Genomic DNA, 120,063 nt, shown 5'->3' on the forward strand with positions numbered 1-120,063 from the left:
CTGTTGCAGCGCAACTCTGCCCTCGTCACCCATGACGGACCGTCCAGCAGATATACGTCCGTCTTCGGGGCGTGTTCCATGGCTAGCAAAAGAGAAATCTCCACTGTTCATTGCATATTTTATACCCACCATGCGGGTGTCCGAAGTCACCTCCTTCCCCAAAGCGGCAAGCACGACGGCGACTCTACAAACGAGGGCGACAGACCTCACACACCCGCCATGCAGGCTCCTCTTTGGGACACTCATTCCTACTGCCAGATTGGTGCTGCGTTGGCTACAAGTCTCCACAGCGCGAAACACTGCGGCTCCCGCTCTTTCGGAAAACTTTTTCGACGAGCGCGTCAGCACCCGGTTACGGCCCCTTACCGTAACGGCGTTTTGTTCTGATGCGCATCTCGACACCACTCAGCGTGCAGTTTTTCTGGGAACTGCGAAGGTATTCTCACAACACATTTAGGGAATATCCAACTTTACTTCGGGCGTCGATTCCTAGATGGCTGTTGCTTGTTGGTGAAACAACTGGCGCTCGGAGGAAAACGCCTTCGGGTTCCACCGAGCTGTATAGACGTAGCGGGCACTGAAAGGGCGCCTAGTAATCTAAAAGTCGACTACAGTCAGAGAATTCAAACGCTAGTCGCGCGTTACGAGTCATCAACACGCCGCGCAGACCAGGCAAGCCGAGTCTGCATCCAGAGGACTGTGTATAACCAAGTATATCACTGGCAAGGAGGAGCAAGTGTGACCCGTTTAGCTCCTCGTCGTGGAAGAGAAAATTCAACGTAACAGTATATTGCGGAACGGGCAGGCTGACATTTTAGTCAGCCCGGACACCCGTAAGGACTGAGCTGCTCTTGATCAGCGAGCAGCTCGCACAGTCAATGTTGATCTATTCGAAAATTGTTTCGAAGGGTCACCGACATGAAGATTGGCAGAAATACAGAAGCAGCCAAGCACGAAGGGACATCCTAGTTTAGCCGCTCTTGCTGAGAAGAAAAGAGATTCAAGCTGCAGTGCCTCTGCGTCATCCCTGGGATCCACCCTTCTGATCGTTTTGGCTAGTTCGGTCTCACCACTTGTTGTGTCATGTCTTTCCCCATGACGACATCGTGCAGATCTACATTATATACAGCAGCGCAACGATGCGCGTGCGACGAAATATTTGCAACGAACCTAATACCTCCGACAGAGATTTTGTGGATGTCTTCTAGTTCAAGATGCGTCTTTTCGAGTGCAAGATTACTCTGATCATGACGAGATCATATGAGCCGGCTCGCTGCGACGTTCTGTAACCCATAGCGCTGCTGCGCCACTCACGCTCTACAGACAGGATGTCTGACATCTCGCAACAATCAAGCCAGCGTGAACTATCGCGTGAATGTCTGGCGCTCCTTCACGTAGAAGGTCACACCGAAGGCTGAGTTTCTGTGAAACCTTCGAACGAACTACCCGACACGACTTACGTCCTCCACGATTAACAGCAGACACTGCCCTGCTTTGCACGCGCTCACGCATAGCTTGCGCACGAGTCACGCCCACCACTAAGCTTTGGCGATATCACCAGTCACCGTTTCTTTCCGCGTTTGCATAATGACGTTTCCGTCGCGAATGGAACACAAGGCAAGTATACCACCTGCATGAGGTATGAGTGCTGCCGGTGTTGTAGGAAGATTCTTCCTGTCTCACCAACAGCCAAGAGCGCCGATGGATGAAACGTATGGGCAGCTGGACAGTGGATTTAAGTCAGTCTTTTCCCCGATACAGCCAGACTATCTACATCTCGCGTGTGAGTAACAGGTTGCTAGGCGGGGCGTGCTGGTCTCACACAAGGGTGACAACTGTTGTCTTTGTTGGGGAGAATAGCACGTGCTGTACAGCAAGCATAACAGACACCAGCTCGCCTCGGGCGAGGTGCTCGTGACCACAAACTCTGTTCGACCGGAAACGAACCACTGTCTGAGTCTTCTTTGCCGTTTCAGCAGTAGCGACAAAGACAAGCAAGCAGCACTCCTCAACAAGAGCTGAGCTACAGACAGTTTGTAGGCTTTCAAAGCGAAAAGAAACGAACAGCTAGATTCACCCCGTTGGGGCAAATGCGGATTGTCGGGAGCGTTGGAACAGAGCAGCACCTCATGGCTGCGTCTGCGACTTCACGGCGCACGCCGGGCGCTGGCTCAACTTCATCACGACACTCACGTTGCCTGCTTGTTCATCCCTCATCCTGACGGTCTATATGCAGGCATCGCTACGCTATACCACACAGATGGATTGTCGCAGTGCAGAAAGCAGCTGCAACGCTTTCGATAAGCTCAACCTACAGCAACATACGCCCTCTGTGCAAGAAGAAGGGTCGCAACGCTTCACTCCCCCTCGCCTTTTTTCGCCTCTTCCTCGTCGTCACTGGAGTCCTCCCCGCTGCTGCTACTGCTATCCGCGCTTCCGCTGGACTCCTGCGGGGCTTCTCGTCTCTGCGCTTCCATCTCTTCGCGCCTCTTATTGCGCCTTGTGCTGCCGAGCATGAGGCCGTGGAACGCCGTTGTCTCTCCTCTTTGACGGCCGGCGGCAGCGCGTGCGGAGACTGACACGCCGCCCGGCTCCCCCGGTTTTCCAGTTGCAGATGCAGCGGCCGAAGGCGCTGAAGACGCCTGTGCGCTCGTGGCTGATCTGGGATCGGCAGCGCCGTTCGCGGGGGAAGGCGCGAGCCGCAGCGTATCAGGGGTGGATGGGCGCAGTGAAGCAGGAGGGGGGAGCTGAGCGAACACACAGAAGATGCGCAGCTATTCCTTCGCCATGGGCACCCTATGCCGGCTAAACAAAACCCTTCGTAGATGCAGTTCGTTCCGCTACACGGCGCACTGCAGCGCGGCTGGCCGCATGGCGCCGTGAGGCGTTTACAACCCCAAACCCTAAACCCTGTCAGGTGAAGCCACGAACCCCGGGAACACGGGTCGTGGATTTGAACGTTGCATACCCCTGTCGAGCACGAGATAGACGAAGACAGCCCCTTTCTTTGCATTCTGTTCCGTCCATCTGGAAAACAATTTTCCGTGAATCGCTACGCCTGGTGAACCTCCACTCTGAACGCTCCCTCTCCGTTTTCCAGCCGTGTTTTCTGCAAATCTCCCATTCTCGGGAACGCCCGCATCTCCTAGCCTCTCACCTGTGAAGAATCAGCCACCGCGGCTGAGCCGGGTGTTTCTTTTTGGCCGGCGACCTCGCGCGCACCCTGCCCCTGCGCAGCGACGCTTGCTCCGCTTGCCTCCGCGGCCGTGCAGTCTCCCTTGATCTCGCCGCCTCGTTCGTCGGGACCGCCGAGTTGCGTCTCTTTCGGGGGCCCGCCGCCGCCCGCGGCCGCAAGCGCCTCCCTGCCCCTCTTTGGGGCGGATACTCTCGCCTCGTCGCCTTGTCTTTGAGGCGCCGCTTCGTGTCTCGCAGACTCGCCGACTGGTCCGCGACCGCTCTCCGCCGCGGCCGCGGAGGCGCTGCCGGTCGATGCACCGCCCGCCGGTCGCGTCGAGCTGCTGGCGTCTCTGCGCTGCGAGGACGACGCCAAGCCCCGCGGATTCAGACGGAGAAGAGCCGGACGCGAGGGCTGCAGCGGCGGCTTGACGGCCCTCGCGAGCAGGGTTTTTGGGAAGGGGAAGGAGAGAAAGACCGGTGTGCTGGGGTTGTACCTCTCCTCCTTCCACAGCGTCTGTGGGGGCAGAGTGTTGGGGGCGAGCAAACCGTCAAAGACACTGCAAAAAGCACAGACGAACAGAAGCACCAGCGCCTCAGCAGGGGCTACGACGCAGTCCAACAGTCGCCAGAAAGCGACAAGGAGCGAGACGCGATCGCTTCGGGACTCCCCTTTTGAAAGTCCACCCTCCGGCCCTCCTGCGCGTGCCATCCGGCGTGTGGCTTTTTTCGTTGTCTATATTAACACTCGGTCGCGGCGTGGCTCTCTGCCGCGCCCTCTCTTCCTCCGACCCTGACATCTCTGAGGTTTCAGTGAACCATCGCCACTCTCTTTACGACGCCTGGCTGCATCTCGCAAACGTGCGCTTCTCCTCTCAAGACTGCTTGAAACAAAACCCCCTCCGCCGCCTCCCCTCAAGTTGGAAAACACATCCGGGAACCGACAGAACTTTCGACCTCGAGTTCCGCTGGCCGCCGTCTCGTCTGTGTCAACCTATCGCACCACGAAGCACCAGCCACTCCCGGCAAGGAAACGAAGAGCAAACAGCCACAAACCCCTGTTCTCTTCCTCCGCAACACATTCATCGTCATACAGATTTGTCAGCTCTACCTCATTCTCTCAACATCCCCCTCCCCGCCCTCCCCCTCCACCACACCCCCTCGGTTGTTTGAGTTGCGCCTCACCAGTACACGATATCTGCACCAGGTGTCTGGCAGACGAGTCGCACTTCGTAGCCCGCGACGCGGGCCTCTTGGCCTGTGCGTGTCTCCTCGGGGCCCTGACCCCTCTGGGTGCCATTGGGCGCCCCGCGCGCGCGCGTAGTCCACTTGGGGCGCGCCTCGGGCGGAAAGCAAACGCGGTCGAAGGGTTTCGAGGCCAGAAAGCCGAGCCGCGACACCTGGAGCTCCTCCATGGAGGGGTACGGAAGGAAATGCCACGTCGGGTAGATCGACTGGTGCGCCACGACATCCGAAATGTTCATCGTCTCTGGCGGCGCCGACGTGCTGCCGGCGAGCCTGCAGACACAGCACCGAGCGCGCAAACGCCCAGTAGCAGCCTCGATGAAGTAGGGCAAGGCGCTGAGATAGAGGCAGCCGACGCGAGCGGTGGCGAAAGAGACCTCGGTGCATTTGACAAGGGTCGGTGGCTTGCGGATCATGTGTCTAAGAGACGATAGCTACTTATAATGTGATAGTAGTGAGGCGTGGTCCCGCTATAACCTTTAGCACAGCCCGCGACAAGCGGCAAGGCGGGGAAAGGGGCACGCCAAGCACTTCCACCCCGAGAGACCAGTCGAGGCTAGTGAGAACAAAGAAACTGGTGGAAAGGCAATAGCAAACATAACTTGTCGAACCCGCGACGCTGCGCGAAAGCGAAGACCTATCGATTACATAGACCGCCGCAGGACGGCGCAGATGGCCTGAAGGAAAGCCGCGAAGCTCGGCATCGCGGAGACACGCGAATTCAAAAATACACCGACGCTGGAAAGACACCTCGCTCACCTGCGCGCGTAGGTCACGACTTCGTCTAGAGTGAGCGGCCGTGATTTCTCTGCCTCTTTGATGCCTTCCAGGCGCTTCTGCGTGACGAGCCATGGAGTTTCCTGAACACGCAGGAGACGGGTAAACAAAGAACAAGAGTGACAACGAGTGCCCTAATCTTGCCACGAAGAAGCAAGCGAACAAGCGGCAACCCTAAACCCTAAACATGTCGTGCATTCACCACGCCCTCTTCAGTGCTCGCGACCCTAAAGTGCACGTACGACTACAGGCAACAGAGCGGGAGGGGGGATGGCCCCATGCGCACACGTACTAAAATGCTAGAAATCTTCACAAGGAGATGCAGCTGGTGCTCCCGAGAGAGAGTGCGGAGGAAACTCCCGTCAGAGACGCCGGCAAAAGAAGCGGGGAGCGGAGTCGCAGGTGCTGACGAGGGCGGCGGGGCAGAGGAAGGCGTCGCCGAGTCAAGCGACTCCCGAAAGCGGGACTTCCATTCCTCGCTGGCGGTGTCGGGGATCCGATACCACTCAGGCTTCACGACGGCGCGAAGTGCAGCGTAGAGCTCTTCGAGGTGACACGGGAGCGAGGAAGGTTGAGAAGAAGAAGGGAGAGGAGAAGGTGGCTCCATGGTGAGTGGCCTGGAGAGTGCAGCGATAGCCCGCTCGCGATCCCCTCTAGTTCATGCGCCTGCCTCTCTCCGAGCCACGCGAGACCGACGCTCTTTCGCCTCCCTTCTGCTTCCTCGCGTCATGCCAGATGTGCGGGTTCGCAGGCCGAAGGGAGGGTATGCAGCCACGCACGAAGCAAGCAGCTCTTCAGGCTCTGTGGTAACGTATGCGGACAACGCGCATATGCCTCGGAGACATCCTCTAGCTGCCAAGAGGCAGTTGTGACCTCTCGGCCGCGAGACAGAAGTTTTTGTGGATCGGAGACAACTGAAGGTTCTGTACGAGAAATAGAGTCGCAGACCCCGGAGCAGACCTGGGGGCAGCACGCCAGTTATCTGGCTTTTCAACCGGCGTTGAGTCCCTCGCGTGAGGAGGGCGGAAAGGATCGACGGAAGGTACGTAGAAAGGCAGAGGCAAAGAGAGAGACGACACACTGCTGGACAAAGGCATCACGCGGATGAAACGACGGAAATAATGGAGCACAGTGGAGCGAAGGAGGAAATAACGGGAACCCGACGCTAGGACCTGAGGCTTTGAGGGAAGCCCGGGAGACAAGCAGACTTGAAGATGCAAATGAAAGACGCCAATCAGCACCCCTATCGAGACGAAGGAACGCAGCTCGCTCGGAACGGCAAAGAATCAGGGCAGACAGAAGACTGCCTGCGAGTGTGAGGCTCGTGGAGGAGACGGCTTGGAGAGTTGAATAATGCGCGGCTTTCAGCTGCTTCGCTGTCTCCTCTCAGCATGCACGTGTGTATGGCCACTTTGCGCATTCCGGCATGTCCAGTCGCGGATACGTCATCGGCGAAACTACGCTGACGCCGTTTCCAGGTTTTTCAAGAGCTTTTGTTTGTTTCAACTGAAAGCTTATGTTTTTCAATTTCTGGCCGGAATCTCATCTTCCATTCTGCAGGAGTAGGAAACACGCACCGCCGTCGAGCAGTTCGTGGTGTGTGTCTGTCTGGCTTCGGTGCCTCGTTCGCGAGGAGTATACAAGTTAAAACGGAAGCCTTCTCTCGCCCACTTTGTTCGTTTTGTTTGCATTAGGAAGTTTGCTGCCCTGAGACTGGTTCATTTCGTTGGCTCAGTTTTCGTTTGCACCCGTTTCTGTCTTTACACCGCCCCTGCGCACCCTGGGTTTTTCTCCCTTGTCTTTACTTTTGTGCATCCTGTTTTTTTTTCCCTGATCTTTCTTTGCGGAGTCCTTCCTCAGCCTATCTCTTCTTCATTTGCTGATTTTCATCGTCCGCCGCGATGGCGTCTTCATCCTGCGTGTCCTTCGCATACGATGACCTCGGGCTTCCCGTGGTCGCGAACCCTTCCCTATCGGCTCCCTTTGCTCCCTCTGCGCCGGCTCTTCCGCCAGTGTCCACCGGAACCACAATCGTTGCCGTTTCCTTCAAAGACGGCGTGGTTCTTGGCGCAGACACGCGAACGTCCGCCGGGAGCTACGTGGTGAACCGCGCAGCCAGGAAAATCAGCAGAGTGCATGAAAGGATTTGCGTGTGCCGCTCGGGAAGTGCAGCGGACACTCAGGCGGTCACGCAGATCGTCAAGCTGTACATCCAGCAGTACGCTCAGGAGCTCCCCAAAGGCGAAGACCCTCGCGTCGAAGCCGCGGCCACCGTGTTTCAGTCCCTCTGTTACGAGCACAAAGATGTGCTCACGGCTGGACTTATTGTCGCTGGCTACGATAAAGTAAAGGGAGGACAGATTTACGCCATACCGCTCGGTGGCGCTCTCATGCCCATGAGATACACTGCTGGCGGTTCAGGCTCTGGGTACATCAGCGCCTTTATGGACGCCAACTTCAAAGAAAACATGACTCAGGAAGAAGCTCTCACCCTCGTGAAGAACTCGGTCGCTCACGCCATCTCCCGAGATGGATCTTCCGGTGGCATGATCCGAACTGTTGTCATCACCAAGGAAGCCCTGTTGGAGGACTGCGTCGAGGGAAACCAACTCCCCGTGGACCCGTAAATCTTCGTGAACTGAAGCAGCGTGACAGGTTTCCGTCACAGAACTTGTGAGGGCATCAGAGGCGCCCTGTCCATTTTTCTGCCGGCGAGAGCGACTCTTACGAAAGAGTAGCTCCTGGAAACCGAACGTGTAAACCGTGCAGTCATTATGCCTGTGTTCCGGGGCGTGGCATTCCCCGGCGATGCCGTGTATCTGCAGTCCTGTGCGTGCTCTGGTTTTCGTATGTGCATTCCTCAATTCAACTGCGCAAAGAACTGCGGCTGACAGTGGATAGTCGAGATGTAGGATCTTCTGTGCTTTGCCTTTTACCTCGCGGGCTGATAGTTCAGACACCAAGCTGAGAGAAGCTGGGTTTGCGATCTATCGGCGCGACTCAGTGAGGCTACGGTCGTAGCTGCCAGCTGCCCCTGCGGCTCTCTCATGTTGCTCTGTAGAGAAGAAGGCTGAGAAGTACTAGCGCCGCGCATCTCGTTGCCTGCCAGAGTTACTATATATGCACTGCCTTGACATGCACACGAACGGGCTCCTACGAGCACCCACGAATGCATTTTGCGAGTCTCACACAATCGCTGGATGATGCAAGATTTTCGGGATCACGTTGCTGTCTCCAGCATCTTTGCACCGGAAGGGAATGAGTAAGTACGATCGGTACAAGCAGAGTTCGCGCATCTTCGTGCTTTTTTCCCTTCCGAGATGCACGTGCCGTACGCGATGCTTCCCCCGTCGACACAGCAGCAGAGTTCGCACATCCCATGTGCAACCTCCGTATAACCGTGGGCGTGAGAAAGCAGGAATGCACGCGCAGGCTGACGCTTGGCTGGGCGGCATACTGATCACCCGCCTGGTGAGGGAGCTGCCCTCTAGGCCGGTTGCACTTCGAGACAACTCACACGCACAGCAGGTGATTTTGCAGCTCTGCAGCATCAACCCGTATGCGTCAACGTACGCTTCTTGCATTCGTGCACACGCGTGCCGTCGTCTCGTTTTAATTGTGCGCCTTTGCTTAGTACTGCAAAGCACTGTAGATGAGGGCTTTGCGTAAGCCAAGAAGCGTGTGAATTTCCTGGCAACGCACAAAAAGCCGACGGGGAGTGTGCTGGAGCGACGGAGCATCCGCGCGGAGGATTTCCCTTTGGCGGTTTGCCTGAGGCACGCCACGCGTCAGAAGACCGACTTTGCGGCGTGCTCGAACCGGAGAAAGATGGAGCGGCTTCGGCGAAAAGAGGACTGGCTCATAGAAATGGAACGTGGTGGCGTGGACGACCTTCAAAATAGTTTGGTATCTACATTCATTTCCTTGAATTCTCCAGATGCAGACAAGGACGGATTCGTGGTGTCACATTTTTTGCCATGGTGTGTAGGACTGGCTGCTCGGCAGCACGCCTAATTTACGAGGGAGTTTTTTGCAGGGCAGCTTTGCAGAGGATTCTGCCACCAACTGCAATCGTAGCGATCCACGAGGATCTTAGCTGATCGCATGCAAGCGAAAGATGGCTTTTGCATGGCCGCGAAACGTTTGGCGTTGAGACTCGCGAGCGCCATTACGTGCTACACGCTCACGCATTCCATTCGCTCTGCTTCCCCCTAGCTCTGACCTCGTGGCTCCTTTTCTAACACCACTTTCGGTGGCGTCCTCCGAAGGCACCGTGACACGCAAGGGATCCGTACGCCTGGATCAGAAAGGCGCGTAATTCGCCTTCAGAACTGTGGTCTGGCATTCCGTCATCTTCGCTTGAACTTTCACGCCAATGCCCCCGCGGCCTGATGTAGCAAGAAGGCTGAGACACTAATCTACTCTTGACACTGTTGCACGACTTGACGCTAGGCCAAAAAACAGCGTTTGACTAGGATCGCGGCAGCGTCACGGCTTCGCGTCGCCGGCGAGGTGATCGTACCATCTGGCTGACCCTATTGTTGCTCACTTCGACGATACGCGATACCCACAAAACGCTGCTACATCCTCTGTGGCCTCTACTATTGGGGCGGAGTGCATACTTGAAACCCGCCAGGAATCGTACTGCGCATGTGCGATAATTGTTTTGTTTTGTTCTATGCAGACAGAGCCTCTGAGCACAGTGATGACACATGTTGTAGTTGCGCCCTGCAGAAGAGCCCTGACTGGCAGGCTCATACCGCCCTGAAAACGTGGACACGGACTTTTCCAGGCAGCAGTGATTTGCCAGGCATCTGTGAGTTGGGGTTTGGTAGCGGAAGTTCGCTTGCAATACTCCCCAAGGAATCGTACACACAGAGCTAGGCAGGGTTCACGATAACCTTGCGTTACGCCTTCTCCTTTGCGCGTGCGCGCTGATTTGTGTGGGCGCACCGCTCACTCTTACGCTGCCGCGCATTTCGCACTGATACTGACAGCGTCATGGTCACCTCTACTTCAAGCTTTTCAGCAGCACTTGCCAACAACTTTTGCCTGTATGTTACGAATACTAAGCTATCCGCCAATACTCTAGCGACTGCAAGTTGCACACGATCTGGCAGAATGCTGAAAGAACAACGGATCAACATATGCTGCTCTCTCCGTATGAGTGGAGCTGCCTACCGGTCTGATCTTCCACTCTGCACTTCGCATTCTTTCATGCATGCACCACACGCACATGCGGTTTAATCACTCCGGGCAAAAACGAGAAAGACAGAGGGGTCCAGTAACCGCCGCGCATCCTTCAACAAGCAAAGACTTTACAGAGAGCGTATAAGTCTTCACAAATACGCAAATAACGCGGTAGTTTTGCCGGAATGCCCGAAATGTTTCCTGGTGCCCCAGCATTTTTGATCCCCCGTTGCATGCGCATGCTCTCTTCACGCTTGTCTCATTGCAACCTGGAAAGGGTCTGCTTCAAGAGAGAGAAAAGTCGTCTACCGTTCGCAGCAGTGAGACGCATACATTTGTTGTTTTCCGCATTTGGAAGCTCCATTTCCGTGGATGTGTATATGTGCCTCACGCAGCCTGGAGCGGCGGGTACTATGGGCTCAGGCGCTCAGATCCCTTGCGACATATGCAGATCTACGTAGTTTGCCACATGCGCAAGCAACCTCCGCACCTCAGCGCCCGTCTCGTGTTCAGCTCCCCTAACCTTCCTCGTCTGAGTGGCCTCAGGCACTGGAAACCTGCGCATGAGGCGCTGACTCCGCATGAGGCACTCGACCCGTGAACAGGCCGCGACTAAGAAAATCATGGAATGTAGAGACGGCTAGCCAACTCCAGGAGGCGGCACACGCGCGTGATTTCGCAGTTACCTCCTTCACCATGCCTTGTTCGTCTTCCCTCCTATAAAGCACCCAGTATCGTGGTCAGCAAGACGAAACTTACATCAGAACTTCCTCCTTCGCCTGGTGCGCTTCAGAATCCTTCCGCCCTGTTTCGTTGGCTCTTCTTCCGGCCCTTTCCGGCCTGCATGCCTCTGCCTTTACAGCTCGAGGCAGTGTTCCGTCCATTCGGTAGTAGTTTGCGCTCCCTGCGCCGTCGAAACCACTTTCCATTTGAACTTGCCAGCGCACACGCAGTCACAGATGCAGAGCGCGGGAGTCCCTCCCCCCACTCCCTTTTCCACGGCCTTCTCTCTGCCACCGGCGCCGTGTGCGCATCTAAATTAACAGCCTGAAGCTTGTTGGCGCGCGAAACGCACGAAGCAGCTGGGCTGAAGCTTCAGAAACGTCGCAGTTCGTAAAAGAGCCGGGGAGGCGCCCCAGGCAAGTGGCCTTCCTCGCCTAATCCCAGCTCCCCGCCCGGGCTTCCACTATAGGGCCTCTGCGAGTATGATTCAAATCCGGCGGCCTGTCATTGTGTATGCCATCCCCGTCTGCCCTTCCCTCGCTGTATAGTCGGAACGCCGCGCCCCCGTCTCTGGTGTTGGATCACGCCGGGCTCATTCGTTCCTTTTGTCTGTCTCGCTGACCAGTCCGTATGCTGTGTGTGAGGCCTGTCACACCCGTGTTTGTCGTTTTTCTTTACCTTCGTCTCTCTCGCGTGCATCAACCGTGACGTGTGGTCCGACGCCGCTTCTCAGTGAAGTCTGCAGCGTCGTACTCGGCTTTCATTGGACTGACCTGTGCATCTTTCAAAGATCTTTCAAAGACAAGACCAGCAGGATGGGACTCCTTTCGCCAGACGTCCTCTGCACGCTCCTGGTGACGTTCTTCATCCTCCGCGTTGGCGCCTTTCTCCATCTCTGGCGCCTGTGGACGAGCGGGTGAGACGGCTAAACACGCTCATCACGTTTCTGTTTTCCGGCTGTCAAACAGCCGCCGACTCTCTTTCTACAAGACGCCCTAGCCTTCGTGCCTTCAGCGGCGGCCCTCAGCGAACCAGCGCGCCACCTGCCTAAACGTCTGCCTGCGTGTGTTCATCCATTTATGTTTACATATTTGTAAAGAATGAAGGCCTGTCTTCTGTGGTTGTCCGCAGCTAATCCGGCATTTCGCTGTCTTTCTGTTCAGCCGTCAATTTCTTCGCTCACTGACTTAACTGTCTCCTTCCACCCGTCTAGCATGCGGCATACCAATACATATGTATACATATACATATGTGTGTATACTTTGTCTTCCTCGAAAGGTTGAGATGGTCAGGTGCAAGAGTGAAAGACTCGCTTTGTGCGTGAGTGCTGAGAGAGTCGCACGTTCGCGGAGTCGCTCACACGCGCCTGCGGACGTCGGCAACCCTCTCGTCTGCTCGCGTTCGCACGTGCATGCATCCGAGGCGTCGTCGTGTGCAGCTTCGTCGCAGCATGCGCACTCTGGTGAACGCTGAAGCACTCAACCTCGAACTCCGGTCTCTGCAAGCCCCAGGGGTGGCTGTCTGACCTTTGCGTCTGCCTGCAGACTGACGGTCCTCGTGGGCGCCGTGTCCTCCTCCTTCAACAAGCCGCCTTCTGGACGAGGCGGAAGAAAAAAGAAGGAAGAAGCCCCGCAGGCGCCGCAGCTCGCTTTGTGCCCGGTGAGGGACAACGAACTGTACAGCGCACTCAGTTTGTGTATTTCGCCTCAGCCGCCGTCAGTTGACCGGGGGCGGGCGCGACCGGGCGGGACATTGAGCCCTATGCGTGTAGCGCCTGCATCTGCATGCGGTCGGATTGTAAATGCAGTGGAGACAGAAGATACCCGGAGTCTAGGGGTTGCAGTTCGGGCAACTTGTGTTCGGTGATGTTTGTCCTCCCTCGCATCTGCGCGTGTGTGCTGCACATGCGCCTTCATTCGCACGAGTCACACGTCTGATTCTACTCACGGCAGCGCGATCTGAGGAGGACATCACGCCAAAGAAATGTAGCTGTTCGCGGGTCGATCGTCTCTGCGCAGGTTACCCGTTTGGCAGGTCTGGGCGTTTTTGACGGCTTCCACGAGTTGCGCGACGCCTCCAACTTCCTGCTGACGGCCCTCGCCTCCACAGCCGCGGTTGCGCTTCTCCAAGTTTCCCGAGGGCCTCAGGCGGCCTCCTCGCCTGCCTCTCAGAGCCTGGCTGGCGCGCTGGCGCCGCTGCCGCTGGTGCTGGTTGCGTTCCTCTATTTTGTGTAGGGCGGCAGCAGAGGCAGGATCGCAGCGATAGAGATGCTGCGACCAGAGCGAGACAGCGCACGACGCCTCCGCTGCAGCGCACGAGGGAGTCGCCTAGGCGGAAGTTGGCAGAAATCCAAACAACGACGAACCGAAGCCGAGAAGCCGAGCGCGGCGGGTCCGGGGTCTCTCGTAGAGGAAACATAGGGGGCTCGAAAGACAGGCGGGGTCGATCAGAATGCGTGAGATGACCTGCCCAGGCGTCTTGCTACCAGATGCTTAGGCGAGCGAGGAGTGCGTCACCTGCTCGGAAATCGCTCAAGTCAGTTGGAGACGTCTTCATCGAGCTCGTGTGATGCCTCTGCGCGCGCGTGTTTGCTCGCTGTTGCAGGCGCCTGCAGTGGGTTATCCATCGGCGGTTCGCTGCCTCACGCCGGAAGCTCCCCTTTGGTCACCGCACAGCCACGTGAGTGAAAAGGCGAAAATTCTTTGAATCAAAAGGCGATCGCAGGCGCGGAGGCATGCGAAACGCAACACACTCTTGGAGAGCCAAGCAGGCAAGCATACGCGAGGGCTTGTAGAGAGGATTGGGAGGGGAAACGCCTGCAGGGCCACTTTTGGAAGGAGGCAGAGAAGATGAGTTTGCGAGGAAGCCGACTGTACGCGGCAGGTTCACAGACACTTCCGTTTGTAGCAGAAACTATGGGCGGAGGGCACCCGAGGAGAGGGGATGCGAAGTGGACCTGCGAAATAGAAACAAAGCGCCGATTGCGGCGAAAAAGTGAAGTTGCAGACTCGGCAAACAGCGTTTCCAGAAGGCAAGGGATGAAGACAAACACGCAAGCTCGCAGAGGAGTCTCTGCAGATTCGAAACATCTTGTGGGGCTGAACCGAGTGAAGGGGGAGCCAGAGGGCGTCTTCAGGAGAGGAATCAAAGGGAAGGTTTGCTTCAGTCAAAGACTCGAAGTCCCGGCTGCTCTTTTGCAGCGATTCCTGTTTGCGATATGAGACTCCTTTTTGTTTTGGTTTTACAGCGGCTTGTTCACCGGAGGTCTCGTTGCCGTCGCCCTCGTCACCGATCTCCTCCGTGTGAGGCAGCGATTTGAGTTTGCCTCGCTTCTTCCAGCGTGTGAGTCTCGAGTGACGGACGTAGGCGATGCTACGGATCATGCTTCCCGCATACGATCCTCTGGTTTTTTCGAGATCTTTGTCTCGTGTCTTCGCCTGGGTTCGTTCAAGAGGCCCCGAGAGAGGAGGACAGGAGGCTGCTTTAGTGCGGATTCAATCCCTGAGAGTCGTTCCGTCGCATACGCATGGAAGCGCCGAGGCCACAGAGAAGCCTCGAGAAAGAGACAGAGGCGATGACAAAAAAGCAAAGGAAACGCGACGAAGCGCAAGAGAAGATGGAGAGGGATGTTGAAGACGCGAAGCCAAGTGGCGGAAGCGAGGCACCCTGTGGAAATTTCTGTTGGCTGTGCAGACCTGCGAGAGCTATGGGCGCCCTTTGTAGACGTTGCGGCGCGATGCGACTGCCCCTTCAGCGAGTGCGTGAGACACACAAAGAACGAAAAACGTACTTTTGTCCTTCGGATGCACGTGGGCAGCTCCCGCCAGGCCCAGATGTCACCGTATTCGTACCTCTGTATGTATTTGCATATGTATATGCATACATATGCATATATATCTATGCATATATATATGTGCAGTCGCAGGCGCAGTCAAAAGGCAGAGCAGCGTATGGTATATGTGATACACGCCGACGCAAAGCCTCCGGTGCGCCAGGGGGAAGTCTTTTCTCCGTTTAACGCTTTCCGCGTGTTCAGGGAGCGCCTGGCTTTCCTCGGGTTTCTGTTTTCGCTCGGCGTTGGCATCGCGAAGGCCGCTTTCGTGACTTTCCTCGCGTTCGAAGGGGCCGTTCTCGCAGCCCCGATTCAGGTCGAGGCCAATCTCGTCTCCGTCGCCCTGTTCAAGCACGTGAGTGCTGCGCAGACACCGGCGGCATGCGCCACTAAACTCGAGAATCAGAGGCGCCCACCGCGTGCCAAAGTCTTCGGTGATTCTCAGCATCTCTTTCTCTCTGTCGCTGCCGTGTTCCTGCATCTGACCGCATGCACACGCATGCTCGTATATGTTCTACTGGCTTGATGGCGCGTGCGTATGGATGGATGGGAAACAGAAGGCCCAGCGGCTGGCAAGCAGACCGCCGGTTCCATACGCGTTATAGGTCTTCACAGCCATTGACGGGAGCGTTCCTGGTGCCAGATCTCTTCACACAGAGAGCAGTTGTAAAGACGAGATGCACACAGTGTCGAGGTACGCGCAGGGCTAGGCGCCGGATCCTCTCGCGAGCGACGAGAAAGGATCTTTCCGGTTTGCAAGAGACGCAGAGGAAAGCGTAGCGGCAGACGCAAGGTGTCGCCCAAAGAAAGTCACTTACAAAAGGCGGAAAAAGACCGCCGCTCGAATGCCGAGAGCGAGGAGAGAGGGCGAAGAAAAGAGGCTGGAGAGGGATTGCCCGCGCAGGCGGAGGCGACGCTAAAGGGGCACAGCGAGGAAACGCTAAAGCACGTGGAGGTTAGGGCAGCATCGAGAGCGGCCGACGCGAGCGTGATGAATGCCTTGGCGTTGGAGTTTGTGTTCCTTTCTTGAATCACTGCTGCAGGACTTGCTCACGCCGGGAACAGGGGACGCCGTGAAGCGACTGCAGTTTCCTTTGGTCCACGTGGAGAGATTTGTCACTCCTCTCCTTCTTTTCCTCCCTTTTCTCTGGATGCCGAATGTATACGCGGCGTTTCTCAGGTAAGGGTGTCCTCTGGACTCCGCCGCTGTTCCCTTCGTCACCGCATCGGGCTATCTTTGTTTCTGCAAATATGTGTCGCGCGCGGGTGGCTCGCTGGCCTTGGCCTGGATGTAGACCTCTCCCTTCTCGTTTCGTGTCGCTGCTGGGCTTTCCATGAGCCCTCGAAGGCGTCTCATGGCTGGCATTTTCGCGCGCGCCGCGAGGTTCGGGGTCCTTCTGCTTTCTCTCCTGTCCCCCTCGCAGCGAGACAGGCTTCTCTGCGGTTCGCTTCGGGGGCATTCGACTGGTGCTCACCTTTCTGGCGTGCCTCGGTCTGCTTCGGCGGGCGAAGCTTGCGACGCAGGTAGGCCGGGCGCTCGCCCCGCTTCTGCATCTTCATGGAACTCTGGTTGGCGCGCCAGGCAGGCCTCTGCTCTCGTCCAGGCCCGCCGTGCGGCGAGCATGCATGCAACTCGTCACCTTCTCCCCAGCCCGCCCCTATGCACACGCTGGGTGTCGCCTCTGTCTGGGACGAGAGAGTCACTGGCGTGCGTGCGCCTCTGCAGCTGCGTCAGCTCGTGTACGCCGTCCCCTGGTCCTCCCTCGGTGGACGGCTTTGCGGCTGTGCGGCGATGCTTCCGTGTGAGGCGCGGACATGTTTGGCCTGCCAGAAACAACTACGGTACCTATGGATATGTATGTACATACGTACCACCCATATGATATATATATATATATATATATGTTGTAGAGGCTAGGATATGTATGTTTGCAATATGCTTCTCTGTCTTGGCTTTGGCTGGCGCTCCTTCACGTCTAAGGCGCGGTACCGGGTTCGAACCCAGCGTTGAAAAGGAACCGCTTATAAAAAGGCCAATGCTTGCAGACCTGCACTGTGGCTGTCGCTTTCCCCAGGTGTCTACGCTGTTGGCCTTGCCGCATGCCGACCCGAAGGATGACGAAGAGCGAAAGGAGAAAAAGTACGACAGAAGATCGGCGGTCCCCGCGTCTTCGTCCGCCTCCTCTCCCTCAGCAGTAAGTGCGCGAGGCTGCCTCCACGCGACTCACAGATGCGTGGGATGCCCGTTTCGGCTCAGAACTGAACCCGCCCACACGATGTTGAGCAACTATCTGTGTGCCAGCGTTTCCATCTCATCTTCGGGCTTGTCATGTGTCTGTTGCCCTTGGACTCGTCTCAGCCGCCGAGTCGCTCGCTGCTACTCCGCCTGCTTGACCTCCTCGGTCTGCCCTCTCGACTTTTGCTTCTCGTTGCCCTCTGCGGCTTTCTGCTCGTGCTGCAGGCGCGGGAGGGGCGCGACGGGCCTCTGCTGCTCCCTCCGGCGTCCTCTGGTAAGTCTGGCCTTCAGCAAAGCCGCAACCACGCGAGGTTTCAGAGCAGAAATTCCGCTGCCTCGTCGCGCATGCGACATCTGCGTTCAACTCGCGGCTTTCTCCACGGTGTGCGTGTTTCGGTTCCTCCTTTCTTTTGCGGATGCAGACGAAGGCGGGGCGCCCCTCGAGGCCTCGCGAGAGTTCGCGTCGTTCGCCTCCCCGCCCTCTGTCTCCGCGACTTGGACTTGCGCGTCGTCGGGCGGAACGGGCGTGGGCGGCAGCGGCGCGACTCTTGGGCAGAGCTGCGGTGAGCCTCAGCGGCCTCAGGCCAAACAGGACAAGCAGCTCGGCGGCGACGCGTCCTCGCCTGTCGCTTCGCCCGCAGAGGAGCAGAGTGGAGAGGAGACATCATTGGCAGAGGGGGGGGGGACGAAGGAACCCCACGCGAAGGCTGCCGACGCGAAACCCAGTCGAACTTGCACGCTGGTGTGGAGTGTGCTGGGCAACGCCGAGCAGAAGCAGCGCAGCTTCCAGATTCTCGGAGAGATCTCCTTGAGGGAAAAGATCTTCTGGTAAGAAAAGACTGACGCACCGAGCCTCCAGCCCAAGGCTGCCTTTTCCTTCTCCCGAGGCAGTGCCCCAGGGGGTGGAGACAGACACGCGCCGAAAGCAGCCTCGAAGACGCTGGACGCGACGGTGGCAGGGCAGAGAAGTCCTGTTGCGCGTCGCAGCCGTGCCTGTTTATGGCATTCGTTTCTTCTGGGTTGCGCGGTCTCATGCGGCGGGTTACCTCTCTTGTGAAGGCGAGGAAGCACCCCGTGTCCTTCAGAGGAGCGCTGGGCGGCTACGGGTTCGGCGCCTGGCTTCACTCGGTCGGGTGGTGCTGTCTTGTAAAGCTGAAATTCCAGCTCGTGCCGCTTACCCAACGTCTCCAGCGTCCTCCTGCGTCCTCTCTGTCGCGTTTTCTTTACTGTCTCCCTGTATCTCACTTCACCGCGTGCGCGGTTTGTCTGTCTCGTTTCAGGGCCCGAGACGCAGCGCGCGGTCTGCTCCCCTTTAACTCCTCTTCCTTCGTGCCCTTTATCCAGCAACTCACCAGCGTTGTGCTCGTCGGATTCCTCGCCACCACCGCGTTTCTGTTCACCTTCGCCTCAACCGAAGTTAGGTAGGAGCCGCGCGCGTCGTTTCTTGCGAGGCCAAGTGCTGGGCGCGCGCGCCAGCGCATCAACGTGACGCACAACTGGCAGCCAGACTGAGCGGGTCGATGTATTTGAACGTTTTGGCATCCACTCGCACGCGTGTGTCGCGCTGTTGATAGCCTCCCCTAGAGGGTTCCCGTGAAGCGCAGCGCTCGCACAAGGCCCGCATGCATGTTTCGAGGAGATAGAGAATCATTCACTATGCGGTTCGTATGTGCGTCTGTGGTTTCAGGCAACGCGGCCTTCGACGGCTTTCCATTTGGGACAGTCCGGCGCCTTGAGGTGCGGGATCGACTGAGAAAACGGGCAGCAGCATTCTGTAGGATGTAATGGTGAATCTTGCTGCTCAAGCTTCCTCGGTCTCTCCGTCTGAGGAGAATCAGCGGAGGCACTGCTAGAAAGGTTTACGGCGTTGGTCTCGCTGTTGAGCTGCTTCGCGTATGCACACATGCCTCGCCGGGAGGGCTGTTTTCTGAGACACTCGTTTCTGTGTGGCGCCGGCATGTTTTTCGAAGAAGCTCCGAAAAGTCTTCGTCTGATCGTCTCCTCCTTACGCGTTCCCCGACGTACTATTTTTGCTTGGCTGAGGACCTGGACGGCCAACCCCTTGCCAGTGGGCAATTTTTTTTCACTACCTGGATTTCTCGTCATGACAGTCGCTACGGAGCTTCCAACATGCAGGCTGCAAGCATCTCGCAGATAGGATGTCTTGCAGGCTTTTGCCATCTCAGCCGCTCCAAAGCGCGACACTAAGACCCAGCGCGCGGATTCTGTGTATCTCTGAATTACGGTTCTGTTCCGTGGCACGGGGTGCAGGGCCTGCGACCCCTGCCGTCGCTGACTCCGTATTCTGCAATCTTGGGAAAGGTTACCGCACACGACTCAGCGATGGATACAGTGACAGCTTGCGTTTCCTACGTTCAGTAGTGACAGACCTTGTTCAGACTAAGTTGGCGTCGGTCGGCGGTAGGCGACAACTTGGAATAGCGGAGTCCGCACACGGGATCACGCTACTTTTTTGGCACACACCACTTTTTGCCATGCCTGCGAGCCGAGCAAAGCGAGCCGGACTGAAACGGGTTTCCACAGCCACTGCCTCCTCATAGAGCTACCGGATGGGTTCCTCTGCTGGACGGGCGACGCGTACAAGGAATGTTGCTAAGGAAACTTGGAATGCTGCCTTCTCTTCATTGCACTAACACAGATAAGATACGACCCGTAGAATCTTGAATGCCTTTGTCTACCGGATCCAAGTAGTGAAAGCCCTTTCGATTTTCATAAACGGAGTTACATACTATATTATCTTCGCTCCCATGCTATTTAGTATGTTAACATTGAAACGTATCAAGTGTCGAGTCTGAACGTGATCCTGAGTTACCTTCCATGATGTTAGTGTAACCACATATCATCGTTGCTGGTATATCATTGACATGTTAGTAACATAAATACTGACGAAGCACTGGTTTCAAATTAGCCTATGACTGAGCCAGATCGTGAACGATTCTGTACGCCCACACGCCAGAGCGCGGACTGAGGATAGCACTGCCGCGGCACACAATAATGATGTTGTTTCTCGGAGACGTGACTGTCTTGTCGTTTGATGGCTTGCACCCTGTAAATATCCCTGATATGGGCATACGGGCTCCATCAATGATGGACACCAGTGAGAGACTCAGGCCCATCTATCTTACAATAGAGGGAAGCTGCGACCGGGCACCTGCGCTGCCCTGTTACAGACAAGCGGCATGCTTTGCAAACAGTCAGGCTCAACAGCGAGCACGACGAAACTCGAGTTGAACAATATTGCGAAACTGTGTTTGTGCAGCAGCCGCTTCACGGCTACCGCCTTGTTTAGAGAGAGCAAGTGCCCTTCGGTGAAGTATATAGGTCGCGTAATTTTGATCATGGCGTATGGGGTGGAGCACACGTTGCCACAGCTCTTCAAACAAGTAGAGCGGAAGCAGGTGGAACGATGCGATGGCAACTGCAAACCCACCTCTCAATGTGCACTCCCCTCTGTCCCAGTTCTAATGAAAAAGCTCTCTACTGGAGGTAGATTGCCCTTGTTCGTCGGAACCCGAAGAACGAGCGCTGGCTCAACGCAGAGGCCCCTCGTAGCAGGGCAAACAGGGTGAACCGTTACGCAAGGCACCTTTCATGCGCTGTCGCTGCAGTGCCTCGGAGTCCGCCGGCGTACATTTTTGATGCACGTCGGAGTATCTCACTCGTCCATGTGTCGTGTTGTTTGCAAGGTGCGTAACAAACAGACTCAAATGGCACGTCCCGTAGCAGGGCTGAGCCGCACACGAGGCATATTCTCCTTGAGCCAAATCAACTACGTTGAAAAACCTAGCCCGTGAGGTGGCAGGTTGTTGTTGTTGCGCTCGACGGCATTCCTGACGACCCAGATGACTGCATTCGTTCTAAGCGACTGCGCTCGCGACGCACACCAGCGTGAAGATTACGCAGAGCGGCGGTCGCTTTGTGTTTCTGCGTCTTCCGCCAGCCTCTCGTGGATCTTATTGACACTGCCGAGCGCCAGTCTCACTGTCTCCATGCCCGAAGAGTAGATACAAGTGTTATACAGTCCGTTCGTGCTACACGCCTGCCTCGTGTCGTGCAAGGCGACTTGGGGGACCACGTCACCCTGCCGCGGGTCTCGTGCTGATTCGTAGCTCATGCATGAGTGTGTAACTGTGGAGAAGTTGTCTGAGGCTCCTCCACGTTCAACTTCACTGTGATGATCTGTTTCCCGCCACGTCACGGGCTCGGTTTGTCAACGTAGTTGATTTGGCACAGGAGGAATATGTCTCGTGTGCGGCTCAGGCTCGCTACGGGGTGCCATTTGAGACTCCGCATGTCTCGTTTAGCCGTAGCACGTCCGTTCTGCATGCATCGACTTCTTTAGCAGTCAACCAAAGAAATGCGGTAGGTGATAGAAGGGTCTCGCTAGGGCGATGAATTAACGAGAGTACATCCCAAATCGACGGTTTCATGGGTTCATGATTCTCCACAGTCGTCTGGTTTATCTTTGGCGCATTTTTCCGCGCCTGAACGCGCTGTCGCGCGCGCGCCGCCCGGACTAACTGTCAGATCTAACGCCAAGATTTGTGTGTCGTTAACTGAAACGTGCAGGAGGGATCTTCCGAAGGGGGAATCCCATGTCACAGGAGTAAGTTGACTTCTGCGTAATTTTTGCCGACTTTTTTTTTCGCTCCGCCGAGCAAAGACCGGAACGACCAACCGCGCTGAGAGAGTGCGGAGGCTTGTGAGCATCTTTACACAGTGGCGCTGGAGCGTGCCACTGTGTCTCCGCTGCATCTGGATTCGGCGCGGCCTCCGCCATGTGCCCGAACGATGGGCAAGGAAGAGGATATGCAACGCCGCGTGACCTGGACTTCACAGCCCTGGACTCCAAGGCTGTCGTGTCAGACCACGGCTGCCCGCCGGTTCTTTTCACAGTCCGTCGCGCGAGTCCGCGAGTTGCATCTTTGCTGCCTGTCGCCTCAGCGGAAATCGTTCCGTGTCCGCTCCAGCAGATGAAGATCTCTGCTCCAGGGCGGAGTGCGCAGCGCCTTCAGGGTCCTTGTCGGGCGCGAACTCCGCGTCTGGCGTTGTCGCGTCTGGCGTTGTCGCGTCTGCCGTTGTCGCGTCTGCCGTTGTCGCGTCTGTCTTCGTCTCTTCTGCCGCCCTCGCTTGCTCTCCGCGGCCTTCCGCCACCATGATCGCGGACACGGGGCGCCCAAGCTGCCAGGCAGCCGACAGTGAGAGTGCGCAAGCGGCACGCGCTGCGCACTCCAGCCCTGATGCCGAAGAACGCCCTTTTTTTCACCAATGGCAAGTGCCAGAGGGCGTTGCTGCGGACTGTCGGGCGCCGCACGCCTCCGCGAATGGTGCGGCGCGCACCTCTCTCGCGGGGGCGTCCGCCGCGGGCGGCGGAGACTGGAGTAGGAGTCAGGGTGCAGCGGCAGCCGCGCCGGCAGGCGCGCCGGCAGCTTCTAAGGACGCAAGTGCGGCTCCTGGCAGCCTGTCTCAGGAGGAGTCCGCCTCTTCGTGCGTGTGGGTTCAAGACGGGGGAGGCGAGAGTCTCTCTTCTCCCTTCGCAAGCTACTCCCGGCAGTCCAGCGTGCGCCGAGGCTGCTCGCTGCAGTCCGCGCTAGACAGCACCACCGCCAGCAGCCGCAGCAGCGGGCGGAGCACGCCGCCTCTGTCGACCACTCGCAGCTCGCCGGGCTCGTCGCTCTCGAAACTCCGCCCTGGGTTGCCCACTTCGGCTGCGTGCTCGCCGGTCTACACGCCGCTGCCTGGCGCGCCGCGCTGCGTCTGCGCAGAGGCCGCGTGCCTCCAAGGCGACGGGCGCTGGCTGGGGGCGCCGCAGGCGCGTGGCCGCTGGGGCGCGGAGCCCGACCGGGCCTCCCCGCCCATCCGCAACGCGTGGGGCCTCTTCGCACTGTCTGCAGAGGTGCTGGACGCGCCGGTGCCCGACGGGCTTCCGCGCGTGTTCGCGGGTCTCTGTCCGCGGCGGCCGCGGGTGTGTCCCCCCGACGAGGGCCCCTTCCCGCCGTCGGCGCCCCTGGCAGACGCGCGCCGAGACAACTGCACCGGCACGCCGCTGAAGGGAGCCGCGCGCCCGGCGAGGGTCTCCGCGGAGCCGGCCGACGCCCCGGGCGAGGCCGCCCCCGACCCAGAGACCGACGCAGAGCTCGTGTGCCGGGCGCTGTTGAGGACCGCGACCTGGGGGCGGCCGTCTGAGTGGCGGCGGCCTTCCGCAGCCAGAGGGGCGCCTGGGCGACCCGTAGTCATTCCCGTCCCGGTGGTGGCCTCCGTGGTGTCGGGCGTGCACACCGTGCAGATGGTCTCGGTGCCGGCGGGGAGCGTGCCCGGCGGCTTCGCGGGCGGCAGCGAGCGACGCTGCGAGTGCCCAGGCTTCTCGGGAAAAACAAGCTGGGACGGCAAGCACGAAGTGGAGATCCTCAGCTCCTCGTCAACCAGCGACAGCGGCGAAACCATCTCGGACGACGAGGCGTCAGAGGAGGAAGCCAAGCCGAGCAGCGGAGGAGGCCGGCGCGAAGTCGACCAGCTGCGGAAAGCGCGCGAGAGCTTCGAAGAAATCGACCGACGAAGGGCCGCCAGGGCCCTGCAAGCGCGCTTGCACCTCGCCTCTGCAGACGCACTCCGAATACGAGGCCAGAGACTGAAAAGGAAAAGACGACGCAGCTCAGAAGAGGGCCTCTCTGAAGGGGCTATGCCTGAGTTCTCGGACGAGGAATGGAGTGTAAGTTTGCCCACGCAAGCTATAGGCAGAGCCAGGATTCTATGGCGACGCGGGGTGTGGGGGGGGGGGGGGGGGGGGGGCGATGGGGAAGGGGGGCGGGGGGAGGAGTAAATCGACGAGACGATCAGGAGAAGGTGAAAGCGTTTACAGACGGAGCACAACCGAGTTTCGCCATGATCCTCGCGTCTACGTTCAAAGTGTTTCGATCAGCGGGCTGCCTCTTTTGGCGCGCGACTCAAACAGGGTTAGAGAGTGTGAGTGTTGCAACTGTGTTCTGCCTTGATGCGTCTACCTTAAGAGTCAACTTCGTACGGGGACGCCAAGGTTACGGTTTCGAATCGACCGAAGGGGCCTTCCTTCCGGTGGAGCGGGAGTGGTTCGGGGCGGTTTCTAGCGGATCCCCGTCCTCTTGTGCCTTCCGTGATGCTTTGACTCCCTGCGTGAGTGTCTGCATTTTTGTCTTTCTTCTTTTTAGCCTTGCTCTGACCTGCTGGATTCTCGTAAGATTTGAGGTCAATTCAACGGAAAGGAGTGGTTTTGGTTCATGCAGTAATGTTCAGAGGGGCTATGCTCGTGGGTCTCGGGCTCCCTGCCATTCACAACTGAGTGGTGTGGGAGCCTATTTAGGCACACCTGTTCGTGTCCTCTGCCGTGTCAATCGATTGACGCATGTGGGGTGGAATCAATTCGGCGCCTAGTGTGTTAGCACCGGAGTCCGACTGGGTCACAACAACGAAGGCCTGCTGCATCTGCTCACTTGCCTGGCCCCCTCTGTTGCAGGTAGAGCTGCTCCAAACGCTGCGGTCATTCCGTGCATCAGGAAGCGGATGATGTCGCTGTGTGTGTCGATGCGTGTCTGCGCCTTTCAGCAACACCGCGCGTCTCTCCTAGACTGCGTGATCTCTCTGCCCAGTTTCGAGCAAACTCTTTTGCAAAGTGGGTGCTACGGAACGACGTACTGCGTCCCCAACAGCGTTGAAGACATGCTGGGCCCCCACGCCCGCGAAGTCTTCGGACGCCTGAGTGAATTCCGCCAACAGCACCAACGCGGCGCGTCCAGGATTGAGTGCACGTGGCATTCTCCGAACTATTTCCGAGGCCGGGACCTCGTGCAGCACATCAAAGGGCATCTCGAGGTGAGGTCGGGGACATTTGAGGGGCCCTGCTGCTCGATCCCGATTGCATCGCTGTGTGAAATGGTGCTCTGCTTGCTTGAAATAGCTCAGGTTGCCTGCGATGGGGCGTGCAACCTAAATACGCTTCATCCTGTCTGCTGAGCTTCGCACGAGCTTGCTGCTCGCTTTGCGTGTCCATGGTCAACGATGCGTAGGGAGACACACGCTGTCGACGTTAGTGGCTGGCGCGCGCGGAGCCGGCAGCTGAGCCTGGCTGGGCTGCGGGCACCCCCAAAAGGACTGACTGAATCGCATCGGGCCTGTGACTAAGCCTAACCCCCGAAAACTTCAGAGCACCTGCGACACTCCACACGCGTGCAGCTGAACCGCCCAGGGCGAGAGCGCCGAACCAGAGGCGAGTGTCGGCTCAGGCAGCGCCGGGCTCCTCGCGGCATTCGCGCGTTCGCTCTCGTAGCTGGGTGGGGACTTCTGAGGAGTATGCGAGCTCGTCCGCGGACACGCTCTGCACCGCAGCGATTCTCCAAGTGCCACCCATCGCAGAAAGACGCGTCGCACGGGCGATGGCCCGGTCGTCCGCCGGCAGATGCGTGTGGACTCGGAAGAGGCAAGAGACGCGTGGCAGCGGCAGTCGGTCGTGCGCCGTTTTCTGTGTCCTTGCGCTTGGTGCGTTCAGCGGCGACTCGCCGACGGCATGAGCCCCTTTTTCGAGCATGAGGATGTGGCGCTGTCCTTTCCGTCTTCTTCCAAACACCCGCTGAGCCAGTTGACGACGATCAAAGACCGCCATTTTCGGCATCTGGAAGAGCCTCTGCCGGTCGGCGCGGCGCGATACCCTGTGGCCATTTGGGGGGGCAAAGAGGCAGTCCGCGTGAGTCGGGAGCGCATGGGCGGCGGAGGTTTAGTGGTAGCGGGACAGAGAGCGTGCCGTCGCGAGGGTGCGAGACAGTCAGCGCAGCCCTTCGGGGAGCCCGATATCGACCCGGCCCTTAAGAAGTCCCCAAGCGCCGCGACAATCCACGTTCGTCTCGTGCTGCGAGGGAGGTGTTCACCGCTGAAGGCGGTTTTCCGCTTGCAGGCGTGGCGGTGCGTGCATACACTTTTTAGCGGTCGTTTCCGAAGCACCGCTGTAGCCTGTGGCTGTGAGTGCGACTCTCGTTTTTGCAGCAAGGAACCTTGATGGTGCTCGGAGTCCAGACTGGGGAGTTCCTCACGGACGCGGAGATGAGAGAAGCGATAAAAGAGGCGCAACCGGCGGCCGTCATCGAGGGGCTGCGCACAGTAGACGCTGTGGTAAGCGCCAGCTCGTGGGCTGGCGGCGAGCCCCTCTGGACTCGGCAGCTTGAAGGAGACGGGGCGTCGGGAGCCGCCAGCCGCACACTGTCGGTCGAGGGATACGAGAACCCATGGTCAGCGGCCTTCCTGTGTTAGCCATTTTTTACGACCCCAGCTGTCGCCACCGAGTGCAGATTCGGCAGTGTGCGTTGGAGCTGAGTCGAACGATTCAGGTTGCTTACCGGCGACGTGGTGTTCGCGGGGTCAGTTGAGCGGGTGCGTTGAAGATACCCGGGTTGCTGCACGTTGCGTTTGGATGCAGAATTCGAGGGGAGTTTTGACTCCCCCCGCGGATAGGTTGAGCGTTCGCGCGTGCGTCGACTGGGTGTCGTAGTTTTCTCCGTCTCTGCAGCCGTGGCTCGTTTGCCCCCTCTACCTCGAAAAGCAACTGGAAAGTTTCCTGTCCCCGGTTTTGAGAAACCACGATGCCACGCAGTTCGCGTTCGCCTCGTCGCGGAGCTCCAGCGGCCGAGGCCTCGCGGGCAGCTCGCTGCGTCTGCTCGCGGCGCCTGGAGACAATGAGGGCGAGGAAGCCGAGCGGGACCGAGCCCACAAGGCGCGAGCCACACATCCCGCGCAGTCGGTCGGCACAGTGCCCCTCTACGGCCTGGAATTCAGTTCGGTTCGGAAGTTCAACTGCCTCTCGTTCCTCCTTCACACAGGTAAACCCGGCACGAGTCAGACGCCGGCGCCGCCCTACTCGGGGCTCGCAGGAGGTCGACCGACACCGGGGGCCGTATCTGTCGTTGGACTAACAGCGGACAAGACAAGGTGGCGCGCTCGCCGACTTTTGCGGTGTCCACTCTGAAGGGTGTGTACTACGGGCTGGACTGCCTGCGTAGAACTTGAGCTCTCTGTCTTCTTTTGGCTCCAAGTTCTCTGGCGAGTTTCGTGGCGACTTGAACACCTATCTTTTGACATCCCCAGCAGTTGGTTGGATGCCGCGCGTCCACTTTCCGGCAAACCGCTGCCACCGATGGCATGGAGTAGATTCCGTCTGGGTTTCCGCGAGCAGGCCAGAAGTCTTCGAAAGACCCAACTTGCCGGTTCGCCGCGTGGAGCAAATGGCCGCTGATGAAGGAGACCGTGATGACGCACCTCGTCATGCTGGATGGTTGGCCGATTTACGTCGTGACTAACAACCCCGAGGTGCGGTCGGCATACTGTCAGGAGCTGATTCGCGAGGAGGGCTTCCGGTGGAGGGCCTCCGCGTCTCGAGGGGGGGGGGGGGCGATGTGGGATCTGGGGCCGCCAGCGCCTTTCAGGGTTCACGGTCGAGGCGGCACAAATGACTACGCGGTTCGCCTGGGCATCCCCGGGGCGGAGTGAGAGAAGGGGCGTGACAGCGAGGGGCGGAGTGGAGCGCGGGATGCTCTTGAGGCAGCTCGCCGGAGGGTGGAGGAGGCGAGAGAAAAGCGCACCTGAGCGCGTATCAGCTGGGCAACTGGGCACCACACCGTTCGCTCTGGCTGTACAGCATCTTTTCAGAGAGGCGGCCTGCGGTGCGCGCCAGACGCGCTTCATTCGGTGCGAAGCGGGCGATGCGAGTCAGGCATTGGAGGGGATGTGCGCGTCTTCTGAAGACAGATATCAGACGTACTAATCAAATATACTTGTGCGAGTATGCTGATGTACGGACACTCGCTGCTTGACGTCTTCCATGCGAACACCAGCAATCAGAAGATGAAGCTGGGACTACTCATGGACCGTTGTGTTGTGTGTTGTGTGTCTTGATTTGGGTTGCCAGGTTGACATTCTTCCAGGAGACGAGCTCTGTTTGAATATGCACAGATTCCGCCCCTATCTGCCCAACACGTGGTACTACACGCACGACCTGAACCACCGACGGCGCATCTTTGTCGAGGCCCAGCGCGAAAACATCGTCACACCCGGTTACACCTGTCCTCTGTGGAACCAAAAAGCGTTGCTTTCCGGCATTTGTCTGTGCGTGGAAGACCTGCAAGACGATGAAGGCGACGATGGACGCACAAGAGCGGCATCTACTCCGAGCGCACGACTAGGCCTGTGTGGCGTAGAAACCTCTGGCGGGAGCCCTAAAGGGGCGGATAAGTCAGCTCAGAAGGGCATGCGCCCAAATGGAGCAAAGCCGCAAGGCTCCGTCCATGCATCCGGACTGGCAGTGGGCTTCACGAATCGCGCTGCTGACACGTTGCCTGCATATGGAGAGCTGATCAAGCGCTTCGTGTTCCCTAATATACTCAAGAGGACATGAGGCTCTCGTGAGATGCGACCATGGATGCGCCATATCTGCGGAGCTGCCGCATGCATAGTTGAGGGCCTCTCTGGGTGGCGGGTCGAGGGTGTGAGCTAAATGCCAGAGCAGCCTCGTCTTGGACCTGCAGTCTCTTTCAGAAAGCACTGACCGCCGGCGTCTGGCTTGCAACAGGGAACAGAAGCCGGGCAGGGGTGAGCATGGGGGTTCGGCTATCTACGTCCAAGACTGCCAGTGGAACCCAGAAACTTGGGTTTTTGTCCACGATGGCCTGATTTGTAGCGTGCACGGTCACTGCTGCGGGGCCTAGCTGGCCGAGACCGATTGAAAGCCTTAATGCAGGGAATGACACGCGAGGGTGGCAGTTTCAGACAGATTTGCTTCGGGAGCAGCCTATTCGTGAGCAAACTCAAGAGAGGCGGAGAGACACTATATCTGAGATGCCGGAAAAATGTGTGCTTCAAGGGGTGGCGGCTTCGATCAATCCCCCCATTTGTGTGCATGAGGTAAAGGGCATCGTTTCGCACAGGCAATACCCTGTGCATAGGAGAGCCTTCAATTGCTTGTCATGTAGCTCTCATAAAAATAAGGGCTACTGTTGTGAGAGTCCAATCGTGTCTTTGCCCACGGTGCGGGCGGCGTCAGTCACCACCCCCCTAACGTTTCTCAGTACCACGGGGCCGCTGATTCAGGAAGGAGGCAGCCGTTGGATGAGAGATGGGCAGTGCTCTCAGAACTGTTTGTCGGATCGTTCGTCCAGCTAGTGGTTGGGTCTCGGCAGCAGGGTACGTGCAGTCCTGAGGTTAGTGTCGGTGGTGTCAGGGAAATGGTACGCCTCTACAGGCAGCCGTTTTCGTCTTCAAGTTTGGTGCACATGGATTTCTGGTGTGTGCACCAGTTGCCGTCTCGCAGAGCAACACCGGTGTAGGGATGTTGGTTGCATTGATCTTGAGACTTGTATAGCGCTTTTAAACGGGTTCAGTAATTCTAAGGACACTGCAGGAACGCGACCCGAAAGTAGCCTGTCCGGATCAGATGTGTGGTAGTTCGGGTAGCGGAGCAACCCCCATGGCCTCTCTAGAGCAAACTCGACCTGCCTGACACACAATTGAGCATAGATGCGCAGGTGAAGTGCCTTGGATGAAGAGTACTCTAGTAAAGGTGGGTACGACGGAGCTTCATATTCTACCGGGGACGAGCTTTTCGTTCAGCAGCACTGCTGCCATCGAGCATCATCTCGCCGAAACTAGAGTTGTGCAAACCCCCAAATAGGTACGCGACAAAGCGTGTGTTGTCTTCGGCAGCACGTGTGGGCGGCGTGGCTGACGGCATCGACCTTCAAAGTCACGGTAGAGTCTCTTGCCCCCGTAACTATTCGAGCTGTATTTAACACGAAACTGGAGATAGAGCGTCCGAGTTTCCAATGGGCTCTTGTTTTCGATGCCCCCACAGAAGAGGGTTAAACTACTGATGTGGAGTAGCCCCCAACCCGCTGCAACTCTATCAGCGCTACTATCGTCAGGTGCCTGCCCTCAAATTGCGAAGTGGTTGCTCTGAGGGCCGACGTGTGCCGTTCTCTTCCGGCTATGAAGAAGGCTGTGCCGGCGTTTTGACACAATGAAGACAAAACAGGTTGCTACCGCACGAAACAGTAAGGAGCTCGAGGAAGCCTCCCAAAGATAGGAGGGTTTAGGGTTTTGCGATGCTGCGTTGTCTTCACGGTTGCCAAAACATAGACAGCCACTGTGTAAAAGGAAAACGTCGGCTAGCTCCTCCATTGGAAGCCAAGATGTCTCCAGAGAGGCCTCGGCCAGCATATCCTAGGGTCCGGAAACGCTCTAGCATCACACAGTCCAGTAGCTGCATCTGAGGCCTGTGCCACAAATCCAAGAGGGCATCACGTCTTGGCTGTGCCCGCTGAAACGCGCCTGCTCGACATCAGGAAGACTGTGAGACCGTGTGCTAGCGGAGCGGCACGCTGCCGCCAGGATTTGTCTATTCATTTGATCGGGAGGCAGCTGCAATAGGGAAGCACGAGGGTTTCGATTTGAGCGTATCTCTCAGATCGCTTGAGCGTTTACGGTGTGGACCTCATGCGGTGACAACTAGCCCTCTTGAAATCGGCGACATGCGTCACATACGCACACGTGCGTACCCACCCGTGACCGCCAGCCTACACGTTGTGAAGCCAAGATGTTAAATGTGTAGCACCACAAGTGATCTGAGCGAGTCGAATGACTCTCGTGGTTATTCCCGGAGCTGCTGGACAGAGCCGCGGCGGGAGATGGGCGGTGTGACTGCCTCCGTGTCTTGCTCGGGCGTCGACTGCTGTCGCAGCGCAGACAAAACCAGGGGGAACAGACACTGCGCAGACCGCCGCCCTCTCCCGCAAAGGACGGAGGATGAATGCTCCCCCTTCCCCACGCCTAATCTGGGTTGGTTTCAATCGGTGTGCAAACCCCGGCCGCAGACTGTGCTTCAAAGGTCGACGTAGCTGTCGTGCAGTTGAGCTTCTCGAGTGCCGCCAACTAATTCCGAAGAGCGAGGGCACGCGCCTGCTGCCCGAAAATAAACCGAATGCCTTTGGCGGGCAGCAGGTGTAGGGGCGCGCTGCGTGGTAACCGGTGACGGTAAAGTCGAGTGCTTTGTCCTTTGAGAACTCTTTGAGAGGACACTAGCGCCCTGCTGACCTTCGCTTTGAGGCCTCTGGTCTTCTCTTGCCGTTCTCGCCAGCGCCTGCTTGATCGTTGCCGCGGCTCTTCCTCTCTCGCTGTCGGTTCCCGCAGTGCGCGTTTTGCGACGCTGTTGCTTCGACTTACGCCGGGTTGGCGCGTTGGCATTTCTCTGTAGTTCTGCTCGTGAAAACGTGGCTGCCGACTCGGCGGGTGTTCTGATTCCACTCCCTTGTATTAAGTTGTGCAGGAGAAAAGTCTCCGCGGATCAGATCGCCGTCCGCCACTGCAGCGAATCTTCCTTGGATGGCCTGGCGCGCGTGCCTCGATTTTCTACCCCGCGTATGTAGCGGCAGTCGTCGGCAGCGCCCGACAAGACAGCGGCTCCTCGATAACGACGGAGGGGGAACACCTCGATCCGTCGCGGCGTTCGATCGTTTTTTTCTTTTCGTGCGACTTCCCTAGCTCGGGTCTTCTTCTCATATTTCATGTCGAGCACCAGATAACCTCTTTTTTTGTCGGCTTCAGCTGGCGACGAGGACGCAGGACCCGCGAGAGCGGCTACCCTGCTTTCTCACACGTGTCTCCGTGAAAAACGCATAGCTATCGACGGTTTACCCTTGGGAACTCTCCAGTATGTTATTCTCTTTTGGGTCTCGTTCTCGTCCCTTCTCTATGTCTTGGCGTTCTGACTCGTTTCCATCCCGCTATCTGGCGTGAACCCCAGTTCGACTTCGCTCAAATTCGTTTTTTACATGCCTTCGTCTCCCCGAGCTGCGCTTTTCTTCCAGCGCTTCCGCGCCACTCGTGTATGTTCTTCTGCTTTCGCTTCGCATCGTATCCTTTGCCTCCGCTGAGGCCGTATTTTCCTCACTCCCCCCGGCCCCTCTGACGTGGCACCGCGAACGAGCGTGTCTGCTTCATTCTTCGACACCTTGGGCGGTCAACGCGCGAGCGCTTTCGTCATTTTCTTCGCAGTCCGAGCCTTGCTCCTGAAGGTTTTCCTACGCGACCCGGTATTCTTCGCGATTCTGTTTGGCCTCTTTTTTCGCTCGCATTTCTCTCGCGGGCCCGAAGCTACGCCGTGGACCTGAGCTCCTGTTGACGGCCTGGCGCCCCCCACGTTCTTTGCCTTCCGCCTTCGCGTGGGCGGGCCCTCCGTTTCAGCCTCCTTGTCTCTCTGAACTGCTTTTTCCGCGTCTGCGTCCGGTGGAAAGTCATCTTCTCTCCCGCATCTCGCCTTTGCCTTCAGCCCCTCTCCCCGTCGTCGCACAGCTGTGCGAGCCGCGATGCCCCCGTCGCCGTGGTGAATTCGCACACTTTGGCTTGTGCCCCTCCAGCGCTCCGTGTGTTCTCTTCTGCTGCGCGCCTCCGGTCGGCTTCCTCTTTCCAGTGTCTCTCTGAGTCTTATTCGCGCGGCTCTGAGGACGCAGAACTTGCCGCCATGGAGGAGGCGCCAGGCGTGGAGCCCTCTGGGGTGGCGTCGTGTGCGGCTAGCTTGAACAGTGAAATCTCTTCGCCTCTCTCCACGCCGTCGGGGTCTCCCTTGTCGCCCTTCTCGCCCTCTCGCGGCGCCAAACGCTCGGCCGGCGAGCTCCTCGAGGAGGAGGGCCGGCCCGCGAGGCGCCGAAGAGAAATCGACGGGGTCGGCGACGACGAAGACGCTCTCGACGCAGCGGACATGGGCGAAGACGCCGCCAGCGACGCATGCCCCAGACACCCGCCAGAAGTGCCAGAGAAGCGTCTGCTTTCAGAGTACGTTTCCAAGATGAACGCAGGGGAAAGGTATTGAGTCAAGCCACTCCACACATCCATGCGCGCGCGCTCCACAGAGTTCGTGTGCCGTGGGGACCTGGGGGGATGTATCGATTTCGCGGACTGCATGCGAAGCCCACCGCGGAAGTCGTTTTTGGAGAATGCCTTTCTCCACTACTTTTTGCAAGAATTACCTCCATTGCGATACTCACAAGATTCCCTCGACCTGTCGCGCAGTTACGAACTCAACACACGCGGCTGAGCAAAACGCGGGCCGCTTTTTTGGTTTGACCGAACTGTCGCTCCCAGATAACTCCATACCAGTGAACCGGTCTGTAGCTCCGTTTCTTCTCGTACCTCAGTGGTACTTCGTAGCACATTGCGCGGTGCTAAAAGCAGTCTCATGCAAAACCGGTGGGTTTTGTGGCCTGCCTCTGTGCGGGCCTGGCAATTTTATTCGTGTGCCCCACTGGGGCTGGTGTGTCTAGATACGTAAAGGCACAAAGCGTCGGGTGCGACTTGTTGATGGACCTCCACAGCGATGCGTCAGCACCAACCCGGAGCGAAATTCGTAGTGTGTTCTGCGAGATGCGACATGCGGCTGTCTCTTCAGACTGAGTCTCCAGGTGCCTGTTCACTTCCACCGTAGCGTCTTCGCTTGCTGTTTTCAAAGCGCGTAGGGCCGCGTGTCTGTCTCGCCCGCCTTGTTCGCGACGGAGTTAGGCCGGGGCTCGCAGGCGGCTGCCGCGCCGCTTGTGACTCCCTGTTTGGGGTCTTGTTTTTGTGTTGCAGTCCCTTTTCTCTCGATTTCCAGGTCGTGAACTGGTGCCTGTTCTCTCGTGTCTGTTTTGCCTTCTCAGCGGTGCGCCTGGGGAGCTAGCGCCGACGCAGGCGACGACCGCACTCCCAGCTGTTTCCTCTTTGTGCGCGGACAAGGCCCACGCGGACGTTGCCGTCGCGCCTACGCCTCCGGCTGCGCCCGGAGACGAGGTCTATGCGCCGGCGCCCGCGGAGTCTGCGCCCTTGAGTCTCGACGGCGATCTGACGCCGTCGTCTGGGGCCTCTGAGGCCGCTCTATGGAAGCTCGCTGCGCCTGCGCCGAGCCCCGATATCAGTGGCGAGGAGGCGAGCCCCTCTCAAGAGACACCAACGGCCCCCGCAAGCGGGCAGGAGCCGCCAGAGGGCCTCGGAGACAGCCTCCCGAAGTGCGTGAGTCCGCCCGAGGGGAAGGAGGCGGACCGCGCGGAGAGCACTGGAGGGCGCTCTTATGCGTCTCCGCTCTGCGCAGACGGGGGCCTGTTCTCTTTGCCAGCTTCTTCGCCGGCGGGCCCCAAGCGGCGCACCCCGCCGGGGCCTTCGCCGTCCTCGGACGCGAGGCCCTGCGCCGCTGAAGACCGAGCCCCAGCGAAAAAGTGCGCGGTGCTTCCCGCAGCCTCCACTCCCGCAGCTGGCCACGGCGAACAGCGCGAGCAGAGTCGAGAGCGGGGGGGGATCGCGGCGGCGGCGACCGGCGGAGATGCGAAAGAGGGGGGCGGGGCCTCACGTGCGGGAACTGTGCTTGCGCACGGGGGGCACCACCCCAGCAGCGCGCTGCTGGCGCCGGCGCCAGGAGGCGGCATGCGGGTGCGCGACTTCATGGAGAGTCGCTGGATGGGTACGCTCTGCGAGGAGTCGCTCAAGTTCCATCTGCTTTGCGGCCGCTACCGCCCTCTCGTGCGGCACGTCATTGAGAAGTTTCAGCTGTATGTGCAGCACAAGGAAGAGGAGGAGAGACATGCATGCAGCCAGGGAAGCAAACGCGAAAAATCTGGCGGAGCGGAGGCGGCAGGAGCCCGCGCGGAGGCCCCGGCGGGAGATCATGAGAGGAGGCTCGAGGGCGCGAGCTGCGGAGCCAAGGGAGAAGTGAAAGGCGAGGAAGGAGAAGACCGCGGGACGTCTGCGCCTGAGAACTGCCATGCTGCGGGGGCTGTTAAAGAGGCGCCGATCGAAGGTGCCGGTATCAAACGCGTGAAGGAGGAGATTCAGGATCTCACCCTAGACGAAGACACTCAGCACTCTGTGGCGAGCCTGCTTGACGACAAACGTTGCGCGACGCGCCCCTGCTCTCCTAACCCTGATGCGGTCGCAGCCTCTGCGGATGCGTCGCTGAAGGACAGTCTGTTGTATCCTCTCCCTCCCCCCGCTGCGCTCTCTGCCTCGTCGCCCCTCGTCTCCACGCCCTACCGCGTGCCCGTTCGTCTGATTCTACGCGGTCTGCTGCCGCATCCGCCCACGTCTCCGGCGGCTGCGGCCTCGTCTGCGTCTTCCGCCGCATTGCTGTCGTCGCCCGCGTTTGTCTTTCCGTTTCTCGAGTCCGCCGAGGAGGACGCGTTGCAGCAGGCGGTCTTTGAGCGGCTCTACGCAAACCGCGACGCGACGTGGTGTCGGCGTTACTTTTGGAAGTACCAAAACGACTTCGACGTCTCGGTGAAGGTGCTGAATCAGCTCTCGGTGCTGCTGCCGCTCCCCATCCTGAAGAAGCTGGTCTACTTCCACGCGCGGATCAAGAAAGTCTGGCCTATGCCAGTGCTCGCCTGGATCTCGTCCAGCTCGCGCGCTGTCGCCATGATGCGCTGGGGCAGGGAACTCGACGCGCTGGAGCGCTGCCGCCTCATCTGCGCCTCGCAGCTCTCGGGCCGCGCGGGGTCGCGCGCTGCAGCGGCGTGGACCCGCGCACCTGTCAAAGGGCGAGGCACGAAGACGGCAGGGGCTCTCGGCGCGATCGGCAAGAAGCCCTGCATGCGCTTCTTCACCGCGACCGCGCTCGCAGCCTCGGCCTCCACCCCGCAACGCTCTGCGGCCGCAGGAGGCCCCTGCGACGGGGCGGACGGCTCGTTGGCCTCGGGCACCAAGAGGAAGGGCGCGCAGCGATCCCGACAGAGGAAAATGCTCCTTCTGCAGCAGCGCCGCCTGCAGCCCCAGGCGAGAGTTCGCGGGGCGGGGCGGGGAGCGCGCGACGATGACGAGAGCGAAAGCCGCAGAGGCGAGCCCGACTCGCAGCGGGAGGAAAACGAGGACGAAGAGGAGTCGGAGGAGTCTTGTAAGAAGGCCGAGAAGGAAGCGAATGGCGAGTTCGAGGCCGCAGATGCCGGAAAGGAGGGCTGCGGGAAAGGTGAGGAAAGTGGCCCCGAAGGACAAGGCTCCGTGGAGAGCAGCGGCGTGACGGAGCTGAAGAAGGACGAGCGCGACAGCAACGAGGAGCTGGGCGAGGAAGGCGTCGGCGCGGAGGGACGCGAAGACTCGGAGACAGCAGAGGCAAGCGGGCCTGCAAATGGAGCTGCCACGGGAGAGAAAAGCGGAGGCGATGAGACAGAGGCGGATGGCGGGAGAGCCAAGGGAGAGGAGCTTGAGGCCGCAGACGATGATGGACAAGAGAAAGAGAAGGAGCTCGACGACGCGGACAGGGAGCAGGATGAGGAGAAGGACGTCAAAGTGGAGAACGGAGATGGAGACGCCAACGATGAGAAGGGGGAGGAGGAAGAGGAAGATGACGCGGCAGAGGACGCCAACCAAGAAGCCGCAGAGGAGGATAAGGAGGACCAAGAATGGCGCGCGAAAGGCTTCGCCGGAAAAGTTGAAGCGCAGGTGAGTTCTTTGTCGAGCACACATTACGGCCCGGCTGACGCACGAGACTTGTACGCAGTGTGTATACGTGTGAGACGATCTTCGAGAAGAGCGGGACCCAGGAAGATCTAGCGTGTCGGTTGTCAATCAGCGCAACCGCATCTAAGGGTGTAGGGCTCAGGGTTATGACTGGGGCCTGCCTTGAAACGCTGGACGTTTCTCTCTGTCTTTCCAGTGTGCGCTTTTATGCCTCTGTCGCTGGCTGTGCTCCTTTGCTTGTCATATCTTCTCCGCGTGCCCGGCGCAGCCCGTGTATGCTTTCGCTTTCGACTTATTTCCCTATGAATTTTTCACCGCCGCGCCCTGGGTGGCTCTCCCGTCATCGCAGCTCGTCCGCGACATGGCCGAGCACCTGTGGCGCTATCTGGAGACACTTCACTACCCGCCGGCAGCTGGGAGCGAGAAGGACGAGGAGGCAGCCTCTGCGTGCGTCGACTCAGCGGAGCGCGAAGAGGGGCCCGGATCTGTCGAGGAGTCGGACTCTTCTCTCTCTCCTCAGCGTGCGGTCGGAGCGCGTGTGGCTCTGCAGCCGGGCGTTTCAGGCGCGCGGGCCTTGGAGGCGAGCGAGCGCGACAAGCTAAGAAAGACGGAGGAAGAAGAGGTGGAGAGGCAGAAGAGCGCCCACGCGCGCGGGGCTGCGCAGGGGAGGAAGCCCTTGACGCTGCCTCCGCTGCCTCGGTCGAGCCCCCCTTCGCTTCCTCACTCTCGCGACGTGTCTCCGGTCGCCGCGGCCGGCTCGCCTCACGCAGCTTTTCCGAGCTTCGGCCGGAACGGCACGGGCGAGAAGTACTTTTCGCGCTCTTGTTCACCGCCGTCGTCTTCTCTCTTCCCTCTGTGCGCGTCGCCCGATTTCCTCGCTGGCGGCACTTCTCCTCGCGAGGCCGCGTTCTCGGGCTCCTCGTCCTTCGTGGGCGAGTTCGCCCCTTCCTCCTCAGACTTCTCGCGAATGCCGCCGGAGGCGGCAGTCGGTCACGCGGCGCGTATGCATGCCGTGCCGTCGCCCTTTCCGGCGTCTCCCTCGCGAGCTTCGGTGCTCTCTTCTTCCGCGGCGTCAGACGCGCGTGGCTCCAGTTCTCTTCCACGCACCCTGTCCTCGACGCCGACGAGCGCCAAGTCACCGTACGAGGCAGCGGTCGAGGCGGCCGCGTCCCTCCAGCGGGCGATTTTCCACCGCGAGCGAGGCCGAGAGCGCCCGGCGCCGGGCGGGCCTCTCTCGGTCATCGCAGCGGCGGCCGAAGCCTCGTCCGCCGCGGCGCAGCACCAGCGACTCCTGTCTCGGCTCGGCGAGGAGCTGAAAGAGACGGCGGGGCCCTCGAGCCTGGCAGGCCTTGCCAACGCGCTGCTCACCCACCGCGGCCGGCGGTCGGACGCCGGCCCCCCGCGAAACCGCGACGCGAGACTCGACGCGGGCGCCGCGAGCGAGCGCGGCGGAGGCCCGCACGTGGCCTTCGAACGGCGGATGGAAAAGGAGAACTTGGAGACGCTGAAGAAGGAACTGTTCCGGCACCTGGTCCGCGAGCGGGAGCAGGAGCTCCATCGAGAGAAAAGCGGGGCCATGGGGGGAAGCGGAAGGGATGAGGGGCTCGGCGGCGCACAGGGCGGCGAGCGAGGCGGCAGGAAGGAGGAGAGAGGGAAGTCCTTTTTTGATATGGTCTACGAGCGAATGGGGTTCCCCCAAGGCGACAGGCGAGCAGCGGTGCAGGTGGGTGGAAGAGAGGAAGACCGTGGGCTTGCCATCGGGCCGGCTGCGCTCGCTGAACTCCTCAGGCAGCGGGCGGCGTCTCTGCACTGAACGAAGGCCTGAGACGACGACAAGCTGATGCAGCGGATCTCGCATCGAAATATCAGCAGGCCTACGCAAATTTAGACTGCCACGTCGCTTGGTGCTGAGGAGAAACAGAAACGAAGAAGCGAAAATGCCGGAGCCCTGGACTGTGGATCGGTGACAATGAAGGAGGCGGTCAAAGAGGAACATACGAACTTTTTCCTTGGACTCGACGCCCCTCGAGGCAGGAGACTCGCGCTCATAGCACTGGGGACCAGGGGGCCGCAAGCGCAGTGACGGGACGGACGGAGGTTGTCCAATCTGTCTAATATCTTCCTTTTTGACAATGCCCAAAGAGACCTCCTCGCGTCTGTGCGCGCTGCGGTTCACCTATCGGCCTTCGCAGAAAGGGGGAGGTCGTCCTTGCTCTCTTACTACCCTTTTTTGAGTCCACTGTCGCTGCAATGCACTGTTCTGTACGCTGTTTCACGTTTTCGCGTCCTGGTCGCGCTTCTCTACACGCTGTCTCGATCCCCCACGGAGGGCTGTCGGCGGATGGGGTTCCGCCGCTGTCGCGGGGGGAGCGGGGGGACTGATGGAGGGAACACGACGAGTAGTTTTTGTTTGGCCTTCGAGGACGGAAAGGCAAATGTTTCTCCTCTTTGGGGCAAATTCCAGTTCCATGCGTTGCCTTAGCAGCGCACGATTCCGCCTCTTCTGCGTGGTCGCATAAGACTTGCAGTTAATTCTTGGAGTTTTCCGCCTGTGTGGACACGTGTGGCCGTGTCTCTTGGGCGAGGCTCTCGAGAAGGAACAGCCCTGGACGAGTGTGTGACGCCGTGGTTCCTCCCGCATCTGGCAGTTTCACACTGGGGTTTCCTGAAAGGCGAAGGGGGAGAGGCCAAAACGCATCTCGGTTCGCCCTTACTTCCGCGCGCACCTACGGAATAGAGACAGCGAGTTTGGGAGATTTGCTCTTCAGGTTGTGCTTCGACTGTTTAACGAAATGGGGCTTACAAGCCACATGCGCCGGTGCGGCGTCGGGAGCACCCGGAGTTCCCAGGGCTTGGGAGTCCGTCTTGAGGCGAATCTCAGTCTTCTGAAGAAAATAAGGACGGGCAAAACGTACGCGGGAGAGTGCCTCGCGTGTACTTCTCGCGAGGCACTCTGTTATACACATTTGGTGAGACGGCGTTTTCCCGGCAATGCTACCCCTGGCTTGTCTTTTTCGTTGTGGTGTCTGTACATTCACCTGAGGTGTACGCGCGCCTGAGGGTGGCGTCAAAGTTCTTTAGCAGAAAAGAGATGCGGACGGCGTTGAGCCAGTGCATTCCCACGCTGGGATAAGTAGAAACTGAAGGTGCGAGGCTCGAGATGCCGTCAGTTCGTTCTTGAGCAGGTGCGGAATCTAGCGATCGGGCGCAGGTCACTCAACGGTAAAATGTCATGAGAGCCGTCGGTCGGCGTCGAATGACCTTATTCGACAGCAAAAGGTTCTAGTGATTTTTTGTTGACATCGGACAACTGGCGCCCGCCTCGTTCGCGGCTAGGGCGCCGTGGGTTTGTGTGGAGGGGCTCTGCTTCTCTGCGTATCCATCCCCTCACGGCGGGAGTTGCGGCTCTGTGCCCCCCCGGCAAGAAATTGGGTTTCCCCCGGGCCGTTGACGAAATGCACATTATCGGTTTCGTCGCCGGTTAGACGTACTCCGATGAAAACGATGTTCTTTCCAGTTGGCTTTCAGCTCGTGTGGCCTGTCGCATGCTGCGACCAGCCACATATTTCCGTCCGTTTTGCTGCCCCTCCGCGGCGGCTGAAACATAACGACGGTCAGGTGTAACTCTGTTGTCTCTAGAAACTGGCAGGAAATGACTTGCGTATCTGTAAGGACCTCCGAATCGTCGCCACGAGAAGCGACCTGAACTGCGCTCTCGAACACGGGAAGCAATTTCGTCAGTCCATTTCTGCTGTTTCTCGCTCACCGAGCACCGCCGGGGGCTCATCACGATTCCACTTTGTATGCGAGTGGACACAGCTAGGTTCCTAGTCTATAACGTGTTTGTACTAGACCCACGGCTGCGAAGAACGAGACAGCATTTTCACAACAAGTAAAGCTGCGACACTCCTTCATATAGACGGCAGGTTTAGCAAGGGCACCTTCATCTTCTATATCGGCTTTTTAGAAATTCTAGCAGTCTCGAAGCTTCTGGAATAGAGTGCGAAGCAGTCGGGAACGATACCGAGCAGATGAAGAGCAGAGCTCCCTACGGATACAAATTCATCTAGGCGCAGGCGGTGCGTTACCCTTCTCTGACGACATACAGCAGCAGCAAGCAGCACCCCCCCGTCCCCGCCCGCTTCCTCAATGTGGGTAAGAGGACGTTTGCCGATGAGTATGTCGCCAGCGTAGCTACTATGGCTGTGATCCCACACAAGGAATTGCAGTCACGACAAGCAAGCCCCTGCGCAACATGTTATGAAGGTTGAAGCAGACTTCCGAAGTCCGTAAGGCAGGTTGTTACTGCAGCTCGCTTTGCCAGAGTGAGTGCCAAAAATCTAGGGGGAAGCAGATTCCACAGAAAGCAACTAGTGCCAACGACGGCATTGGACAAAGGAAGAGTGGCTTGCGGATACGTCTGGTTCGCGGAGGGAAGTCGAGGTTGCCTTCAACAACTTCGGCCCGCCTTGTCAGCAGAACTGGGAGCGACGACGCATGCGCAAACGTAAAGAGTCGAACGGCCCGATGAGCAGTGCTAGGGAAACCCGCAGAGAGATGCTCGAGGGCGGCCGAGACGTTTTTTCTTGTGTCGCATGTGCGCTCTGTGGCATTTCTTCGATTCCCAAATGTGCCTTTGCACCAGTGGTATATACATTCGCTGAGAGACGCGCTCAAAGCCTGGTTTTGGAACACTAGCACATGCGGGCGCCTAATCGATTCCACATTGATTTCTCGTTTAAGCAAAGCTGAGCACTGGAGTTCCGCCGAAGACTTGGCCCCACGTGTCTGAATTTCTCAGATGATCCACCGGCGAGGCCTTCACACGTACGACTACATTAAAAAATATCTATATATATAGGTTTTAGGGTACATATATACATGTATTATCGCGTGGGTGGATGTGGGTAGACGTAGCTTTCCAGGTGCACAGCGGAAGGACTTCGAGGTCTCACGGCGGCTCAAAACTCTGCCGGTGCCGCTTCTGTTGGGCTGCAGTCGAGAGCCAGCTTCGTACGCTACGACGGTTTTAGCGGTTGACTGTCCTCCGTGTGGCTGCGTGGCACTACTGGGAAAAGTCTAAAGGGTTTAGGTTGAAAAGGTGCGCACTGCGCAACGTTTTAGCTGCACTGCGTTCGAGGGCCTGGATGACTCCACGCGAGTGTAGAATTTTAAGAAGGAAAACGAAAATAACCTAGTCCTTGAAAAGGCGGTTGACCGTGGCTTCCTCCTCCGCTGCCGCACGAGAAGACGGAGAGTGCGTGCCCATCCCAGCTGCGAGTCCGCAGAGTCTCCCCGTCCCTGACACCTTTCTCGTTCGTCATGCAGAACAACAGGAAGATACGAAAAAATTAAACGCGAGCGCTCAGCTCACAAAAGATCAAGGAGAATGCGACACACGCTGTCAAAACTTTGAAAGCACCCCTGTGGGCGAGCACTTGAGGAAAACATAGTAGAAACAACCACGGAATCAAAGCGGCGGAAGGACGGCGGACGACCGGAGGCAGACAGCGAACAGAAAATGACTTGCTCCGCCTGTCACACGCAGGCGCACAAGAGATTCACCGCACAGAAACGGTGATGACAGACCGCCAGAGAGGAGGAATGGACACACGCACCGACAGTAGCGATCCAGGCTTGCTTCCGCCCAGTCGACCTCTCCCCCTCGTGCCAGAACGTGCCTGTCGTTCAAATGCGAACGTAATCATGCCTGACGAGTTCCTTCTATCGCGTTGGCTCCCTCGTCCTTTAGATCAATCCTAAAGCCGTTTGAAGAGAATTCCACCGCGCCTCCGTCTCGCTCGTCCTAACCCCTGAAAGAGCAAGCCGATCTGCAGACGCCCTTTGCTCCCCAAAGAGTACTGCCGCCCCCCCCCCCCCCCCCGCACGCTCGGCGGTCGCTCTCCTCTGGCCTTCGCTGCCTGTCTGGCGGCCGCGCTCCTCAGCGCCCGTAGTCCCCAGGCGCGCCCGCCGCCCAACCCGCTTCTCCGCTGGCTGTCGCCGCGTCTGCAGCGTCCAGCCTCCGCGCTGCTGCGGCGGCATCCGACGCCCAGGCGCCGTCCCCAGACGCGTCAGTGGGCTCGGCGCTGCCAGCTGAGCCGCTGTGGAAGAAGCGGTACAGGAGGAAGAAGAAGAGGAGCGTCGCAAGCATGCCGGCGAAAACGATTTTCCGGTCAGTGGCTTGGCGGCGGGTTACGGCGCCGATGATACTGGCGGAGAGCCCGGCGGAGGTGCTCATGTCGAGGATTTTCCGCTTGGCAGTCTTCAGGATGCTGTTTTGCTGCACCATCTTGTCCAGGACGCCGCGGCCCTCCGCGAGGACGGCGTCCAGCATCGTGTGACTCTCATGCAGCTTGTCGCGCTCGCGCGCGTAGCTCAGTTCGGCCTCCCGCGTCCGCTCAGCCTCCCGCTGCCGCCCGTCGAGAAGCGCCTCGCGCTGGCGCTTCTCCTCGACTTGCCGGCGGTACACAGAGCCGAGCTGCACGTCCACGGCGCTCTGCAGCGCCTGCGCGTCCTCGTGGAGCGCAGCGAGGCGTCGCCGCCACAGCGAGGCCTGCTGCGGCGCAAGCGCCGCCCGCTCGCTCTCGAAGGCCGCGTCGAGTCGTGCGAGGTCCCTTTCCAGCTGTCGCGTCAGCGCGACCAGCCGCTGCTGCGTGGCTACGGAGGCCTTCGGCGCGCCGCCCGCCTCAAACGCAGACAGCCCCGAGGGGCCTCCAGGGCCGGAGGCCTCGCAGGACGCCACCAACGCGTCGATCTGCTTGCGGCAAGCTATGCACGCGGGGTAGAGGGAGGCGAGCGACCACGCGGCGGCGGACGCCATCGTGGGCAGCCGAAAGACGCGCAGAGGCAGAACGCGACGACGAAGGCCCTTTCGGCGGCGAGCGCCGCTTGCCCAACGCTGAGGAGCAGCCAACCCTTGCTACCGGCGCCCGACACGAGGCATGGTCTAGCGAAGAGCGCCAGCCTCGTGAGACAAAGCTGAGGCGACTTTCTCTCTGCGACGAGCCTGCAGATGCTGCGCGGGCGCGCGGGGATCCCAGCGACTCACGAGGGGCTTGGAATTCGATGGTGAAGCTCCGTAGAAGACTCGCCACGGCGCGACGCTCAGCTGCGAAGAAATTTCATTTTCTCTGCAGGGCAACCCCGGCACGCGCCCGCAATGCGTCGCTGCGATCCCCGACAAACACTGGACCTGAGGCGATGCCGTATGTGTGTGACTACGCCCGCCACGCCGTCATCTTAACATGGATTAACCTGGAAAAATTGACGGTTTGCGCGCAGATTGAAGCGGGCTGGCTCAGGCGAGGCTTCAGCGAAGAGGTGGATGACACTCGCGCACGAACTGCAGCTGAGGACGAAGTTACGCGGTTGCAATCGGCCTCCGGAGAGGGGAAAAAGCAAAAACACTGAAAAACAGGCAGCGAGGGAAGTACGCTGGGGCCTCTGCAGTGGATGCGACGAGAAGCGAAGCAACGAAGCGCCGCGTCGGCAGATAACGTGGGAAGAGGTGCGTGGACAGTAAAGGGAGAAAAAGCCTCGGATAAAAACGGTCTCACCGAGGCAAACAAGCGCAAAGTCTTCGTCCGCAGTGGCGGCAGCAGACTTGCGGACGAGAACGACGCGAAAACGACTTGGTGGAGGTACTTTAGAGGGAGAAAACAACTCAGAGAAGAAGCGACAGAGGAAATAGCCGTCGCGGGTTGGTCTACCGGCACCTCTGCTGTGAGAAAGAAAAACAAATAAGCGCGCGACCAGGAGACACGAGAAGCGCCGTACGTCTTCTCTCACTTCTTTTCACAGCGCACCGACTCCTCGTATGCACGCAGAGAACTCGACTCACTTGCGAGTTGCTCCTATCTCTTGCCTTTCCTCTTTCTCCACTTTTTTGTTTCTCTTTTCCATCTTGCCTTTCTCAGCATCCGACAACATGGAGAGGTCGAACCCGCTCTTGCAGTTCCTCCCGACTTCCTCGCCTCCGACGGAGGCTTGGTCGCTAGAGGGAGCGCCTCAGGGCGAAGGAAGAAATCTTTTCTCATCGGCGGACAGGGGGCCCTTATCCAGACTTGCCCAGCCTGGGGTGTCTCCATCTGCTTCTTCGGCATCGTCTTCTGCCGCGGCTTCTTCCTCTCTCTTTGCGGTCGACGCAGAGAAGGTTCGCTCGAACTCGGCACTCCGGCAGCTCGCCGAGTACCTTAGGTCTACCCGCCAGACTTCAGATACTTCTTCCTCTTCTTCTTCATCGGACGCCGCCTCTTCCTCGCCCGCGGGAGGCGCTGAGGCGCTCAGATTGTCGGAGGGGGTGAGCCAGGATTGGCGGCTCGCCTCTCGAACTGTCGGCGGCGCCGAGGAAGATCTTTTTGCACATTTTTCGAAAAGGCGCGGCGCTTCAGCAGAGCCAAGCGAAGAGCCGGAACGCGCGCTTCCCCGCGAAAGCGACAAGAGAGAGGCTGACGAGCAGCCCTTTTTCTCATGCGGCCTTCGCCTAGCCCGCACAGAGGAGGACGAAGAGATGGAGCGGCGGCAGAACGAGTTCAAAAAACGCGAGGATGCCGCAGCGGATCCCGCCCGCCAGAAAAGGCAACCGAAGCTGCGCCCGGTGCTGCAGCCCGACCCCAAAGAGGCGGCGGGCGGCGCCCCGGAGGAGGGTCACATGGAGGCGGAAGACGAAGACGAGGCTCTCGACGCGGAGCTGCGCAGGAGACTGGAGAAGGAAATCGAGGAAGGCGGAGACTTTTACGACACCTCCGCCGACGATGAAGATGAAAAATGGGTGCAAAAACACCTGCGCGTCGGCGACAAAGCCACAGACGCGATTCTCTGCTGTCCAGGGTGCTTCACGCCTGTCTGCTACCAGTGCCAGAGGTAGGTGCCTCTTTCGTCAGTCCGCAGATCCGCGGAAGAAAAAACGTCCTCCTCCTGGGCTCCTCTGCAGGCTCTGCCAGTACCCTTGAGAGATTTCTATATATTCATGTAGTCAACTTGCCTGCATTCGTCTCTTTTCCTTCGTGGTCCTGCGACACGAGTAGGCAAGCCTTCTTAGCCCATCTTCTTCGCACCTGTCTTCATAACAGAGAAATTGTATACATGTGTAAGTTAGGGGATGCATATCTAATTATGTGCTTGGGTAGATACGGAAACGCTTAAAATCTCCAAACCTTAGTCAAATATATATATATATATGTATACATAAAATAGACTTGCTCGAGCTAGCCCTTGAGCTCTGAGGCCGCGTGCTGAACGCCTCAGACGAGCTGCTTCTTTTGATTCGTCACCCTCTTTCTGCCGTTTTTTAGATGCCGCAGGCAGCTGCGCCCTACCCATCGCTACTCGGTATTCGTCTTCTTTGCAGACACGACAAGTTCCTTCTTCAGTACCGCGCAGTCTCGGCGCGCAACGTCGTCGTCGACTCCTTCGCGACAGTTCAGCCGCGCGCGCCAGAGGGCGCGACTCAAAAGACCTCGCACGCGCGAAGGCCCACGGGTTCCCCGACTGCGCGCCGCGAGGCTGCGGCGGACTCCGAGGAAAGCGAGATGGTTGAGAAGGGCGAAGCGTCTCAAGCAGAAGGCGACGCGCAGAGTGACGGTCGCGAGGAGGAGCTCAGCGTGTTGAAGCACCTTCAGCAGCTGTCGGTCGGGGGGAGCGGCAAGGCGCGCGCGGAAGGCGAAGACGAGGACACAGACGGAGATGTCGTCTGCGCCGGGCTACAGGGGGGGAAGTCCGCGCACCGTGTGAAGTGCGCTAACTGCGGCACAGTCGTCGCGCTCCTGGATGAAGAGGAATGTTATCATTTCTTCCACGTCCTGCCGGGAGAGGCTTGAGGAGCTTGCAATATAAAGACTGAAACACCCTCGGCCTTCCTCTCTCGGGCTTCGTGGGGAGGGAACGCGCGCGCAGCGACCCCGCGGGAATCAAACGTCGCGCAGCGACTTTCACTCAATCTCGATATTAGTTTCCTGAAAACCTCAAACGTCGCGTTTTGGGATGAGCGCTCTCGTATGAAGCAACTGCCCAACTTGCCTGCAGTCTTCTCTCCTCACTCGAGTTCGGCGATACTGAGAGCGGACGGGTTGTTAGCTCATCTTGGCAGCCGTATTTGTATCTATATCTCTCTGTTTCTATCCGTATATAGCATGCAGGTCTATATCATTTGAGAGACACACGAACAAAAAGATATGTATTTATTCTGGGTCATGATTTCTTTTCTTCTAGAAGAATCCACCGCCAGTATGAGGAGGCACGCCATCTTAGCCCATCCTGACGCCCGCGTTTATCTCTAACTATCTATGAATATATATAGCATGCATATCTATACATATGTTTAGGTACGAAAACATATATATGCGTATTGCTGGGTTATGACTGATTTCCTTCCAGAACAACCAGCTGCCACGATGAGGTTGGAGTCAGTGCCCAGCGACAGGAAGACAGCTGTGCTTTGAAGTGCGAGTTTGCGACTCGCGGAGAAGAGAGAATCTGGTGCTCGCGAGGGCACGCCCGCATGCGTCGATTTCAGCACAGAGCAAGTAGAAAATGCGCGCAGACGCGCGTGCGGGTTTCGTTTTAAAAATCAAACACGCGAAAGACACACAACATCACTCTCCCTCTCTGCTTGACCCCTTCGTCTCCACGCGGGCTGGCATCCCATCCCACACGGGAGGAAAAGGCGCAGCGCTGCGTAGTCGGCTGAACGCGAAGTGAGGAGACTAGACACATCCCTGTCGCCTTTCGTTCTGCGTGAGACACATCTGCTGAACGTGGGCACCATCCAACGCTCCAGACTCTCTAAACCACAAAGTTAAACCTGCGGCGCCTCGAGACGAGGCAGCGTGCAAAACGGAGCATAGAGAGAAAACGCTCCGACCCACGACGATTCTAGCGGGCGACGGCACCTCCCCCACCCCAACTCCGCGCCGCCGATCAGAGTGAGAAATAGAATGAGAGTGCGCGGCCGCAAAGGACAACGCGACGCGTCTGAAGTCGCTGACGCCCTCAGCGTCGTCGCCGCCGGCTCGCAAACCGCCGCCGCTGCACGGGGACTCTCCTGACGAGCTCTGCGCAGCTACAGCGACGGGAACAAGGAGTCCAAACGCCGGATGAGGGCTGAGAAGCAGGCGGCAAGCGACGACGGCTGCCACGAGGCTCTCTCAAAATGGACCGCGGCCACAACGAGAACGAGGAGAGCTAGGGAGATCCACAACAGACCGATGCGCTGCGCGAAGCCACGGACCTCTCGAAGAGCAGACCACGCACTCCATCTCCCTCCGCTGTCTCGCCGCTTCAGGGCCTCGCTCTGGGCCTTCGGCCTCTCTACGGCGACAGCCTCCCCCTCGTGGATTTTTTCTACCGCGTGCACACGCCCGAAGGGACGACGCAGAAGCGCATTCTGGGATCGGATGAGCGCGTCTCTCCACGCCCAGCGGACGCCTGGCGCTCTGCAAGCGCCTGTCGCGTCTGCGTGCTCCTCCGTTGGATTTCCTGCCGATGTCCCTCTCCGCGTCGATCGACTGCGAGGAGGAGGCTCGGCCGCCGCGCCTGTGGGCTCTGCCGGTTGCCGCTCTCCCCTCCTGGCGCTCTCCCTCGCGCGTCCGCCAGCTCCTGCATCTGCCGGTCTCTGCGCGCACGCACCACTCTGGCGGGGCTTACTCGCAGCGCGGGTCGCCTCGCGCTCCCACGCGGCAGGGCGCGGAAGCCCCCCGGCGAAGAGGAGCTTGAGAAAAAACACAAAAGCCGCTCTCACCACCCAGGTCGTCGCCTGCTGGAGCAGGAACGCGCCCGAGGAAACGGCCGCACGGACACCAAACAGCTGAGGGACTCTCCCGCTCAGGGGCGCCTCGTCGCACATCGCAGACGCCTCTGCGCGTCGCTTCTTCGCATGCAGCCTGTCAATTCGCGTCCAGCGCGACGGGTAGAACGGACTCTCCTCGTCTCGCCTGCGCGCACTGTTCCCGTCTGCTGCTCCGCCTCGCGGCAGTGCGGGAGGCCGCGACTCGACAGGCACGTACAGGTAGAGGGGGGGCGTCACTGTGTGCGAGGGCGCCCGCCTGCGCGTCTCCTCTTCTCCCTCGGCCGATGCGTCGGCAATTCGCTCTGTCGCGGCCTGTGCGGCAGACAGCGCAGCGACAGCAGAAGGCAACCCTGCGCGCGGCGACGCGCAGACCGGAGGAGAGGCGCCGCTTCGCCTCTTACGGCTTTCCTTTTTTCGGAACTTGTGCGGCACAGAGAGGTCTGTGAGGTCATGCGGGGAGCCCGCAGACGCGACGGCGCCCAGGGCCTCCACCGAAGAGGGCGAACGCCCGCGAGGGCCCCCCTCGCACGCCTCCACGGGCGCCTCGCCTTCGCCTCCCGGCTCGCCGCCTGTCGCCTCTGCGCGCAGGTCGCGACGCTGGCGGGAGAAGAGAGACGCGAGGTGCGAAGGAACCGGAAGATGCTCAAGGACCGACGGCGAGTAGTCGAGGGCGTGCGCAGTAAGTAGGACGCCGTCGCCCTCCCCGCAGCCCTCGCGCTGGTGTCCCGCTATGCGAGACGCCAGAGACGCACGCATCGGACTCGCACGCCGCGGATCGGCGGGCGCTTCGGAAGTGGCGGGCGCTTCGGAAGTGGCGGGCGCTTCGGAAGTGGCGGGCGCAGAGGAGGGCGGCGAAGAGGCCGAAGGCTGCGTCGACGCAGAGGGAGGGACGGGCGAGGCACAGGTGCGCTGAGACCTGCCTCCTGGCCGCATCCACGGAAACGGGAAGTTGTAAACAGGAGAGAAGGGCGGCAGGCGGATGCACAGACGCCTCGCCTCTCGCAGAACGGATTCCGGCGGCACAGAGTCGCGGAGGGCCCTGCGGGTGTCGCTAAGGATCTCGTTCAGCGGCAACGCGTCGAAGTCGATGTGCTGAATCAGCGCGTGGAGCTTGACGTAGACCTCATCGCCGAGGCTCTCCCGCACGGCCGCCAGCAGCGTCTCCTCTTCCACACCCTTTTGAGGGGCGCCTGCCTCACCGGCCTTGGCAAGCGTCTCTCCTGACCTCCTCCCCCCGGCGGGCCGCCGCCTCTTTCTCTCTTCGCTTTCTCGCCTTCGCCTCCAGCGGTCCCGCGCGTCCTCCAGAAGCACCCGCGCCACGCTTTCGCCGTCAAGTGGGTGCCGCGGCGCCTCCGCCTCTTCGCCTCGCTGCCCTCCCCCTGAATCCCTGCCGCCCGCCTCCTCGGCGCGGCTTCGCGATTCGTGGAGCTGCGCGGTCTTCCCTGCCAGCGCCTGCGCGACGCGCGGCGGCAGCGGCGCGAAGAGCGGCGAGACCAGAGTCTCCTCGAAGACGCGGAATATGGCGCGCCGCTGCCGGGAGATGACCGTCGCCGCGAAGTAGAGCGGAAACAGGGGATGCGCGGCCAGCGAGCAGTCCAGCACGCGGCACATCCCAGGAAAGGACGAGAAGGCATGCGCAAAGATTGTGATCAGCCACGACGTACAGGGCTGCAGCTCCGCGCCTGTCGAGCTCGCAAACGCGTCTGGGAAGCACACGTCATCGCTCCCCGTCGCGCGCCCGGTCTCCGCCGCCCCCGCACCGCACCGACGGGCGCCAGCTGCCTCTTCCTCCTTGCCCGAGAGCGACTCTTCGTCCGTAGACGCGTCGCCCGCGTGCGCGGCCGCGCGAGGGCCCTCGGCGAAGGCAGGCGAGGCGGAGAGGAAGACTGCGTGGAGCTCGGGATCCACGCGCCGCAGAATGAGCGAGAGGATCGCGAGCGAAGGAAGCAGCGAGGCGTCCAGCGACGCCGCGAAGAAGTCGCAGAGATGAAACACGCAGAGACGCTCGGTCAGCGAAAAAGCAAGCTCGGAGAGGTGGGTTGCCAGCGCGGGGTGCCGCGCGAGGAAACTGCGAAACGCGGGCGCGCGCAGACGAGTCAGCGAGGCGAAGGACGGCGGAAACGTGCACTCGACGGGAGCAGGGGACGCAGCCAGAGACGAGGCGCGAGAGGCTTGGCGACCGGGCGCGTAAGATTTCAGCGAGGAGGATGCAAGTTCGGCGGATGCAGAGACGCATGCGGCGGACCTCAGAGAGTTTGACGACGCCGCGGCGTGACTCGCGGAAGGCGCCGAGACGACGACGAGGGCGAATCTGCCGGCGTTGATCAGGAGCAGAAGCAGCGCGGCGGCGACATCGTGCATGCCTTGCGTGTAGAAGAGACGGCCGCTATGGCGAGCGACGACGGACAGGAGAATTTTCTCGAGTGCGTCTCGCAGGCACGTCGCGTCCCCAACCTGGTCTTCACCGCGCTCGTCCGCCCCACCTCTTGTCGCCTGTGTTGACAGCCTCCGCGCCTGACCCCTTCGAGCTGATTCGGCGCATGCCCCTCCGGCGCCCACCAACGCGTGCGTCGCCTCCGCCGCGCCATTTTCGCGCGGCGTATCTGCGTCTTCCCACGCCCTCGCCTCTCCGAGTCGGTTTTCTTCTTCCACGAACTCGACGGACGCCGGTCTCTCTTCTTCCTCCCACGCAGGCTCATCCGCCATCCGCCACTGGTGCATCGAGCGCGCAACGTCCTTCGCGATCTGCTCACGCTCCGCGGGCGCCGCCAGCAGCTCGCCCTCCATCGTCCAGTCCGCCGCGTGGCTCGCGCTGGCCGCAAGCGGAAACCCCGGGAGAAGAAAACAGGAGGACGTGGCAGACGATGCTGCCGGCGTCCTCAGCTTCGCCAGCAGGGGGCTTGAGTCCGCAACGCCCCTACGAACTCCCACGGCCTTCAGCGCCCGCAGCGTCTCGCAGCCGCGTCGCTCAGTCTCCTCTGCCTCCTTGCAGGCAGCCGCCTGCTCGTCGAAGGCAGCGGAGCCGCCGGCGACGGCGCTGAGAGCGCGTGGAGACGGGGAGGGAACCGACCCCGAGGTGGCGGATAGTCGCCGTGTCTCGCGGCGGCTCGACGGAGGCGGGCGACGGGGGGAGGCCTCGCTGAGGCAGAGAAGCAGCAGCGCAGCGCCTTCTTTCTCGCCTGCGGGCCTCTGCAGAAGCCGGACGAGCGCCTCTTCGTCCTCGTTCCCTCTTCCGGCGTTAGGCCGCCCCTGGATCCTGTCTGCGGCCCCTTCACCCGCAGACGCGAGGGTCGCACGGGTTGAGGGACACGCGGCAGACAACGCGGAAAGGCGGATGTAGAACTGGAGAGCGACGAGGGTGTCTCTGCACAGCTCAGCTCGCAGGGTGTCGCTTGCGTGTCTTTCCTGGGAGTGCGAGACTCCACCGGCATCGCGATTCGCGGTGATGCGCCTGCATCCTGCGGCCTCTTCTTCTTCCATGTCCTCGGCGTGCCGTTTCCTCCCTTGCGGTGCGTCAAGCACCCTCCCTTCCAGGGTTCCTTCTGCCTGGCGATCCAACGCGCTCGCGACCTGCATGCGGCACCCCGCAGAGTCTGGCTTCGCAGCGACTCTCTTGCGAGCCTCTTCGCCTCGCTCGTCGTAACGCCTTTCTTCTTTTTTCCCCTGCAGTTCTTCTTCATTTTCGTCCTCGATTACGAATGCCCGCTTTCTCCGTCTTCTGTGGCTCTCTGCTGCGCGGCCGTGCCCGGTACCGTTGCGGGATGACGGGACGTCTGCGCCTCCGCGACCCACGTTCTCTCCTCTATTCTCTCTTAGCGTGAGCCGGCTGCCTTCTTGCTCGGGCTGCTGGGTTTCTGTCGCGTCTTCCTCTCTCGCCTTCCGCAGCGAATCTCCCCTTTCTCCGCTGGCCTCTTCTAGCTCACGCAGGACGAGCTGCCGCGCGCGGAGGAAGGCGACGAGCCTCAGCGCCGCGCGGGACGGGGACGCGCAGCCAGTCAAGATGGGGAAGAGAACTGCGCGGAAGGGGCTGCAGAGAAATCCATCCCGGTCGAACGCGATTTCCTCCAGCAGCTCGAAGAAGCGACTTCGCAGTTTCTGCGCGGACGCCTTCGCTTCCCTCGCGGCGGCCGCTTCCAGCGACGCGCCTGGCGCCGCCGAGGCTGCAACCTCCTCGGCGGCCCAGGTCGCGCACAGCTGCAGCCGCGTTGGAGTCTCCGCGACCCTCTCGACTTCGCCGACTCCCGGCGCCTCGCAGAGCCGGCTTTCCTGCGTGGCGGCTTGCCTGCGATCGCTTCGCGAGTTCTGCGGAGACCCCCGGTCCACCTCGTCAGCGGACGCGGCCGCGTCGCCTGGCTCGCGGAGACCGCCTGTCTCTTCTGAGGGCCCGCGCCGAGCGCCCGCTCCGGGGCTGTCGCCTGAAGCCCTCGCCCGGCGAGAGGCCCTCCGCCCGCGCGAGGGTTCCATCGAGGCGGAAGCAGACGCTTCAAAGCAGGAAATGGGGAGGGCGAGGGGACGCGCAGGCGCGTCGCCCTCCTCCGCGATGGAGCCCGCCGGAGCGGAGTCGCGGGAGGCCTCACAGCGATCGCCGGAGGAGCCTCCGACCAGACGAGAGGGAAGGGGCGACCGGCGGCGAAGACAGCGCTGCGGCACAGCGCAGTTCTGCGAGGAAAAGGAGGACGCGGGAGCAGAGAGGGGACACGACAGGCGAGAAGCCTCTGCAGCCGACGAGCGAGGAGGCGACGAGGAATCGAGAGAGGAGTTTTGAAGCGTGCGTCGCACGGCTGCGGAGGTGAGGCTAAGGGATACTCCAGCGGAGGAGGAAGCGTCATCTCCTCTCCTCCTTGGGACGTTTTGTTGCGGCGCCAGAGACGACGAATCGCGATCTCTCCGCGCCCTTGCTGAGTCGAGCTGCCTGCGGTTGACGCTCCACGCACCGCGCGTCTTGCCGCCCCTCTCTCAGACCGCCAAACTTCCTCTTCTCTACACATGCTCTCGTGCACGCGCTGTTGGCCTCGCGTCGGTTGGGCTCCGGAGGCCGGACGTCTGCGAGGCGAAATCAGAATTTGCCGAATGCAACTCGTCTCTTGCCTACCCTCTCTGCGCTGTCGCGTAGCAGTAGAATCAGGTCCTCTCTCCTTACAAAGACCAAATGAACAGCTTCAATGTGTCGTCTACTCCGGCGCAGCCCATTCTTTCTGCTTCGGGTCATGCCCCTTGTCTGGCACTTGTGGACGTCGCCTGCCTGAGGCGAAGTAAAAGGGCGCTTCTGCGTTGGCGTTTTTCCTCTCTCGCAACGGTTGCTGTGAGTGGGGACTGCAAAGCGTCAACGGTCCAGGCCACCGAATGGGGAGCGACGCGTCGAGTTAATCGTGCGCGTTTTCGTCCTCCGTCGAGGCTGTAGCAAGGAGCGAAGAACACGCAGCGGAGCGTCGCGCGTCTCCTCAGGCGGGTGCGGCGAGCTTGACAGCGAGCCAGGAGAGAGTGAAGAAGAGCCAGGAGGCGACGCCGAGGCCGACGAGGGGGAGGAAGGGCAGCGCGGCGAGAAAGAGGATGAAAAAGTGCGAAGACGGCACGAGGCAGTAGAGCGACAACAGCGAGAGGAAGGGGAAGACGGTGAAGACGAAAATCGGAATGAGGTTGGGGAGCACCGAAGAGGAAAAACTGAAGCGGACGGAGGGAGGCACCGGCAGACACGACGACTTGGCAGAGGCGCGCACCGCTGCCTCGAACGGCCACGTGCGGAAGAAGAGCCGCGGCTCAAACCAAAATGACAACAGCGAAGAAGGCTCAGAGGAACAGCAGTACGCCGAGAGCTCCTTCGGAACCGGCACGCAGCGGCAACCTATGGGCGGGCACCGCCGCTTCGCTGGACGCCGAGAGGAGGAGGGAAGGGGGGCGGAGAGGGAGGGGGAGGGTGTTGAAGGCGCGGAATTGTGTGAAGACGAAGAAGGAGCCTGCGCGGAGTCTAGCGAGCGTTCGCAGGGAGACCGTCCTCTGAGAGGAAGAACTCTCCCCTGCTTGTCGCCTGCCGCCAGGCGCCGGGGGTCAGGAGAAGAGGAGGCGGCTCGCGGCGAAGAGGGGGAGGAGAGAGGAGGAGCTGCACCTGCTACTACAGGTTGAACATAGCCCCGGCTGCCGTTGTCGTGAGCGTGGAGGCAGCCGGGCGCGATGGGACTTCCATGAGAGCCGGAATTTGCAGAAGACGACTCGAAAGCACCAGGAGAAGAGAGCGGCTGCACCGGCGCGGCTCGTGAGTGACCCTCTAACGCACGCGATCGTGCCCAAGAAGGCGAGTCACTCGCGGAAGGGGGAGGAGTCACAGAGGAGGGGGGCGGCGCTCGCGGTGTCATTGAAGTGACGCGTAAAAGGACGGGGACGCTCGCGTGGTAAATACGGAGAGAAGAAGGTCTCTATATGGGCGACGTCTGCGGAAATCACAATAGACTCTGCAGAAAGCCTGGAAATTGACCTTTTTTTCAAGGAAAAGTGGACGCTTCGCGCACAAAAAACGGCGCGAAGCACAGCTCGGTCATCTACCGCAACACGAGACAAAAAACACCTCCCGACCCCGGGACGGTGAGTCGCCCACAAACAAAAAGTACAGAGAACCAAAAACAGGGAACTCTGTCGTCTTTTGTGTGAAGGTGTTGCCCGGGGGAGACATCTATATTCGCTTTTCGCGTGGACAAAGCACCACAGGCAAGCACATGCGTCCAGCGCAATTCTTGCGCGAAGTGTCAGCAGACTGAAAGCCGCTGCAGACCAAAAGTCTCAACTCGACGACACCTCGATTCACACCGCAGATGTGTTCGATTTCGGGCACTAATTCCAGTTGCGCGACCAAACCTTTTCATCTGCCAGCAGGTTAACAAAAATCGGTCAACGACGCCAGGATTCGTGGACTTTACACACCGGCACTCCGTGTTGCGTTTTCCAGGCAACTGCTTAAGTGACCTTTCGCCTCGCGGGGAACGGGAAAGGAGCCCTGAGGAAACCGTAACCTTGCCCACTGCCTGCCTCCGAAGAAACGCAGCATTCCGGGCGCATTCCTCCAACAACAACCTGCTCCCTTGCGTTGTTGTGAACCGCGCCACGCGTTTACGAGTTATCGTGCCATTTCTGAGGCGTTCCCCACATTCCAGGTGTGGAGTCCCCTAGCTTGGACTGCGTGTGTGAACCTGTTTGTAGCTCCAATCTCCTGCTTTGCTCCTTCTCAAAAGATTCTGCTAGCACGTAATAGTTGCAAGAGGGTAGACGGGACGCCTGGCACATGCCAGAACGCATAATACGTATTCAGTGGGGATTTTGTGGCACGGATACCGGCATGCACGCCGAAAACGAGCGGTCACAGTTCGATGTGAACGCGCGATGGCAGCGATTGTCCTGCCTATGAAGGGCTTCCACTCGTCTGTGGGACTTGCACGTTCCTGGCACCCTCAAACTCGAGCGAACAGCGTACAGGTGTCGGGGCGACCCTATTAACTAAGAGACTCTCCCGTGACCCTCGGCAAGTTTCGTGGTACTGAGAGCTACCATACGATTCGGTGGCAGGAAGCTCTGCCACGTACCATTCAGTTCGAATGTGGTAAACAGAAGAACGGCCTTGCAAGATGGGGTTTGTTTATTTCCAGGGAGCGCGACATTTTGCCCCGACGACGATTCCAGGTCATACAGTGCACCAACGATTAATGATACGAGCTGATCTTTGAGTGTTCCATCCTGATTCCCACCGGAGGAACCGGGATTCGGTTACTCTGCTGCTCGCGTGTGGACTGAGAGGCTACTGCGATCTGCATGAGGCAACTGGCCTTTCAGAGTCAGTTGGTTATGCTGAGGGGAAGCACGTTGTATGGGCTCTCCCCACAACGAACATTCAACGCGTTCCACAAGAACTGCAGAAAACACTGGTGAAGTATGGCGCATGTACGAGGAAAAACTTGAGACTAGAAAGAACTGCGAGAACCTTTCTCCGGACAGAAAAGTGGCAGGGACAGCAGCAGCGCTCTGGGTTTAGGGTTTAGGCGCGGAGAGCGCCTGCGGTCACTGATCCCCGAGGGAGAGATGGCAAGATCTGTGCGCATGCATTACAGGACTTGCAAAGAATGGCAGACCCGGCTGTGTGGCATTGGCGGGCTGTTCATTTCCCGTTCTTTCGGGTGACGTACTTGTCCACAGGAGGCAAGAAACCGCTTTCCTCGTCTTTACAGTCGTCCGCGCTGTTGCTTTCGTCATTCACAGCCAAGTCTTCAGCTGAACGCGAATTCCTGCTTACAGAGTGCTCCATCTTGAAGTTCTCAAGGCGCTTCGATCTCGTCACTCGCTCTGCCAGTGGAACGTCTGAAAGAGGATTTCCATAAATACATATCCATTGGCCGTATCAGGAACACTGCCGTTACTGAACAGCTCGCAGACGATTTCTGTGCAGTGAGCTCTTTAGCCTGCCTCTGTCCTCCTCTATGGGAGCCGAATTCGCGGACAAACAGTGCCCGATTTAGAGACGCTTCCATGGCTTTGCGGCGAAAGACGCCTGATAGAGCTTATTGATGCGCGCTTACCGTTCAGATCCGTCTCATCAAACGCCTCCGCACTGGGAAGCTCTTCATCATCTAGGCGCTCCAACCGTTGCGTCTCCTGTGTGCAGGCAAAGAGAGAAGTGAACTCCGAGAAAAGGACTGAGAAAGCATTCTTCTTGCCGCATTCTCCGTCTCTGTCCGCCAAGATGCACTTGATAACGAAGTGCAATTCCTGTTGTTACATCGGCGGGCCGCTACTCAGTTCCTGGTTGCCCTCACCATAAAACCCTGTGTTGCCGGCTTTTTTGAGGAGGCCATTTACCCGCGGCTGCTTCCACGGGGCATGTGCTCCTCTGCAAATCGCGCCGCATCCCTGCGCTTGTCATACGCTCGGCTACAGCACCCGGAACTGACTCAACAAATCACATTTTCTTCTGACTGTTTGTCTCAGCGTTGGTCGCACCTCCGCCTGAGCCTCGTCAAAGACATCGCCCTCCTCATCTTCTTCCAGCGGGTCGGTATCCTGAAGCAAAAAGGAAACGCATCGCGGCTCGCTATCAGCTACGACGAAATCGCAGATATCCGAGACCGGAGCTGCAGGAGCGAAATGATGCTAAAGGAAACCGGAGACGACTCTCCCACTGGTGGCACGACAGCAAGCATAATGAGACACAACAGAAGACAAAAACGCCACTGCTGTGAAACGCAGAGATTGTTCGTCCCGCTCGAACGCGCGGGAGCTGCACACGAAGCCATGCGCTCGGAAAGGCGCCTGTCCGCGGTAGCTGAGAAGACAACTTAAAACAAACAAGACGCAGACGCGCGGTGCGACGAGACAGGACGTTGCCACGATCCCTTCAGTCCTTACTACGTAGCTTTCTTCGACTTTTTCCCACGGCATCGTCGGTTGGTGCAGCGAGAACCGCGCAAGGCGGAAACCCTTGAAGGGGTCGACGCGTGAGATTTTCTGGAGACGCATAGCGCAAAGATTTCCGGCACACAGAGAGGGCAGATAGAAGCGACCGCTAAGGCAAAGCAATACACATCACATCAGGGAATGGAGGAGAGGCAAGAATGTTGCTACTCCACCCCGTACGATCGGAGTGCCTGTTATCCGGAATCACGCATTCCAGTTAGTCCATGGAGCAAATGCATGTGGTCTGGTTACCCGCGGCCACCACACGAATGAACGCGTGAGTTGACTGCGAATACAGAGAGCTACAACTCTTTTCCTTAAGCGGAACTAACGGCAACCTGCGAAAGGCTGGTAGCCAGAGAGAGGGGCAGTCTTTTCTGAGACGTACAATGGCCCCCTTTGTCTCGTCGGACCACTTCCATTTGAGAATTCGTTCTCGAAGCAGCGCCTGAAGAACAAACGGTAAGAAAACAACGGAAACTCTCTGCTCGACCCTAAAACCCTGAGCTCATGGCGGCGAAGGCCGCAACGTTCTCCTTGTAGAACCAGCGGGCTCGGCCGCGCATTTGATGCGCACGCAGCACCGTTGCTCGAGGGTCTGCCCTCAGAAACGCACCAGACAGACGCCGCAAATGGTGAACTGAGCACAGACTCATACGTACCTTGCTGAACTTGGCGTTGCGCTCTCTCTCCTTCATCTCGTTCCACTCGCGATCCCAGCCCTCGACCTTCTCAGGGACCGGGGCTGGACGGCCGTCGGGCGTGGCGTACTTGGGCAGCCATCCGCGCTTCTCGGGGTAGGTCTGGATGTTGTAAATCAGCTTCAGCAAAGCTTTCTCCGTGATGACAAGCTGGCGGTACTTCAAGAGATTGTACACGTTGACGCCCTGCAGCACGAACCAAGTGGAGAGGAGAAAAAAGAAGAGCCGCAGTTCCCAAGCAGCCTGTCGAGGGTACAGAAACACCTTCCACTGCCAGACTTTTCGGCTGCTCGCTCACCGCCGCCCGAAGACGGGCAGGAACCGCCGCCTTGCTCATGTCTTTGGAGTCGCATGCGTCCACGGGTACTGGCCTGTGCCGGGCGAGAGAGCGCGAAAGCTGCGAGATTCCTCACTGGAATGCCGAAATGGAGACTTCCACCGCCGACGACCCGCGCCTCGCACGCTTCACGCTCGCCGCAGGCATCAGCGAACCTCCGACCGAAACCGGTGCTTCCCAGTCGGCCATTCTCACCTCAACGTTTTCTCTGCGGACAGCGAGGATATGAGCCGTGGCGTAGCGGAAGTTGTCGTTGACGTCCGTCGTGCCTTCGTGGACCAGGAGGGCGGACGGGCACTTTCGCCCTGAAAGACGAAAGAGAAACGAAAAACAACGCGATCGCACGTCCGATACGCCGCTCCTCAATCTACAAAATGAAAACTTGTCGCACATCCGCAAGGCGAAACACGGGGTGAAAAAGTGACTTCCCTGAGCCTCTGCGTCGTGCACACAAACGCCCCTCGTGAGGAGGAGAGAGATCTCTCTCTGATACTACGGTGAACGCGTGACACATGAAGACTCTGCTCATCGTGCCCCCCTGCTGAGAGCGAACGACTCGCACGCACCAAGGCCATGCTCTGAGCCCCGTGGAGAGAGCACCAGCACTAAAGGGAACTCGACACAGCGACTGGGGAGGGAAGCAGACGCACGCATACGAGGCCTGGACAAGCCATGCGCATGTCCTACCCAGAATGCGCCTGAGATGGCGGACGCAGTGCTTTGTTTTGTGGGACTGGAGGTTGAAGTGATCCACGACCTTGATCTGACCCTGCGCGAACTTGGCGGAGAGCATTATCTTCAGGCCCTGCCAGAGAACTGCAGAGTCACGAAAAAGCACCAGACACCAAGCAGACACCAGGCGATCGAAAGCGTTATCTGGAACACACGACAAAGACCGGGGCCTGCATTCACGCCAAGGGCGATCCCCGGCCGAGCTCGCGGCTCTCGCACCTGACGAAGCCCACTCGCATACCTCTTCGCGTCTCACAAACATGCATGCGAGGAGGGCGAAATTAGCGCCAGGCAAACTGAGACACGGAAAATCTGCGAAACGATAAGGGCCGCTTGAGGGCTACATGGGGAGGCACGAAGAACCCGATGCGGGACGTTGAGTCTGGCACGCGCAGCACGACTCCTGGACACGAGTATTGGGCAGCAACAGACACATCCCGAAGCGAAGGGAAAACACAAAGCCGCGCGGGCCTCTCTAAACTTCGCGTTATTGTGGACGTCAACCCCACATCCAGGGGCACCTTAGAAGCTTGGTCGGCGATTCAACCGCGCATACGGGATTGCAGGAATTGCATGCGCACGCGTGAAAATGTGGTGGTTTTTTCTGCCAGGCATTTAAAATCTGCTGGGAGGAAACATGAACCACTCGCCTTGGTGTCCCTCGCCGGGCTTACGCATGCAGCGGAGTGGAAAATCGCTGTTCTCGCTAGGTATCCGGGATTTTCAGATCGCAAGAAAGAGAGGCTTACGGCGCTTGGGAATCTTGATGCGCTGGTCGTGGGGGCGGAGGGGATGCGCTTTGACGCCGACGTACTTCCCTGGCGCCTTCCTCCATCCAATACGCGCTCGCCCTGACCGCTGCTGCGGCCTCAGCTTCCTCTTGCTGCCTGGCCATTCTCGCTTGAAGAGCTGCATGCGCTCGGTCCACCCCGCGATGGCGCGCCGATAAAACCAGTAGCACTGTACGAAGGTAGAAAACGAGAGAGTTGACAGTAGGCGAAACGGACATAACTTCGGGAAACAGCGTGAGAAGGGGGGGCTTCACACGCCAGCTAAGCAATAGCGAGGCAGCGAAGGCCAGGTGGAACGCAAGCGAAGCGAAGCGGGGAGGGCACAGAAGAGCGAAGGCGCTGGATAAAAATGTCGCAAGAAAGCCCTGCCAGCAGGCACGAAAAGGGGCCGGGTGGGGAAGGGTGTCTGCGGACGACGAGAAATGGGAGGACTCAACAAGTGCTTCTTCTGCTTTTGGAGAAGTGCCGCCTGCTGAGGGTGCTGTGCGACGGCACTAGTCTCCCTGTTCGAGCTTACCCGATAGAGAATATCTGGCCGTATCGGAAGACCGAAGATGTCGTTGGGCAGCACTGGGGGCACACGCAGTCAGAGGACACGGAAGGCACGTAGGCGTCATCGAGTGCAACTCCGCGTCCACCAAACAAAGACGCACGCGATTCTTTCTCGGCAGCGTCGGTGCGGCTGTGGAGGCGCCACTGCGCCCGACAGCGGCTGCTGAGTAGCCCGCTGGCCGCTGAGCCGGGGCTCGCACTCGGTACGAGGGGCCGCCTGGCGACTCTCGCTTGCCTCTCGGCGCCTTCGCTGCTAACCAGGGCGAGGATTTAAGGCGGCCGTTCTACGAGCTCGGCGGAGCAGCCCGTCGACGCCGTAAAGACGCTCGTATGTTTGTGCGCTCGCAGTGGCCTCGGGGGAAGCGCAGGGGTCCGACCTGCAGGTCGCCCCGAGGAGTGCTTGCGGCATCGAGGGACAGGATGGACGTCCTGACTCACCTACGCACCCTTCTTCGTCTGGATGCTCCACAAGTTCCTCCCGCGCCTCCTCGTAGCTGTCCTCGGCCTCCTCGTTTCGCCTCTGGAAGAGCTCGAAGCGGTAAATGGGGACTTCGAGGACGCTGTTGAACCCGACGGCGGGGACCGACCACCAGTGGCGGATGACTTCGTTCATGCGAACGACGCTCCCGGGTCGGCGCACCTGCGGGGTTGCGTGCAGACTCGGAGACAGAGGGGAGTCCAGGGGGACCGGTTTGTGCGCAGCAAACGCCACAGAGGGCACGAAGGAGGGTGTCAGCGGGAGCGGCTCAGACAGCGAGACGACGCCCTCCTCCTCGTCTGCCCCCGGCGGCGCGGCAGTCGCGAGCTGGCCGTTGGAAGCCGCGGGTCGCGTCCGGCCCGCCAGACGCGCGCGCGAGACGCAGACAGCGGCTCGCCGACCCGCCAGGCGAGACGGGAGCTGGGCGGAAGGCCACCGGAAGGCTGGAGTAAAGACTGGCGAGGCCGCGAACGCGGGCGCGACGTCGGCGCCGGCGCCCTGCGGCTGCCCAGAGGCGAGACTTGGTGGAGCGAGCGAAGCGGGAGATGCTGAGGTATCCAGGTGCGCAAACGCACAAGACCTGCGATGTCGAGTGCATTGGAGGGGCGCTACAGCGAGCGCACGTTTGTGCCCGCCAGGTGTCGATGAGGAGCTGCAATCAGTAAAACCTTGCAGGCTCTGTCGAACTCCCCGCCGGCTGCCTTGCTCTGCCTGTCCGCTCGCTGCTGCGCCTCCTACTCGCCTGACGCAGCCGAAGAAACGAGGCTCTCCCTTGCACGAAGGGGAGTGAAGGGAGGTCTCGGCCTCTTTGATTGCCGACAGGCGACATGGACGGCGGACCGTCGGCGAGAATGCAGTTCCCTGGCGAGACGCCGTCCGCGGCAGAGACCTGCGAGCTGCTTCCGCCCCAAACGAAGGGGCTAGTGAAAAGAGTGAAGCCATTTCTGACGAGATGGTGTTTCCCCTGCGTGTGGTGAATAATGGCGTTCAAACGGCCAATCAGGCGCCGCTTAGAAAGTGAGGAGGCTGAGCTCGAACTGCATGTCTACTGGACGAGAAAAGCCGGCAGCGTGATAACAGGACGGCAAACCTAAGAACAACTTCTCACAGCGTGAACAGCTCCAGACCTACAGCAGAGACAGACAAAAAGCGGGAGGACAGCGAGAACGTGCTCGCCAATACCAGACCCGGAGGCCCCGATAGCGTTCTACTGGATGCGATGTCCAGCTGGGTGTCCATACACCGCAGAGCCAAACCTTCGGGCACACCATGAATTGTTAGTGAGAATCCGTGTCAAACACAAAGATTCGTGCACTCCCTTTCACGACTTCTCACGAGCGCGAAGCAGGCAGGAAGCTGATTCCCCCTGGGTGTTTGGCTCCTCGGGGAACGATTTGATGTGACCCGGAGGAAGCCGCTGCAGGAAGAGAAACTGCCGCAATCGATTGTTTGCATCGAGCTGGAGCAGCCGGAAAGATGTGTCCAGATCCCATTCAGGGACGTTGACGGCTCTCCGTCTCACGGGAGATGTGGCTGAAGCAAACCGCAGCCTTCGCATAGGGTCGCGTACCGAGGCTCCTGTTCGCCCCTGCATGTGGCGCATCTGCATGCAGTGTCTGCGCCCGCGGATTGCTGGCTCCTCAAGATGGTGCGCCGAGCTCGACAGTGATTCAAATTACTAAGATATCTTGCAAATGCACAGAAAGACAAGGGACCGGGTAAAAAATCCAGGAAAAAGCAGATGCAATGCCACAGGCCGTCGATTCATCTTGCTGCGCATGCAGCATCGGCCGATCCCCCTGGCTCTGGTTCGCCTTCGCCGTGGGCCGCCCGAAACCTCAGGAGGGATAGACCAGGCCAGTAATTCGAGCTGCACTGCACTGAAAAGCACAGGTATATCGCATGATATGAGTGCGCCTTCTCTGTAGGACTTATTCAGCGCCATAGGGTCGGTCTCCCTTCGAGAAGCCCCGCATGACTAGACCGGCATGCCGGGACAGGCCCGCAAAGCGGCCTCACGCCGCAAACACCAAGTGCACCATCCTGCTTGATAATGCCGTAGGGAAGTCTGTACGGTTCGTCATGACCATAAGCGACGCCATCCGCGCGGCATGAGGCGGAAGAAGCCACTCACGCAGTCGACGGATCGCTGCTTGCTCTTTTCATATGGCTACATGCATCTGGCAAACGGCGGCCTCTTTTAGCCAGTGAAAGGGTGCACTCCGTTGACGCTTCTTCCAAAATAAGCCGACTATGCCGCGGCCGCTGGGCTGAGCAAGTCAGACAGATCGGCAAGGCGTTGTGTAACTTCGAGGAGTCTAGGCGCAGTGTCTGCACCTAGCATACGCGCTTTTTCAGTTCTTTGTTGACTCAGCTATTCTGTGCAGCGTGACCAGATAGGACGTGCGCCTCCGCAGCACACCCGACGCAAATAGGTACCGGAACAAGTCGTGCTCAGTCGCGGCGCCGACGGCTACACTTGAAGCGACGAACAGCGACAGTGTGATACAGGACGCCCTAGTATTTCTGTGCTACAATAAATGTGCATTCTCTATGGAACTGGGGGAGGTAATTAGAGAAAGCATGACTCTGCGCCTCCAACGGCTGATGCCCAACTAGTCCCAATATTTCGAAAAATGCTCAAGGCACTCGGAGCAGTGGGAGTTTTGCATGGTACCACTGCCTTGCAACAAGATCGTTGGAACATCAGTATGCTGAAATAGGACGAGTTCATAAGAACGCAGATCTCGTTTCAAATATAGGTCTTCACATACAAGCAAGCAGTGCCAACCCTAGCAGGGCATTTGACCAGCATTTGCAGCAAAGAGAAAAGCACAGTATGTGAGATAAGTCAGGAGAATTGGGCACGCCACACCCGAAGAAAGATCAGTAGAGTTAGGCGGAGACGAGTCGCACAAATTCATCCTTGTCATTGACGAAATCCTCTGGTACCTGAAAACAGCCCGTCGAATACACACACAGTCGGAGGGACGACGTGGAATTGAGAAGCCTGTTACCAGATGAAAGCGTTGGCGTCGGGCCATGCTGGAAAACGCCTACTTGTGAATTCTGGCGCGGCAAAAAGGCAGCCGCCATGAAAAACAAGACAGCAACGTGACCCGTCCAGACGAACGAGAAGATTTACTCACCGCCGCAAGGCACTCGTTGATAAGGGCCTCTACGTCCTCTAAATGGCCTTTCCCGCCTTTCTGCTTGTTTGCAGAGAGGTACAAATCCACGGCCTGCAAGCAAGCAAACGTAGCCAACACAGCAAACAGAAAGCCAGTCACTGCTCAAAGAAGTGGTGCGCAGGCGAACCGGAAACCATTTGGTTCGAGGCGGTGGGGCGAAATCAGGCAGGATAATGCAGGTGAGGGGCCCAGGAGCACACTGAGCTGAACCAGTAGGCACCACTTGCAAGCATGCAGGCGCTTACCTTATCGGCGAGGGGCTTCCACGCCATCGAGTGCCCAGGTTGATTGGTCAAAATATGTTCAACAGTTGACTTCCAGTTTCCCTGCCACTGAGCAGCACTGCCATTGACTTCCATGGCACCCAGAGGGGCAGCCTTGTCTTTTTGCTGGCGCCCAACACCGTTGCCATCTGCGGCGACCTTCTGTTTCTTCTGGGCCGATTCGCGTTGGCCGGCGTGCGGCGCTTGCGGAGCTCCTCCGTGCCTTTTTCGCGATTTGGCGTACTGGCCGTGCCACTTGTCTTCCTCTGTGCACCAGCCGCAACAGAGATGCAGAAAAGTGTCGCCTCGCGGGGCATTCCAGCACGCGCGTGCCCATCAGCACCGAGCAAAACACGAGGCCAGTTCACAATCGGTCAAGGCAGGAAAAGCAGATCAAGCACGGCGTTTGGATCAAGCTGCCCTGTCTCACCTGTGGTGCAGCTCGTATGACCAACAATCGTTTGCCGATCAAACGTCTTGTAACAGTCGATGCAAGTGAAGGCGTTGGCCCCCCTGCATCTGCCCTGATAATGCTTTGCGACCGCGTTTTTCTTCAGTACCTCCTGGCACTGTTCACACGTGAAAGAGACCATTTTGCCGAAAGGATTTGGCAAAGGAGCATAAACCTCTGGACTGTGGTGATGGCTCAAGATGAGCAAAAACGCGCTCCGCAAAACGCGATCGAGCTGCTGTAACGCTCTGGCTGCTCACGCCATCAAGCAGCTCGTGCGCGTACAGACGAGGTCAAAGCGTATGAAAAGGCCTTTAAATGATCTACAAATCAGCATCGTGTGCGAAAGTTCGGGGTCAATAAAAATATCTTGGGGACATGCATGCTGTCATGTAAAACCAAAATCACAAGCGGCGAAAAGTCACAGGCGTCGATGCATGCCGTCACGGCGTCCGGACAAAGCTGTCCCACAGGAGACAACAGCGAAACCAGCGAAATCCCAGGTCGACAAGACACACGGTCTTCAGCTGTTCGCACAATCCTGGCCCTTTTGTGCATCTCTGCGCTGAAAAAGACGTGTTGGTGGGCGACCGCCTTCTCTGTACTAACGCGTAGATGCTTTTTTGTTGCTCTGGGAAAATAATAGGAGAAATGTGGTATAGTTTGTAGTGTATTTGCACCAGAATCGTCGCTTGAGCTAGCTACGAGGCTCGTGGGACGCAAGAATAAGTGAGCAGGCCTCACAACTATAGACTCTCACGGGACTCCCAAGTAAGCGGAGTTAGCCGGATGATGACAGTCAGTTCAAACTGCAGCGTAATCGTGGTGTCCCAGCTTCATGCGAAGGAAGGAGTGCTTGGCAGATTCGATGAAAGAAAAGAGTCTAATGAGCGAATGACGGTTCAGTGGAGTTGCGCTGATGCCCGCATGAGTACGGGTCTCCCGCTGCAACAAGAAATACTCAATGGAGCGTCACACAAAGTCTTCCGTTGAACAACCAACAACTGGGAGTGATATCTTCGTCCTGCCCCAACAAAGCCAGAGGTCGGGTGCGCGCACCGACACGAGCTCAAAATATCAAAGTCACTCACGATGAACTCCAAGAGGCGCGTGTCAACAACAGATGGTGCGCATTTTCACCTTTGACATCGAACCTTCCGCAGAAAGCCGGAAGCAATGGGGGGGGAAAGCAATGCCTCCGCGAAGCACAATCACTGTGCGCAAATGCCTTCCTTGTCAGGCGTGGTGAATCCCCGCCTTTTGCAAACTGCTTTTCCGGATACAGCGGCAACATCACCTGTATAGTTGGCATTAGCGAATTGCCAACGCTAAAACACCGCATGGACCCAGTATGGCAATGACGCCACGGAAATCATGTATTTCAAGCTGACGCTGAGACAGCCGCTGCCTTGCCCTCTTCTATTGATCGCTCTCTCCCGCAGAGGGAGAAGAGAGAACTGCTGGCATCCTTATTTCTCAGTGCAACGAAAAACGGATTCAAGAGACTCTCCTTGTGGTATCGGAGAGTCTCTCTCGACACGTACATTCCATTGGCGTCCTTTTGAACCTGAGAATCGCAGACACGCCACGGGGGTCACACCAGCGTGGTTGCAGCCTCCAGCACCGTCACTCGGGTGCATGTGCCCCAGTTGCCGGCACTTACTTGATAAATTTCGCCGCCGGCGAATAATAAGACCGCGTGAGCAGCGCAGGTATCCCACTCACTGCACAATGCGAAACGGGGGTACAGGTCCGCCTGCCCGTCCGCGAGCATCAAGATCTTCAGGGACGATCTGCGAACAGCCAAACGCCACCAACCGACAGCAAAGCAGCGGCGCTGAGAAAGCTTAGAGTCTACCCGGAAAGGTTAGTCTGCTCTCGCACACCATCTGTTTGGAGAAGGGAAGCCATACTCCACTCACCCGTACTGGACAACTCGCGGCTGAGTCAGTTTTTCAATGAAGGCAAGAGTGTCTGGGGAGTTGTGCGATGATGATGCCACAACTCTGAGCTCAGGATCCGCTGCTGAGAAGGACGCGGTCTGGAGACTCTGACGAGGTTTTCCCGGCACCTGCAAATTCGAGACATAAATACTAGCCACTTTCTTTGTACGACGAGGACTGTTGCGCGTTGACTTCCACCCCTGCTTAACACCTTTTGTTGTACGGTGAGAGTAGCGACCCTTCTGGGTAAATATTGGCAGAGGCACGGCGGAGCCGTTGGGGCAGGCCTCGCTGGCGACCAGCTGGCGAATTGTGCGGCATATCGGAGCAACCCTGTCCCTGCTCTCACCAGTTTGAAAGATCCCACGCCCGCCGCACCAAGAAACACGTCGCCTTGAGTGGGAACTGTGACGACTCCGAGAATCGGTTCGCTTCCTCGGCACAAGCCTACATTGACCGTAAACTGCCCGTTGCCTACAACAAGGAAACGCATGGTCATGCTTTGAGTTTCCACGTCAACAAGTGACTAACGCTGTGACAGCCGCACACGCCTGCCACGTGCATGGGGACCTCTGTATCACTGACTGGAGCTCAGAAACTCGTTCGTGGGCCTTACGTTTGATAAACTCTTTTGTACCGTCAAGGGGGTCAATAATCCAGAAATACGTATATTGGCTTCTTTCCTTCCAGCACGCGTTTTTGTTTTCCTCGCTGATAACTGGAATGGCAGTCCCGTACAACTGTGTCAGGCCCGCACAGATGACCTACGTAAGACAACAAACAAGCCGTCAGTCACCTTGAGCGCGTTTTTCGAAGTTGGTCACACCCAGCGCATGAAGTAAAGCTCCTACAGTGGACTCGCACTAACCAATACTCGGTGTGAACCACAAATACGAATCGTATGGGGCTTCCCTGTATATGGCACTAAAAAATCTTGGACTCTGGCACGCACCTGGTTCGCTTGCAAGTCAGCTTTTGTCAGAGGCTCCTTGCCGTCCTTGAATTCGATGCTCCATTCGTGGCTTGATAAGTTGTACACGTCCAAGACAGCTTTGCTGGCTTGGCAAGCAATTTTGACGACGTCAATGATGTCGATAGCTACATTGATATCTTCGAGCACTAAATGTGGGAGCGGCCGGAGGTCAAGCCCAACAAAGGGTTCATTTGACTCGGAGGAAGCCATTGTTTTGGAGGAGGAATGGACAGAAGGGTCGATTAAGGCAAACAGAATCGTAGGAAGGCAAAAAGGTCGCGTGCCATTGACAGCCGCAGGAGCGAAAAGCAGGGGGATTCTTCCTTGCCGACGAGTCCTCGATTCGCTGGATGGAGTATTGCGAAATGAGGCGTGGCACGGTTCAGATCCGACACAACAGGTGGTCGACTCTCACAGCTCGATTTCACGCACACTCCTGAGAGATTGAATACCTTCTATGTCTTGTTTTTAGCCGTCCGCGCAAATATGTATGCTGGGAGGCTACGTCGCTATCGAGATGCCCGCTGGGCGTCGCTTGGCAGAACGAGCCAACCGTGCATTTCGCGGAGCAGTCTTAATGTGATAGCATGCCAGACATGCGGTTCTATGCCGCGTTTGTCTCGTTCCTGAACACACTCGTGCAGATTTATGGGCTGCCCCCGGTCGCAACTCGCACCTGTCTCTGACTGACACGCGTAAAGAAGGCTGCGCGAGAAAACGTCCGATTCAGAAGACTGTGAATGCCGGAAACGCTTGTGGTTCGGCTTGCTATCGTGCTCGGCCCCCTGCATCTGGAGCGCTTGGAGACAGGATGGTGAGGACCTATACACGAGGATATCAAGAAGCCGGGTGAGTAACCGACTCTGGCGAATCAAGGAGGTCTTCTACCGTGTATTTCCGTAACTCCTGTTAACACATCCATGAGTCCTGCACCATTGTCGGCTGGTTCCGGGTATTTCCTGTCTTTTGGCTGGGTCTTTACGAGAGACAGTGTGGCCTGCTAGGTAGATTTGATCGGTGTGAGACCGACTGCCCGACGCGCCGCAACTGTGCAGCAGCCTGAGAGCACTCTGGTTTTGTCAAGACGGTGGAGCCGGCGTGCGATTTTCTTTCTCACGGTGCGTTACTTCAGTGTCCCTTCTTATGTTCATTAGCCCTTCCTTACATCGCCTGTTGCGGGATGTCAGGAGTCTCTTTGTATCTCTGTCCGCCAATAGTTCTTGAAAAGCAAGCGGTTTCTTGACCCTAGGACGAGGCGTTGTGTTGTGTCTGGAGCGCTGTTGCCGCACTCTTTCCCTGCGTTTTTTGCGGGGGCGGTCGTTTCTACAGTAACCGTGCAAAAAGTGCTGTCGGAAGGCAGAGAATTCCTGCTCGTCGGTTTCTTTTTTAGTTATCGTCACTGAGTCGGGTGTGACGCGAGCCCGATTTTTTGCGTGGACATTCCTTCTCGGTTTCTTGTGGAATCACCCGTGATTCAATCAGCCGTCAGGCTGCCCCGTCAGCTCTCCCAATTCATCCTACCTCATTCATTCATCATCATGCCGCCGGCCAAGGTGACGTTCAAAGTGTCGGGGGGAAGCCAGTTTGTTCTCGAACTGGAGCCGGAATGGACTGTTAAGCAGGTCAAGGAAAAATGCTCCGAGAAAACAGAGATCCCCGTCCAGGCTCAGCGTCTCATCTATAAAGGTTAGAGCGTCACGCCACTTCTGCAAACGGTCTGAGCAGCAGCGCCTCGTTCTTCGATTGCAGCATTCGTTGTTTACCCTTTGCCCCACGCGGGCTGCTGTCGCCAGTGGGAGCGGCCTTGTCCGGCTAAGCTAGGTCTGTTGCTTGTCAATCGACGTATTCCACTACACTCGTGTTTCGTGGAATTGCTGATAAGGCAGCCCGGGACATTCCGCGGACGGGTGCTGTCCCAGGCTGCCTTCGTTCTTCACACTCAATCGTCGGTCAGTGAGCCAGGCGTTTCCGGAGAAGCGCTAAGAGCAACAGCACACGCGTCCTGCACCCGTAATAAGGAGGAGGAGAGGGGGGATAGGAGAAGTGTAACTCACCTGTTCCGTTCTCTTCGCAGTTACTGTGGGGAAGGGTATGGCGCGGGATTTCTATCGTTGCGGGAATCTACGCTTAAAGCAACAAGCCACTCGTCAGAGAAGTTCGCGAGACGTGCAGACTCGATTCGCTAATGTCGTCAGGATGCTGGATGTGTTTGCTTGCCAGGAAGGATTCTGAAGGACGGCGACTTAATTTCGACGCACGATGTTCAAGACGGCCATATCATCCACTTGGTGAAAAACGCAGCTGCAACTGCGGCCTCATCCACCAACGCACCAACAACGGGGTCCGCTGCGGCACCTCAGCCGAGTTCTGATTCGGCGGGTACGAGTGCATCGCGGCATGTAGAGCGACAGTTGTGCCTCATCTACTGTTCCTATTCACCGCTGCCAAATATAAATTGAGAGGCATTTGATTGCTCTATGCCGTTTTCCCGGCTTGTTCCTGCAGCTGCTCAGACGCCCAACGCGAATGCCACACCAGCTGCAGCCGCTCCGCCGCTTCCCAATCCGGCAGCTGACCCGTTCCTGCAGATGTTCATGCAAGGAGGTGAGAAGCCCTCGCTAGCAAAGAAACCGGCGAAGGCCTGGGCTGTCCCAAAACCCCCTGGAGAGTGCGTGCGAAGGGCGCGCCTACGAGAGATTCGTTTCCATCGGCTGCTGCGGTGGCTCGCTGGTCTGCGCTGTGCCTCGGAAAGGCAGCGAAGCGGGAAGCAGATTTGGAAGCATCCACTGAATCGAGACAACTGAACGAGCTGGCTTTGTCCTTGTTCCCTGGGAGCTGATCGTTGGACGTCAAGCTCCGTCTTCATTTTCTACTTCCTTTCGTGTTGTTTGTGTGGTGTTGTGACAGGCTTGGGAGGCGGCATGCCTGGAGCTGGTGCCGCAATGCCAGGCTCGCACGATGGAGCCGCAAGGCTGCCGGGCATGCCCCCGGGGATGAATCCGGATACACTTATGCAGTTGATGCAGAGTCCTCTCCTCCAACAGACCATGCAGAACTTGTCTCAGAACCCCCAAATGTTACGAGCGATGATGGAAAGCAACCCGATGCTACGACCCATGATGGTACGTGAAAAGCCTGTTGCGTCGGTGCTTCGCTCCCCACTCCGTATTTGCAGTGTTTGCGTCAGGAGAACAGGCTTCCCTGTGGTGGCATTTTCGCAGACTGCGGTGCTCGCAGCCTTCAAGTGGTGTTCATAGCCGCTGTGTAGTTCACAAGGCCCCGAACGCCAGTAATTTGCAAGAGAGGTAGGCTCCTCCCCCTCTCGCCGCTCCCCGGTTCGGTTTCGGTTAGAGGCTATGACATTGGCGGTTGCGTGTTGTTGCGACTTGTGCCAGCCGATGATGCAGAACGTCTTGGACAATCCCGAGCTGCTGCGGACTTTTCTCAACCCTCAGATGATGCAGGTCTGTTTCAAGCCAGAAAGTAGAGTGCATCGGAGCGTGGGGCCGTGGGTGTTGTTTTGCCCCCCTCCCCTCCCCCCCCTCCCACTGAACGTTCCCGCCGTGGGCTTTGTAACATACCAAAGCGGGGAAGATATGAGTCACCTTTCCATTCGCGTTCACTGGACTGTCGGCTTGCTCATTCAGCAAAGTGATCCTGGAAGGTGCCGTGAGCAGCGTGAAGTCCTTTTCTGTTGATCATGTGCACTGGAAATGTGTGCTTTCTCCTTTGACAGGCGTCTATGCAAATGCAGCAGGCCATGCAGAATATGCAGCGTGCGCAGCAAAGTGCAGCCCAAGGAGACGCCTCAACGACAGGTGCGGAGGCTTGCATTTCTTAATTGCCTCTCCTTGTTTACCTTTTCCCAGTTTTTGCCCACAGGGCCATTATGTCTTCCGTAGTACAGAAGCAGGCCGCGGCGCCGAGGATCGGGAAACCCACACTGCGAAGCGGCGAGTATTTTCAATTCGTTCCACTTCCAATTGTCTCCGCTTCCACGGCTATAGCGCATCCAACGCAGAACGGGTTTCTCCGCGTACACATCGCTTTGATTATGGCGTGCTCTCGACGCCACGTGCTAGTCCTCTGTATACTGCGGCTGCTAAACTGTGAACTCGGAATCCGTAGAGAGGCGGTGGGCCGAAGCCAAGGCGCTTCAGAAGACGCGCAGGACGACAATTTGCGCGCCTCCTGCATCGCGTCCCCATCCGCCTCTCCTTCTCCTCCCATAATCTTTTCTGTGTGTGCATGCGCATCGCGCAGGAACGGGGGCGGGTCAGACTGCAAACTCTGGAGCGGGCGCAGGCTTTGGCACGCCCTTTGGAGGGATGCCGGGCGCGGGAGCTTCTGGGCAGCCCGATCTGGTGGCGATGATGCAGCAAGCTCAGCAAATGCTCCAGCAGAACCCCGAGCTCATGAATCAGATGATGGGCATGATGGGTGGCGGAGCCCCCGGCGGCATGCCAGGGGTCAACCCCTTCATGGGCAGCTTCGGAAGCATGGGGAGTTTTGGAAGCATGTCCGGAAGCCCAACAGATACCAGGCCGCCGGAGGAACGGTGAGTGCGCCCTTGCGAACCGCGAGGCTGAGTCGGCAGAAGAGATGCTATGTAGCTATTTATATGTATATATCTAAATATATATATTTATGTTACAAAGCGGTCTTCCCACTGACTGAAATGGGGGGTAAACGCGGTGGCAGGAGAAGAGTTATCCTGGTCTGTTGCATCTCAGAACTGAATGAACCCACTCACGAGGCGAATGTATATGCGTGTGTGTTGTGTGTGTGAAATGGTCGGCTTTGAATCCTCCGTCAGGTTTGCTACGCAGCTGGAGTCCCTAAGAGAAATGGGTTTCATTGACCGTGATGCCAACATTCAGGCACTGCAGGAGACGGGTGGCGACGTCAATGCCGCGATCAGCCGCCTGCTGGAGCGGGGGATTGGCAACTAGGCGGACGAAGAGATACTGGTTCGACGGAATCTGCACTTTCTCAGCATGTTGGGGGGGCGGTCCTCGTGGTGCTGTGGCGGCGCGTGAGTGCAGCAAACGCGTGTCTTCTGTCTCGCCTTGCACCAAACATTTGTGGTTCGTGATGTGGCGTGAAACTTATCATAAAGAACGTATCGACAGTTCAATACTTCCCACAGTCACTGGAGGCTCATAAAAAGTTCACTCGCGGCAAATCTGCGGTGACCAGTGAAGGAGCTCGGCGACAAAGCAATGCAGAGAAAATTGGACAACAATTACAGCAGGAAGAGTAGCAAGCTGGTAAAGACACAGTGGACGGCTGCGCACCCAGAACGAAGCAAAAATGCCACCAGGTGGCGAAAGCCACAGGTTTCCAGGATTACTGGAAACACTCATGAAATATGAGAGTGGGTCGACAGCAGTCAGCATGCGAGAAGTCCGCCTCCTCCTCTCTGCCCTTTTCTGGCTGCTGGCAGAATAGAAGGGAAATGAAGGGCGTATCCTGAATGAAAGAGGTTTCCCCATATCTTCAGCAAGTCGCGCGAGCCGGAGGGAGGCCGTTTTCTTCTGGTGGTTCATCTTATTCATCCTACGAAAAGCCGCGGACCAGTCGCGAGGATCAAAGCATAGTGTGCAAGACGAAGAGCAGCTCGTCGCTCGGAGGATGCTCATATATGGTCATCCTTTTGGTTCGTGACACCAAGCTCGACGGCGTTTTGTCAGCTTCCTGGAAAAGTGTCTTAAAGGGAGCGCAGCTCGGCGAGGGCCTGTTGTGACAGCATCACAGTCGCACACTTCATCTCTTACGAGGGCACGTCATTCAAAGGCGGGTTGCTCTAAACTGCATATAGTGTAGCAGAAACAACTGTCGTAAGCTGCATACATGAGTGGGCGGACGCATTTGTGGCGGCACAGTTAAGCACGCAGTGGCAGAGGCCGCCTTTCACGCAGAACGTAGGCCACTGCCCTCCAGTGGGCTTCCAGCTACAGCATCCAACGCTGACAACGCTCACTCGGAAACACCCCGAACTACAGTAGGTGCTTGGGGACATTCGGCTTGCGACTACGGGGTTCTTCCCTTCTTCATGTCTTACGGCAGTGCAGACTGCCTGCGCGCGTCGACGGTCGATGCGGCCAGGGCTGTCTGCCGGAGAACGCCCATTTTTTTTTGGCCCGCTGCCAGCAGTTGCCTCTGCGGATTTTGCCTGTGCACCAGGAGTGCCAGGCCTTCTCTGTTTTATTTTGAGGTGTTGGCGATGACGCTCGTGCTGCTGGTTCTTGGTACAACGGATCCGCGTAGTTTTCTCTCGCTGAGGAGCAAACTTGGACAGGAACTTGTTCTCCATATATTTCTCAACAAGTTGTTTCATCGTGGGACGCCGAACATCACCAGCAGATGACGGGTCGTTCCTGCTGGTTTTCACCTGAACATTCGCTGACACATGACGCCCTTTAGTCATATTCCTTATCGTCTTGGTGGCCGGGGATTGCTTTGCCCCCACTCCCCGAGGCCCTCCATCTTTCCCCCCTTCGTTGGACACAGGTTTCTTCGGCATCGATACATTGGCATATGTGCACCAAGGTGAGGAACAGAATAATTGGAGTCAGGTCAAGTTCAATAGAACTGAGCAAACGCTTCATGACCACCGAGGGTTCCGCCGCGTATGCATGCAGGGCTAAATGGTGCCCTCTTGTGCATGCGGAATTCATGCAGCATCGAGATGGCCCTGCACGCTGCAGCACGGACGAGGTCCAGTAAAGCCACTTGATTCGGCACACTGAGTGAGTTCCTGGTTTGCTGTTAGCGGCGCCAACCCACGGGAGTGACGTATGTATGGATGTTGCTCGGTAGCACTGCTCACACGGCTCGTCAACTGGCCGAATTCTCTGGTCGTCGTTCGCAGCATAGAAATCAGGCGGGATACTAATTGCAGGAGGACGGGATTGGCGAAGGCCTACACGGTGCATGATGCGGTGCTTCATTTTACCTTGAAGTTCTGCTCAGGATGAGAGGAGGCCGGGGCGGCAGGGGAGGAGGTTCTGCCGGAGACCGGAGACCGTGGGTTCGTGATGGCACAGAACGCCGAGGTACGTTGGCAGCTTAGAGCCTTGCCGCTAGTTACGGTAGTTTCTTGCAGTTGCTGACGGAGTCACGTGAATCCATTGGTTTCGTTTGGGTATTGTTATTGATGTTTCGTCCAGGTCCGGTGATTGAAGAAGCTCCGCTGTACCCGCCGAATCCAGAACTTCAGCGTGCAGTCCCCCTTGACCCGAGCATGGGATGTCTCGTGCTGATTCATCGGTTACTGACGAACTACTGGCGGAGCTCTGAATTTTATATTGCTGATCGCCCACCTAAGCCGGAAGTTGCGCGGTATTCTAACAGGAGTCAGAATCAGGTTTATGACCTCGAGCTTCGAAAGGACGCAACTGTGTCGCACTGCCGAAAGGACTACTTTCCTGCCGAGCTTCTCCAGTCAAAACTGTTGCGTCCAACCCGCGGCTCGGGCAGAGCATGCGCTGCAGACTCACGCCGACAGCGCCTGAAGGAGATGGAACAGAAGGAAAGCGAAAGCAAGGGTGCTGACGACAAACAAAGGAACACAGGCGCTGAGGAAAAGAACGAAGGTACGACTATGTTACTCGCGCTGTCTTTCAGCAACAGGGTAGTCTGCTCATGCTGCTCACAGGTGCTTCTGCTAAATAATCATGTTTGCAGCTAAACTACAGTTTATGTGTTGTGGTAGCATGTACGTGTTGTGGTCGACCGCTGTTGCTGATTTTTCTGCTTCGCAGACGAGCTGTTTCCCGCGGAGGAGCTTGAGGACTTTGGCGGAGATGATTATGCGCACGACTATTACGCGGATGAAGATCTGGATGACCATTTAGAAGATGCAGATGATGGTGGCGTTTTTTAGCAGTCGTCATTTTAATAAGTCTTGACTGTTGTCCACAGTCGATGTGCCGCTTAGTTTACGGGAATGGTCTACCTGAATTAAATATTTTCCGTGCATATGTCCTACTGATCAACCATAACTCGTATGACGGGAACTCTGGAGAGTCTGCCTCAGCTGACCATGTGCTGAATTAACTTTCATGTCATCGCAGTAGTAACAGACGCACCGGGGTGTGTTTCAAGGAGTAAGCGAGAAGAGCCACCATATACAATAATGGCACGCGAGCTTAGCCAAGACACAGGTCCCTGTTAGTAAAACACCGATTCACCTGGTGCCCTCATAGATACCGTGGAACTTCAGGTATCACGTTGAAAGTTGAATGGGGGGAGGTTTCGGCCATGCTTAGGCGCGCGACATCCACAACGTCCGTCCACGTTGCACATGTCGAGCAACTGCGTAGTCAAAGGCTAATTCGCGGAATTTTCTCATGGAACTTAGCCAGCCGATGCAGGAGTGGGTGAAATGCGGCATGAAGCAAACCGGAGGTTCCGGCTGATCAGGATTTCAGACGGCGCACGTTCGACGCGTAGCCCGTATGGTGGATGGCTACGGAATGGTTCCGAGTTCTTTTCTAACAGCGCTTCTACTCGCTCACGCCTCACCAGTGTCCCTCACCGAGTGCCACGTAAAGTCAGCTTTGATCGTGATTGATTCAGAGGCGGGGATAGAAGCAGCTCGTGAGGGAGTGCATCCGTTTCAATCGAACGATGTGATCGGTGTACGGTACAACCTCTCAGGCATACGGTTTTCATAGAAACGCCGTATGCACCGGACAGCGTTTAGTCCAAGAATATTCCTTCCTCTAGAACTATCTAGATGTACGAAATGTTCAAAGTGATCAGCTAGCACCGAGTGTACATACACCAGGAAAACACGTGGATGCCCTTCTTCCATGTACGGATACCGCGTTTTTGAAGAGATATCTACCATTCACGACTTCCCCGGATCACCACAGAGTTGGAACTGGGTTTTGAAAGGGTTTCCCCTTTCCGCCTCGTGAGACTGAACACCAATGATGCGTAATCACTGGTTTTGTCTCCTGGCGCTTCTTTGTTGCGGGGTTTGTTGCTCTGCCCAGCATGATGCGTCTGACTTTTATGTGTTCAATGACTGCTCGGCGACTTCAACTGAAGGTCCCGAGTTTGATGCGCACCGTGCGATCCAGCCAGGCACGGGTTACTGGAGCAGTAGCGGTGGCCTCACAGACGACGAAACGGGTAAGCAAAAAACAAATCGGCCGGCGTAAGAAAAAAGTGCGATATCCCGATATGTCATGCAGTGACTTGGTCTGGCTACCTGGCGACGTCGGGAAAGCTGAAAGGGATCCGCGTCAGATGGCAATATGCTCCAGGGGTAATGGATTCTTCATGTCCAGGCGGGACTGTACCACAGTGTACGCGGTGCCACCTTTCAGGAAGTTCAAGTAACTGTTTCGCCCAACGGTGTTGACTATCACGTGGCCTTACCTTGGAGAGCAGCATCAAGCTCAGAAGGTTAGCGAAGACAAAACGGTGTGTAGTATCGGTATTCAGTACGAGCGTTTGGTGGCCAGCTGCCTATGATGAAGATATCCTCTTCCCCAAAGACGAGGACGCAAAGGTCGTCGTTATTGGAATGCGCAGGCAAATTCACGGCTTCTATGGCATAAACGAAGCCAGACCCTTGGGGTCAGGGGAGCCTTTGATGATGATCATTGGAGGCATTACAAGCCCGGCCGGGGAAATGTGCCTGCAAGTATGAATGTGAATCGAAGGGCATGTCCCGTAGTTCACCACTTTGTGGTGAGCAGGTCGAGGCGGGCAAGTTCCACTCGGAAGGATCCTCCATAGTCCTTGATTCTTGCGCCTCCGCTCTAGCTGCAGGAGATGGAAGGGTATCCCCAACAGTGTGTTTCCCGTTGTGCTGAACCGGACATCAACCTAGACATTCGCAGGAGCTCTGGTACAGCACACCTCAGATGCAATTAGTGGGCGCCAGAACCAAACCACCGAAATGTATCACACTGGAAGATGGAAGCACAGAAAGTGAGCATACCCGCAAGAGAAGATTGCGGTTTTCAAGAGTGTATGATAATGCCAATCGGCAGACGGAGGCAAAGTTGTCTTGGCAGACTGTCTCCGGGCTATGGAGGAAGGTGACGGGCGATCCTCGTGGGCATTTGAAGGCAACTCGCAGCTGCGCTTGCAGCGAGCTGGTGCCTGGTGTATGACGCAGAAGAATGTCAATGGTGCTTCGGCTGGAGTTGGCGACATAACAACGAGCGGCGGCGCTACCGCCACCAGCTCCAACAGTGCCGATGAAGCCCATGGCGCGGGTAAAGCAATCGACAAAGACACAAATACGTCCTGGCGTTCCAGTCCGGTGGAGGCCGAAGGGCAGACCGTTTCTCTAACAGTCGATCTCGGTAAGGTGCAGACAAACATACGATGAGTTTCACGGTGTCGTTTAACTCATACGCAACCGCTGCTCATGTAGGGAAGCCCAGCAAGGTGGTCAGCATACGAATCCAATGGGAATACCCCGCACTCTCGTACGAAATCTACACAAGCCCCGATGGGAAGTCTTACGTGTAAGTCACTGATCCAGAAATATTATAAGCCGTACTGGATTCTTATCCCAGACAACAAGCTGCAACCCCCGCGAACCCCTCGGTTGATTCGCTCGATGAACTGCATGGAGCTCTGGCCCAGTTCATCGAAATCCGCATGCTCAAGCCACATCCACGGCTGGGCAAGAGTGATGAGAATTTATTCTACGGCATCTACGAGGTTCACGTATACGCGAACCGTCTCGGCTCAGCTGTGGCTCCGTGCGCCGAGGCAGCTAATTCAGATGACGCGCGAGACAAGTACTTTGTAGAATATGTGACGAGCTTCAACCCCTCTTTGGCTGATAAAATCACCTCAATGGAAAGCGGTGTTCTGCTCCGACAAAAAGCTTTAAATTCGAAAGCAAAAGAACTTGAGGCTCTTTTCCCTGATATGGAAGCATGTCGGAGCGATAAACTCCAGTTCGCTGAGAGGATGAAGAGAGCTGCTGAGCGGGCTGGAAAAATTTTCGGAGAGTTCAAGTCTGCCGCTGGAGCCGAACGGCTCCGGAAGAATGTTCTGTCAGGCATGAAAGCGGGTCAGTCAATAGGCTCCCCCAGTACTTGTACTTTGAAAATCGCACTTTCCTTCAGGCGATTCAGCGTCTTCACCGGCGGACGATTGCTACTCGATAAAAACATCAGACTCCACAGCTGTTTCTGGCTTTTACTGGTAATGTCGGTCACCACGACACATACGAGCGGGCCATGTAAGGCTGTTCCCTAGGATCATGCCCAAATGTGCTACGGGTCCACTTCGAGTGTACTGCGACATGACGACAGGAACTTCGATCTACATTTGGAATGGCACGCCACCTCGGAAGCCCGACGCCACTCTGGATACTGTTGTAACACTCGATGACATTCGGAAAGGATGCGCCCAAGTTGGGCTGGAACCGATGGTACCCAAAAGTCCGCAGCATTTTAAAAGCATTTTATCAGCGCTTTATCAGATGGGTAACAATGATGCGTTTCCCGTTCGCGGCATCAATGAGAAATCATATTGTTGCTATCAGGATTTGCCCTGAAAGAGAAAGGGGCTGTTCCTTTGGCGTATGACTACAGTTGCCTTGATGGAGCTTGCACCGGCGAATATAGGGTTCGCAACCTCTTCTGCCATGCGCGAACTCAAGCTTAATGTGCCACCTTCCAGGACTTGAATGATGGAGTTACAGACATGACGTCTTTCGTGCTGTCGCAAGCCGAACCGGAATCGTCGTCGGTGAACTTGGATACCGCAGGTGGATGGCACTCCCTTCTGACTTGCCTCGCTGCTCCAAATTCAAAAGACTTCAGGGCTGGGGCTCAATGGCGATAAAACATCGTTCTTCGACCTTGCGTCGGCTCCCGTGGTGGCGTTGGTCTGCTCGGTCAACACCACTGAAGGCGAGAGATCTGCGTAAGCTTTTCTTGCGCAAAATGTGGCTAGTGCGTCTGCAGGGTACCCGTTTCAGGCCTAATGTTGATATCGACTGCGAGACAACCGCTGAAGGACACGAGGCCTTCAAAGGCATCGCAAACGTATGCCTAGTGTTCAGTATAACAGGCCGACACCTGAGCAACATAAAAGTACGTCGTTCCAGACGAACGTTGTCGTAGAATGCCCTGAGGGGTGTGCTGATGATGCCAGCTTGCCCGTTTACGGATCGGACGGCGTATACGCAGCAACGAGCTCCATTTGCAGAGCGGCCATCCACGCGGGCCTCATCAAGTCCGGCGGTGTTGTGAACGTGTCTATCGAGTCTCCGCGGGCCTCATATGAGGGGTCGGTGCAGAATGGGATCGTATCATCTGCGCTCGAGAAGTCTCCGGGCGCAAGGGCCATTGTGAGTATTCGTCTTGGCACCATCTTTAAGGTTAGCACTACTCTTTCCCGTGTAAGGAACACAGGCCCACCAGTAGCACCGGTCACACAGGAGTGTCCCGCTTTTGCATTTGAAGAGGAAGTCACCAGTTACCCTGCCACCTCGTTCTTAGAGGCTGCAACCGAAAATGACACCGCAACTATGCCGCTCGCCTCTGAGATGGGGGTAGAGGCTGACATTCAAGATGCGCTCCAACAGACCATTCAGCTCATCGGTACGATCAATACATATGAGTGTGCAATCAACACCCTTTTTAGCTAGTCGCCTCAGACCGAATGCATAACGTGGATCCCGAGATATTTATGGAGGCTAAAGAAGAAGCGGGAATGATTGTCGGAATTGCACGAAAGCATTTGAAGCCTTCAGAGAAGTTCCAGCGATCCCAGAACGCGCAGGTCCTCGAAATGTGAGAAACTATTACATGTGCCTCGCAATCAGCCGTCATATGTACATGTGTACATATATATATATATATATATATATATATACATCGTAGGTTCCTCGGCACGGAAAGTCTTGCTTCGCGCTTGCTCGAGGAATCCGGAGGAATGTTTCAGACACTGGATCAGCTTGGTCAGAAGCTGCACCTCGTTGAGCTGCAACATCTGGAGCAGACAGGATTCGAGTCTTTCAAGCTTCACCCAGGATCGATGGCGTTCAAGGATTATTTCGAGACCTTCGACAGCGTCCGGGCGAAGCATGGGCCCAGCAACTGGGGCTACTCTGCTTCTCCAATTCAGGGCAGGAGAGCAGCTGTAGGCCAGTCGACAAGCATTGTTGGTACCGCAGACACCGAGGGAACATACGCAATGTTGCGCGGGCGCCGCTTCTACGACGCAGATATCCGCATATCGTTTTACGTAAGGAAGCTACAAAACGCATGACCCAATTTGGAAGCCTGAAGCCGATGTCGGTTGCAGTCTGTAGGATCTGGTAGCGTTGGAATAGCCTTCAAGATGAGAGACTTCAACAATATGTATATGCTATGGATGAACCAGAAAGCTCGAGTCAAGCGGTTGCTGCGCATCGAAGACTCGGTGCCTACTATCCTTGCCGAACGTAAAGACGGTGGCTACGTTCAGGGGAAATGGTTCAATGTCCGCACTGAAACAAGCAAGGGAGTGATACGTGTGTGTGTCGAGGAGGAAGGCTCGACAGAAATTGAGGTCTTCAGGTATGAACCGCCAGGGACGTCAGCTTTTGTGCCGCTTTGATATAACGTATTCACAGCGTCCTGGACGAGCGCTTTATGGTTGGTACTGTTGGGTTCTTCTCTTCCGGCATGGAAGGGGGTGTGTTCTTTGAGGGGCTCGAAATCAAAGCCAAAGAATGCGCCACCCACGCCAAAGCGCCCGCGCCCGCGCCACCGCGATGCGCGACATTTGTAGATACCTTCTACGGCAATCCCAATTCGGTGTATCGGAAACTCGACGCGGCTGATGCAACGGGCGCAAGCGGCTCGTGGATATACAAGGTATTTCTGGGCGATGCTGTGAAGAACCACGGTTAGAGGGATAGTAATTTTTACTTTAGGCAAATGTTGGAAGTCGAAACAAAGTTCTAGCTCAAGTTAACGCCGTCAGAGGTCCTTCTGAAATTGGCACCTATGTGGTCATTAAAGGAAACCGGACATGTAAGGAGATATCATACAGACGCAGAGTTACTAATGCATGCAACCGCTGTGATACGCAGGCAGAAACGGATACTTCGCATTCGAATTTTTCCCTCAGTGCACCGGGGGAATAGTCGGAGGCATTTTCCGGTTCGTATCGCCACAAGAGTATCAAGTGGCAGAGCTAGCTCCTAACGAGTAGGCCACTTCACTGCAACGGGGTGCGCATTTTGCAAGTTCATCTCTGTCGCAGACTTCGGATCCGAGCAATCTCCAACGGCCACCCCCGAACAGTAGCCCGCACTCCAGCGTCCATGTCCCTGAACGCCTGGCACCGCTTGGAGATTAACTTCGAGGGATCGACTGTGTATGTGCACCTTGAGGAGCCTGGTGGCAGTACCAAGCACCTCGCAGCTGAGGATTTACTAGGCGGCCAAACCCGTGATGGACTGGTCGGCTTCTCCGCCTACAATTGCGGGGGCGTGGCCTTCGACTCTATACAGCTGGCACCATACAAACTAGAGAGTGTCACACCAGCAGCAAGCTTGTTCACAACCGTCTCTGTGACTAAGGCATGGTGAGCCAAACCAGACGAAAACTGAACCTGTTCCTGATGAGCCACACTTGTTTTCGCAGGCAGCCGTGCACAGCAAACGTTCACATTCTCCAACGACGGGACGAGTGCCAACGGATGTTTGAGAAGCACCCGGCGTTCCGCCAAATTGCTTGCGCCCAGGATTTCTGCTCCGAATGTTGCAACTACAATACCAGCCTACTCCCGAGATCAGCATGGGCACAATGCGAAAGGAACTGCCGCCGAAACGACGCATTGACCGCTCGACTAGAAAAAGCTTTCGTGGCACGAGTTAGCGCATGCCTCTCGGACCAGGGTAGCGCATTATCTCACTGTGAAAAGGTCAGTCTAGAAACAGCACGAATTGTGCATAACAATAAACACCCTATGTCTCACCAGGGAAATGACGAGTGCCATAGGCAAGCGTGCGAGCGTTGTTGCACAGAAGGCAGTTCCCCCGTTGAGGGCCTCGCAGATGACGGCGAGGATATCCTACGCGATGCTGTAAAGAGAGAGAAGGCGGAATGCACCTTTGAGTGCATGAAACGCAGCAATCGGCAGGAAAATCAGGTGCTTTAAGGAGTTGGGCATATGACGCTTCCCAGCGGTTGGCGACTGATGCCGTCGAAATGAAGACAGTGAATGAATGGCTGGGCACTGCATGCGTGTCTGGCTACATGCACGTCTCGATACTCGTGCCGGAACAATGAGCGGCGCAATGTACGCGTCGACGTATGTGCGCAGCATGGCGGTCTCCCACAGTGGGGCTTGGGCAAATGGTTTTTTCCAGGAACTTCTTTTGGAACTGTTCACGCTTTGGCTAAAGGATCCACATTTCTTCAAGTCAAATACGGCCTTCGCCTGGGCCTCCGCAAGGCCGCAACTATCGTCAAACGCTCTAGGTGCATCTGTGCTGCCCGCCGCCGGCAGAGAGTGCATGCAGTCCTAAGAGGATTATTTTTCGGCCATTACTTCCCCTTTTCGCCATTTGACCGCGTTGTTCCACTACTATTCTGCCGTGTTCTGTACTAAGAGGGGAAAGGGCTCATTTTGCACACCTCGTTTTCCTTCCCATGCACGTGTAACTGAACTGTCAGCTGCAGGGTTCCCGTTGCCGTGACCCCGACCTCACCGCAGCCTTCCACGAGTAACTTACACAGGGAGGCAAATCTGGCACTATATGAGCTAATAAAGCCGCACCGAAGGGAGCTACATCAAGCTGCCTTTCCGGTTTGTGCGGACGCGATTCGTTGGTGGCCGTTACGGCCGTCGGCAGCCGGAGCCTATCGCTAGACGTTCGAACGGCATGTAACAACGATGGCGCATGCACGCCCCGGAAGCTCGGGCTCCAGTGCCCTACCCAGCAAAGAGCAGTCGCTTTTCAAGAACATGGTGGTAAGAGACGCCACGCGTATTCTGACCACTACTTTGGCAGCCCTGAGACGTTGCCTCGGGACACTTTACACAAGGCTTCCGCGGGCGCCGGAGAGAAAGCGGCTTTGAAGGGTGCGCCGACAACAGCGCTTCCTCACACAAAGAAGTTAGCATTTCATCGCGTGGGCGGGCCGCTGGCCAGGTTGGTTTGGGTGTAGTAGTGGGCATTCGACACGCCTGCCTAAGCCAGTACCGGGCGACCGTCTTCAAATCGTGCTGATCTGTTTCTGCTCCTTCACTCAGTCTCTGTACGAACACAAGCACTTCAAGAAGGCAATCAAGCAGGCGGATCTGATTCTCAAGAAGTGCCCGGACCATGGCGAGACTCTGTCCATGAAAGGCCTGGTGCTGTCCAATATGCGACCGGAGCAAAAGCAAGAGGCGTACGAGCTTGCCAAGCGAGGCCTGCGCTGCGACCTGAAGAACTACGTGTGCTGGCACGTTCTGGGATTGATTTACCGCGCAGACAAGTGAGAGGGAATAATTGGCTGTGTGACCGGGACAAGGAACAGCAGGCAATTGTGATGCTGGGGTCACTGCATCGTTGCATGGAGGTTGCAATGAACTGTAGAAAAGTCTCCCGGGGCTGCAGCGTCAGAGCCCGTCAGTCTTGTAGCCTTGACGTCCTGCAGTGACAGCGAGGAACCGCTATCCAGAGATCTTGCGGAGAGGCACTCTTACGCTATCTCCGCGAAGAGCGAGCGTCGGCAACGACGAGCTGTGCGCCGAGACTGGGTTTTTCACGGCGAAGCCACATCACACAATGATACTGGGGTGTCTTTCTGGCAGGGACTACTTCGAGGCATCGAAGTGCTTTAGTCAAGCAGTTCGCCTGTGCCCGGGGAACTTCCAGATCTTGAGGGACCTGAGCAATCTGCAGATCCACGAAAGAAACCTCGAGGGATTCCGCGAGACTCGCAGGCAGATTCTCGCCACCCGGTCGCAGTTCATTCGAGAATGGACTGCTTTCGCCCTGGCAAACCATCTGGTAAGTGTATCCCCTTTTCAGCGAACGGTTCAGGTAGCGTGTGGCGATATCCTCCAGCACGCCTCTGCGTGACAGGCTGCTGCCCGCCGTGATGATACCTCTCTGTTAGTCTGCTGGACCACACACTCTACTGGAATTTTCAGTACAGGGTTGAACTGTGGGTCAGTTCCACTGCCCGAGACACGACAACTACCTGACAAGGCTTCCCCTGCGTCCCGGCAGTCGCTGCATTACGGCCGCCTTGTACATCTTTCTACCTTGGGCGCCAGTTTTATTATGCGGAAGCCAGGGGGAGGTGTTGTGAAGCCCCGTGAAGAAGAAAACGCCTGTGTGCGCGTTGAAAACGGCTGCTGTGCAGTGTGGATCCCTCGACGTCGCTCACGACTTGTTGGCTGAAGTGGAAAAACAGTTCGAGGATGCGAAGGACATGGACGCCTATGACAAGAGCGAAATGATTTTGTATAGCGCCTCGATCCTTGAGCAGCGTGGACGACTCGAGGACTGTCTGAAGTACCTCAAAGAACGAGAGGAGTAAGGAACCGCCTGCGGGCTACTCCGTCAGTGTGGCATGATCTTCGCCGTCGTAGCGCAGACGTGACCTGAAGGGAAAAGGCTTCTTGTCTTTTGCCCAGGAAATACTGGCAAGTGACGAATTCTTCTTCATTCGAGGTGACGGTAGACAGTGCCTTTCATGCGCCAGTGGCGGCCGCTTGCGTGTGTCTGAAACGGTATGCAGGAAGATTACAGACAAGATGTCAATGCTGGAAATGCAGGGGCGTCTGGCTTTGCAGCTGAACCGCCGTGAAGAGGCGCGACAAGCTTTCGCGGATCTGTTTAAGCGAAACAAGGATAACGACATCTATGCCCTCTGCCTTCTTGCCTGCGACGAAGATCACGAACTGAGGCGCTTGTGCAAGCTTCCTATCCCTCAGGCGTAAGTGATGAATTAAAGTTCACTTCTTCTGCTGCCTCCGCTCCCTCTGCGCCAGCGCGCCATTTCCCACAAATAGCCTAAGGCTCCGCGTGTGTGGAGAAACGCACAACAAGCCCGAATGGACTCGCGAGTCGGCGTTCACTGTATTGCATGTCGCCTCTGCTTGTGCCTTTTTTGATAGAGAGGAGACCCGCGAGACCGCGTGCATCGAGCTCGTTCCGGGATGCCTGGCCTCGACGGGCGAAGGCCGCGCGGGGTGGCTGCCCTCTGCGGAGACTCGCAAGGCGCTTCGGCGCTTTGCAAAGCTCGACCCCGAAGTCGTGCCGCTGACAGGATGGAAGCGCAGACGCAACAGCACTCCTTCGCCGCTGTTTGTTGTGACGCGAGTGCCTACCGACGCTGAACAGGATCGCCTTATCAGTTTTTTTGAAGGTGCGCACACGCGGCCTTCTTTGCTTCTTGAGCGAAGATGTTTCAGCCTTTCTCGCAACCATTCCGATCCCAAGATGCGCCGGGGAGTGGAACTCGTAGCGAAAAACGTGGTCTGTACGGATAGGGATCGTCTGCTGTCATTCGCGAAAGGCCGCGGCGTTCATACATCCCGGAAAGCCTGTTGCTCTTCAGGGCTCGCGGCAGCCACGCCTCTGTTTGACATGGCGGGTTTGAGCCTCTCACAACCTCGACAAGCGACGCGCCGCCTTAGTCACTGAAGCTGGCGGGAGGGTGAAAACGCTTGTCCTGGGAACGGTGGCCTCGTCAGTCATTGTGTGTGTGCTGCTGATTCGTGGAGACTGTGTTGACAAGCGAAAACCGAGAAATCGTCACTTTGGTGCGTGTGGAGAGATGGGCGTGGCTAGCCTGTCTCTCACAACGATGCTTCGAGAGCTGTCTGCGTCCAGGTCTACGTTCTCCTGTGCGTATACTTTGGATATTCGAGAAATATTTTCGAGTGTTTGCAAGGCTGTCTTATTGCGTGGCACCAGCCACTGCGGCTGCGGAACTCATCTCCCGAGAACTCTCTCGCAGGAAATCCCGCATGCGAACACACGGACACGAGACACACTGGCGTTCTCCCGGCTTCGTGCCGTGCCCCTGCCAAGAGTTGGACGCCGTCTTGCAGAGTGCGCGGGGTGTTGAGCATTTGTCTAACTGCTTAAAAGACAGCGCGATGCTTTCGGCTCCGCAGTTCGTGATCCGTCGTCGTCGGGTGTGTGCATATCGCGTCAGACAGGCCCTCGAAGGCCCCAGCGTGCGGAGGGGCGTGTGTATCGCCCCTTTGGAGTTCGGAATTTTCTGTTGTGTCGCGTGTGTTCAGGCCTCAAGACCGAGTACGGCAAGGCGTGCTCGCTGCCGTCGTATCTCGTTCTGTCATTCCTTAGTGGCGAGCGCTTCCAGCGGTGCCTCGACGCGTTCCTCCGCCCCGCTCTCCGCAAAGGCGTCGTCTCCCTCTTCTCGTCTCTGCGGCGTCTGTACGCTCCCGACCGCGTCCCGCTTGTGACTGCGCTGCTCGAGTCGTACGTGTTCCATCTTGAGCAGGATGTCTCGACTTTCGGGCCTCCTGGAGGCAGCCTGGCGGAGAACGGCGCAGCCGCCGCGCGGTGGGGGAAGCGCGAAGACGTTGCGCCTCCCGCGGCGGCGTCGCTTCTCGAAGACCCGGCCTCCGCGTCGAAGGACGAGGCGAGACTCGAGGGCGAGATGCCCATGTGCCTGCTGTACACCTACATGCTGCTGGCGCAGCACTACGACTTCCTCGGCTGGACGGACAAGGCTCTGGCCGTGGTCGGAAAGGTGCGCAGAAGGACTCGGCGGCTTTGCGTCTCGATCGCCGCGCGATGTCAGCAAGCGAAGCCGCGTGGAGCTTTTTTGGCAGCCCCGCGAAACGTGGGAGTGGGGGTGGCGGTGCTGTCAGAGTCCCACTGCGTCACTAGTTTTTTATCCGCGTCGAAATTCCGGGTCGCGCGCGTTCTAGCCGAAACAAGAAGCGCGGCATGCACATGGGCGTCTGCATCTAATTTTTTCTCTGCTGCGCGTTAGGCCATCCAACACACTCCGACACTCGTGGACCTGTATCTCGTCAAGGGACGCATCTACAAGCACGCTGGAGCCTACAAGGAAGCCTGCGACTGGCACGAGATGGCCAGAAGCCTCGACTTGGCTGACAGGTGTGCCTTACCGCTCTCTAGAGAATGAGAGACGAAACGCGTCTCTGGAGGCACATAGACACTGTCCTGCGTGTGCGACCTCCTGCCGGTTGCTGCGCCAGCGCAGGAGACGCTGCGGAGCCTTGCGGCTGCCTTCATGTCTACCCGCGACCTGTAGGCGTGTTTTTACGCGGAGTTTTTTCTGCCTTTGTGTCGCGTCACGTTGGAGCTGCTGGGGGCGTCCCCCGCGTGCAGGGCGCCTCGCGCTTCTTCTGCGTTATCCCCCTGTCACACGCGGTGTCGATGCGCAGCCTGTGTCGTGTCGCGGCTGCAGAGTCGCCGTCGGCGGGGGTATGTTCGCGCGCGGCGCGTTGTCCGAGGAACTCGAGGCAGCGAGACGGGGGCGTGTGACCGACGCCGTTCGTTTTCCCGCCCTCATCTTACGCTTTTTTTTCCGATTTCTCTCCTCAGGTACCTCAACACGAAGGCCTGCTGCTACCTGCTGCGCGTGAATCGCTCCGAGGAGGCGGCGAGCGTAGCCAAGTTGTTCAGTCGGCAGTCCGACGCCGACGGCCTGCATAGCATGCAGTGCATGTGGTTTGAGCAGAAGCTGGGCAAGTGCCACTTGAGGAACAACGAGGTTGGCCGCGCGCTCTTTGAGTTTAACGCGGTGTTGAAGCACTTCCACGACATCAAAGAAGACCAATTCGACTTCCACCCCTACTGCCTTCGCAAGTTCGCCTACCGCGCCTACATCTCCTTTCTCCGAATGCAAAACAAACTCACCTCACACATGTAAGCACACGATAAAAAGAAAGGACCTCCCTGCACTCGAAGACACTCGAAAGCTGGCGCCGATCCGGGCGATGCCGGGTCCACAAAAAGATGGTGCGAGACACTTGGGGCGCTGCATGCGGGCCGCTTCTTGGCCAGAAATCGCTGAGCCGGCAGCAAGAAGGAGAACTTCCACTCTGGAGTTCTTTCGAGGTGCAGTGGGTCGTAGAGGAGACGCGGCGCAGGTCCCAAAGGCACTGGGCAGCTCAGGTTTCAGCGCGGGTGGCAGGAGAGGGGCTGCCCTTCCCTCACGGAGCCCGACCGCGTTGTCGGTGGACGGCGGCTGGTTGACCACAGCCGCAGCGTCTCAGGCTTCTGCAAGGAAAACGGCAGTTGCTGTTTGTTTGCTCCGAGGGAGGAGGTGGAAGGGGATGGGCGTACGCGGCCGTGTGTGGGCTGCACTCGCACTGCTGCGCGTACGGTATGGCAGCCTGCTGAAGGCCGCCGGGCGTCCAGACTGACGCATCAACCATCGCCGAGCGTCTTGCACTCTCGCGGTGTTTGTTCAGGTTTTTCCGCCGCGCCGCGCGGCACTTTGTTCGCATTTTGCTGTCTCTGCACGACGGCGAACTCGACTTGGCAAAGGCGCGGGCGCACGCGGCGCAGGCGCAGGCGGCTGAGCAGAAGGCTGACGGGAGCAAGAAAAAGAGTCGTCAGGCTGCGCAGGTCAACAACGGCCAGGCAGCCACAGATGCAGCCAACAAGGAGGACGTTTCGGGTGCAAAGATCCTCGAAAAAGACCCTCTGGAGACGGCGAGCGAGGTGGTGAACCAACTGCTGGACACCTGCGGCTCGGATCCACATACCCACGTCCTTCACTATCACGTCGCCTCGCGCAAGAGTAAGTCGCGGCGCCACGCAGCGATGTAGGAAAAATCAGGGCAAGAAACCAGGCGCACCGAAAACACTTTTGGAAGACCGTCCGCAAAGAGGGAGGGCCTGTCTCTGCGTCGGATGCGACCCGTTTTCTTTTTTTTTTCGGTAGCGCTTTCTCCCGAGCCAGGACTCTCGCTGCGTCCTCCGCCATGACGAGGCGACTGCGACATCCACGGAAGGCGACCTGTGGAAAAACGGCGACACCTGGGGCATTCTGTGTGGCGATGGCGTGCGACTGCAGAGAAGACGCTGGCGTCGCTGCTCGCGGTCGTGCGCCTTTGGCGTCTGGTCGAGCGCAGCCGCCTGAACTCTCGAGTTATTCCTCTCCTTCTGCACTTCTGCCGTACTGGTAAGCTAAATGAAGGGAAGAAACCTTAATGGCCTCGCGTGTGGCCAAAGACGTTTCACCCAGGAACTTCAGAGCTTTTACTCGCTCGCAGTCTGAGCTTGGCGGAGGAGTGAACGGAAAGGAATTCAGCTTGCCCGATCGTGGACTGTGGGGAGTGAAAGTCCAGGTCCGATTGAGACCGCGCTTCCTACCCTAACTCGCGGTAGCGCGGATTCGTCGACTGCCGCCGACAATGTAGATGGGAAGTTTGGTGTCTTCGTTCGTCAGCTCTTTCCGCTTTCCCGGTGTCCGTACAGCTTCCCTAGAGGACATTCCAGAGGCGTACACGGAGATGGCGAGGGAAGTTCTTGAGGAGGTCTTCGGCGAGCCCGTCGTGACGACAGACGCCCTGCGCGCAGCAGGCGAGAAATACTGGGAGAGCGTTGTCGACGCCTGCAAAAAGAATCCTTGGGATTTCCGCCTCCGCCGAGCCGGTAAGGGTTTGCCTGCTGTCGCGTGTGGCGTCACTCGAGAGTCTCCCTCTCTTCTTCTTGTTCGGCGGATGGACTGCCCGTGAGAGTTTCTGCCGCGCCAATACTCCCGAGGGAGTGGAGAAAAGGGGTCTAGTGGTCGCTTGGGCTTTCACGAATCTGGTGGAGGATGCCACCTGGCCGTAAAGGGCATTCACAGGGTTTTTGCGAGGCAACTGCAGCTGCACGGACGCATGAAGATGAAGAGTGGATGAGATAGAAGGAGCGCAAGGCAAGATCGCAATAACAGTTGCTGCCTTTCTTGCGTCTGTGCTGGACACATGCAGCGGTAGAGGCGCTTGCGTTTACCAAACAGCCCATTTCGGCAGATCTTCCCTTCCTCGCCTTCCAGGCATTCCCACGGGGCGTGAGCGAAGATGCGTTGCGGTTCCAGTCGAGCATGCCCACGCTGCGTGAGTGTGAGAAGTTGCTGGAAGTTCTTTCAAAATATGAGACGGCGAAATCTGCCACAGTCTCTTTGAAGGTAAGGGCGTGTGCCTCACACCACGTTTCCCGCAGTGAGCTACAGCAGCGAGTAGAGACTTTGCCAAACAAGACGCACAGTACGGCAATCCTCGTCTTTCATCGGCGAGTTTAAGACTAGTTTACATGTGCTGATTTTAATACTTAGTTATTGACCGAAGTTATGTCGTGCCGTTTCCTGATGTCGACCCGTTTTGTGCATCGCGAGGTCACTTATGGAGAGATTGAATAGGATGCTTTAGACGACGCAGAACGCGGACACGCCGCGTAGCGTTAATCTGAGGAAGCAAGGCCGATCAGGTTGATCGTGCTTAACAGAGATTCGCCGACGCGGTGCCAACTCGGTTTTCTGTCAGTGGTGTGTCTTTTCTCAGGCCATCTGCAAAGCCCGATTTCCGCTCGCCGAGAAATTCTGCTAATTTTTTCTGTATGCCCAAGCTAGTCACTGTATCCTGAATTATTTCGTGCCTCCGCGCGTTGTCCTGCCTGATTTTATCATCAGTGGGGAGCCGCTTGCGTGCGCAGGAAAAGCCGCAAGCTGTCAGCTCACGTTCTACACTTCCGAACAAGTTCCTTGGAGTACTCGCCCACGTAGCGTCCTCGCTATATTTGAAACCCGGCTCATGCCTTCCAAGTGCCTGTTGCTGCCTGTTCGGCTTGTATGAATACCATTTCTGTGACCCCGGTGTGCGGCTCTCCCTTCTAAAGAGCTGGCCTCCGCCGTTCGGGGTTGTCTGCTAGGGCTCTTGCTGCACGCCGCCGGCTGCATAGCTACGTTTTTCCTTGACTGAAACAGTTGGCGAGCTGCTCGGCTTCAGCTGCCTGTTGGCCGTGATGACGTGCTGGAAATTCGACACAGTTCAGCACCCATGTGTCTGTGCACAGACCATTGTGAGGCGCGGAATAACCCAAGTTTCGCTGAGAACTGAGGCAAGGAAAACAGCACTTGCGTTCGTCGCTTTCGAGGGCACGTGTGTTTTGTCAGACAAGTCTATCCCGAATACATGCGGTCTGCATATCGGCCATCGACTCGCGCGCGTCGCGCTTGAGACAACGACCGGTGTCTTAAACAGATAGCCGCTTCGAGATGGAAGTTCGGAGGACTAATAGAGCCACGCACTCAGTCCTTTGAGTTGTAAACGCGACAATGTCGTCGCAGCCAGTATACTTAGCGTAAGCAACCCGAGGCGGTGCTGCTATATACAGGTACCCCTCGCGCGCTTCTTATCCAACGCGGAGTAAGGGGAGCAGCGACGATTCTTTCCAGCGAGATGGCCATAAGGATGACAGTGAAGCTGGTCGGAACGAGGCGAAGATTTTGCTTAGAATGCTTTGCTATTCGTGACAGTGACAGGGGCCGGACCCGCCGTTAACAGGTGCATGTGCGCTGATAGAGTCGTGCTACGTGGCGTACTCCTCGAAAGAAGCATACTCCAGTTACTAAACAGTTGCCAGGCCAACAAGAGTGCGATCCGCTCATTCCCTACAGATTAATATCATTTGGACTCATGCTGCTATCTCACGGGCACTAGTAGCTTTTTTCACAGCGCATGTGTGCCGATAGCTCTGCACGCCTCTGTCACCGGTCACAAGCTTTCAAAAAGTTGACGCGCACTTCTAAGCACTTTCCAAAGCGATACTGGAGGAACGGCGTCCGCCGGGAGACGCGAACAGAGCTCTGGCGTCAACATCTTATGAAACAGACACAGCCGGCACAGCGTGAATCACTTCAGCTACTGGCGTCGGCAAATTGCTGATGCAGCATGATTGTCGGCGGGCACCACGTTTTTCGGAGGCTGCAAACGGTCGGTCACTGTGAAGCGAGCATTCACCTGCGTGTGACCAGTTGCTGGCTAGAGGGTGCTGCTCTTTCTTGAGTGCAATGCGTAACGCTGCTTCACCGTAACACTCTGACTTTTGTGTGGAGGTGAAGGGGAAGTGGAGGATCGGCGGCTTGTTATTCCCGAACCCGACGGACAGAGCCAGATAGAGTGAACAGTACGTATCGTCCCAGACACAGCAGTGCGGGTAGGGAAGTAAATCAGAGACAGGACTGAACAGAGTCTAGATTTCCTTGAGTTTATTCGAGGTCTCATCTATTCTAGACACGTTGGGGACGAACGGTTGGAGGCGCGGAATCTCCAAAACCCCATCTATCTTGCTCTCAGCGAGCGCACCCGCCAAGGCGCTTGTGCTGTGCCCCTGAGATCCACCTCTCGCCTCGAATGTATTTTTACCGACGACCGATTCCGTCGTTATCTCAAGAAACTCAAAAATCCCCTCGTCTCAGTCAGGTGAGCTTCTCTGGAAGACGTTTGCGAGGTTGCTGTTAAAGAGTGTGCGCGTCTGCCCCGCACATCTGGTTCGGTCCGTTCATGCAGCTGCAGCGCATCTTTGGCACCGTCAGGACGCCCAGATGACTAGTACGTTCCTGTCCACATGATTATTGTTGTGCATTCTGCTGAACTTGAGCAGGAAGGTGCTCGATTAGCCAGACTGCACGATGTGCCAGAATGTCGATCCTACATTCTGCAGGGCCATCGTGGCGTGTGCGCTGTGTCTTGTCGTTGCGATCACAGGGCCCCTCCGGACAGACTGCTACAGAGTCCAGTCCCGCACAGGGCATTGAAAAATCAGCAGCTTTGTGATTGAATCTTCCGTTCTGACCCTCGCAAAAAATCTTTGATTTGCTTGCACGGCCCCGTTCAGAGCCCACCAAGAGAAAATACGGTCCCCGATTGATCAATTCAGCTGAATCAAATCGCAGCAGCCAGCGTATCGCGAATGCAGCGGCTGCTCCCTGCAGTCCCCATGTACCCGCCGCGAATAGTGCCCCTATACCCCTCGGTAAATGTGGACTGAAACGAACGCAGATGGACTGATTTTTTGGAGAGATTCATGCCTTGCTCTTCGAGTAGTTAAAAAGCATTCCTGTGTGAAGACTTGAAACACTCCGAAAAGGATCTCGCTGAAGGGGCATCAGCGGCTCGCTGGCTGCGCGTTTTTTCGTGCGACCGACAGGAACGCCTTCAAATTCATGCTTACAGGGTGTCGGGTCGCCCAAATTCGGCTTCACTGGTCCTCCCATGTCTGCGCCCATCTGTTTCATTGTTCTTGCTCTACTTTCTGTTTACTGCTCTGTTTTTGTCAAAGCGGCTGCTGAGAGCTGTGCTGTGTGCGCGAGTTTGGCTGGGTCAATGTTTTGGTGTCTTGTGAAGCGCGGCCCTTGTCTATGCTTATTCCGCCGATCTACAAGTCTACAGTTCTTATGAAGGCGAATCAAAGGGATGAGTCAAGTAGTTAAGACCTCCCGAAGAAGCGCTTTGCACGTCCTGATTTGACCGCGGTAATTGCAGTCCCTTTGCGGTGAACGCTCTGCGGCGTGCGTCGCGGGCACAGACCGACGGTACAAGACTTGGTGACCAACCCAGTTTTTCTGCTGACGCGTTCTTGTTCACGCCCCCTCTTCTCTCCTAAAGGAGCTCATTGGCTTCACGGACCTGCAGGTTTCCCGTCTCCTTGCGTGTCGCATGTTGCGGTATGGGGCGCTGGGAGTATGATCAGGCCGCGCGCGGCGGGGGCACCCCGCCCCTTCAGCATCAGGATCGCTCGTCAGCGTCCACGTGGAGAGACACTGGGAAAGGAGCTGCTGCACAGGCACATACAAGCGCACTCGCTTCCTCACCTTCTAGAAGCCAACCTCGTTGGTCGCCTCCAAGGAATTACTTCTCATCGTCCCCCGGCGTGTCTCCCGGGGCTCTGGCGAAGAAAGACTCTCACAGAATGCCCTCTTCGCGGGGCGGCTCCCAGCCGACCTCCCCATCTGCCGCGGTGGATGCGAAGCCGCTGGGCGGCGTAAGGCCCTCACCCCTGCGCGCGCACTCGATGAACCCTGTGGCGAGTCACGGTCTTCCCTCGCTCCCTCCTGGAAAGCACCGTCTCTCTCGCTCCCTCACCAATCTTTCGCAGATTCGCGATTCCCCCAACACTGTCCTGCTTGTCGGACCGAGCTCCTCGAGCCAGCCGAGACGCCTCACCGACGGGACCTACGTCCCCATCCTGGCTGTGACCGCTCCGCCCTCAGACGGACGCAGCAGCAAGAGCAAGGCCTCTTCGGCTTTGCCAAGCCGCCAGCACTCGTTCTCCTCCAGTCACCGCAACGACTCACATCAGCGCCACGCAAGCGGCCAGCACTCCTTGCAGACCCTCGGGAGGTCTCCTTCCCGGGATCGCAGCGGCTCCCCCACGCGGTGCCAGGGCCACAGGCCCCAGTCCCGCAATCACGGCGACTCCGGCCGCGCACGCCGCCAGCACTCTTCAAATGATCTCCACAGGCCCCGCGCGGCCTGTCGTCACTCCTCGCGGAGTCCCCACGGCAGTCGCCACTCCACGGGGCACCACCACAGCTGGCACAGGAGCTCTCGCACGCCTTCTCCAGCGCCGTCCCGGCATCACGCTCGCAGCCGCGAGGCTTTCTACGGTTCCAGCCGCTCCAGAGGGCACACGTCCTCTCCCCGCCCACGGCATCACAACTGCGGCGAGCGCTACTCCTCGCGCGCGGGAGGCACGCAGCCTCTTGCGAGTTCCGTAACTCCCCAGCGGAGTCGCGGCGAGTCCCGGGAGCGCCAGATTCCCTCCTCTTCGCATGCAAGCTATGCGCCGCCGCATGCCTCCGCTTCTTCCGCCTACCAGATAGAAAATGCCGCCCCACAGCAGCCGCCCCCCCGCTTCAGTTACACCAGCCAGCAGCCGCCCGATCGCCATCCAAGCTTGTCGCGCGGTGCGGCGAGCAGCGGTGGGCGCCGACTCATTAGCGACATACCGAATGCCGGTGCCCTCGCCCGGGCTGTCTCTACTTCGCCGCGAGGCCCCTCGATCACAGCCGGTACTGAGCTGCCGCGGATCTACCGCCAGCCGCCCAGAAGTTCGCACGGCTTCACGGTGGGGAGCCGAGCCTACGGCCACTCCTCCTCTGGGTTCATCCCCAGTTCCCCGCGCTGCGCGGCGCCCGCGGATCGCGCAGCCCTCTCTGCAGCGAAGCGGAGCCCGGCCCACTCCGTGTCGTGCTGCTTGTCTCGCGGCAACTCTCCGTCGCCGCGCGGAGTGCGGCGTCGGCAGCGCGAATGTGCTTCGTCTTGTGACCTGCAGCCGCCTCCGTGCGGCTTAGGGGCCCCCGCGGCTTTCATGCGTCCTCCTCCAGAGGCGCCTGGATGTTCACGCAGTGCGTCTCCCTTCCGCCAACCCTACGATGCAAGCGGCGTCTACTACAGGGATGGAAGACCCCTGCGCGACCCTGACCCTTCAGAGGCCGTGAAGCAGAGCTCGGCGTTCTCTGGAGTAAGCACTCCAGCGCGACTCGGTCTCGCGCCTTGGGAGCTTGATGTGCCTTCGTGCGCGGCCGCAGCCCTCGCCTCCAAAAGATCGCCGTCGCCGCTCGTTTTCAGGTCTTCGAGCTCAGCAGGTTCCTGCGGCGAAGGTCGGCATGCTTTTCGCTCGAGGCGCTGCGGCGGCTGCTCGGACGACTGCCCTCTAACAGGTTCGCCGATGCCCCTCCCTCTCTTAGAAACGTACTGCGACGATACATGCAGCGATCTCTCTCGCTCCTCGCTTTCGTGTCTCCGCTTCACCCGTTCGTTCCCAAGAGGCAAGAGCCGGGAGACGTTTCTGAACGACTGCGTGCCGCCGCAAACCCCCCGCGCCTGCCGCCCGCCTTCTCCGGTCGACTCCCTCGGCGGCCGCTGTCCACAACCCTCCAGTTTGTTACTCCGCAGCAGCCTCGGGAGAGAGCAGGATCATTTGTCAATCTGCGGCAGCGCCGCGTCGCTCAAGCAGGACTCCTTTTTGAAGGGCACTCGGGACGGCGCGCTGAGGCGAGCCGCGGACACCGTGGAGCAGTCTCTCGCAGCCGCTTCGTGCTCCGCCGCCCGCGTGCAGAGAACTCTGAGCTGCGAACGCGCTGTGGCGTCTCTATCACCAAGAGAGTCTGGAGGCGCAAACGCCCGACAGAGGTCGCCCTTGGGGAGAGGGGCCTTGGCGAGAGGCACGATGACGTCCGCGGGGCTCGGCAGCGGTGGCAGCGGCCTCTCTGGGGACTTCTGTCAGTCTTCCGGCGAACGCCACATCTCGTCTGAGCCGAGCCTTGCGTCGTCGTATTCGCTGTCTGGCAGCGCGTGCCGCAGGACGTCCCCGGAGCGAGGCCTCGACAATGCGGGGGGCTTGCCTCACAGCGCATTGAACGCCCAGTCGAGCCTGACCACGTCGCTTCCCTGCCTTCTGCAGCCGGCTGGTCTGCGCTGCAGCCCTCGCTGCGGCACCCCCCCGCGGGTGTGCGGCGAGAGCGGCTACCTTGCAGAATCGCCGAGCTTCCCGCCGCCCAGAAATGGCCTGGAAACGCCGTCTTTTCTTCCTGCACCAAGCGAAGGGCCGCTCCTCTCCGCGAGGCTGTCGGGTGAAATCGCCGCGGAGCGGATGCGCCAGCGGCGCCACCTGTGCGAGCGAGCGGACGCGCGAGAGGACAGTGCCGCTGCTCTTGGGCAGAGTGCCGGCGCCCGGCACCAGGAGGCCGAGAGCGGGGAGAGTACTCGCTCTGCGATTCGGTTCAGCCTCCGGCCGCCTTCCCCGCTCTGCGAGGCGTCGCGGTGCACACATCTCTCTGAGGTGGAGGCCATTGAGGCTGAAGTCGAGTTCGAGGAGCGGCGCCGACAGGCGCGCGCGAGAGGCGAAGACGACAGACGAACCGAAGACCTTCTCCGGTCGCTCGCGGCCCTTCCGCGCCTGTCCCTGGAAGCCACAAGACGCCTTGATGCGCAGCGGAAGGCCCTCCTCGCCTGTCGCCATCGCCGAAGCAGCTGCTCGCTCACGCCGCCTTGCGGCAGCTGTGAGCTGCCGGGGGCGGGCAGCGCAGTCGGCTGCTGCCTCTTGCCGGCTGCCCGCTGTGGGCACCTGCCGCCCAGCCCACGTAGCCAGTCGCCCCCGCGCCGCTGCCTAAGCGGCGGAGTTGCGGAGCAAGGCCCGCTGGCATTTCAGGGCACCGGGCGCGTCGGCGAGAGCTGTCCGTTTGCTGGAGGCCGCGCGGGAGACAACGACGTGGGAGGCAACTCCTGTGCGCGATCCGGGGAGGGCTCACGCGTCCACTGCCTGACGGAGATCCTCGACAGACTGAGTCGGGCGCAAGAAGCGCAGTGCGAAAACATCCGACGGCGCTCGGCGGAGCGGGCCGCGAGATGTCGCGCTCCCCCCCCAGGTACGAAGGAAGATGAGGCGGCCGCAGGCCTGGACGCCAGCGCCGAAACGCACCAGAGAGAACCCGCAGAATCCAGTAGGCAGGGCGCAGGCGCCCCGCGGTGCGCCTCGCCGCGCTGCCGCCTCCACAGCGGGGAGACTTGTCGGCGCCTCCCGGCGGGGGCCGTGCGCGGCGGCGCGGGTGGCAGAGCGCTGCCTGCAGTGATGCAAATAAAGCTTGAGCCGGCGCGCCTCGCGCAGATTGCCGCCGCGCGCGAGACACGAGACGCCCTCGTCGCCGCATTCGCGGGTCCCCGCGAGCGGAACGAGGACAGAGGTCGAGGCCGGCGCCGCGAGGTCGATGAGAGCCGACGGGAGGACGAGACCGAGAGGCGCGGGAGCCGTCTCTCTCCGTCTTCGTGCGTCTCGGCACTCAGCTTAAGGCTCTCTCGGTCTTCGCACTGCACGCGTCAGTCGTCCATCGCGTCAAACTCTCCCTGTCCTTCCTCGTGTTCTTCCCTCCAGGCGGCCTGCCTCTCCAACCCCTCCTCCCCAGCTTTGGCTCCGCTCTCGCGCGCCGCCTCTCGCTCCCAGTCGCGTCCTGCCTCCCCAGTCTGCGCAACGCCCAGCACGGGGGATGGAAGTTCGCGGCCCGCAGGAATCGCTGCGCAGCGCCTTCGCGTTCCCTCTTCGACAGAGGAGGGCGCCAGCCAGTCGAACGGTCAGACTTCCGCCCCTTCTACCAGCCGCGGCGCAAAGCGCCCGTCGCGGACTCTTTGCCGCTCCGCCCCTCCTCCCTCGCCCTCCAGGGGCCCCAGCCAGGGCGCGCCGCAGCTGACTGCCGGAGGCTCCCCGCCCAGCGGCCGTGGACGCTCTTCTGAGGACCTTCGAGGGAACAGCAAGGAAGTGGAGCCAGTAAACCACCCGACGACCAAGAGAACGAAGGACTCGAAAACGCCCCCGACGCCTTGCGCGACCTCGGGAAGACGCAGCTCGCGGGACTCGACTACGCGAAGCGCGCGAAGGCACTGCGACTCCAGCAGCCGGCGCTTGGAGACCGCCCACAGGCACGGAAGGGAGAAGAAGGAGATTGCAAAGAAAAGCAGTGGAAGCGAAACCCGTCCCGCGCCTGCGCCCTCTAGGAGCCTAAGCCGCGCCTCGTCCGCTGCGGCGGCCTCGAAAAGCCAGCCGAAGGAGTCTGCGGCGACGCACCACCCCGCGAAAGAGAGCAAGGGAAAGAAGCTGAAGGAGAGGCGCGCGAAGGCGGTCGAAGGCCGCTCCCTGTTCCCGAGTCCCAATCGGCAGCCGAGCCGGTCTTCGTCAGCTGCAAGCGCCAGAGGTCACCACCGCCATTCTGGGCAGAAGACGGCGAACCGTGAACGCGCGAAAAAGGAGAAAGGCAATCACACAGAGAAGACGCGCCTGTCCTCTGCGCTGAGCAGAAGTGGCGTGAGTCGGCAGGCCTCAAGCGCCAGCACCAAAGATCCGCGGCATCACTCCAGCAGCCGGTCGTCCTCCAAATCCCGCGACAGGCGTGAGAGAGAGAGGCAGACGCGTCTCAGCCGATCTCGCTCTCGAGACACGAGGAGCGCAGCTGAGGTTCCCAAGCACTCCAAAGACGAGCGCCGCCAGATGAAGCGCAGCGCGTCTGCCACGGCACAGATGCTGTCCGCCTCCTCCCTGTGCCGCGGGACTCCGTCTTCAGCGCGAAGAGACGCCTCTCGCGCACCTTCGTTTCGTCTTCTTTCCGTACCCGACCCGGCTCCAAAACGGAGCTCGTCGTCCTCGTCGACCAGAAGGGAGGAGTCGCCGCGGCGCGCTTTTTCCTCATCAGCCGATCGCGGCAGGTCTGCAGCTCGCGGAGAGAGAAAGGCGCGGCTTTCGGAGAGGCGGCGGAGGAACGGAGAGACGAAAAAGCCGAGCGAGCGCTCCAGCAGCAGGACGCCGAGCCGGCCGCCTTCGCGGTCGCGAGGGGAGGAGGCGATGAAGATCCTGAAGAGCTCCTCAAAGCACGAACGGCCTGACAGCGTCTCACACAGAAAGGCGTCGCCCTCACGCAGCACCAGTCGGCTGGCATCGACGCGCTCGGAGAAGGGCAGCGCGAGGGAGAAGGAGGGGAAGGAGGCGACACACCCAGAGAAAAAGAGAGACAAGCACTTCCATGACGGGAGCTCGCTGAAGCAGCACGGGTCGAGGGCCGCACCGCCGGCCTTGCATCAAGGTGAGGGAGACGCACAGCGAGTGGGAACTGCGGGGAGAGAAAAGAGAAACGCACTTGAAGAATGAGAGCGGGGGCACGAGAGAGCGAGGGGCAGAAGACAAAGCGGAGCCTGCAGACGGGCACGAGACGCTTGCACAGACACACGTCAACGCGCGCGTCGCCGCGGGGTTTCCCGAAGTCTGGTCTCGAGGCTGAGTAGTTCACGCAGGCGCACGATGCCTGACGTTCCCTCTGCGCGATGCCCAGTAGGAGTGCACCCCATACACAGCCGTGCCTTGACGCAGCCAAGAGCCCTACGAGAAAGCGCCCAACTCTCAGACAGAAGAAAGCTCGACGACCATGGCCTGCGGCGTTTTCACGCTTGCGCCGCCTTCCACTCGAGACACGGGTCCACCACGCCGCAAACGCAGTCGATTGCGAATGCGGAGCATCCCTCGCCGCGCCTGCATGCGACAAGGTTGTCTGCAACGCGTCCTTTGCTGCCTCTCTTCTGCGGTTGCTGCTCCCCGCAGGAATGGAGGGACGAGCCTGACGTTCCTCTTTGCTCTCTTCGTGTTGCGTGTGCAGGGCACTCCTCCCCAGGGGCGCGTCGCGAAACTGCGTACCCTCTCGTTGCCTGTCTCTCGTTTTCTGCGCGGCCCTCGCGCCCTGCTTGCGTCGCGTCCTCTCTTGAGAAATCCGTTTCCCCGCGCAAACCCCTGCCGCACTCGCTGCACTCGCCTGCCGCGCTTCTGTCTGCGCTGCGGCGCGCGGAGCCTAACAAGCTCTCGTCGCCCTCCTTCTCCGCGCCCAAGTCGCCTCCGCCCGACATCGTCCGCAGTGTCCTCCAGAGTGCGGGCCTCCCGGCCGCCTTGCTCTCGCCTCCACCCGCCTCCGCGCGCTTCCTCGATTCGGCGACCGCGACCGCGACCGCCGCGCCCGCGCGTCTTGGCCCAGGGGGAGAGACAACTGAAGGCAATGCGGCATACTCAGCAGGAAGTCAGAGAAATGCTCAAAACGAGGCAGCGGCGGACCGGCGGACCTGCCCGCCTGCCGCAGTCGCCGCCACAGCGCTAGGCTGTGCGGATGGCGCCGCAGGGCCCGGGAAGCTTCCGCGGAGGGCCCAGGAGGAGGTCGGCTGCGAGTTCCTCGCGCCTCAGCAGGCCGCGCGGGACTCGCCTCAGTCGCTCAACGCCGCGACCGCGGCGCACGCCTCGCTCGCGCCGGAGCTCTCCACAGCTGAAGATCTTCGGAGAAACGCTGAGTCCTGCGACTTTCCGTCTCGACTTTTTTCTCTTCCGTGGCCCCAGGCGGTGTGGCGGCCGGAGGAGAGCGTGCCCTCGCTGTCCGCCCTCCTCGCAGAGGACCTTGAGGCCACGGCCGCTCTCTGTCGCCGCGTGGCGAGATGCGCAGACTCCTCCGCCTCGTCAGGCTCCCCTGCAGCGTTGTCTGATGCGTTGTCTGCTGCGCGGCCGTCTTCTCATTCCGCGCTTCCCTCCTCGGCTTCGCTCTCCTCCGCGTCGTCTCTTCAGCTCCCCCTCGATCTGTCGACAGCGGCGAGCGCGGGGACGCTCTCGGATTCCGCTGGCTCGCTCGGCGGAGTGAGCGAGTGCGAGGTCTCGACTTCACTACCGCCTTCTTCTTCCGCTTCCTCGCTGCCTGCAGAAGTCTCCACGGAGCTCGTCCCGCCGCTTGCAGCACAGGCGCCTGGAGGTTCGAAGGCTCGGGATGCCAGAGTGAACGCGAACGAAGTCGACAGCGGGAAGACAAGCGACGAGGCGAAGGCAAAAAGCAAGGAAAAAGCCGCGTGCTTCAACAGGGATGCAAACAGCAGCCGTCGTGCGCTCCCTGCTCACGCGGATTCCGGCCCTAACGAGGCAACTCGGGGTTCGACTAGTCCGTCTGCTTCCGCGGCTTCCTCGACCCACTCCGCGACGGCGTCCATGCCTCCTCCTGTTCCCACCTCCCTCTCTCTCAGCTCGTCGTCTTTTGGGTCGCCTCCGTCGCCAGCGGCCTCCCGCCGGGTGAGCGCAGTCGAACGCCATTTTGTCGAGGTGACTCCAGACCGTCCCTCCGCTGAGGAGGGCGGAGGCCGCGCAGTGGCCCTTTCGCCTTCTCAGCCTTCGCCTCGCCCACCGCTGCGCCCCGTCGCTGCTCCCGCTGCGCCCGCGAGTGCAGCAGCCATCCGCCTGATGCTGCCGCGGAGGCACGAGCTGCTTCCTCAACTCTCCGCATTCGTCCCTCATCCCAGGCGTCTGCCGCAACGACGCGAACGGAATCGATCCCCGCCGAGGGGGGCGGCGAGCTGCAAGGCCGGCAAGAGGCTTCGGGACGAGAATGCCTCTGCTCGCATTCCTGCAGCCTCCGCCCGGAGCGACGCCCGCGCTCGCCTGCAGCCGCTGCCGCAAAGAGCGCGACCCTGCCGCTCGCCGCTGGCGCCTCTTTTGGCAGACACTGAAGGAGGCCACGTGGATGAAGGAGAAGGCGACGGCGAAAGTAGATCTGGGCGGCACCGACAGCGGCGAAGGGGGCGAAGCCGCGGCAGAAGGGCGACAAGCGCGCGGCGGCGCGTGGCGACGGCGAGGAGGAACGGAGGCGAAGAAGAGGACTTCGGAGTGCATCCCGGTTGCCCAACCTCCGCGAAGCTGCGCGACCTGCTACGCGCGATCCGCGGACGGCAGCCGGCGGGCGACGAACAGGCAGAGGCTGGGTCAGCGGCCGAAGAGCAAAACGAAGGCGAGGAGGCGCCAGAGGAGGAAGCTGACGACGGAGGTGAAGACGACGCGACCGGAGATGAAGCCGAAGAAGACCGCGAAAAGAGTTCGCAGAGCGCAGAGAGCACTCCCAGCATGCGCTGGGCGCGGCGTTCGGGGTTCGGCGATGGCAGTGTAGGCGCGAGCTTCGAAGAGGCGGCAGCCTGCGATCTGTGGCTCCTTCAGCAGACCAACGGCGAGACGGTGAAAAACCTCGAAAGGTGCGACCCGAAACCGAATTGGAACCTGCTGAGGGCCTCGCTCACTCAAGTGGTGGGCAGGGATAAAGCGACAAAGCCCAGATATTTATGGGCGCCACGACCTCCACACATGCAGGCCTCGCTAAGTTGCGCCGCGCGATCACAAGCGAACCAACGCATTCAGATCCTATTCTCTCAAAGTGCGCAGGATATACATGGAGCGCAGGATAAGGCAGAAAACTGAGCAACCCCATGGCCAAGACGAGAACGAGGTGCACGCCTGCTTCTTTTGACACGAGTATACACAGCGACAGTTTGCCTACCTGCCTGTGGCGTCGCCGCCACGTTCTTTCTCTAGCGGTCGCATACCCGTTCACCAGCCCCTCGTGTGCCGCTCCACGTGTCGGTCTGCAGCGCCTTCGCGGCCGCCGAGCTCCTGTCGCCGCTTGCAGCAGAGTGGGCGTCCTCCGCCTCTTTTTTGTCGGCTCTCCCCCGCGGGAGTTGCGGCTCTGGGGCGCCGTTGAGAGACGCGGCGCGGCGCGGGGACGAAGGCGAGGGCGAGGTTCAGAGGCTCGACCCCAGGCGTCGCGAGGAAGAAACGAGAGGAGGCTGCGCGGAGGCGGTGCAGCTCCAGGCTCTCCTTTCCCCCCCTGTCTGTCCTCTCGCGCGTCCGCATTTGCTCATGCCTGCCGTCTCCTCAGCAGCCCTCACCACGCACGTGAGGGCTGCTGAGGCGGTGGCCGCTGGCGCCCAAGCCGAGTCCCGCCCTGAGCAAGTCGCAGGCTCTGCTGGCGTCAGGGATGCAGAGGGTGAAGCGCCCACAGACGCCGTGTGCAAGGGAGGTCTCAGCCGCGACGCAGAGAAGGAAAGACGCACAGAACAGCACGCGGCAGAAGGAGAGCGAGAAGGATGCGGAGGAGAGCCCGCCGAGGCTGCGGCGCGGGCGAGGCTGCATGCAGTAATCCGAGGTCATGGGGGGAGAAGCACAGCGGAGAAAGCCCGACAAGGGAAGCAGTCAACGCCTCGCAGGCCCCACGCGGACGCGCCCGACAGCGCAGAGGGAGGTGGAATGCGAACGGGCTTCGAAGTGAAGGAATGGGAGACGGCTAGAGCGAAGGAGAAACTCGAAGAAAGTGAACAGGCTGCCGCAGCCGGCAATCCGGTGGCTGAAGCGAAGACGAAATACCAGACAAAGGAGGCTGCAGCCAGCCCGCACGAAGCGGACTCAGAAATGAGCTCGCAACGACGCGCGAGCGAAGTCGACGAGGCAGCGAGCGGCAGCAGTCAGAGAAAGGCTTTGCGGGGCTTCTCCGCTTTCGTGATTTCGACCGTCTCTTCACGGCTTCACCCTGCGCCTGCTTCAGCCTGCCCAGCGCCTGCCGCGTCCTTGGCTTCTTCATCGAGTCCCCCCACGTCGCTGGGTTGCGGCTCGGCGCCGGCGTCCTCCCCTCGCAGCCGTTCTCGGCCGCCCGCGCCTCCGGCCCCTTTCGCGTCTTTTCTCACTTTGTCGCCCTCCGCTGAGCCGAGGCCTCCTTCTCCTTCGCCATCTCTGCGCGCCTCCGCCGCTTCCTGCGCGGCCTGTCCTGCCGCAGCATGTGCCGCTTCTTCGCCGCGGGTCGCTCGCACGGATCCTGCATGCGCCGAGTGCCCGCCGAAGTCCCCTCTCGCCCTGCGGCCACCCATACTCTCTAGCAGTGGAATGCATGAAGAAGGAAAGTCGGCGCCGGCAGTCGCCGAGAAAGACGCCACGAAGCAGGTCGAAGCTGCCGGTTCGGCGGACGTCGAAAGCGCAGCGATGCAAGAAGGGTCGGTCGAGGAGAAGAGAGACGCCGGAAGGCGTTTGGCGATCGGCGACGAAGACGCCTCTCAGGATGCCCAGCAAACCCTCGCTGGCTTGTCTGACCTGACGGAGAAAGACATTCAACGGGAACGAAGCCCCGGAGGGAACGAGACAGAGAAGAGCGCGAGTGGGGAGCGTGGGTTTCAAGGGCGCGGCGCGGCCTCGGCGGTGTCTGAGGCGCAAACAGAACCCGTCGGGGACTGGACACGCGCTGCCGCCACATGCCCGTCCACCGGTCCTCGATCAAACTGCGACTCACTGTCGAGGAGAGAAAGGCAGGGAATCACAAGTGAAGCTAAGAAGGCCGCTCTGGGCCGCTTGCTTGCTCCCTCGCGCGCGGAGCCTAGCCCCTCGCTGGCATTAGAATCGAGGGAGGTGGAGGACGCTCAGAGACGAAAACTGGGCATGGAGCGCGTGGCGTCGCCCGCGCTTTCAGACTTCACCTTTGCCATGGAGTCGCCCTCTGAAGCGCCGCGCGAGCTGGACGGAGGGGCTGACGATGCGACCGCCGCGGCGCCTGCGCTAAATCGTTTAGGAGAATGTCACATGCCTGGAAGCGACGCAAACGGCAGGCGATACGGTGACACACACAAGGCGGTTCGCTGCCAAGAGCGCCAAGAGCGCCAAGAGCGCGAAGCGGCAGAATCCTCGACGCTGTCGCTTGAGCGGAGAGACGGGACAGGCGAGGAGGTGCACCCCGTTTGGCTTTGCTCCGCGTGGTGCATTTGGGAAGAAGAAACGGAGGCCAATGCGGCGTCGTCGGCCGTGCCAGAAACTCGCACCTGCGGAGTTCAAGCGACTGACGACGCCTGGGCTCCGCCGCCTTTGGATGCAGCAGCCTCACCTACCGCCAGCGCGTCCTGCCTGCTGTCGCCGTCCGCTTCGCGCGCGTCGCTCTCGGCGTTCTATCCGCAGGCTCACTTAGCAGCGCCAGAGAGAGGCAGGAGCGAGAAGTGCGGGCACGAGAGCTCGACGGCGGCTGCCGCAGAGTCCCCTTCATCACCGTGCGGCTTCGCTGCATGGCGGCAGACCTGGGGGGAGAAGTTGGAAGGGACAGGGGCCGCGAAGGGCCCCAGACGGCGACGCGGAGGGCCTCACGCTGCCGAAATGGAAGCGTTAGAAGCATTCAAAGAAGTACGGCGAAGCCGAGACTCCTCTGAAGGAAGAGACACGGGTATGGACAGCGCTGAATGCCGCGATACCCGCTCGGCGCACTTTGATTCTCACGGGCCTCAGGCTGGCGGTTGGGGAGGCAGATGCCTCTCGCCTCTTTCCAGGCATCCCTCGCCCCTCTCAGCAGAAGGACGCGAGCAAGCAGAGCAGAAACAAACCCCCAGGGCGGCCGAGGATTCAGGTGGGGGCTTGCGGAGTGAGGAACGAAAAACGACATCCACCCGACACGGCCTCAGCGCTGTTGTCGCCTTTTCTGCGAAACTGAGGAGGCCGTCTCTGGTGCGGCTGAAAGACGTCCCCGCGCTGGTGAGTAGACACGCGGAGCTGCGCACGTCGAGGCGACGCGGGCGAGAGGGCGACGGGAAAGGCGCGAGGCCGCCGACGAGGCAAAAGCGGAAGGAAAGAGACTCGCCGAATGCAGACGCGCCTCGGGTCTTTGCCCCGCGGATGGCGGAATGCCCACCGCAGGACTCGCTCTCTGCGAGGCCTCCACGCGCGGCCGAACTTCGTGAACGGGCGCAGGGCTTCGTTCTTCAGCCAGCGGAGAGAGAGTTGCAGAGGCGGCGCAAGCCGCGCCTCGAGCTGGCGACGCATCCTCTGCCGAGCCGCCTCCGTCGATGTCTTTTGCGCGGCCTGGCGCGTCGTGTCGCCCCTTCGCCGCCCCCCGTCTCCCTGCGCCCGACGCGAGTGAGTCGATGCAGCCGCGCCAGGTCCCCGCCCGCCGCGGCTCTGCGCGAGCAGGCGAAAAGCCAAGAGCCGAGACAGGAGTACCGGCGGAAAGCGCTGGCCTGTGCGCTTCCTCTGCCTGCTCCTGCCGCTCGCGCGTCGCCTCCTGCATCTGCTTTGGGCACACGCGAGCCTCTCCGAGAGCCCTCCTTCACGGCGGCTGTGCAGGCGCTGTCGCATCCTCTCGTCCTCTGCGGCTCTTCGTTGGAGGCGCTTCAGGCTCACACGAAGGAGCTGAGGGCGAGGCCGAACTGCGAAGCGCGCCCGCAAAGGCGGCACAAGGCGCTGCATAAAGAAAACCAGCTGGTGAAGGTCTCCGCTGCTTCGCAGAATGCGCGTGGGCAGCAAGCAGATACTTCGATGTTTCCGAGCCTCTCCGACGCCGCGTCTCCGCAAGTTCAGGGGGAACACATTTCTGAGACAGACTCTCCCGCATTCTTCTCCCCGGCATTTGCTTCACACTCTGCGAGTCGCGACGCGCATTCGCGGCCCCAGGCCAAGTCGCCTTCTCTGTCGGGCTGCTTCGCCCCCTCGGCGCACACTGGCGAGTCTGGCGTCCCTCTCCCGCGTGCTCACCTTCCAGCGTCCCCCGTTCAGCTTCAGGCGCTTTCACCATCTGCGCGTCTGTCGCCGTCCTCAGCGCGACTGCGACGCTGCGTCGCGCCTTCTGAAGCACCTGCGTGTGAGACAGTCCTCGCGTTAGAGACACATCAGACTGAGGCACGCCTTCACGAAGCAAGGCCGATTCTCTCCCATGCAGCCCTCTGCAGCTTCGCCTCCGCGTCTGGTTACGATTCACCTGAACTGCCTCCTCGCTCCCCGTCGGTCTGCACGTCTTCCGCCGCTCTGACGCCTCATCTCGTCCTTCTCCAGCGTCCTCCGTGTGCGCAGTCGAGGCTGCCCCCCTTTGTTCAGCAGGCGCACGCTTCCCCTCTCTTCTCGCTTCCGGGGCGCCCCTGCTCTCAGGCCCACCTTTCTGCTCCACGCCTTACTCCGGAGAGCCGCTACCCTCCTCTCTCGTCGCCTTCAACTCATTCCTTCCTCGTGCTCAACGAGCCGCGTGGCGCCCGCCCGCCCGTCTCCCCTACGAGCGGACCTTCCGCGGCTTCCAAGGTCCCGCCCTCGGCTTCGCCCGTCTCTTGGCGCGGCGCGCAGGCGGCGCGGGCTCAGACGGGGCCCGTAGAGGCGCTGGGGAGGGATCTGTCAGTCGGCGACCGCCTCGCCGGCGAGATGCCGAATCCAGAAAAACAAGCTTCGTGCTCTCAGAGCCCACGTGGCGGGGCGACAGGCCCCTCGCAGTCGCTGCGGGCGGCGAACGTTGCACCCGACAGCAGGGCACTTCACGCAGGAAAATTGGACTTCGTGTTTCGCCTCGCGGTGGCGGGTCAGAGGGCTACCGGATCTCTCTTCGCGTCTGCGGCGAGCGCCCTGTTCGGTGGCGGAGACGAAATACCGGAATTCCCGCAGAAGAGGGGATGACAAATGCAAAGGGGATGCTATGTGGGGGGAAGCTGTTCACTGAGGGAGGTGTGCGGTCTCGGCAAAAGCCGGGTAAACAGTCTGCATGTCATTCAGATGTGAGCCATACCCTCAGCTGCCACAGCGAGGACTTTACGGGGCGTGCTCGAGATTGGGTGGTTCACTCACACGGGACTAATAGTTGCTTCTGGAGCACGCGACAGAGGTTTGCCTTGTAGAGCATTTATAGTGTCCAGAAGCCTGCCAGCCCGCCAACCACGGAGTCACACGTTCTTGTCTGTCAGAAAAAACGGGCAACACTCCCCCCGGCGGATTGTCTCTGCCTCCATTTGGCAAGCCGCAAAGGCTATGGCAGAGTTTCGCTTCTCTGCACTTGTACCTTTGGGCAGTCATTTCCTGCTTTCCCTCACTAGATGCTTTCCCTGTAAAGTTTCCGCTTCACGTGTCATTGCCAAAACAGTTTCTGGCAGACATTCATCCGTGGCCATTTGTTTTCAGCTTTTCGTGCTGTCTGTTGTTTTCCCGGTCCCAGTCGCATCCCCAGCCCACTCAACGCCGAGACGCTGCAGCGGGAGCCACGTAGCGGCTGAGAAATCCGCTCTACACATTTGGCGACTTAGGTTCCCTTTCCTTCGCAGCGCCGCTGAAAATCCGTGTCACTGTTCTCAAACATACACATCACACGTGTGGTCGCTCCTTCGTAGACATGGTAGCGTCTCATTTGGTGTCTACAGATGGCGTGAATGGAGATGCGCGGCTGCGGTTACTAGCAGTCGAACGGAAGGTTGGATCCGGGTTTCTCAGGCGTGCTGTTTTATCAGTATTGGCTCCTTGCTAGAGTGGCCTTCCCGAGTCTCACAGAGCACTGTGGAGTCTGTTTCAAGCGCTCATGTGCAGATCGAAAGCCACGAACGAATTCATGTGTGTAGTCACAAACGCATAGTCAGGGCCAGGAGTCGCCGGCCCCCGCATACACTCAAGGAATAGCTTTGGAGGGAAACAGCATTGTCGGCGATCGCTGCTACAGCAACACTGCTAATTGCATTGGTGTCACACAGTCATAGGCAAGTTAGGCGACGCTTTTTTTTTCTACGGCTTCGCCCTACTCTTGTCATGGAGACGTTGAACATTGGATGCCTATAATTCTAAACAAATCGGCCCGCGAATTCCAAGTCCCTACGGAAGCCAAACGCGCTACACTCACTGTTCGTTGAAACCGAGACAGCTGGATCCTTTACAGGCATGAGTGCCCACGTTCCGTCCCCAAATCACAGCAACGCGAAACAGCCTCTGTTTTTCTCGTTGCTCAACAGAGTAAGACTGAGAATCAGTACAATGCGCTAAGACACTGAAGGGTTTGCTATCTCCAGGGCTTCCCCCAAGCGAATTTTCGCGTGCATATTTGAGCGTGTTATCCGACCGCGCCCTTCTGAAGTGCACATTGCATAGTACTTGAGTTCACTCGATACATTAAATGCCCGCGGAGATATCACAAGCACGCGACTTGGAAAAAGCAGACCAGTGCCGGTAAGCGACCGCCGAAGATCGGTTTTGCAGCCTCCGTTTCTCCAGCGTTCTTTTTTATGCAAGACAAGACTTCTTTTCAATCGCGTTTCTACATTGACTATATACACATTGTTCCCGGCAAGAAATGTGTAACAGCCACAGCTGTGTACGCGTGTTTCCTTGTCGTTTTCCACCGGGCATGCCACGCGGGCGCTGCTCTTACTGCGGCGTGAGGCTGATCTCCAGAAATATTGAACACGCAGTTCTGCGCAAACGGAAAACAAGCAAAACTGAAGGGGGAGGCTAACCTCCAGCTGCCTTACCGATTGGTGCACGACGTATGAGCGCATTGACACGAACCTAACGTAGATTTCGAGCTTACACACCTACGTTCAGCCATAAAGCTTCGTTTCACCGAGTATAGCTCTTCCTTTCTCTCCTACCTCTATACACGTTTCCCGCGGATCTACAACAAATACGGCAGTACCGCCTCCCTGTCTTCGAAACGGAAAAAAGAAAAACCGAAACGTCACCCGAGCGTTTGCTGCGCACACTCACAAAAAACCCCCCACCAGGAATGACGACGACTCATGAATGAGGAAGGTAAATTTGTGCGCACGCGTCTCACTAGGACTTTAAATTGCGAAACTCGTCGCTCCCCTCTTAGACACGGTTGTGGCTCATCCCACCTCGAAGCAGACCAGCACAGACATCCAGTCCGATGGCAGCGCCCTCGAGAATCGTCAAGCGAAACCCGCTGCCCAAACTAGAAGGCTCCGCCACAAAGGAGTGACGCGACAACTTCCGATGCCCGTACACGTGTGGAGATACGCGCGGCCAAGCCTTTAGCCAACTGACATCGGACGGCACCCGAGCAGGCACAGCAAAGCAAAAAACGGGCGTCTCTCTGCAAGTTCGAATCCGCGTCCTTGCAGGACTCTGGAGACGAGCGGGTGGCAGAATCAACGCAGCAGCTGAACCTAAAGGCGCTCCACAGCGCAGTTGCGTTCTTGTCCCCCCAGCAACTACGAACAGTGCCTACGGCTGCCGTCAAAGGATGCATACGAGCCGGTGCCGTGTAAAACTGTTGGAAGGGATCTTGTAAGCCGGCTTCTGTCTCGTATCGCCCGTCGCTGCGAAGGCGCATGCACGCCTGACCGCTTTTTGGTGTATACGAATAATGTGGATTCGAATATCAGCGTTTGCCGTCTACGCCTCCGATGGCTGAAGCACGCCTTAATGTCCATGGCGCCCGTTGCCGCGATATCCTTCTTGTCGTACCGACTACCAGAAGAAGCTGAAAAACCCTCCTTCGGATTCCCCCGTGTTCTCCGTGCTTTCTTCTTCAGCTTGCTGCTCCTCAGGCTTGGGTGCCGTCCCAGGCGTCATTGTCGAGTGCTTGCTGCTTCGCAGAAAGACACGCACGAGACACAGAAGGAGCGCGCATGCGAGGGCGACTTGTGACCGCTTGCGGTCGAACAAAAACGAACAAAACGGCGTTGCGTCCTGAATACATCTCTAAAATGACGCGGGCAACGAGTGCTGGGCATGAGGATAGCCAAGCATACCTTTCTACCGTAAACTGGGAACTCCGGCAGACTGCGGTGACGTGGCAAGTAAACAAGAAGAACAAACGGCAGAGGCAGCTAAGCCTCGAAGCCGGCAGGCATCCATGAACTCGTCCGCAGCGGCGTAAATCGGGATGAGGCCTGCCACTCAACGTGAAACGTGGAGCAGCCCTCGAATGCAGTAAGTCGTACCTCGCGCGTCCCGCTTGCCGTTCGTCAAGGAGCCTGTTGTATTTCTGGACGAGGTTGTTGTGCTTTTCAACGAGAGCCACGTAGACTTTCTTGGCTTCTGCGAATCTCTCAGTTTTCGCTTCCAGCCTGCGGACGAGCTCCTCGTTCTCCATCTTCGACAGGTCGCCTTCGTCTTCATCCTCGCCCCCAAGCGTCGAGACCTCCGTGGGCACCTGGCTGTGCCCACCCTCCTGAGGCGTGTTCGTCTTGTCCTGGTCTCCCGCCAACTTCTTTTTCATCGCTGCCAGTTCCGCCTTCGCCGTCTCGAGCTCCGCCCTCAGCTTGTCGGCCTGCAGTTTCGCTTTGCCAGCTGCATGTGCGTCGCCGTCGCTGGCGGTTGTGCTCGCTAAGTCTTCGCCGAGCTCTTCCAGCAGACGCGCATTCTCACTCTGCACCGCCAAATTCTCTTTCTCAAGCGTCTGTTTGTCTTCCTCCAACTGCCTTTTGTCGTCTCGAAGTGTCTTCGCCTCCTGCTCGAGGTTGCTGACTTGTTCTTGCAGCGCTCTGTTTTGTTTTTCGAGAGCTTCCACCTGCGACCTCAGCGCCTCCGCTGTGGAACTGTCGCCCTGAAGCCGCTTCGCCGCCGCCTGGTGCGAGGCGTTTTGTGAGGCATCACCCTGCGCTTCGTCGTCCTGGGCTTCCGTCCCCTGCTGCAGCTCCCCAACTGGTGATTTGAGTCGTCTCTTTTCTCCAAGCTTTTGCAGCGATTCCGTGCGCGCATCCTTGTCTTCTTTTCCCTTGGCGACCAGGTCGAGCTGCTTCTGCAGGCGTCGCTTCTCCTGCTCCACCTCGTTTATCTTCTCTTCGAACGTCTGGCGCTCCTTCTTCAATTCGTCCTCCCTCTGCTGCTGCCCTTGCTTGATTTCCTGCTCGAGCTTCTCCTTCTCCTTCTGGAGCTTCGCGTTCTCTATCTTGAGCTGAGTTTCCGCTTTGCGTACTTTCTGGATCTCCTCCTCACTCGCCTGGCTTCCGGCGCAGCGGATCTCAGCCTCGAGTTCCGCCCTCAGGGTCTGCCTGAGCTCCTGCTTCGCCTGTTTCTTTTCTTCCGCGCTCTGCATGATCCACTCTCGCCTCTCCTTCTCAAGCGTCTGTCGCAGTTCGTCGATGTCCCTTCGGTACCGCGCCTCCTCTTCGTGCAATTTCTTTTCGAATTGGGCCCTCGCGGAAGCGCCTTCCTCGTTCATTTTCTTGCGGAAATCCTCCAGCGTGCGCTGCTTATCGGTCTCCTTCTTTGCCTCGACTTCCTTCTTCGCAGCCTCTGCAAGTTCGGCCGCCGCCTGTTTCGCTCTCTCGGTCTCCTGGAGAGCCGCTTCGAGCTGCTGCGTCAGCGCAGCCTTCTCGCTTTGATGCAGCCTCTGCAAGTCGCCCTGGCGCATCGCGAAGGCATCCTCCTGTTGCTTCAGAAGTTGTCTGCTGGACTCTCGCTCTGCAGAGAGCCTCGTGGCGACCTCCACGAGTTGCTTCTCCAGCTCGAAGATGCGCGCCTCCTGCTGCTTCCGCGCGGCCTGATCACCTTTCAGCGCTTCTTGCGCGTCGAGAGAGGACGAGGATTGAACGGCGGAGGCGATCGCCTGAACGGCCTCAAACGCTTTGCTCTGTTCCTGCAGCTGCGCCGCAAGCGCCTCCTGCGTCTGTGCGGCGGCCGCCAGCTCGCTCCTCAGATCCGCCTCGAGCTGCTGGAACGCGCCGATCTTGTCGCGCAACCTCTCCTTCTCCTCCGTGACTTGAAGGATATCATCCTCAGCGCGCTGCGCCCTCTCCTGCCACTCCGTCTTCTCTCGCACGCTCTGCAGGCACCCAGCCGTAAACTGCATCATGATGCATCACTCAGGAGAGCGGAGACATGTGTTCACCGCAGTCGGCAACTGAGAGTTACGCATGCAGAAAGCGATGAAGCAGAAGGAAGGCCAGCAACGCACAGAATTCAGCGGGGAGCCGAGAGGATTGGCAGCGTCGACATCTAGGCAAAACAGGCTAGCCGAATCCTCGCCCGACGCGAAAACGAGGTGTTGACGCTCTCCACACGCTGTGAGCTCCTTTGAGAAACGCGGAGCCAAGCGACGACCGGTGTCCTACGTCCTGTGCGAATAATTCACAAAGCGAGGGAGTTGTGGTCAGCGCGACAAAGCATGCAATGCCTTACTTGAATGAGGATGCGGCGCGACTCCTCCTGCAGCAGCTCCACTTCCTTTTGTTTCTCCGCCTGCGCAGCATCTCGCCTCGCACAGACCTCTCTCTGCGCGCATCCGCAGGGCACAGAGACAACCCAAAAAGTCTGTCGAGGGGCATGCAGTAAGTAGAAATCCGCGGATGCAGCTGTGCGCAATACTGTTGAAGCGTACGAAGCGTAGCCGTGGAGAAGCCAGGGGATGATGAAACCTGCTCGGTCAAAGCACGGGGGATGTTGACCTGAACCCCTCTGCTCCACAGCGACACTGAAGTGTTCTGGAGCCCTAAGCTGCGTGCCTGGTTTGATGGAAAGCCGTAAGTGGACGCCCGCGGGTGAAGTACTCCACGCAGACGCTCACGTGTACGGCACAAACAGCTGGTTGCATGCCAGCGAACGTAGTTGCTCTTTTCACCCACGGCCCGCACATACGCTCGGCTTCTACAGTGCGCTCCACAGACGGCTTATTCCCCCTCGGCAGCCAAGCCCGCGGAGACGCGCTATCAGAGACAATCAGGAAGTTGGTAACCACTCAGTCGACAAAGAAGAAAACTGCCAAAGAATCGCCAAAGACATTCGGCTTCATGCGAGAGCAGGTGGAAGCCACGGCAACGCGGAAACACCCCAAAATGTCGCACACAGCCAGAATGAGCGAGAACGGAAAAAAGAAGAGTACACAATGTCGTTCGTGGCTGGCAAGGTAAAGGTACGCAAAACGAAACTCACGAAGTTCTGCGAAAGCTGCTTCAGTTCCTTCTGCAAGGACTGAATCTGATTCCGCTGCTCCCGCACAACATCTCGCGTCACTGCTCTCTCCTGCTGCCGCGCCCGGGCCTGCACGTGATGCAAAGCGACAGCAGAAGCGAAAATGAAAACGCCGGAAGAGTACGCACAAACTGCCGGCAGACTCAGTGCAGAAAGGATGGCGCAGTTCTTCCGAAAGCGCGAAATCCAGGAAAGAATTCATTACGCGCCTCCCCGTTCATACGGCGCCTGCCGGTATACAGCAGTACGCGGAGCAACTGAAAACAGCGTGGGCGTTGAGCCGAGGTCGTCAACTTGTTAGGTCTCGGGGTCTTTGTGGTACACGCGTGAGCCTCCACTGGTTCACTTTCCTGTCGACACACAGGAGCTGTTGGACTCTGACAGTTGGAAAACGCTGTTCCGGCGAACAAAACGAAACGGCCAACTGAGACGTATTCTCATCGTGCACTCCTCTCCGTCGGCGCAGCATACTGCTGCGCTTCACCGTACCTCAAAGATCGCGCGATTTCGCTCGCTTATGAGGCCCTGCACTACGTCTGTCATCGCTTCGGATGTGGAATACTCCATGGCGTCCACACTCAGCGCGTCTTACAGGGACAGCGAAGCTGAGTCAGCATCGAAGAGAGGAAACTGACGAGGCAAAGTCTGTCCTGCGCTCTGGCTAACGAGCCAGAGCGCAGGGCAGTATCAGCAAACGGATTCGTCAGGTACGAAACGCTCAGGATGAACGACTGCGAAACCAAGGACGCAGGAAAGCGACCGCGAGGACGCGGGAGCCGAAGCCCAGAGAAAAAAAGGCACGCAGTTGGACAGCCAACCGCGAGGAGGGGGTCTTTCGGTTGAGAACCAGCACGCTTAGAATGACACAAACATGTGTTCCAGCGTGAATCAACATAAGCACTTACGTCGAACACGGTTCATGAACCCCAACCGCAGCCACCGCCACGAGCGCTGCCGGGGGAGGTTTGCACCAGGTATACGAAAAAATTCACGTCGCTGGAGGTCCGAGCATTCCCTCTGCCGCCGCGGCGTAGTTGGATGACCCAGGATGAAAGATGGCGCTTCGTAGTGCACGGTACAGCCCCTCGAAGTGATAGGTTTGCAAGCGTCAGATGGGTCTTGTAGCAGCGCGACCCCTATAGGCACCGCTTCAAATATCTGCTGGAAAAAAGGTCCACATGTGGTCTCCAGACATTAGAAGAAAGTGTGGTAGTAGGGCGGTCACTAGTTACACGGGGCAGCAGAGCTCTAACAATTCGGACAAACAGAACTTCGAACACCAATCGACTTGACACGTGGTTTGGTCACTGTGTTGCCACTGCAGCAGATCCTGCGTATAACGCAGCATGAAACATTGAAAAGCGTCCGCAGTTACCTCAAATGGAAGTTAAAGCAGATTCAAGGTCGATAATGAGGCGCTATTAAAAAAGAAGGGCCCCTGAACGAGGTTCGTGCAGATCTAGCCCTGAGCACGGGAAACTCGGCTCGCAGCCTCCGGCGGACTACTCGCAAGCACCCAGGACCGAACAGCGGGTAAAATCCCAGCTGTCACTCAATGTGCTGAAGAGCCGTTCACAGAAGATAAGTGTTCACTGGCGCAGCCTGTGAAAACGCTCTACGTTTTGCCTGCGCGTCCACTGCCGTCACTTTAGCACACGTCCCAGGGCACGAAAAAGGCCTTTTGCCGTGTGGCAGCTGCAAGCCCTGTCGATTCTACGAGATGACGTCCAGACTCGCTATTTCTTCAGTATGGAAAAGGAAAACGTGTCAATAGATGTTTCCACATTTGCAAGAGAGACGCCGTATCCAGACGAGCCAGTGACATGCGGTTGGGCTCTTCAGCTAGCAGAAGGCGCAGCTCGGTTAGCCGGTTAGGAGGGCGAAGTCTCAGCGCTAATTCCGAGAAAAGTTGTGCGAGACACGCAAACGTGTGCGTTCCAAGAGGCGCTTGCACAACTTCCGGTGTGGCAGTGGGCGCAAAAAAATGAAAGGGCACTTCGCTGCCTAACATCGTCGTGGAAGATCCCACACGTGCAGGAAGACTCAAAACCAATCAACAAGGCTCCCAGGCCCGGCGATACACCACGATCGTAGCGACCCTAGGAGAGTCCTGCCGGCTCTCAAAGAGTTTAATGAGGCAATGCCTCATACCACACTGGGTTCCCCAGCCCGTTTTCAACAAAGTCACTCCATTGCCGGTATCGGTCTTCGAATATGGACGCCGCGAAACGACATCGTCCATATTTTTAGTAGCATATGATATGAGTTACTCACTGAGTACACGCATTCTGTTTACATTGCTCCGTGCACGCCCGCCTAGCACAGAGTAGTACGGCCGCAGAAAATGACTGAATAGTGCATCGTGCAAGTCTTGTGAAATGTCCGTGAATGTAACATGCGATGAGTCAGTGTACCGCTGCCGTCCGTGTTCATGCGGCTCCCGCCGTGTGACAACCTGTTGGCTAAAAGTCTGTGGGAGGCGGCTCACCCTTGATTCTGTGTCGTTCATTCACTTTTTGTTGGATGAGTGAAAGTTTCCGCACCTTGACGCATACCATTGTGACACGCCGGCAGGTGCCGTCGACAGTGCTCTCAGAACAACTCTGAAACACGCGTGCCGTGAGGGCGCAAAAGAGATGGCGTGTTCGGAAAATTTGTTTCCTGGAAGTATCGCCATTCCGTATAATGAGTGGTGTCCATTTTGTTGCGGTCTAGTTGGCTTCTTCCCCTTCACGCAGTTCGCCCTCTAACCACCAAATGTTTCGCTCGTTCTGGGGGTATTTTGTGTCCTTTAATGCTTCAGGCCTGTGGTGCTAAATCAGGAAAGGAGTGACGGCATGGATCACAACGTCCTTTCGCCTTGAGACCTCGCGTTTGATAACGCATGTACCAGAGTGAAGCGCAGAACGGCGAGCGGCTTACTTAGGATGGATCGACGATGTTGTGGACACGACGGTCCTACGGGTTTAAAAGAACATACTCTCGAGCTGCGGATAACATTTGGACAGGAAACAAAGTTGTGCTGCTACACGCCATTTCTCCCATGCAAGAGGAGTCAGGTTCACGATTGTTCTCACTACATGCTGCGTGTTTGTGTGCACGGTGTTGAGAAAGCGGTGGTCTGAGCTGATGAGGACCGAGTCGTCTGAACGCGAATGAGGATGCTTTGGCTGTGGTGGACCGCCGCATCACAGATACCTTGCTGCTCTGTGTTGCTACGGCTTATGGGCGAAGAGGCCTTACCAATATAATTACACGAGATGACTAAAGCAATCACAGCTAACGCATGCCTCACCACCACGGATAATTTTACTTCGCTATGAAAGTGTCGGGGACCGTTGTACTGCTTACACATTTTACCAAAACCACAGAACCACAGTAGGGACCTGGAGTCGGCAAAAACGGGACTTGTGTACGGTAAATGAGCCTACATCCAGCGAGCCAGAAGGAATCGCTGCAGGAGAAATCATGGTGCAGGAGAGAAGGGCGTTTATTTGCATCAATTGCTAGTCCGGGGATTCCGCAGCGCCGAGGAAGCTCACGAAGAGTGGCTCGAAGGCGCAGCCCATGCACTATACAACTCGTGTCTATCACAGTTATATCTGTTGTTGGAAGCTCATATATACGACCATGCTGAGAGCTGGCATCAATGTCACCGCGGCTCCTGGTGCTACGCCGCACTTTGTTGGGTAGTGTGCTCACGCCGGAAACATTGTCGTAGACTAAGGAATCGACCCCCCGTGCTGCTCTGTGTATTCCATCCTTCAGTGGTTCTTGTCTCGGCGGAACGGCGGACCCCCGTGGCACTGTGTGGTTGCTGCCATGGGAGGCATTCGATTTCGCCTCTGCGCAGCGTGTAGCATGGCCAGTTGCTGGTGGCAACTGTATTCAGCCTGTTGATATCGGTCGCAAGCAATACTGCGATTCTGCCTAACACGTAATCCAGGGTCCGCTTTCCCGCCCCGGCTCCATTTTTGTGACTTTGCAAGCTTCTGAAAACAAGTGTTTAGTTGGGTACACGTTCTGTAGACATGAGGGCGTACCCCCTACTCGACACTCACAGCCGAGGCTCGAAGCGCTGTGTCTTCGCGCACAGCTCCCATGCAAAGAAATTTGCGGGCGTTGCCCACCTGCATGTGCCGTGCGAAGATACTTTTGCTACGAGGACTTTGCTTGGACTCTATGTGGACCATTCTTTTTCTCCATCATGTCCGTTACCTTTTATCGTTGATCTTTCGCTCTTCGTCTCGTATCTCTGGGTCTCCTGTAGTGCTGTTGCGGCGGACCGTTCCCCTTGCCGGGCCTCCATTTCTGTCGCAGTCTGGTGCAGTCTCAGCCTTGTTTATTGTTTTCGTTCTCTGAGTCGACGCATTTGTTTGTTTGGGAGATCTGAGCCGTTTTGACCTCACTTGCCACCCGTTTTGGGAGTCGGTGGCCTGCGCAGTCGCCGAGGCAGTGCACGCGCTCGCTGCCTTTTGTCCCACTGAGATTACCGAGGGGGGACCATTCTTCGTAGAGTTTCTTCGGGTATCTGCAGGGTTTTCGGCTCGTCCGGAAAGGCTCCGGAGGGTGTGCGTAGCGTACCATCCACAGTTAACTCATCTTTGTCATCGCTGAGTGCTTGCTAGCCTTCGTGCTCGGCGGAAATCCCGCTCCAGCTGCATGGGGGCGGTTGCGGCGCACCGCTCAACAATTTACCCACAGCAAGGTCCCTGGGGTGAAGGACAGCGAAATCTCTGCATACATCCTATCGCATCTCGGAGCGCTCTCTGCCATGCATCGTAGCTCTCGACACGCACACGTGAGACCGGCCGGGTT

At 58.5% G+C, this 120,063-nt stretch overlaps 18 protein-coding genes across 18 annotated transcripts; 10 read left to right on the plus strand and 8 right to left on the minus strand.

The window, feature by feature from the left end:
- Positions 1 to 2,357: 2,357 nt before the first annotated feature.
- Positions 2,358 to 5,803, minus strand: BESB_055470 (mediator complex subunit MED4; the record flags this gene model as incomplete). The annotated part of the gene is made up of 5 exons (XM_029363982.1): positions 2,358 to 2,747; positions 3,158 to 3,734; positions 4,360 to 4,692; positions 5,179 to 5,279; positions 5,489 to 5,803. 5 exons carry the CDS (start codon positions 5,801 to 5,803, stop codon positions 2,358 to 2,360), a joined length of 1,716 nt encoding a protein of 571 aa, XP_029219905.1.
- Positions 5,804 to 7,097: 1,294 nt separating this feature from the next.
- On the plus strand, positions 7,098 to 7,823 carry BESB_055480 (proteasome subunit; the record flags this gene model as incomplete). The annotated part of the gene is made up of 1 exon (XM_029363983.1): positions 7,098 to 7,823. The coding sequence occupies one exon, from the start codon at positions 7,098 to 7,100 to the stop codon at positions 7,821 to 7,823; it is 726 nt and encodes a 241-aa protein (XP_029219906.1).
- Positions 7,824 to 11,924: 4,101 nt separating this feature from the next.
- Positions 11,925 to 18,913, plus strand: BESB_055490 (uncharacterized protein; the record flags this gene model as incomplete). The annotated part of the gene is made up of 14 exons (XM_029363984.1): positions 11,925 to 12,025; positions 12,654 to 12,768; positions 13,128 to 13,339; positions 13,714 to 13,788; positions 14,357 to 14,451; positions 14,803 to 14,866; positions 15,146 to 15,296; positions 15,985 to 16,121; positions 16,366 to 16,465; positions 17,017 to 17,136; positions 17,301 to 17,451; positions 17,600 to 18,005; positions 18,458 to 18,598; positions 18,865 to 18,913. The coding sequence occupies 14 exons, from the start codon at positions 11,925 to 11,927 to the stop codon at positions 18,911 to 18,913; spliced, it is 1,917 nt and encodes a 638-aa protein (XP_029219907.1).
- A 3,440-nt stretch (positions 18,914 to 22,353) lies between these two features.
- On the plus strand, positions 22,354 to 28,608 carry BESB_055500 (uncharacterized protein; the record flags this gene model as incomplete). Its single annotated transcript, XM_029363985.1, has 7 exons — positions 22,354 to 23,907; positions 24,777 to 25,043; positions 25,717 to 26,061; positions 26,208 to 26,333; positions 26,728 to 27,037; positions 27,391 to 27,524; positions 28,123 to 28,608. 7 exons carry the CDS (start codon positions 22,354 to 22,356, stop codon positions 28,606 to 28,608), a joined length of 3,222 nt encoding a protein of 1,073 aa, XP_029219908.1.
- A 4,116-nt stretch (positions 28,609 to 32,724) lies between these two features.
- On the plus strand, positions 32,725 to 38,490 carry BESB_055510 (uncharacterized protein; the record flags this gene model as incomplete). Its single annotated transcript, XM_029363986.1, has 3 exons — positions 32,725 to 33,065; positions 33,896 to 36,659; positions 37,027 to 38,490. 3 exons carry the CDS (start codon positions 32,725 to 32,727, stop codon positions 38,488 to 38,490), a joined length of 4,569 nt encoding a protein of 1,522 aa, XP_029219909.1.
- Positions 38,491 to 42,618: 4,128 nt separating this feature from the next.
- BESB_055520 (putative SNARE protein) lies at positions 42,619 to 43,497 on the minus strand (the record flags this gene model as incomplete). Its single annotated transcript, XM_029363987.1, has 1 exon — positions 42,619 to 43,497. The coding sequence occupies one exon, from the start codon at positions 43,495 to 43,497 to the stop codon at positions 42,619 to 42,621; it is 879 nt and encodes a 292-aa protein (XP_029219910.1).
- Positions 43,498 to 44,604: 1,107 nt separating this feature from the next.
- On the plus strand, positions 44,605 to 46,495 carry BESB_055530 (uncharacterized protein; the record flags this gene model as incomplete). Its single annotated transcript, XM_029363988.1, has 2 exons — positions 44,605 to 45,539; positions 46,027 to 46,495. The coding sequence occupies 2 exons, from the start codon at positions 44,605 to 44,607 to the stop codon at positions 46,493 to 46,495; spliced, it is 1,404 nt and encodes a 467-aa protein (XP_029219911.1).
- A 1,241-nt stretch (positions 46,496 to 47,736) lies between these two features.
- On the minus strand, positions 47,737 to 53,652 carry BESB_055540 (uncharacterized protein; the record flags this gene model as incomplete). The annotated part of the gene is made up of 2 exons (XM_029363989.1): positions 47,737 to 53,257; positions 53,603 to 53,652. 2 exons carry the CDS (start codon positions 53,650 to 53,652, stop codon positions 47,737 to 47,739), a joined length of 5,571 nt encoding a protein of 1,856 aa, XP_029219912.1.
- A 251-nt stretch (positions 53,653 to 53,903) lies between these two features.
- On the minus strand, positions 53,904 to 54,812 carry BESB_055550 (uncharacterized protein; the record flags this gene model as incomplete). Its single annotated transcript, XM_029363990.1, has 1 exon — positions 53,904 to 54,812. One exon carries the CDS (start codon positions 54,810 to 54,812, stop codon positions 53,904 to 53,906), a length of 909 nt encoding a protein of 302 aa, XP_029219913.1.
- A 1,787-nt stretch (positions 54,813 to 56,599) lies between these two features.
- On the minus strand, positions 56,600 to 62,424 carry BESB_055560 (putative 50S ribosomal protein L4; the record flags this gene model as incomplete). The annotated part of the gene is made up of 11 exons (XM_029363991.1): positions 56,600 to 56,799; positions 57,018 to 57,093; positions 57,439 to 57,498; positions 57,844 to 57,942; positions 58,280 to 58,339; positions 58,554 to 58,778; positions 59,125 to 59,234; positions 59,617 to 59,745; positions 60,411 to 60,621; positions 60,970 to 61,022; positions 61,443 to 62,424. 11 exons carry the CDS (start codon positions 62,422 to 62,424, stop codon positions 56,600 to 56,602), a joined length of 2,205 nt encoding a protein of 734 aa, XP_029219914.1.
- Positions 62,425 to 64,377: 1,953 nt separating this feature from the next.
- Positions 64,378 to 65,529, minus strand: BESB_055570 (LYAR-type C2HC zinc finger protein; the record flags this gene model as incomplete). The annotated part of the gene is made up of 4 exons (XM_029363992.1): positions 64,378 to 64,434; positions 64,632 to 64,724; positions 64,919 to 65,202; positions 65,367 to 65,529. The coding sequence occupies 4 exons, from the start codon at positions 65,527 to 65,529 to the stop codon at positions 64,378 to 64,380; spliced, it is 597 nt and encodes a 198-aa protein (XP_029219915.1).
- Positions 65,530 to 66,768: 1,239 nt separating this feature from the next.
- On the minus strand, positions 66,769 to 68,513 carry BESB_055580 (3'(2'),5'-bisphosphate nucleotidase; the record flags this gene model as incomplete). The annotated part of the gene is made up of 6 exons (XM_029363993.1): positions 66,769 to 66,954; positions 67,051 to 67,180; positions 67,310 to 67,458; positions 67,680 to 67,804; positions 67,947 to 68,094; positions 68,283 to 68,513. 6 exons carry the CDS (start codon positions 68,511 to 68,513, stop codon positions 66,769 to 66,771), a joined length of 969 nt encoding a protein of 322 aa, XP_029219916.1.
- A 1,328-nt stretch (positions 68,514 to 69,841) lies between these two features.
- On the plus strand, positions 69,842 to 73,255 carry BESB_055590 (ubiquitin family protein; the record flags this gene model as incomplete). Its single annotated transcript, XM_029363994.1, has 8 exons — positions 69,842 to 69,989; positions 70,524 to 70,682; positions 70,809 to 70,907; positions 71,211 to 71,425; positions 71,699 to 71,767; positions 72,040 to 72,121; positions 72,567 to 72,861; positions 73,120 to 73,255. 8 exons carry the CDS (start codon positions 69,842 to 69,844, stop codon positions 73,253 to 73,255), a joined length of 1,203 nt encoding a protein of 400 aa, XP_029219917.1.
- Positions 73,256 to 75,279: 2,024 nt separating this feature from the next.
- On the plus strand, positions 75,280 to 76,191 carry BESB_055600 (uncharacterized protein; the record flags this gene model as incomplete). The annotated part of the gene is made up of 3 exons (XM_029363995.1): positions 75,280 to 75,361; positions 75,476 to 75,901; positions 76,070 to 76,191. The coding sequence occupies 3 exons, from the start codon at positions 75,280 to 75,282 to the stop codon at positions 76,189 to 76,191; spliced, it is 630 nt and encodes a 209-aa protein (XP_029219918.1).
- A 1,054-nt stretch (positions 76,192 to 77,245) lies between these two features.
- Positions 77,246 to 83,447, plus strand: BESB_055610 (F5/8 type C domain-containing protein; the record flags this gene model as incomplete). The annotated part of the gene is made up of 25 exons (XM_029363996.1): positions 77,246 to 77,447; positions 77,510 to 77,583; positions 77,645 to 77,723; positions 77,783 to 77,964; positions 78,020 to 78,103; positions 78,164 to 78,254; positions 78,317 to 78,639; positions 78,711 to 78,799; positions 78,851 to 79,356; positions 79,412 to 79,490; positions 79,545 to 79,774; positions 79,834 to 79,916; positions 79,971 to 80,058; positions 80,114 to 80,216; positions 80,272 to 80,338; positions 80,401 to 80,673; positions 80,734 to 80,896; positions 80,953 to 81,088; positions 81,179 to 81,542; positions 81,603 to 81,856; positions 81,913 to 82,156; positions 82,216 to 82,315; positions 82,375 to 82,492; positions 82,548 to 82,871; positions 83,216 to 83,447. The coding sequence occupies 25 exons, from the start codon at positions 77,246 to 77,248 to the stop codon at positions 83,445 to 83,447; spliced, it is 4,488 nt and encodes a 1,495-aa protein (XP_029219919.1).
- A 738-nt stretch (positions 83,448 to 84,185) lies between these two features.
- On the plus strand, positions 84,186 to 91,835 carry BESB_055620 (tetratricopeptide repeat-containing protein; the record flags this gene model as incomplete). Its single annotated transcript, XM_029363997.1, has 14 exons — positions 84,186 to 84,263; positions 84,546 to 84,772; positions 85,092 to 85,290; positions 85,649 to 85,821; positions 86,027 to 86,224; positions 86,406 to 86,656; positions 87,540 to 88,012; positions 88,259 to 88,386; positions 88,837 to 89,160; positions 89,709 to 90,040; positions 90,317 to 90,424; positions 90,721 to 90,897; positions 91,221 to 91,417; positions 91,791 to 91,835. 14 exons carry the CDS (start codon positions 84,186 to 84,188, stop codon positions 91,833 to 91,835), a joined length of 2,910 nt encoding a protein of 969 aa, XP_029219920.1.
- A 3,121-nt stretch (positions 91,836 to 94,956) lies between these two features.
- On the plus strand, positions 94,957 to 109,008 carry BESB_055630 (uncharacterized protein; the record flags this gene model as incomplete). Its single annotated transcript, XM_029363998.1, has 3 exons — positions 94,957 to 100,858; positions 101,426 to 103,811; positions 104,205 to 109,008. The coding sequence occupies 3 exons, from the start codon at positions 94,957 to 94,959 to the stop codon at positions 109,006 to 109,008; spliced, it is 13,092 nt and encodes a 4,363-aa protein (XP_029219921.1).
- A 2,790-nt stretch (positions 109,009 to 111,798) lies between these two features.
- BESB_055640 (uncharacterized protein) lies at positions 111,799 to 115,812 on the minus strand (the record flags this gene model as incomplete). The annotated part of the gene is made up of 5 exons (XM_029363999.1): positions 111,799 to 111,916; positions 112,275 to 114,100; positions 114,457 to 114,549; positions 115,207 to 115,314; positions 115,735 to 115,812. 5 exons carry the CDS (start codon positions 115,810 to 115,812, stop codon positions 111,799 to 111,801), a joined length of 2,223 nt encoding a protein of 740 aa, XP_029219922.1.
- Between the last annotated feature and the right edge of the window lie 4,251 nt (positions 115,813 to 120,063).

Source organism: Besnoitia besnoiti, chromosome IV (assembly GCF_002563875.1).
Source record: "Besnoitia besnoiti strain Bb-Ger1 chromosome IV, whole genome shotgun sequence".
NCBI classification, from domain to species: domain Eukaryota; phylum Apicomplexa; class Conoidasida; order Eucoccidiorida; family Sarcocystidae; genus Besnoitia; species Besnoitia besnoiti.